Source organism: Erpetoichthys calabaricus, chromosome 13, assembly GCF_900747795.2.
Source record: "Erpetoichthys calabaricus chromosome 13, fErpCal1.3, whole genome shotgun sequence".
Lineage (NCBI taxonomy): Eukaryota > Metazoa > Chordata > Cladistia > Polypteriformes > Polypteridae > Erpetoichthys > Erpetoichthys calabaricus.
This window is the reverse complement of record NC_041406.2, coordinates 62,584,790-62,728,968: the sequence shown is the minus strand read 5'-3', so window position 1 is coordinate 62,728,968 and position 144,179 is coordinate 62,584,790. Positions and strand designations below refer to the sequence as shown.

Sequence of the window (144,179 nt, the reverse complement as noted above, 5' to 3'; positions counted from 1 at the left end):
ACAATAAAATGAGATAGAATGAACCAATCACATAAAAGTCAGAAGCACATCTGGATGCTCATCCAGTTGTGGGAATAAATTTACAGCTGTTATGTTACTTGCAATAACATAATTTGCTTAAGAAATGGTCACTGGTGTGCTTAAGAGTATCAACATGTACTCTTCACCCACGTAATTTAAGTACCTCTCATCTTCAGCTCGTACTTCAAATCAATAGAACTTACTTAACAGGCTGGATAGGCTCTAGTCCAGGGGTGTGCAAAGTCATTCCTGGAGGGCCGCAGTGGCCGCGGGTTTTTGTTCCAACCCAGTTGCTTAATTAGAAAATAATCCTTGCCAATAATTACATTTCATGGCTTGTTAGTGCTTTAACTCTGCTATTTCAAGTCATTCTCAAATCCTAGATTTTTTTTTTTCCATTCTAAAGATATCATCCAAATATTTTGAAGTGTAAAACGGATGGGTAATTCTCAGTCCTTTTTTCTCTTCTCTTTCCTTCCAAGTATTTAATTAAACCAAATAGTGCCTGATAAATACACACAGGCGTAAAGGGTAACAAGCAAAATGGATAACTGCTGGTTTCTTTTGTCATTTGCATCTTCTTGCTAATAAGGAGCAATTAAAAACCAAGAATGCAGCTGTTTAAGACTTAAATAAGCAATAAGGGTTCAAAATCTTAACGAGGAAGATAACTAAAATGAAGCAGAAGTGTTTCTAGAGCAATTTGTGCTTCTTATTAAGCAATTGGGTTGGAGCAAAAACCTGCAGCCACTGCGGCCCTCCAGGAATGACTTTGCACACCCCTGCTAGTCCCTGTGACTATGAACTGGTTTATTCTGGTTTCAGAATGAATGAATGAACGAATAAACAAATGAAAATAAAAGAGTCTAACTTAAACTGTGAATGTGTAAGACTTGGGATCCATTCTTAAAATCATATGCCAGTGTGGATACATTTTATAGCCGGTATGGCCTAGTTGTGACGACAGGCAGGTAGGACGTCAGCCTTTAGCACTACTGAAGCACATGAAAGGACAGAATTACAGCCAACTCAGGCCTTATTTGCCAGAGAATGTTAGAAAAAGAATGGATTGATTATTGCTAATCTGTCAGTTAATTAATTATCAGTTTTGCCTTTGGCCCATTCCAGTAGTTAATTGAATAATTTGATATGGATTCCACTTTATTTTCCTTACTCTTTCTCTGTTGGAGAGGTTAATGGCCATCATACTTATATCAAAGTAAATGAAGCTCATTTTAAGAAACAGAATAATACAGTTTATTGATAAAACTATTCTAGAAATATTGTCACTGCATATATAGTATATGAACACTGAAGACAGAATTCAAGACAGATAAACATATAACACATTTATATTTACAATACATTACATTTACACTTAATTTGCTTAGCAGCTACTTTTATAGAAAGTTACTTACTTAAAAAAAGAGGCTGGTTGTTTACTAGCTATTTAGATTTCTAATTGATCTTGGCAAAGATAAACAATTTTACAATACCAAGTCCTTAAGGATGGTGTCCAATGCTTTGTGGAGTTGTGTGTTGCTGCCCTGTGTTCAGGTGGAGACCTTTTCTTGCTTTGGTGTGCATGTTTGGTTTTTGTTGCATTTTCCTTTATTGGCGGTGTATTGCTGCCTTCCTCAGATTGCTGTTAGGCTCTTTGCTGCGCCTCCCATAACGTCAAAGGGAAAAGCGTTATTCTTTCTGTCACAAGAGTGTATGTGCCGAAGTTCCCTTCCTAAAGTAATTCTGCTTTTCAGTCATCACAGACAGGGCTCAATCACTGGCACATACCTTGGCTTGGCAGAGTCAATCTTAGAGCTAGTTCAGAGCACCCAGCTCCAAGGCTGTATGGAGAGTAACTTCCAAACCAAAGAAAGTTGATGAGCTTTTTGTTCTGCAGCGAGTGGGTGGCTTGTCACAGTCACACCAACGAGAGTGGCTCATCAGCTTCCAGCTCACAAAAAGAACAGATTTTTAAGCTTTCAGCTCCACCCATAGAGAATGGCCCATCACTTTTTAGCTCCACAGAAGAGGAGAAATAATCTCTGATGATAGGATCAACGTCACTTCCAGTTACAGAACCAGTGCCTGCTTATGAGGGCGTTATTTTGCCAATCACATCCAGCCAGAGTTTAGTTTGAAGTTAGAAGCCTAAAATGAATGTCCGTTTGGGTGCCTTTGTGTCTGAAGGAGTCTCTGTAGAGGTGTCAGCTCAACTCTGATTTATATCTTTGTTATCAGATGAAGCACACGGCTGATGAAAGTGTTGGTTCAATCTGAAGTCCAACCATTAATTCAAGAATGCATGTGTGTGAGAGGTAGAGGTGCAGCTAGCTTTCAGCAGTTCCCATTAAATCTATTAGTGTGCCACTAATAAGCCTAGCAAAATTGGCAATGCCTATTTTTTCCAACACTACTACGTTTTTTCTGGTCCAGTTGCTAACACAGATTGTGACTGCCTGGGTTGGGTGCAGTTGCCCTAGCGTCCTTTGAATACAGGCCTTTGAGAGTCATAGTCAAGGATGAGCATGGCAATGAGGACACAAAACAGCACGAGTAGGTGCAGGTGCACTCAGTGCTTTAATTCCACAAAGTGTTCCAAAAATCAAATAAAGTGCAGTGCAAAGGTCACCCAATAAATTAGTTAATAAATAATTCTTGATAAAATAGTGATAAAAGAGGAGGTTAAAATACTAATAAATAAAGCCAAAAAGGTTAAAATCCAAGGTTAAAACACACAGGATCTGTCTGTTTAGAACCAGCTCGCGCCTTTTGCCTCCTTTCAAAGCTGTTGTCTTCTTTGCTCCACCTTTAGGGTCTCCTCAGCAAGAGAAGACCTCCTCCAACAGGCACAGTCATGTTTTAAACCAGCTTGTGTCCTTCACTGCCAACCCTTGGCCTTTAGCGGAAGCCCAACAAGTCCTTTTCCTTTCTCCTGCTTCATTTGGTCACTCCTGCAAAAGCGACGCTGCCTCTCAAGTGCTGTCTGCTCGCTCCACCTGGCACCATTTCCAACCACCAGTCCTCCACTTCTCAACACCATCTTTACCTGCCTGCCTATTTACTTTTTTTTTATCCCTGTCTAACTTACACAAGCTTTGTTTTATCCTCATGGGCACAACGGCTTAATTACAGACCCCAGCACGCTAATGAGGAAATTGGCTAGATAGATAGATAGATAGATAGATAGATAGATAGATAGATAGATAGATAGATAGATAGATAGATAGATAGATAGATAGAATTCTTTGTTGTCATTATGCATACACATAACAAAATTTTTTTTGGTAGGACTCGGCTTCAAGGCAGAATACTTAAATACACAATACACTATAAATAATAAAATAAACATAATAAGTATAAAAGACAGAAGCAATAAAACATTATCAAGTCCAGACTTTTCCTGAGGTAGTACACCTGCAGAGACCAGTGATCTGTGTGCGTGGGTCTGCAGGGGAGGAATACGAGTGTGTGTGTTTGATTACGAGGGAAAGTACGTGTACATGTCTACAGGGGGAGAGGTTAGGGGTAAATGTATGTGTGTGTATCAGCAGGGGCAGATGGACTTCACAGCTCTGGGGAAAAAGCTGTCTTTCAGTCTGCTGGTACGTGTTTTTATGTTTCTGTACTGCTTTCCCAAAGGCAGTGGTACAAACAGTCCATTTCCCGGATGGGTGAGATCCGCAGCTATACATCTGGCTCTCTTCTGCACCCTTCCAGCATAAACAAAGTCCAGGTCTAGGAGAGGACTTCCCATGATCCCCTGTGCTGTTCTCACCACCAGTGCCAAGTCCTTCCTGTCCTGTGCTGTGCAGCTGCCGTACCACACTGTCATACTGTGACAGAGAATGCTTTCTATAGTGGATCTGTAGAAGTTTGTGAGCAGCCGAGAGGAGAATCCAGCACGTCTCATCTTCCTGAGGAAGAAGAGTCTTTGTTGGGCCTTCTTTACCAGGTGAGATGTGTTCAAAGACCAGGTCAGATCTGATGTGACGTGGATACCCAAGAACTTGATATTGTCCACACACATTACAGCCTCCTCATGTATGAATATAGGAGCATGTTCTGTTCTTCTTGACCTCCTATAGTCCACAATGATCTCTTTGGTCTTGCTGGTGTTCAAGATGAGGTTGTTGGCTGAGCACCATAGTGCTAGGTGTTGTATCTCCTCTCTGTGGTGAGTCTCATCATTGTCTGATATGAGATCCACCACGGTTGCATCATCCGCAAATTTCACAACCATATTTGTGGCATGGATGGCAGAGCAATCGTGCGTAAATAACATGAAGAGTGCTGGGCTGAGAACACAACCCTGTGACGTGCCTGTGTTCAAAACCAGTGTGGCTGATGTATGATCTCCAGTTCTAACCACCTGAGGCCTGTTGGTGAGAAAGTCTCTGATCCAGAGACACAACGATGTAGACAGACCAGATTCTGAAGCTTTTGTACCAGCTTGTCCGGGATTACGGTGTTAAATGCTGAACTAAAATCAACAAACAGCATCCTAACATAAGTGTTAGGGCACTGCAGATGAGTCAGGGCTGTGTGAAGTACTATTGAGACGGCATCCTCTGTAGATCTGTTCCTCCTGTAGGCGAACTGATGGTTGTCAAATCCAGCAGGGATGGCATCCTTGATGCACTTTAGAAGGATTCCCTCAAAGCACTTCATTATTACTGGGGTCAGAGCCACAGGGTGGTAATCATTAAGGCAGGTGACCACTGATTTTTTAGGCACTGGCACAATAGTGGAGGATTTGAGGCAGACAGGGACCACTGCAAGTTGTAGAGAAAGGTTGAAAATGTCCAGAAAGACTCCTGCCAATTGATCAGCTCATAGTTTCAGTGTCTTACCCGACAACTTATCCAGTCCTGCAGCTCTGTTGGTGTTGATCCTCCTCAGGGTGGACCTCACTTGGTGTAGTTGCAGGACTAGAGGCTGATGCTGCTCCTCCAGCCAAGGGAGATGTACAGTCTCCCTGCTGCTAGATGCATCAAAGCGTGCAAAGAAACTGTTCAAGGTGTCAGGGAGACTAGGGTCATAGCTGACCTGCTGATCGCTGCGCTTATAATCTGTTATAGTCTTTAAGCCTCTTCACGTGTTCCATGGGTTGTTGTTATCAAAATACTCCTCGATACACTGTTTGTATCTGTATTTTGCCAGGTTTATTCCTTTTTTTAGTTCTTTTTGGGCTTTGCTATATGCCAGCCTGTTGCCTGACCTATATGCAATGTCCCGGGCTTTAAGCAGGGACCTCACCATACTGTCCAGCCACGGTTTCTGATTTGGAAACACCCTAAAGGTCTTCGTGGGCAGGACAGCATCAGTACAGTATAGAACTGCACATAGGATAGAACAGATGATGTATATCCCTCTAGACATCACATCTTGCCTGAAGAAGGGGCCTGAGTTGCCTCGAAAGCTTACACATTGTAATCTTTTTAGCTAACCAATAAAAGGTGTCATTTTACTTGACTTCTCCTTCAGTTATTCTTCTTGTGCAGAGCACTTTTTCTTATCAAGCCTTTCGTATCTGTTGAAAATGAGGGCTCTCTTTAAACTCTGTTTTCTCTGTTACTTTAAATCTTAGAAGGTCCTCAGAGGTTTTAAATTTCAAATAATCTGTTATTTGGAAAGGGCTTCCTTATTACAATCTTTCTTTTCTCACAGAATATTTGGAAAAAAAGTATTGAAATAAGAAGAAAATTGAATAGTTAGTTTTTCTCTTATATATTAATTCCTATATGTTCAATGTGATTAGTACAGTATATGGTTTTCTTATATATTTACTTGTATATTTATATGTCTTAACGTGGCTCTGAGGCAAGGGATCTGGGCTGGCAATCAAAAGGTTGCCGGTTCGAATCCTGTAAATGCCAGAAGTGATTCTACTCTGTTGGGCCCTTGAGCTAGCCCCTTAAGCTACAATTGCTCTGTCCTGGGAATGATGTTAACGTCCATCCAGCCCTGCAAGCAGGTCTTCCAACTTGCAGGGAAAACTTGGGAGTTGCTGGCAGGATTGGCACTCCAACTACTGTAAAAAAAAACTCACACTGTCCCAGTCCACTCAGACTTTCTGTGGTCCTGAGGTTTCATCCTTTACACCAGGGGTCCCCAACCACCGGTCTGCGACCCACTACCGGGCCGCAGCCGTCTGACAGACGGGCCGCGAGAGAACTGCCGGCAACAGAGACTCACTCAGACTTTTCAGAACGCTTGGCGGGCGGGGCTTTGCAGCGGCGCAGAGAGAGGAGAGAGACCGAAGTGAGAGAGTATTACAACAAAGTATTGTTACGGTCCCGACAGTTTCCCCATATGACACGAGTCTATAGAAATCGCGTTACTACGAAGTACATTCAGCAGATGCTTTCATTACAACGAAGTGACCTTGAAATGCCTGAATGAATCATCCACAGAGCAGTTAGATCTGTGGTCGCAGCTCAGATGTGCACGTTTGCACAACGATCCCCAAACAGAAACATTGTAAAAAAAATTCTTTCTTCGAACTTTCCTCATACTGTTTTTTTTTTTTTGCTGTTTTTGTTTTCTGTGGTTTTCAGTGATACCTTTTGCTTATTGCTTGTCAACATTTGAAAAACATCCATCGGAATTTAACTCATTGTCACCCTCTTATAGAAACGGCAGACACGAAAAAAACGATAACAGTGTTAATGTTTGTGATGTGCAATCTGTTGGAATGGCAAATGTAAAGCATATGTCTTTGTTATATGCAAAAAAAGAAGAAAAATCTCGGGTTGCAAACATATGCGAACTGCTTAATAAGTTTAATAATAATAGACATGTTATGTAAATTGTGTATAAAACGGAAAAATTTGCATCTAATAAAGTGGTCCTTGGTGTCAAAAAGGTTGGGGACCACTGCTTTACACAACTGCACTTGGATCCTAAATTGGGATCCTGGGATGGTACGTCGTGTGGTGGATACAGCAAGGCACTGTATAAGTGCATGCTTCCAACTTCCTCCACCTCCTATGTCTTAATAAGTTACATTTTTCCACTTTAAGAGATTGAAATGCTAGACCTATTCCAAAATATAAGAATGTGCTTCTGACATAAAAATGTCATAAAAACAGGAATGATGGATTTCAAAATTGCAGTATAGAGCTTGGGAGTATAAATCACAACATATTTTTTCTTAAAGTATTCCAATAAATAAACCTGTCTTTTGACAAATATACTTATACCTGTATTTTTACATTTCTCTCAGATTTTCAACATTAGGCTACTTTTGCAAATCAAACACCTGTTTGTTATTCTATAAGAATACTGTAGGCCAGATAAAGCTTGGAGACATAAAATTGATTTTATAATATGATACCTTAATGAGGGAAGGCTGACACTTTTATAGGTTGTTTTGATAATTCATAGACATGTAAAAAAAAACAATGACAGCCGTGGGGTAGGGCAGACAGACTTAAATCGTGCCATATGCAGATAGTTAATGCTGGGTTAAAAAAGGACTGCGGAATTTAAAATGTGAGGTGCATTTCTGAATGTTCATATATGGTGTTTTATTATGTATGACTGCACCATGTTTGAAAAGTGAAAATAGTAAAAATTTATATTGATAAGCACAGGATATTGCATAAGGCACAAAATCTTCAGACTAATGAAACTTAACGTGACAGGGATTGACATTTACATCCAATAGCTTGTGTGTTTGCTGTTGGCTACCATATCCCTACATGCTGTTATAGAATTATTCAAAATGTATCGGTTTCTTATTTCAAACTGAGATGTTTAACAACTGGGTGCTATGAGGGTGCAGTGATAGCGCTGCTGCCTCTCAACAAAGAGGCCAGGGTTCACAATCCGGGTCCTCCCTGCATGGAGCTTATATGTTCTGCCCATACCTGTGTGGGGTTTCTTCCAAATACACGCAGGTCAGGTGGATTGGTAATGTTAAACTGGCCCTAGTCTGTAGGTTCACCCCGATATGGACTGGTGTCCTGTTTAAGGATTGTTCCTACCTTGCACCTCTGCTCAGGATAACACAGGTTTAGAAAATGAATGGCTGTTTAGAATCAACTCTACTATTTAAACGTGCTCTTGTTTCTTTTAAATGATAAGAATAACATGCTCAATAGAAAATTAAAGGTTGTGATTTTTTCTTTCAGGTTATTGGTTGCCTGGGTACAAACTGGAATCCTCTTGGGCTACAGGACTGCACATTTGTGTGATGTATGGCTATGTAGAGAGTGCCCTGGTGTTAATTGAACATAAAGCTTCTATCAACAGCCGGCCAAATGGAAAAACACCACTACATGTAGCCTGTGAAGTGTCCAATGGTGACAGCGTAGCCCTGCTTTTAAATCATGGGGCAAAAATTAACAGTTTTTCCATGAGCGGACATACACCTCTGCATTACTGCATTACAAAAGAATCAACAGCTTGTGCGAAACAGCTGCTTTGGAAAGGTATAGTAGATGTTTCAACTTCTGCGTTAAACATTTCTCTAATTGGCAGGAAAAGTGTAAGAAATAGATATATTTTTAGATAGATATATCTCTCTATTATAAAAGGAAATCCTGGGACGAGACTTTCTCTGAGATAATTTCAAGTCCTGCGAGACGTGACTTTTTGCCAAAAGATTTTGCCAAACCCCGCCCTCTTCTCAAACATTCACAACCACACCCACAGTCCAATTAATTCTCATTCGTGTGACTGCTATTGTCAGACACAGTTTTGCGCATGTGACTCACAGTAAAGGGAATCCATGTGTTCAGTGCAGGCCATGGTACATTAAAACAAACCTCTTGTTATTATTAAGTAATATACTGCCCTAAAATGACCCATAATAGACCAAAACTTGATGTTCGCTCTTTTCAAGACTCTGACGAATGAATATGGATTTGTACAACAAAAGGATGATGCTGTGTGTGTGTGTTATGCTGTGAAAGTGTTGTGTGTCATACGTCAAGTGTACAAAGACGTTATCAAACTAAACATCAGTCCACGTTTAAAAACTCTGATGAGAAAAGTGAAGCTATAAAAAGGGCTGCTTCAGGCTTTAAGAAACAAACTACTTATTTTAGTCAAATAATTGGAACCAAAAATACAGCCACTGAATGTAGTTATAAAAAAAAACTGACACAACATTCTTTTCACATATGATCCTATGTATTTGAAAATGTTGAATGACCAATAATATAATAATATAAGATCAAGTTATAATGGGCTGCAAAAGTATATACTTTTGCAGCCCATTATAACCAGACCAATTTTGATACAATATATAACAAAATTGTTAGAATTATATCAGCACGCAGAATAACATTGTAACATAGGATCGGCACGACACTGCTGAAAGGTTGCCGACCCCTGATTTAGAACATAAAACTTTAGCCATTCTGGCAGTTTTATACACAATTTACATAACATTTCTATTATTATTAAGTTATTAAGCAGTTCGCATACGTTTGCAACCCGAGATTTTTCTTCTTTTTTTGCATATAACAAAGACATATGCTTTGCATTTGCCATTCCAACAGATTGCACATCACAAACATTAACACTGTTATCGTTTTTTTCATGTCTGCCGTTTCTATAGGAGGGTGACAATGAGTTAAATTCCAATGGATGTTTTTCAAATGTTGACAAACAATAAGCAAAAGGTATCACTGAAAACCACAGAAAACAAAAACAGCAAAAAAAAAAAAAAAAACAGTATGAGGAAAGTTCGAAGAAAGAATTTTTTTTTACAATGTTTCTGTTTGGGGATCGTTGTGCAAACGTGCACATCTGAGCTGCGACCACAGATCTAACTGCTCTGTGGATGATTCATTCAGGCATTTCAAGGTCACTTCGTAGAAATGAAAGTATCTGCTGAATGTACTTCGTAGTAACGTGATTTCTATAGTCTCGTGTCATATGGGGAAACTGTCGGGACCGTAACAATACTTTGTTGTAATACTCTCTCACTTCGGTCTCTCTCCTCTCTCTGCGCCGCTGCAAAGCCCCGCCCGCCAAGCGTTCTGAAAAGTCTGAGTGAGTCTCTGTTGCCGGCAGTTCTCTCGCGGCCCGGCTGTCAGACGGCTGCGGCCCGGTAGTGGGCCGCGGACCGGGGGTTGGGGGCCCCTGATCTACTGTATTATTTCTTCAGAGAAAGAAGAAATATTGAGGAACGTTGTCATAAGACACAGTACAGGCTAAATAAGTGAATAATGATAAACAGATCAGTTACTGTTACCCTACTATAAAAACAGAAATACAGCAAAATACCTCATCATTCTTCACAATGACAAACTATACGTATACAGTGAGCCTCATCTAATGGTTTTTGCCACACAGTCTCATTTGAGATTGTTCTAATGGCCTGCAACCATTTGTGAATCCACAAAATCGCAGAGTGCATACCTTCCTCTGATCAGTTATAAGTACAAATGAGTCTAAGTGTGAGAAGGCACCTGAACTCCCAATGTATAAACTCTGAGAAAAATCACAAAGTGTACACCCACCTTAATAGGACACTACCTGTGGCAATTTCCTTTCTGATAATATTTAATGGCAATACTGTAGATGACAGCAAAAAGGAGACAAAGTTGGGAATAAAACAGATTTTTTTGTATAACTAATGACAAATGAGGCAAAGTGACTTGGGAAGCCTATAGCTGTACCACTGAAATTTGACCCCAGACATCTGAGAGTTTCACCAGCACTGTATAATTCTGATCTCTCCACTTAGGTGTGATGCCTAGTGTGCTTACAGTGTGCATCACCCTTTCTTGTACCTGAACATTGATAGTCATGACCGGGATGACTGGGGCAATGAGGCCACATAACAAACAATTGTGAAGTTTTATTTAAACAATCAAATGTCCAATAAAGTGAAGTGAAGTCAGTTCAAATTTCATCAATAAATAACTAATCCATAAAAGTCAGTGCAAAAGTTGTGGAAATCATCATCATTATTAATAAACACATAAATCCACCATAGGGTTAAAATCAATTATAACATACCAGAAATAAAATCGATTTCTCTCACCTTCATTCTTCTGTCTCTCTCACTCTCTCTCCCTTCTGCCTTCTCAGCTCACCCATCGGGTCTTTGCAGTGGGGCCAAGGCACCAGCAAATGCGGTCCCCAAACCGACTCTTATCCCAGCCATACCAGACAGTCAGTGCTGGATTGCTCAGAACTGGTCTCCACCACCCTGCCACCTCCCTTCTACCCAGCTGCACCCTGGAGCATTCGGTCAATCCTGCTCCTCCAAATTGGTTAGTGGGAGCAACTCACCCCTGGATCCCCTCACTCCCTTGCCGAGCCACCAACTGTCTAACCTCCAGTCTACCATACTGGTGCACACAGCCAATCCACTCTTTCTGCTCCAAACTGTCTCTCTTGATTTTACTCCCTTAAGTTGTTCTTCCATTCTTTGTTGTTTGATCCCTCCCTTTCTATCTTACCCGCAGAGCGTCAATGAGGAAACTGGCTGAACTGATCACGAATTCATGTGCAAATGTGATTAGCCAATTTCCTCATTAAACACTCTCAGGCCACATGGTTACGCTACTGCGCGCACTCATTCTCAATGAGCCTGAGTACATTTTCCTCATTTTAATATCTGCACCACCTCAGACCCATAAAATGCTTCCGGCGTATTAGTTTACCCCCAAGGCTTACATGTATGGTGTTAGATATACCAGAGCAAGCAACAAAATATGATTAAAATAAAATGACTATAGAAAATGGAAAAGTATAGAAACGGTGATGATATAAAATGAAGATTGCTGCTCTAATGTGTTGGGCCTGTCATGATGGAAATGGCTTTATTTAGGCACGTACTATTGTAAATATTCCGTATGAACGGGAGTATGGCTTTAATGACAAATTAAGCTGTTTTAACAATGACTTGCAGGGCACAATGATCCAAAACATGCTGTTGCCATACTAGACTGTGACACAGCTAGTCAGTTTCCTGTCAGTTGTACTTTTGTACATACTAGTAAAGATGTCTGGAAACAAACATCACTTTCTTCAACCTTCTTAAAAAGCTATATAGTGGGATAAGGAGAGGTCCTTGGTAATATGTGCCCCCTTAGCACTTAAAGCTACTTACTCCTTTTCATGGTGATCCACTTAGTATGAAGGAGCAGATGACTGCATGAGGCCTCCTGAAGGCTACAATCAGCTCTCTGGTTTTGCTGATGTTCAAGGACAGACTGTTGTCATTACATCACTCAGTAAGAAGTGTGTAGGTTGTCTCATCATTGTTTGTAATCAGACCTTCTACCAGTGTGTCCTCTGCAGACTTGACAGAAGAGTCTGTTTTAGGCTTGACAACCAAACATGCATAAACTGTGGTCGAAATTTAACATCTTATTAAAGAAAGAAACATCCTCTAACAGGACAATTCAGCAATCAGGCAGGAGAAAAGCTGTTCATGGTATCTTTTAATTAGTCCTCAGCAAAATGCCTTGGAGGGAGCATTCTTCAGAAGCAGTCCGTTACAGCATGGTCAGAATGATCAGAGAAACAAAGAACAGAGGTTCATTTTATAAACTGTTGAATTTACATATAGTGTCAATCAATGCATTCATTTTACTCTGGTTGGTTCATTGGTTTACACCCAAATGATTTTTTATAAAATAAAAGTCTACTATATTATATTCTGGTTCTTCTTAAACCTTTGAGTTGCGCCACCACCCTTGAAATTTCCATTCTCGTTTATGGGACATCTGCTGATTTCTTAGTCATCCCTTCAGGACATTTTGTATATTACATCAACCTTTCTTCTAATACATTATTGACTTGACCATTTCAGTATTTTTCCTAAACCAATTCTTCTATTTCTGTGTACATTTTGTTGTTCACTTGACCTTTATCTGGTTTCCTGGTGTGCCTGAACAGGTTTCTGACATTTATTAAGTCTTTATGCTATTTCTTTCAGATGAATGCTATGTTACCCTAAAATTATTCTTCCACAAAACACAGAAAACGCCCCTAGTGTGCCCTTATGTTCACACCAAGACTATCAGATGCACCGTATCAATCTGGGCGCTACAAGTCAGGAAGTCGTAGGTCTTAGTTACAGAGGCAGGTGTTTAATCCAAGGGCCTTCAGTTTTGCTATTAACCTCAGTGGGACGGTTATGTTGAATATCAAGGCGGGAACTAAATAAACTGCATTCTCAAGTAAATGTTTCTTTTGTCAGGGTGGGATGGTGGCGCATGCACAGTATGGTTCTGAAAACTGCATCTGTGATTGATCTATTTGCACCTTAGGCAAAGTGATGTAAGTCCATTGGCTTTGTGCCCTTGATTTGAACCAAGATCTAGCACTTGAAACAATTCATAATGACTGAGTGCCTGTCACAGTTCAGTCGTCAGTCAGTGATTGTAGATTTGCTCTGGAAGAATGGTGGTTACTTCAAAGCAGTTGGTGACTACAGTTCGAGTCTGAACATACTGAAGATGTTTGCTAGCTGATCATCATGTGGTCGGAGTCATGGACAAGTATGCCGTCTGGACCAGCAGCTTAATGAAAGTACACCCTTCTTTGAGATCTAATCACTTCATCGGTAAACAGTGGACGGGTCACCCGTTTGTGTGTGTGGTTTGATTCAAATCAGAGATATAAAATGTGTTGCAAAGGGGCACCAGTGGTTACAACTGTCGTGACTTTGCTCAAATATTGCCGTATCATGGTTTTGACTTTTTACTGAAGCATTTTACCACCTATTATTTGCTGATGTTCTTTGCAGTTCTGAAGTCAGTTTTCTGTGTCCCCAAGGCAGAAGCTACTTAATGATAATACTGTTGATGTACATATTCTGGTCAGTACAATTGAAAACTTATGCTCTCCTATCTTGCCATACCTTTATTGACCTTATTGTTAATTTCACTTATTTCAGCATTTTATATTTTTGCATGACGCAGGAACAAAGATATGGTCTGACACAGCAAAAGCAGGAGAGAGGCTTAGCCTTGTAAGTATCACAGATATCTGTGTAAATGTGATCCAAAATGTTCTTCCCTTGTTACGGAAAATGTGCTGATTCAGTTTGGCAAGAAAAGATTAAAAGCACATGAGACAAAACGAGTCAAACACCAGGGAAACCAAAGCCTGACACCTAGCCGTTGGTGTAATCAGTGCAGGCAGGCTTAATCCATTTCTTTGTGTTATGTTGTGGCAGGCGCACTTACATTCTAAATGAATGCCTTAATATTGTTGTGCTCTGCCTCACTTAAGAAGGTTTATTAGCATTATTCATGGGGCAGCATGACAAAATTAAGACTAGCTTAATATGTGTGCTTCATGAATGTGGTCTACTTTATTCAGAATGTTGTCTAAAACTTCTTACATTATGTTGTTCTTCCTCACACCTCTTATACTTGTACTTTAAACCCTGTATAACTTAATTTATCTAAATGCTTTTGACAGGTGCAAATCTGGACATCCACAGTGACAACAGGGATGCGGATACACCACTGCATACAGCAGCACGCTTTGGCATACCAGAGCTTATATCAATGTATGTTGCTCATGGCGCCAGTGTTGACAGCGTCAATGGACACATGGAGACTCCACTGATTACTGCAGCATTCTGGGCACTGAACTATAAGGAACAAGAGTACAGCACTGATCACCATCTCATCTGCCGCATGCTGCTGGATTATAAAGCTAGTGTCAATTTACGGGAAGAGGATTTCAAGACGGCTCTTCATAAGGCAGCCTGGAACTGTGATCATATCCTCATTCAGATGCTGCTAGAGGCTGGAGCAGAAGCAAACACGATGGATATCAATGGATGTGCTCCCATACAGTACCTTCTCAAGGTGACCTCAGTCAGACCAGCAGGTGTGCCTGAACTCTGTTACCAGTTACTGCTAAACCATGGTGCTGCAAGAATTTATCCCCCACAGTTTCATAAGGTAAAATTATCTAGTATATTTGAAATTCTTTAAATGTTCTTTAACTATGTAGAGAGCCCTTAAGTTAGTATTCAGTTGCTAAATATAGGCAGGCCAGGCTAAGAAACTAATATCATAAGCATGTGGCTATGGTGAAAAGAAGTTTATCATAAGCACAACTTAACATGTATTTTTAATTTGTCGCCTAGCAAGCTGCTTCATTTGAGTTTGTTGGGATTAATGCCTGCGTTGCTGCTGTTTCCTGAATGCTGTCTTTCTTTACAGGCAAACCTTGTTTTTATCTGAATTTTTAAGCATACTTTTTCAAAGATACAAACTATGTGTTATAATTGGATACAGGGCCTTTCTTCATTTTTTACAGTAAAGTGATGGCCTTGTACCTAAAGATAACAGACATGCTCGCTGCCCAAGCTACAGGAGATCTTCTCTGGCTCAGATGTTTAGGGCAATTGTGTGTCTGCTGTACTCTGAATGCAAACTCTGGGGTTCTGTCCTTGGTCACGTATGTGTCACAGCAGTTACTAAGAGTGAAATCATCTTTTTTTTTTCCAATTTCAAGAACCCTTTTATTTATCTCCAGGATGAATGATGCTGAAGAAGTCAAATCTCAGAGACCAAACTCAAATCAAGGAAAGTAACGACACTATCTCACTTCAAAATAGGTTCTGCAAGCATGCCACTGTTATCCCAGGGCGATTGAAGTAATGATAAATTCATATGAGCATATAAAGGCCACACGAAAGTGGAAGCTAGCTATACCCAGTGACGTTTTTGAGGTAGGTACTTTTCAAATTATTTAGAATGCTCTTTGAAGATGTTATATTCTGGTCAGATAATGCTTGATTGACAATACATGATTACAGTGCAAAGCAATGAAGCTAAGGCACCAAAAATATGGTGGAGCATTGAGGAGCAATTCATCAACTCATTGAATGGTCTGCTTCCCTACAAAATGTATTCCCCTCCCTTACTTCTTGGTCAACATAGCCCTATATCCTATTTAATGTCCCTTTGTGGAGGTAGATACCTAAGGGACGAGGTGCACAAAAAATGCATTTCCATACTAGACACAAAAGGTCAAGAGATCAGGCGTCCCCTACATCAGGGGTTCCCAAACTTTTGGATGTCAAGTACCACCTGAGATTAAGTGAGTTGCGTTGCATACCACCCGAATTTTTAACAAAAAAATTAAAAAGCAAGTATTGCAATGAATGATTAATTCTTAATTAGGTAATATACAGCAAATTCACGACACTGACTACAACCGCCCTGAAATTTGATGTGGGGAACAGCTCGGACACAGACAGGTAGACACGATGGTTTCACCCAACACACGTTTATTAATCATATTTACAGTGCACAGACCCTGTGCCGCAGCACCAATCACCCCTCAAGTCCTTGGCCACACGCACAATGCCTTCTCTGTCTCTGGTCCGCCTCTACTCCTCTCTACTAAGCTTCGTCCTTCTTCCTCCCGACTCTTGTCCCTGACTGGAGGGAGGCGGCCCTTTTTATTCACCCCAGAAGGGCTCCAGCTGCATCCTGAGGGCTCGTAGCCACACCCCTGTGTGGCAGAAGCTCCAGCGGTGAAACCGGAAGTCCACTGGGTGTCTCCAATTCTCTTCCCCCCAGCACTTCCCGGTGTGGCAGAAGTACTGAGGTCCAACACTCCCAAGGCATTGGGGCACCCCCTGGCGGTGACCACGGGCCCCTACAGGGATGAGCTTCCAAGCTCTGTACCCGTGGTCTCCACAGCAACCAGGAAGGACGCCCCCTCGTGTTCTGGAGGATCCACAAGCCCTCTTCTGGTCCTCCTCGGCATCCCGACTGGGCATGAACGCCCGCCCGGGCACCATTTGAAGAAATTATGCATAAAATTAATGAAAAAATTTGTGCATGTACATAAATTGATAAATTCCGCCCCGAAACTAAATCCTGCCTTCGGCCTGTATGTGACGCAGTTACCAAAGACGAAATGGTATCGGCTTTGTGCTTAGATCTAGTGACTACAATGCGATACTGTGGCAGTGCACGTATAACAACAAACGCGAGCGGTTTCTGTGAGGCAGAGTTACCAAAGACTAAATAGTGTCGGTGTTGTGCTTTCATCTAGTGACCAAAAGCTCAAACAGTGAAGAAGTAGAAGTTGACTTCCGCGAAACGGAATTATGGTAGCGTTAAATGTACTAAATACTGATTCGAATAATAGGTTTTATTTATTCAGATGACGAAATTTCACACCACACTAAATTTGGGAATCCATGTATTATTGTATTTAAACAGTTTCATTGGTTTTTGCTCACAACAGGCTTGTCATAAAGGGTTTTGCACAGATAAATTAAATTTCAGGGACCGTGATGCGTACCACCTGAAAAGGCTCCGCGTACCACAGTTTGGGAACCGCTGCTCTACAAGCTACATCTAGCATAACGCTCAGTAAAGTAGACGGACTCGATCAAGATCCATGAGCCCTTGAAAAAGTTACCATGTAGTGTAGTTTAAGGAATGGATGGATCTTCAAAACTCAACATGTGTTATTTTGGATAAATCAGGTGAATAGTATCGACAAGCTTTGTTGGGCCGAATGACCTGTTCTTTCAAAATTGTTCTAATGTTCTTAAGCCATATACCTCTGCCCTGTAACAAAAAGCGGACAAAAATGGTCAGAAATGGCATGTCTGAAAAAATCTTTGTAGTTAGAGCAATCTGATTAAAGAAATAAATGTTGAGGAATTAAAAAAAAGGTAAAAATACAATTTTAAATGATACTGTATAGTCTGTCTGCTTTAAGCAGATAAGTAAATGGCAAGAATCATATACCAAAAGGGTCAAAAATGGGACAGAGGAGTAGAATTTAAAATATGTTATGATAAAAACTGCATTTAGAAAAGTACAATGACTCCTGTCGCATCCCAAAGACGTGTGGTAGGGTAACGGGTGACTCGGAACTGGCCCAGGATGTGTGTGTGTGGTGGTATGCATGAGTGTGCCTTGAAAAGAGCTGGCACCTTACCCAGGGTAGGTTCCCATGTTGTGCCCTGTGTTGCCAGTACACCACACCAATTCTTGAGATCCAGTACAGGATAAGTGGGTTAGGAAATCGATGAACAAAAAGCACATAACATGGAAGATTTACATTGTGAGGACACTGAAAATAACACGAATACTAACAAGTGAGACCCACATAAAGATCTGAGAACTTTAAGAATTCATTTTTCTTTAATTACTTATTGCTTTAATATACAAGACTTAATATATAACTAGTTTTTCTATGTATACCTACAGTATATATTTTTTCTGAAGAAATTTTATCTCATCTTATCCAATCCATATAATATAAGTAGATTTTTGTTTGCCTGGCAGTCACATCATGGTGGGCATATTCAGCTTTAATGTTTGCGATACATTTATTACAATATACATTCCAATTTATGGTGTAAGTAATAAAATGTATTGCATTTTTCATTCCAACAGATGGAACACTGCAAACATTGGCACTATTGTTGAGAATCCTATGGCAAATCCCATATAATTGAGGGAACAGATGGAACGATACTATAATGTAATAAAGGAAATTGTAGGTAGGAAAAATATAGGAAATAAAAAATAATGATGGAGGTAGTACACTACACTGACACTATAACTCAATAAAGGAAAATTTAAATAGAAACAAAAACTATATAATACAAACCAATTTACAGTAAACGCACCCGGCAGTTCCAATTAAATGAAGCATGCTTCCACTGCCTGGGTAGTTCATTCAAACTGCAGCCCACATCCACCAAAGTCACTGTGGACAAATCCATTCATGTCACTCACAACACACCCGCCAACATCCCTTACAATACGCCTGTCTTCATTATTAGAAGATGAAATAATAACGGTCAGTTTATATTTAATAAAAAAGAAAGATCAACATGATGGAGTTAGAGATTAAGCAAAAGTTAGAAATGATGAAAGATGTCTGTGAATTTGCTGCAATTGGTTTACAAAAAATCAAGTGTATTCAGCATTAATGTTTGTGATGTATCTATATATATAAAATCCCTATGTGCGTCCAGGTGTCCGTGTGTGGGTGTCTTCTGGTGAAGTGCGCATGCGCGGGGCACGGTGCTATGCGCGATATTACTGTCAGAGAAAGTTATACGCGTTTTACGGAAATACAAACCAGTATTACTGCGAGAGGAAATTAAAGGTACACAATACAGTGACGCGTATTACAGCCACATACAAGCCAGTATTACTGTCAGAGGAGATTAAAGGCATATTACCGACGCGCACGCCTGTATTACCGCCAGAGAAAATTAAAGGTATATTATGGACGTACAAGCCAGCGGACGTACAAGACGGTATCCTTCAATAAGGGCGCGCACAAAAAGGCGAGCCTCAAAAGGCCGACCTCAATTGGGCACAGCGAATAAAGGCGCGCGTAAATAAAGATCTGCACCTGTTGCTCTTCACATATTCCAGAGCCATTTGAACTAAATTATCTACGCGCCCTTATTGAATAGAGCCGTACAAGACAGTATTACTTTCACAGAAAATTAAAGATACACAATACACAGCGGCAGCCCACGAAGAACGGTCAGCTCAGCAAGTAAACATCAACAAAAGAAAGGCTGAAAGAAAGAAAAATACGACCAACAAAAAGAATGAGGTCAAAGTCCCTTGCCATTTAATATAGACTGTTCCTACTAATGTTTATGCACTACTGTTCTAGCGCCCGTTATTGTAACGGGCTAAATGACTAGTCATATAATAAAAGGAATTTTGTAATGCATGTAGTAGTAAAATGTATTGAATTTCTACAGCAAATGGCACATCACAGACATTAGTTCTGCTGTTGAGAATCCTACAGCAAATGAAGTATGACTGAGGCAACAGGCACACTGACACTCATCATGTAATAAAGGAAATGTTCGTCTTTTTCTTGTCCTTATCTGCCATAACGCAAGTCTTTTGAATGCCAGTTCCTCCATTGTAGTTTGTCTTCAGCTCTTCTTATCATTTCTTAGTATGATTTACCATTTTTCAGGTAATATAACATCTCTTGCCATGGCCTTCCTCTTCCTTTCTTTCCCTCCTGCAATATTTTCAACAATCCATCTCCTTTAAGTACATGTCACATCCAGCGTAGCCTTCTTCTCACTGTTTCATGCATGCTCAGTTCTTTACCAGTCCTTTCCTGTATGTTTTCATTAAACAATTTCTCCATCCAACAGATCTTTTCCATCCTTCTCTATAGCCACAGTTGAAATGATTCAAATCTATTTCTATCCCCTTTCTTCACTGTCCATGTCTCGGCTCCATTCAATGCAATGCTCCATACTGCTTTTATTATTCTTTTCTTCAGTATTTTATCCATGCTGTTTGTTAGCAATTTTCATTTTGAATTGAAGGCTGCTTTACCCATTGCTATATGTAGTTGTATTTCCTTTTCATTTCTTCCATCCCTTGACAGCATACTTCCCAAATTTGAAATCTGTCCACTTCTGTCCAACATGTGTTCATTCATTTCTGTATGTTTCATGCGCTTAACCTTTGATGTTAATTTTATGCACCATTTATTACAGTTACAAAAAATAGGGGGCTCTGCCCCCTACTTGCTTCACTCACCAACCTCGGGCGCGTCTCTGCTGCTCATGTATGTGGATTTCACTTTCACCAAACAACAAATCTTTTAATTCTCACGGATACGCCTCTTCATTGGGAAAAAACACTACTTTTCCAAGATGGCAACACGAATTAGAAGATCTACAAGTCTCCAAATTGAAGTTTAAAGCCGAACAATCACTACATACTTCTGTCATATCACCTATGTCCATATATTCAATCTCTTTTCGCTGTTCTGTTATTTCTTTTCATTTGCTATTGTGTGTTTGATTGAAGGCTCCAACATACTCATGATTACTGATGAATTACCATAGAGTTTCCATTAATTGTCCCAACGTATTTATGACTTTTTGCAGCATGGTGTTATTTTATCCCCTATATGGAAGCAGAATATTGCCCTGAGAGTTATTTGGGCTTAACACTGTAAAGTGGATGATTTACACATAACCCCGAGTTTGACTCAGGCTTAATCATATATATTGTATATAGCAGTGGTTCCCAAAGTGTGCGCCCGGCTCCTCCTCACAGGGGCGGCATGAAATATTACAAAATTTTCATAATTTTATTGCCATTTTCAATTCAATGTGATAGGACGAGACATCTGGCAGACCTGGTGCAAACCAGTAACTCACTTAGTAATAACTGTTTGCGGAAGCCTCTACAAATGGTTACTGGATGGCGCCTTACAATAATTAAGTTTCTCGATTGTTTTAGTAGTTTGTCGAACTTTATCGGTACTTTGTGTTCGTATATAAATAGCTGTCGGTTTTGCGTGGTCTTAGTGTTGAATTCGTTTTCGGAGATTGTATCAACTGTATATTGTTGTGATTAAGTCAAGTGAAGTTTTTGAAGTATTCCTTCTCGTATATATTTTTAAAAATGGATCGGTTTTTACTAAACAGTAATAAGCGTTGTGAGAGTGAAAAATAAAGAGGGCAATGGTGAAGAGAGGCCGCAGTGTTTACTGTGTTTGAAAGTTTTGGCACCAGAGTGCATTCTATCAAGTAAGTTGAAACGCCATTTAGAAACTAATCATCCCAGCATGGTTAATAAATCTCGTGACTACTTTACCAGAAAGTTAAAAGAGTTCAATCAACAAAAAGGTAGTTTTTATAAGCAGGCATCAATACCAAGCAATGCATTGCTAGCATCTTACAAGGTGGCACATAGAATCACAATGACTTCTCTCATTCATACTGGCTCAATCTCTTTCTTTCACCCAATGCTGCTCTCGCAGTCTTTTTCTTTGTCTCTTTTTTTCCCCCTTTCCTTTTGTGCCAGTCTGTTCTTATATGGCTCTGTGAGCACAGAGTCTCAATCGCGCACTGCAGGAAGCCGATTAAGCAATTGAGAACAATCGCACCCTCACGTGCAGGTACCACTTGTCCCAGTTACCTCATCAACTCCCCATGGTTGCACAATCGCGCCCACGGAGACTGACACGGTGAAACGGATTATTTAAAAGCCTTTTGTAGCCGTGGACCCGCTACACCACAATCCCACTAATTATAGTTAGCTGAATTTGTTCAATTACGTTTTTTGTGATCTTAAATATGTGTTTTATTTATTTTTACTTAACCCTTTAATTAAAAAAAATTATTGGCTATTTCGCAAATTAGAATTTGACGGGGGGTGTGCCTTGGTAAAACCAGGATTCAGCAAGGGCGCCGAGAATTGAAAAAGTTTGGGAACCACTGGTATATAGAATTCTGTGCCCTGACTTAATCTCATTTTGGAGAAGTTGGGTGATTAGGATTGACAAACGTTATTGTGCTAAATGGTCTGTTTTCATCAAAACTGTTCTATAATGTTCTAAAGTTTTGTTGTGCAATTATTATTTTTTATATTGCACTATACAACAAAATACAAGTATCTGCAAGTAATTTTGTTAATATTCTTGCTTTTCTGTTTACCTTATGTCTGACTTAAATCATAACGAGAAATCACTGTTTTATCACAGCAACACCAGGATTTCTATGAGTCCCTCTTTGCTGTTTGCTGTAACACGCCGCGTACTCTCATGCATCTGGCCCGATGTGCGGTTCGAGCGGCAATGAGACATCGCTGCCACAGATTGGTTGAACAGTTGCCTCTTCCACCTTTGTTGCAAGGATATTTGCTCCTGGAACCCACAGGAATACTCTATTAAATATGCCAGTGATGTCTTTGGATCTCACATTAGTTGCGTTTCTCTGATCCAGATGACAGCTTATTCAGAGGCGCACTGCAGAAAAGAAAAGAAAGACTTAAAACAACAATCTGAGAATTTCTTCATTCTTTTCTTTCTTCCATCACTATGATGTGCTATGGGATGCATGAGGCGGTCAGGAATGTTACTTTCAGTTCCCTTGGCATCAGGATGTGGTTGTTTCTTGAATTATGAGGCAGCTGATCTATGAAAAGGTGAGGCAAGTGAGCCTATTGCAAAGACCAAAACAACATTTATAGATAATTACTATATGTAATAAACCAATTCCCTTTTTGTTGTTTAGTTTTCTTTCTTTGAACAATTTGCAAAGAAAAAAAACATGTGTGATGATGTCAGATAATTTTAATGTTTAAGAATAAAAACGGGACAGGTTCTAATGTGGTGTTGTCAACTTCAGCATGGTTATTTCTCTGGTTTCCTTTCCACATTTCAAAGATGTGCATATTAGTTTTCTGACTCTGAACTAGCTCTTTATGAGTGAGTGTGTTTGTGTGAATGAATGTGCCCTGTTGTTTTGTCCAGTCTGGGGTTTGTGGGATGGCTACAAGTATAGAACTCAGGATTAGAAATGTCCACACACTGAATGCAATACACTGCTACTTACAACTGTGTACTGCAGTAAAAAGAGGAAGGTCCTGCAGAAAACCTCAGCAAAAAGGAACACTCTAGTGACAGGACAACACTTGAGCCTGCCACTGTGGGAGGACCAGAGGTGGCCTTAGGTGTACGTGGGGCCTTGGGCGTGTGTCATATGCGGGGCCGAGAGCCATGAGTGTAGGCTATATACTGTACCACCACGCTCACGGGCTTGTCCGCGTCTAATGCTGTACGTCTTATTATTGTTAAAAAACATGGTGCCTTATGTAGGTACCATTGGCCGTTTGATTACATTACGTATTGTAATTGTTCTTATATTGGTTTAGTGGCCTTTAACCAACTTAATTAATGATTCAGAAACATTTTGCACGCAAAATTAACAAACTTGATAACAGTCGTTTCTGCCGAACCCGCTGGAGTCGGCAAATTTATTTAATTATGGAGAACCAGAACACTTGTAATAAAACGAACACTTACCAAACAGCTGCTTTGACAGTCACAGACGGAAGTCCACTTTTCTGGCTTTTCGCTGAGTAAAATCGTTGATAAGATCCTCGTAGTCAGATGTTGAGGCAAGTTCCTTTTCGATTGACAAAATAGCTAAACTGTACAGTCTGTTTTACGACTTTGTTGATTGTAGATAATTTTTGATAAGTTTCAACTTTGAAAAGCTTCTTTCTGCGCTCGCAACGGTCACTGGAATTGTCACCATAATTCTGTACGCAACAACAATGTTGGGAAATGAATCTCGAATGGGCCAAATGTACAGAGAGGCCTCGCATATTTGTATGATGAGCTGACGGTGACAAAAGAATCTCCTATCGCGGGGCCCCCCTCAGGTGCAGGGTCTGGGGCGATTGCCCTAGTCGCCACCCCCAAAGGCCGCATCTGGGAGGACATACAGTACTAGTTGTTAGTAGCCTTACCATGTATAGTTTACTCCTTGGCTGGTGTCCATGGAGGAAGCTGAGGAGATTTCTCTTTAGACACTTAATAGAAGGTGACCCAGTAGATAATGTGGGTGACAGTGCTGGACCGTGCGGCTTATCTTATATGTAAACGTCTACGCGTGGAAGTCAGTCTGTCTGTCTGTCTGTCTGTCTGTCTGTCCGGCCAGCCCAGAAGTGAGAGGTGGAGTCGGGCTAAGGGCTCCACCTCCGAGGATATGCAAGCGAGTCCAGCACGTCTGCAAAAGGATACCTCCGAAGAAAGAGTCACTCGCTTAGCCGCTAATACAAAAGCAATGCATGTCGGCAAAACGAAACCTCCTAGGAGGGAGATCCCCAGAGTAGTTCCTTTTAATGAACTGACATCTCTACATTTCAATTTTTTTTCTGACGATTTCAATAGTTTCTAGGACCTCAGGCTTTTTACAGCACAGGTTTACACAGCCAGTTTATGAATAAGTCTGGGGAAAACTGTCAGGAAGCCAGTTCTCTCCTTATTGACCATTAGGTGGCAGCACATGATCTCTAAACCAGGAGGAGGCAACATGGAAGGTGGTGTTAAGTACTAAACAGGGTCACTGAGGCTGGGACACAAGAGGCAGCTCCATGGACTTACAGTTTGGTGTCCAGGCCATCTATGAATCTGGATTTGATCTCAGAAGCGGGGATAAAAAGAGTCCATTGTGGTAAGATATGAAAGCAGAGAGAGGGAGAGTGCAGATGGCAAAACCTGCCACTGGTGAAGGAAGGTCCATTTGGCTTTATTTACTTCTACTTTGTGTTTTCCTTTGTGTACTCTTCACCAGTGTTTTAAAATCATTGTACACCTTTTGATTATCTGAGTCACTCTGGCATCATTACAGAAGAGATTCCAGCAGTGTGTTTCACATTTTTTTAATTTTAAAGTGATAGCGTAGAGAATGTCAAGTTCAATATGCAACACTTTTGCCTTTTTTTTATTTTCATGTGCCCTAATAAAGTACCAAAGAAATAACATTTCTCATTTTCTTCACCACATACAGTACTTGTACATCGTTCTTACATGCCCAGAAATGGACTGCATCTTGATTGGATATGTTCTGGTCCTCTGTAATCTCATACTGAGAAAGCAAATTTGGAAAGCGAAAGGACCGACATATCGTGACCCTCTGTAATAAAGCACATTAGGGGTCCGTGTCAGTGTGTAGGTTTTACATTAACAACAGTGCACTCAGGCCCATAGAGGCACAAATGTGCACTGTATCCTGACAGATACCATGAGACAGGGACAAATCCTGACTTTGTTGTAAACCGGGTTTAACTTTTATTGTTGGACATGGATAATTGTTTGGTGCCAGACTTTTAAAAACAAACCCATGTACCCAAGCCAGAAAGTATTGAAGGAATAATGGAACTTTTAACAGACTATTTATTCATTCTACTGTTTTAAAAGTTCTTATTCTTTTAACAGCTTGTTTTAAAAGGGGGTTTGGGTTTGGTTTTATCGGGGGATTTTAGTAGTGCTTTTAACTCTTTGAGGGCTGAATATTTTTTCCAAAAAACAGTTTCTGAAAAGCAATGGTTTCACACAGAAATCAACATAAAACATCTGCTGCTGCATGCTGTGGCTGCCAGTTTGCCAAGAATGTGCGGCAGGCTTTCTGCCAGGCTGTCTTCGCGTGGCTGGGACAGCAGCAGTGATCACAGTCGCAGTGCACTGCAATATGGTTTCTACCTCTTATTGTTAACTGGCAGTCCTACCTGGTGAACATTGTCAGTACCACGATTAGCTGGGGACCATACAGCTGAAGCTGGAACCTCACATTTGTTTTCAATCACTTGTATCAAAATCGGAATCCAGTTCAGAGATAACAGGCAAAACGTCATCCACGGAGTATTTTGCTTTATGCATTCGCTTTGATCTCTCACCAGATGTCCATCCCATTTTTGCCATTGTTTGTGCCTTGCTACTCACGCAAGCGCAGGAAATCTCGGTCAAACCAATGAATCTAACTTTCCTTCAGGCAACGAGAGTCCAACTAAAACATAACAGTTGGTTTTCTCACAGTTTACAATTGATTACCACCGTCAACTCCTCCTTTTGACAAAAGTCAACATCAGCCCTGAAAGAGTTAATTCAGGGTCAAGCCAAGGACCCATGCAACTGCCATCTTATGGGGAGAGATGTGATAAAGCATGTTAAGGGTCCAAGGCAGTGTGTAGGTTTTAGATTAAACACAGTGTGCTGAGGCTTGGAGTGGCGTAGGTGTGCACGGTAGCATGGCAGAGCAGCCCTGTGTTGTTATTGAGGGAATTGGTGGAGCACCCATTCACATACAGACACGTGTAGTTCAGACAATTTCCTCATTAACACTCTGGGGGTCTGTTATTAAGGCACCTGTGCCCTCAGGTGTAAAATGGATAGACAAAAGTTTAGAAAAAGATCAGAAAAAGAACAAAAGGCTGGGAGGTTAAAGGAAAGGAAGAAAAGAAGTTAGGATCATGGATGAGCCGATGCTGCTACGGAGAGGAAGCAGGCTGTCAGGAATATGGCCCTGAAAGGAGCAAGTGGAAAGCAGGGTAAGTCCTGATGAGTACTCAAGGAGCAGGAGCTACCAACCACTCTGGGTGGGCTCCTACTAAAGGCCAAAGGATGGCATAGAGAGAAAAGAACAGGGCTTGATGTCAGACTCAATAACAAAGGTCTAGCTGCAGACTGCTGGAGCTCTGCGATTTCTGGATTGCACATTTACCCAACACACATCATTACTTCAATCACAAGGCAAGTCCACAACTCTAATCTTAACCATAGTGTAACAAAGCATGCAATGGGCTTTATGTGACTGACATCATAGGAATTGTGGGATGCGATTACACTCTATTGGCAAATTAACTGAAAGCACTGAAGCAGCCTGAAGAAAGCCAGCAGACATGGGGTGAACATGCAAAGTCCAACGCGACACCCAACTGGGAATGGAATTGAATCAAAGCCCCTCAAGCTGTGAAGCATCAGTAGCAACCACTGCAACTCCATAACAAATTATACTTTTGTGACGTGTTTCCCATTTTGAAATGTATGCACTGGATGACAGAATAATAATAATAATAATAATAATAATAATACATTTCATTTATTCATAGGTGCCTTTCTAAACACTCAAGGACACCGAATAATAGATAAAACACACAGTATAAACAAACTAAAATACAAAATTTAAAATCAGACAGAGCAATTGTAGTCAAAGAGAAAAGGCAGTCTTAAACAAATGAGTTTTAAGTTCAGATTTGAAAAGTGACAATGTTTCAATATTTCTAAGTTCAGATGGTAGTGAGTTCCAGAGCTGGGGAGCAGAGCAACTGAATGCTCTGCTCCCCATAGTGGTAAGATGGACGAAGGGGACAGTCAAGTGGATGGAGGAAGAGGACCTAAGGGTACGGGAGGGAATGGCAACACGGAGGAGGTCAGACAGATATGGAGGGGCAAAGTTGTGGAGAGCCTTAAAAGTTAACAGAAGAATTTTGAATTGAATGCGGAACTTAACTGGAAGCCAGTGAAGTTGCTGCAAAATGGGAGTGATATGGTGAATAGAGGGGGTTCTAGTAATGATGGGGGCAGCTGAATTCTGGACCAGTTGAAGCTTATAAAGAGATTTGCGAGAAAGACCAAAGAAAAGGGAATTGCAATAATCCAGACGAGAAGTGACAAGGCAATGAACAAGGATAACAGTGGTGTGGGGAGTGAGTGAGGGGCGAATACGATTAATGTTACGCAGGTGGAAATATGCAGACCGGGAGATGTTATTGATGTGGGATTGAAAGAATAAAGTACTATCAAGGATGACACCCAGACTCTTGACCTGTAGGGAAGGGGAGACGGAGGAATTATCAGTAACAAATGAAAAATTCAGTTTTGGATAATCTTAATTTTGTACCAATGAGGAGAACCTCAGTTTTGTCACTATTTAAACCAGGACTTAATTTTTGCTATGCAATCAATAAGCAAAGCAAAAATGCTAGATGAACCATTACCAAAGACAGTAAATATTAAATATTGACGGAGAAAAAAAAAAGAGATCAACCAAGTGTTTTACTTATTAAGAAATGTCCCAAATTTAGCCATTTGATAACATGTATAATTTAACTTTTAACCGATATAATTATACATTAGGAGGAAATACCACATCTACTGTATTTAGAACAAAATGACTCAATGTGTTAAAATGAAAAGAATGTAGAATTCACACTTTATCAAGTAATAAATTATGGCCTTTTACATGTGAACTCTCTTATATGTATATTTTTATTCTCAAATATAGTCATTTATTTATAGAAGTACAGTAATTCTTGCTGGTTAACACTGTGGTGATTATCCTGCTGCTTGGATTAAGAGTTCAATATGAACCAGTGGCCACCAGATGGCACTAACACTCAATTTACCACTAGAATTGTAACCAATGAGGCTGACCACTTTCAGAATTAAAATAAGAGGTGGCCAGTAGACTTAAAAGTACTTAATACATCCAGACACTGGATAATTATTTTTGGATAAATGCTAGATTTTACAACCTTCACGAAGTCCCCTAAGATGTCTATTTTTGAGCAGGGAAGTATATTTTTTGTGTTGTACTTGGGTTAATGCTTTTCTCTTTTTGTTTCTGTAACACTCAATGTCATGATTTTGTAAGCACTCTTGAAAAGATATTCAATGGTGTTCCAGTAAAAGATGAATAACAAAATGTCCTTTAGGGTACATAAGAATATACTCAGGTCAAAGAGCACAAAGTACAGCCATGGCAGAAATGTAAATGTCACCAAGATATCAGTTCTACTAAGAAACAGACATGAAGCAGCTTTTTTGTCTTTGTCTTCTGCACAGATCACCCAGCCATTCTACACGGTACAATGAGCTTCTTCATAATTAAATGTAGGTTAGTTTGGGCATAATCAAAAGATTCAAAGGTGGAATTTCAGCTAATGACACTTCTACAAAGAGCTTACTAATTAAGGTGTTGAAAATGTCCATTAAAAAGAAAGGTTTGACTTCTCAGTTTATAGAACAATTTTACTACACAGATTAAACTGCTGAGTAAGCAGGTTTGCTCCTTTAATTATCTGATTCCTCAATTCAAATCTTAGTATCTTGTTGTCCAGTGGGTACAGAATGGGTAGCACAGCTGGCTCACATCTCCAAACTCCTGAGCTGAGCGTCAGGCCCAGGCACTGCCTAAGTTCAGTTTGCACTTTCTTCTGGTGTCTGTGCGAATTTTTGTCAGGTGGTCTGGTTTTCCTCTTGCATCCTAACATACGGACTTAAATTGACCAGATGAGGCTGTGCTGTGTGATGGCCTTGCATACGGCCCTGCTTGTTCACTGCAACTCTGGCAGGTTAGAAAATGGATGTGTGTTTATGCCCAGACACAATTGTTATAACTCATGGGGTTCCCAACTCTGGAACTGGGGGGCCCCAGTGGCTGCAGGTTTTCATTCTAACCTTTTTCTTAATTTAGTGACCTGTTTTTGCTGCTGATTAACTTGTTTTGAATTAATTTTAATTGACTTGTTTTTGATAATTTGTTCCTCTGAATTGCTTAATTTCTTTCCTTAAATGGCACCAAACAGAAATGAAACGCGAAGTGAGTGAGCCAACAGAAGACCAGCTAAGTCAGGGCCTGAAACTCCAACCAGTTGCTTAATTAGGCGCCGATTCTTGTTGTTAATTAAACCTGTTCTTAAATTCCATGGCTTGTTTCTGCTCTCATTGTGCAATAGCAGACATTTCCAAAATTTTTGATTTTCTCTTTTCTAAGAGAGAAATGTTTTGGGGACCTGAGCAGATCAGCATTCCTGAGACCTTCACCTTTCTTTATTTTCAGATATTGTATGATCGACAATGTTGGTCACGTTTTGCTGGTCATAGATAGATAGATACTTTATTAATCCCAAGGGGAAATTCACATACTCCAGCAGCAGCATACTGATAAAGAACAAAATTAAAGAGTGATAACAAACCACTGCGTAGAAGAGGGCGCTCGCCAAAACCGTCTGATAGAACATCTGCAGCATCTTATTGCAGATGTTGAAGGACGCCAGCCTTCTAAGGAAGTATAGTCGGCTCTGTCCTCTCTTGCACAGAGCATCAGTATTGGCAGTCCAGTCCAATTTATCATCCAGTTGCACTCCCAGGTATTTATAGATCTGCACCCTCTGCACACAGTCACCTCTGATGATCACGGGGTCCATGAGGGGCCTGGTCCTCCTAAAATCCACCATCAGCTCCTTGACAATTTGTCATGATTTGGTTAATTTTTTTATCTCATTATTGTTTGGCTGCTAATTAAGGAAAAAGAAACAATTAAGGGGTCTGAATTTTAAAGAGCAAGCCAAATAAAATTAATTCAAAAGAAGTTGATTAGGAACAAAAACAGGTCACTAATTAAGAAAAGGGTTAGAATGAAAACCTGCAGCCACCCGAGTTGGGGACCCCTGCTATAAACAAACCATTAACAGCGCACTGCACGAGAATACACTTGACTTGAGCATTCATAGTTTTCATGCTCTTTCTCTGTGCGTTTAGCATTCGTTTGCTCAGAGGTTGGTTCACTTGCTGCTTCATGAGCAGCTCTTCTTTTCTCCACCTTAGCGGCCCGCTTCTTCTCTTCTTTTGTCAGCATCTTTTCACGTTAAAATTGATTTAAGTCAGTGCTTGTGTTGCAATTACTTAGTACGTTTTCTTTAATTTTTCACTTAAGCTGGCACTTAAGTCTTCAATCTTCCTCAAGAATGATTTAAGATATGAAGAGGTAGGGGAAGTGACGGCAAAGGTGGAAGGGATGAGAACGGCACCCATACGCATGTGCCGCACGGCCGCCCTGCTGGCTGCTGCCGAGAGTTGATTCTACCATAAAATAAAATAAAAAGAGGAATAACCTTGGAGGTCAATCATCACCCCAAAGCAGATAATAGACGTCACATAGTATGTGTGTACCAAATATCAGATCAATATGTCAAACGGTTTGTGAGCTACAGGTGATTTAAAATCCTGGACAGACAAATGAACAGCCATGGTAGCGTATTATATACTCATATGAAAAAGTTTCAGAACCCCTCTCAGCCTGCATGATAATTTACTTTACTTTCAACAAAAGAAGATAACAGTAGTATGTCTTTCATTTCTTAGGAAGATCTGAGTACTGGGGTGTTTGCCGAACAAAGATTTTTAGTGAAGCAGTATTTAGTTTTATGAAATTAAATCAAATGTGAAAAACTGGATGTGCAAAAATGTGGGTACCCTTGTACTTTTGCTCATTTGTATGCATGTAACTGCTCAATACTGATTACTTGCAACATCAAATTGGTTAGATTGGCTCATTAAGCCTTGAACTTCATAGACAGGTGTGTCCAATCATGAGAAAAGGTATTTAAGGTGGTCATTTGCAAGTTATGCTTCCCTTTGACTCTCCTCTGAAGAGTGACAGTATGGGATCCTCAAAGCAACTCTCAAAAGATCTGAAAACAAAGATTGTACAGTATCATGGTTTAGGGGAAGGCTACACAAAGCTGTCTCAGAGGTTTAAACTGTCAGTTTCAACTGTAAGGAATGTAATCAGGAAATGGAAGGCCACAGGCACAGTTGCTGTTAAACCCAGGTCTGGCAGGCCAAGAAAAATACAGGAGCGGCATATGCGCAGGATTGTGAGAATGGTTACAGACAACCCACAGATCGCCTCCAAAGACCTGCAAGAACATCTTGCTGTAGAGGGTGTACCTGTACATCGTTCTACAATTCAGCGCAATTTGCACAAAGAACATTTGTATGGCAGGGTGATGAGAAAGAAGCCCTTTCTGCACTCACGCCACAAACTGAGTTGCTTGTTGTATGCAAATGCTCATTTAGACAAGCCAGATTCATTTTGGAACAAAGTGCTTTGGACTGATGAGACAAAAATTTGAGTTATTTGGTCATAACAAAAGGCACTTTGCATGGTGGAAGAAGAACACCGCATTCCAAGAAAAACACCTGCTACCTACTATCAAATTTGGTGGAGGTTCCATCATGAGGTGGGGCTGTGTGGCTAGTTCAGGGACTGGGGCCCTTGTTAAAGTCGAGGGTCAGATGAATTCAACCCACTATCAACAAATTCTTCAGGATAATGTTCAAGCATCAGTCACAAAGTTGAAGTTACGCAGGGGTTGGATATTCCAACAAGACAACGACCTAAAACACAGTTTGAAATCTACAAAGGCATTCATGCAGAGGGAGAAGTACAATGTTCTGGAATGGCTGTCACAGTCCCCTGACTGGAATATCATCGAAAATCTATGGGATGATTTGAAGCAGGCTGTCCATGCTCGGCAGACATCAAATTTAACTGAACTAGAGAGATTTTGTATGGAAGAATGGTCAAAAATACCTCCATCCAGAATCCAGACACTCATCAAAGGCTATAGGAGGCGTCTCGAGGCTGTTAGATTTGCAAAAGGAGGCTCAACTAAGTATTGATGTTATATCTCTGGTGGGGTGCCCAAATTTATGCACCTGTCTAATTTTGTTATGATGTATATTGCATATTTTCTGTTAATCCAATAAACTTAATGTCACTGCTGAAATACTACTGTTTCCATAAGGCATGTCATATATTAAAAGGAAGTTGCTACTTTGAAATCTCAGCCATTGATAAACAAAAATCCAAAGAATTAAGACGGGTTTCCAAAGTTTTTCATATGACTGTATAAAGATAATAAACAAAGTTAAATAATAAAAGAATATCTGAATAGCCCAGGAGCCTTGGAAACAGCCGCATGCAAGACAGTCTACTGCTATGCAGCAAGCACCCTGTGTCACGGATGCAGCAGCACTTCATTTTGAAAGGGGTCAATAGCTTCTTCTGTGTAATACCCTTTCTAATCACAGAGACTGGAAACATAATTCAATCCTAAAATAAATACTGGAGACCATGAAGATACCCAGTATGTGACGCGTCACTGCAGCATTTACATACACTTCTGTTGACCTTATAGGGCAGTTTCTTTTTAAAGTGCACTGAGTGAATGGCACTTACAAAAGCTCTGGTGCATTTACAAAAAGCGTCTCAGCTTTCACTTCTCCACACGGCCTGAATATCAGGCTGTCTGAAAAACACAAGGTCAAGTGGCCACATTGCACTCAGGAGTGTAAAGCTTTTACAGTCCATCAGCAGCAAGTAGGAAATGCCTCTTGTTAGCCCAGTTCTATCGCAGAGTTGTTCAAAGTTAGTTAAACATAAGCGGTTATGATAATGAAGAATAGAAGAGCTGATATGACGTCACTTGACACACCTTAAAGATAAACAAGGTGAAAAATGAACTACAGTGGGACTGAGAACATTAAGTTTAGTGAAGCTGATTAATGTTTTCACTGCCAGCTTCACAAGGAATTCTTTATTTTGCGCTGTTTAGCAGCCATCTATGTGTGTAAAAAAGGTACTGAGAGATAAACACACAATCCATCTTCTTTATATACACATATACCAAGTACATACTATATACAGCAGAGCTGGACTGGGAAGCTTGTTCAGGCCAGGAATCCCAAGTCTAACTCAGGCCACACATATAAATCAGTTTTCTTGCACAATCACAGATTCAAAAAACCAACAAACACCATTTTGTTTTGTTATTTTTTAAACTAGGCTAAGAAAATAATGAATGAACTAATGCATTTATTTGTCACTCTTTGTAACCTAGAGGCCCAGAAAAACTTGATATGTAAAATACTCTTCTATTAACAATGCACAGCATTTGTATGTATTCTATTAAATGTAATAAAAATAAGATACTGAACCAATGCTGAAAAGCCACAGGCACCCATAGTTATATTCATTAGTTAATATTTTATGAAAAATGCATAATCAAAAACATGTTTTACTCTGTGCATTCATTCATTCTATAAACATTAACATTATATATAATAAAGACAGTTTTAGCCTAAACCAGGGGTTGCCAACTCCAGTCCTGGAGGACCACCGTGGCTGCAGGTTTTCATTCTAACCCTTTTCTTAATTAGTGACTTGTTTTTGTTGCTAATTAACTTCTTTTGAATTCATTTTAATTGATCTGCTCCTGAAGACTCAGGCCCCTTAATTGTTTCTTTTTCCTTAATTAGCAGCCAAACAATAATGAGATACAAAATGAGCCAAAACAACTGGTGGCCATCATACAACATCTGAAAATTAAGATGAAGATCTCAGGAGTGCCAATCTTCTCAGGTCCCCAAAAATATTTGAACAGTGGTCTTAGAAAAGAGAAAATCAACAATTTCAGAAATGTCTGCTAATGCACCACGAGAGCAGCAACAAGCCATGGAATCAAACAATTGGTTTAATTAACAACAAGAATCAGCACCTCAAGTGAAATTGGTTGGAGTTTGACTTCCTCACTTAGTTGGTCTTTTGTTGGCTCCCTCACTTCACATTTCATTTCTGTTTGGGTGCCATTTAAGGAAGGAAATGAAGCAATTTAGAGGAACGATGATGAAATTCGGGGGAACAAATCTTAAAAAAGCAATTCAATTAAAATTGAAAGTTAATTAGCAGCACAAATAGGGCACTCATTAAAACCAAAGATTAGAATGAACACCTGCAACCACAGTGGTCATCCAGGACTGGAGTTGGTGACCCCTGGCCTAAACTAGAACTATAATGTTTTACACAGGTATGCATTTTGTGAAAATTTGACTTTGTTTCTGGCCAGTTTGCATTCTTCACACATCACTGTTGCTACTGTTGAAGACAACGTTAAAGGGCACATGCAAAATTAATGTAGTATAATTTGTGAATTCGTTCATTATTGAACAAAAACAGACATGCATTACATGAAAACTTTAAGCAGACTCTGCTTTTATCCAGTTTGCATTCTCCACACAACATCAGTGCTGAATTTAACTTTGTTCACGTGCATACCATTAAAATGAAAACAATTGACAACAGAGATAATTGATGTTAACGAAATCGATTGTTGCACATACCACTCACTACCAAAACTGGTAAGGATGACTTTACAATTCAGTATTACAAATGGAATGAAAATGATAGGTTTCCAGTTCATTCATTTTATTTTGAATGTCCGGTCATCCAAATTAATAACGCTCATATTTTTCAAACATCACCAGCATGAACGCTTCTTACCTGACACCTTGCTGAATAAATCTGTTATTTTGTGCATCTTTCAGCCTCTTTTTCAAGATTTTTTTTCTTTCTTTCCCATTCCCTCTCCGCTCCACCCTTTCTCTTCTTTGACTCCATTTAAAATTCTTTCTAAATAACAGTAGCGTCACTACACGAATAGCGGTCTCACCACACTATTCTTCTGCATTGTAATTAATGTAGTTAAAATTATTCTGTTTCATGACTAAAAAATAAAATAAAATATTTTGTGTAGCCTTCAGTCACTCTCTCATCATAGCGCTATGGTTTAACTGTCAGAGTATGAGTGATGCACATTAAAAATATTAAAATAAAGTAAAAACAAGACCCGTTCATTAACAAACTTACCATGAAATGAAGATAAGCATGTACATTTAAAAACACAAATCATTCCACTCACATACATGTTTCATTAATAGAAACAAATAAAATAAAACATTTCATGTAGCCTATTCAGTCAGGAAAAAAATAACGTTAAAAATGTGACCATACACTACACTTCATTAAAATCTGAAACAAAAATCAAACAAAATAAATACACAGTAACAAATACCAAAACCCATACAACATCCAAATATAATTCAAAGTATATTATAAACTTTTAAACAATCTTCATATACAACTTTATTCACAAAAGCACCAGACGTACACACCTCTCATCATAGCGCTCCTGTTTAACTGTTAGAGTGTGAGATGCACGCAAAGTCAAAACTTGACTTGAGCATAAACAAGAAACCAGAAAAGAAACCCTCCAATGTTAAACTGAAAGGATTTGTGCCCACTTCAGAGCAATAACGCCTGTTCGTTTTCCAGTATAATAACATTATATAATTTGAAGGTCAGTAGGAACAAGACAGAATACATGTGTGTGAATGAGAGAGAGGTCAGTGGAATGGTGAGGATGCAGGGAGCAGAGTTGGTGGATGAGTTTAAATACTTGGGATCAACAGTACAGAGTAATGGGGATTGTGGAAGAGAGGTGAAGAAGAGAGTGTAGGCAGGGCAGAATGGGTGGAGAAGAGTAACAGGAGTGATGGATAGGATTAGAAATGAGTACTTTAGAGGGTCAGCTCAAGTTGGATGGTTGGGAGACAAACATTGGTTTGGACATGTGCAGAGGAGAGATGCTGGGTATATTGAGAGAAGGTTGCTAAGGATAGAGCTGCCAGGAAAAAGGAAAAGAGGAAGGCCTAAGAGAAGGTTTATGGATGTGGTGAGAGAGGACATGCAGGTAATGGGTGTAACAGAACAAGATGCAGAGGACAGAAAGATATGGAAGAAGATGATCTGCTGTGGCAACCCCTAATGGGAGCAGCCGAAAGAAGAAGAAGAAGTTTATTTCACTGGTTGCTCTCAATGCCAGGCCAGGCAGCAGGCCACCGGGAAAGCTCCCGCTGATTGTAAATGTCAGTCCGGCTCTGATATACAGTCAACTCCAGACATATTGTCACCGCTGAAAAAAGTGAACAAAAACATTAATATAGATAATACATACCATAATTTTAATATTCCTCAAATGTTTGGAGAAATTGTTGACTATTTATGTAATAAAAACAATTCCTGCAAAACTGTTGTGGTATCTTCAAAAACTTATGTAACAAAATTGGTACCCTTGAAGAGTACTATAAATAAATTTGCATCTTTGGGGAAAAAATTTTCCTTGATGTTCCTTTAAGTGTCTAGGCACTGTTGTCGATGGCCATTTTCTGTTTATTGGGGTATAAATATGAGGTAACAAACAGGTAAAATTCTTTTGTCATCCATCAATATGGGTAAAACCAAAGAGCTTTCAACTCAAATGAGAAAAAATGTTGTTTAGCTGCACAGATTGAGGAATGGCTACAAAAAATAGGTATTCATTTGAAATGACCAGTAAGCAATTTAGGGCCATATTAACGAAGTCTGAAAAGCATGGAACTATTGAAAATTTGCCAGGAAGGGGACGCATCTGCATATTGCCCCCATGCACAGTGAGGAGGATGCTAAGAGAGGCAAAGAGGAGCCCAAAGATCTCAGTTTCATAACTGTGAAGTTTACTTGAATCTTGAGGATTCACAGTTTCAAAGTCAACTGTGACACAACACCTCCATGACCAGAAGCTTTATGGTTGAGTAGCACAAAAGGAGCCTCTCTGGAGTCCAAATACACAAATCCCAGTGTCTCAATGTTGCCAAGCAACATTGGAGATACAACTGGAATCATGTATTGTAGTGAGATGAAACAAAAATTGAGCTTTTTGGCCACACACACCACACATTTGTTAAGGTCAGAGGCACAATGAATTTCATTAAATACCAGAACACTTTGGGTGAAAATCTGGTTGCCTCTACGAGAAGGCTGAAACTGGGCCGCAGTTGGGTCTTCCAACAAGACAATGATCTGAAGTACACATCAAAATCAACAAAGAATTGGTTGCAGTAATACAGAGTCAAAGTTTTGCAATGGCCCTCTCAATCTCCAGACTTCAACCCAATTGAAAATCTGTGGGCTCAATTGAAAAGAGCAGTTCACAAAAGAAAACTTAAGGAACTCCAAGAGAAAACCTAAGAAACTCCATGAGTTGGAAATGTTCTGCATGGAAGAGTGGTCCAAGACCCTTCTACAAAGAGGATGAGTGCCTCTTCATTCTCGCCAGGGGAGGATCCACGAAATACTAACATTTGTGTTGCCAATATTTTTGGAATCTTCCCTATTATGAAAATTTTTGTTACTTATGGAAAATAGTAGTTCTGTTTGACAATAAAACCACAAGACATATTCAATTGTTAAAGCACAAAATATCACTAATTGCATGTGTGGTCCCTTCTATATATTGATTTTTGCAAATTTTTATGAATATTTCTGGAGTTGACTGTACACACACACACACACACATATACAACTTTGCCGTATATTCATTCAAGTAAACTTGCTCATGGAGTTCAGTGTAGCATTCTAGCAACAAAACTCACCCAACTTACAGTATGTTCATCTACAAAGGATATAAAACAGCTACTTTATAAACCTGGGTAGAATCACACCTAAAACTAGGAGATGTCCATTTTTTAAAGTGGAAATGTTTCTACCTGCTCAGCTTCCTGTATTTCCAAATGCAGACATTATCTTTCCATCTCTCTAGGGCTTAATGTTTAACTTCTAATAGCTGAGATCTTTCACTTGCACCCTCCAGTGTGCACACACACACACAGGACAAACCCTACCTTAAAATCTTTGAATACAGAAAGAATGGATCCTTTATAAAAAGTACATTTTGAAAAAGGATGATGGGTTTGAATGGTCAGGTAACACTATAAAAATGCTGTATTCACTGTACATCAAGCTAAGGTAAAATTGATTTTGGTTAACAATGAGGAAAATCTTTCCCTCAAAAACAGCTTGCTCTTGTTTTCTTTTAATCTGCCACAAGTATCTCTCATCAGACTGTCTCATTTCACATGCCTCAGCCTTTATTCTTTTCCTCTAGAACACAATTCCGCCCGCATCTGCAAGATTATCTATTTTCTGTGTTATGGTCTTGCTACTTCATTTCGTCAGTGTTTTGCGTTTTCACATCATACATTCCCACCCTTCAGTCTGAATTTTATAAAACAACCCTCAACAATACTAATCTCCCTGTCATCTTTTCAAGTACTCCACTCATACACTAGGTTTGCTTCTTGATAAAATCTTCTGGAGATACTTGTCTCAGTTCCCCGGTGACAAAATAGACTGTGGATACTCCCACGTGTGCTCCCCAGACCTGACCAGGTTGCTTTAATCCCAAAGACTGTTGCCTTCAGCCATTAAACAAAAAGCACAGCACCTGCTAGAAACTCAATGCCAGGGCTTTGCTTACTGACTTGCTGAACTGGACCGCTTCACAGGTGGGTGTGTGTTGGCAATTCAGAATGGACTTTAAAACGTGAGCCTGAAAATATTCTGCTTAATTAAAATAATATATATATATACAGTAAACCCTCTGGTCACAAACGTTTCCGAACATGTACAAATCGGGTTACGATCAAAAAGTTCACAACCACACACTCTGGAGGCGAACAAAAACACTGGAGGCAAGTTTCCCTATGCGCGTTCATACACGCCAATGATTTCCCATTCTCCGTTTCCCATTTTCTTTTCTTTGTGTATACAGGGCATAACAAAGCAGCTGATTTTGCAAAAGGAGTTATAATGTTAACCAAGCAGAGGCCTCACGTGCTGGAAGCAGCTCGCAGAGGATAGCGTAAGCGAGCCAATCATATGCGAGAAAGCCAGGAAGATTCATGGCGATTTGCTGCAAAAAAATCCTTCTTCGAGTGGCGAAGGTGTGGAATTTGAAGCCAGCAGAGGATGGTTTGAAAAATTTTGCAAGAGAAGTGGCATTTCTTTTTTTTCCCTGTGCTTAAAACTCATAAAAAAAAGTGTTTACAGTGAGTGGTTCGTAAGGGTCTAACACAAACTCTTACAATGTTAGTCTTCTCTGTTGTTCAAGGTTTTCTCAATGTTATTCAATGTTTTTACATTTAGTTTACTATTATACTGTGCATTCTATGGTAAAATTAACTATTTTTGTACTTAAAAAATATATATTTACATACAGTTCGTACGGTCTGGAACGGATTAATTGTATTTACATACAGTCTTATGGGGAAATTACATTCGGGTTGCGTCCAGAGTTTTGGAACGAATTACAGTCATGACCAGAGGTACCACTGTGTATGTATAAATATATGTATATATATATATGTATATACAGGTAAAATTCCGTTACAACGAAATTTTCATTACAACAAAGTATTTTTATGGTCCTGACAGTTTCCTCATTTGACATGAGTCTATAGAAATCTTGTTACTGCGAAGTACATTCAGCAGATACGTTCATTACAACGAAGTGACCTTGAAATGCCTGAATGAATCATCCACAGATCAGTTAGTTCTGTGGTCGCAGCTCAGTTGTGCACAACGATCCCCAAACAGAAACACTTTTTTTTTTGCTGTTTTTGGTGGTTTTCAGTGATACATTTTGCTTATTGCCCATCAACATTTGAAAAACATCCATTGGAATATAGGTCATTGTCACCCTCCTATAGAAACGGCAGACATGAAAAACGATAACAGTTCATATTAGAAAAAAAAAACTTTAAATTTTTGCAGCTCTCAATTGCAGCAAAAAGAAAAAAGACATAGCCAGTGAATTTGGAATTTCACCATCGACACGGTCAACTTTCTTGAAAGGTCGAGCAAAAAAAGAAGAAATATCTCGGGTTGCAAAAGTATTCGAACTGCTGCATTTGAAGACACCGAAAAAGCAGCTTTTATGTGGTTCAGTGATACTCGTTCAAGTAACAATCCTATTAATAGGCACTCATTCAAGAAAATGTGAGGTTTCTAAACTCTCTTGGGACCTTCCCCAACTGGACGACATGACAAAGAGCGTCCTGAAGTGTGATCACCACGTCTGTGGAAGACTGTTTATCTGTTGCCGGGGCAACAGCAGGCTCACAGCTCTGATGCGGCTCTTCACTGAAGCAAATAGAAAAGATCTCGATGGGTGATGCATGGAACATTATAAATGCAGGGAACTGTATTACTTGGCCACTAACCTCATCACAACCCTGTCTGACTGTTGTGTCTGTGTACAGGAGAGTGACAGATCCCGCTACAATAAATAACCGTGCTGTTCCTGTTTTAAGATGAATAAAGCTGGTTTTGCTAAAGTACTAAGACTCAGCCTCGTGTCTTGGGGTGCATGACAGGGATTTATAGTGCAACCCTGATCTTTTAGGATTCACTTCTGTGGCACCTCACTGCACCGCTGTGAGCCTGCTGTTGCCCAGCCCCAGCAACGGACAAACAATCTTCCACAGACAATTGCACTTCGGGATGCACTTCAGCATGACATTCCCATTGGGTGGGGAGTGGGGGGGATCCCAAAAAGAGTTCAGAAACCTCACAATATGAAGAAGAAGAAAAGAATGATTCGGCTTCTGATTGAAAACTGTGCTGCCCACAACATGCTTCCATATTTAGATAATGTTTGCGTTGAATTCCTCCCACCCAGTTGCACAGCAGTGCTTCATCCATTGGGTTTGGGCATCATTCGCACCATGAAATTTAGTATTATCACAAGGAAATGCTGAGAAAACATTCTCGTTAGCATAACCTGTAGACAGGAGAAGATTAAAATTAGATAGATAGATAGATAGATACTTTAACGTGAAAGAAGCTATTGAAATGATTGCAAACACCTGGACGTAAGTTAAAGAAAGCACTATAGCAACAAATACAGAATCTCATTAAAATTAAATATTTTTAGGTCCCTGGCAGTTTGTTGTAATGGAATTTTACCTATATATATATATCGTAGGGCACCGTGGCGGATGTTAGCCGACTTGCTGAAAAACCACAAGTGTTACCTGGTAGGTAACCACCCATACAATCAGATTGTGAATCAGACTACGAATGACATGAATGCTGTCAAATGAACGAACCAGACGCCGTGGCGCAATGTTATAGGCTTCGTCTCTAGCGCTGATGTCCGAGGTTCGATCCCTGAGAGGGGGTGCAGTGAGTGTGTATGTCTGATGAGCCCATAATTAGGGCGAAACACATGTCGTGCACTCTTTGCATTATTTGACAGTAAACTATTTCAACCATATATATATATATATATATATATATATATATATATATATATATATATATATATATTATTCTCATTCTGTTGTTTTTTGCCTTACCACCTAAATACATTATATTGTTAGAAACAAATCCAAGAATAAGCATGATTTCTAAAATGAAAGACTACAGAAAGGACAGCAAAGTTCAATTTTTAGCAGTGCAACTTACATTTTACTATCAAAGGTAGAAGGCAATGTTCTTTTCAGAGGTATTCTTAATGCTATTTGCCAATTGTTTTAAACTGAAATGTAAAAAAGCAGCAGGAGCAAAAATGTATGTAACATAAAATACATTCTTTATTTTGTGCTGAAAGTGATAAATAATGACATTTAATTACTTTGTGAAAAAAATGCATAGGAGTGTACTCCTTACAACATAATAATAATAATAGTGATAATAATTATTTTTATTTATATAGCACATTTAAATATATGAAAAAAATATGACTAATTCTTTTAAATGTGATTATTTTCTGCCTACAGTATGTGGGCTGACCATGCAATGTACACTCCTTTGAAGTTTTATGTTCTGACCCGAGTACTGAGCAATTCAGAGCTTCAAGCCACTCTGCCTGGCTAATGACCCTACAATAAATCAAAGGTACAATTAGTAATTGTTTTATTTCAGTTTATAAACAGTATAATGAGAAACAGACAAGACTGTGGATGAAACAGAATTCCTATTTTATTCTGTTTACTTTCTTTTATATTGTAAATATTATACATTACAAAACCATGATGGGTAATCCAACATAACCATGATTAGTATTACTATAAACACAATATAGTTACTTCTTTAGAAATTACACAAAATTATAATTTTGTTCTATTATGAAATATGGCTTCACAGAGGACTGATTGGTAAAATACTTTGTAGAGCAATGGCAGGTTTGTCTACATGTCATTATTGTAGCACAGTTTATTTGGCATTAAACACTGACAATATCCACCAATGAAGGAAATATTAACACATATTATCTGAGGCATATTATAAAAATGTTTCATGAACTGACTTTGTCAGTTTTAAATAATAAAGATAATATCAAGCTTATATACTGTATCATACACGTGGCACCGACCCACTGACAAACAAAAACCTGTAATATGATACCAAGATATTTTCTAATTATTTTAGCAAGGCACTCACCTACCTAAGGCGGTATGCAGAAATCAACATTAGCTTATATGATTATGCTTTGTGGTTTATATCTTTGTCATTAGGACTGGCAGAGAGTAATTTCTGGAAATTAATAATACATTAAATGTCTTTGGTGTGTGGTACAATTATTATGGATGTAGGGAAACACAGTACCATTATTTTTGATCCCTTTTAATGAACTGATCTAGTTTAGGAATAAGAAAAGCAGAGACAAGTCAAGATATGCATCTCCATTGTGATCTCCTTTCAAAATATTATTCCACTGTGTTACATTGTTATCTTTCAGTCTTTTAGTCTAAAGGCAGTTACACTATATATATTTATATATATAATTTGTTCTTCTAATTTGGTAGACAACAGTGACTTTAACGTCTTTGTTTTTTACTTGTTTGTTACAACGATCAAATATGACTTATCTCGGTATTTGTGGTACAGTACAAAAGATGTGGAATTTGTCCTAATTATTTTTTACTTGAATGCTCTCACCAACACTGTAACTGGTAAATCACATTTTACCACGAAAAAAAACACACTATGATGCTTATCTCAAATTTCACTGATTAATATTACCCTAACACTTTTAAGCAACACAGGCAAGCCCATATTCCCGTTTAATATAATGAAGTAGTATTTTATAAATTAGAGTAAAACAATACATTTAGCTAGAAGCTCATGATCTTGCTATTGACAAAAATGTGTGGCTATAGCCTATGGAACAATAATTATACAAATTACAATCAAACTGTAATGAAATCTGTAATGGAAATTGAGTGGTATCTGTAACTTGAGTCAGATTAAAAAGAATGCTTGCATAATATGAATTTAACTTTGTTAGTTTATGCTGTTTCCACTGGCATTCCACTAAACAACCTTTACTTTTCCAGAACTGTTACCAGCTAACAGTGAAACATACTCAAATATATAACACTTCTTTAGCTGCGTCTTTTGTCTTGTAATTGGCTCATGGCACCAGTGAACAGAAGCAATGTGTACCCAACCTTCTTGAATCTCCTTCTTTGCATACACATCTTACTCTTGTTAATCTGAAACTGGACTCCATTTGACTTTTTGGTGACCTGCCGCTATACAGGCTAAGTGGTGGTCCACAAAAGCAGATTGCTCTTTATCTTGCTGCTGTAGCACTCATACATCAACATTATATTTTCCCAGGTTTTTTGGCTCACTGCTTGGTATGCACCAGTCGTCTGCTTCTATACTTGTTCGATAGTGCCTCCATACAGACTTGTTGAACACAGGTAGTCTCTCAATAGATTCTGATGACAAGGCCTAAAGAAAAACATATAAAATCATGCAGTTGATCAGCAGGTTATTTTGATCCTCATCATTAACAAATATGTTCAAAATTTACAACTACAGTAATCCGTTGTGACCATATTCAATGCTAGCTGCCTGTAGTTTAGTGTAAGGACAGCATCAAAAATGTATCTAATAAAGTGTAAATATTACTATGGTAATCATCTTATCAAATCACTTAATATACAGTTTTGTGAAGTTTTATACCTTTGCTTAGTTCAAAATTCAGTGGTAAATACTAAAATAGGGCAAAAAAGCCAGACTAAAACTGCTTAGAAACAGTTTTAATGAGGGTATAATTGTCTAATTTTACCTTTTGGTCCCAGGCCGACTCATTTACAACTAGGGCTGGGCATGAAAGCAATATTAAATTACTTAATTTAAATCCCATAAAAATGAAATCATATATGGGTCATTTTCAAATAAGTCTTGTGGGATTCTTCTAGAGCACGGATGTCAATCTCCGGTCCTGGAGGGCTGCAGATTTTCATTCTAACCATCTTCTTAATTAGTGACCAGTTTTTGCTGCTAATTAACTTCTTTTGCGTTAGTTTTAATTAGCTTGACTCAGGCCCCTTAGTTGTTTCTTTTTCCGTTATCAGCAGCCAAACAATAATGAGACACAAAACACGCCACCACATGACCAGCTCATCTGTGCCCATCACACAATATCTGAAAATAAAGAAAAGTGAAGGTCTCAGTAAGATTGATCTCTCAGCTCACTAAAACATTTTGACAGTGTTCTTAGAAAAAATCCCAATTTAGCTGGTCATCTGTTGGCTCATTTCACGTCTCATTTCTGTTTGGCTGTCATTAAATGAAGAAACAAAGCAATTCAGAGGGCTGAATACATATAAACAGGGATATTAAATGAAGGGAAAAGAAATTAATTAGCAGTGAAAACTGGTCACTGATTAGGAAAAGGGCTAGAATGAAAACCTGCAGCCACTGTGGCCTACCAGGCCTGGTGTTTGACACCCCTATTCTAGAGTATGTAGGACAAAGTAGGTATTGCCCCTTTTGTGGCCTTCTGTGGTACACAAGAGAGCAGTAGACTTGGAAGAAAATCCCAAAATCAGCTGATCACACCACCACCTGCATTACTAAGATGGCACTAAAAATAAGGGCTAACCTGCACACAAACTTTTGGCTAGCTCTCTACTTCACTTCATGACAAAGCTGTTAATCGAGGATGAGCTCTTTCAAATGAAACAGGACACAAAAGAACATTTGTTTTTAGCTTCTAACCACCAGATATACTATGGCTGATTCTGATGGACAAAATAAGGCACCCATAAGCAGATATTGGATCTGTAACTGAAACAGGGCATGATCAATTTACCAGAAGCCACACCTTCCTTTAAACCTAGGTGCAGACATTTCTTCCAGCTTCTTTGGAGCTGGCTGGCAGACTGAAAGACAGACAAAACTTTATTTGTTCCCAGGGGGAAATCTGGCTTTTTACAGAAGTTGATTACCATTCTCTTTAGAGAGGAAGCTGACTCATTCTCTTGAAGAAAGGAAGCATTTTCTTTGGGCCTGGAAGTTACTCCCCATACAGAGTTGGAGATGAACACCTTCAACTAGCTTTACAATTTATTCCTGCAAGTTTAAACTCAGACTGGAAACACTGAGAAGCAGTATTACTTCAAAGAGGGAATTTCAGCATCTAAACCTTTGGCCAGGAAAAACAATATTTTTCCCTATGATGCAACAGAGGACAAAAACTTTAATAGTACACTGAAGAGGTTAACACCATACAGCAAATCAAAAACCAAGTGGCAAAGCCCTCAGCTCAAACCTAGAGCAATAACACAAAACTCCAGATGGCATCAGACATCATCTTAAAAGGTTTAGTACATAGCTAGTAAGCAGGCAGATAAAGACCTTCTTTCTCATGTTTGACTGTCACAGTGTAACAAGCTCATGACACTGTCCAGGGAACTGTTACAAGCTTTTGACTACATTAGCAATAAAAGCCTTGAACTGCAACAACATAGTTTAGCCCTCACTCACCCAAGGCTGTGTATGACAGCATGGATTAGCAGACTATGACATGATAATCATGCTCAAATTCCCAAAGTGGACCACAAAAATAAAAACCTTACAAAATCAATAAAATTTAGAAACCTGTAAACGTCTCTGTCGCATCTGTTTCTTTGTACAGTTGATATACAGTACGTTCTATACAAACAAAGGAAATGCATAAAAGAACATAGGTCTGTCTTGCTGTACCAGTCTGTTTTGTTAAAGAGGGAGCTAAGACCTCAGACTAAGTTTTTAGTTTACAAGTCATTATGCATATCAATCCATTGCTCTGGTCACAGGACCTAGATATATCCTAAAAGAATAAGACAGCGCGCATTAAAGGTGAAAAAAGTTTTGAGTTGCTGGGGTCACTCTCCAACAGGTTGAGGAGCTCAGAAATACTGGTGGGCCCCAAGGTAAATCTATTGAAGAGGGGTCAACTGAAGTAGTGTGGCTATGCAGTTGAAATTTATCTTACAAGCCTCTCCCAGTGTGTGTATGAGACATAACCCACTTTGTGAAGACCCAGAAGCAGACACAGAACATGCTACAGGAACTGTATCTCTCAGCTGGCTTAGAAGCATCTGAGAATTTCACTCCAACATAAAGCTGAAGCTGAATTACTCAAAAACAGAAGTCAGCTTTCTTGACACCACTGTTCAACTGAAAGACAACACCCTTCTGTTTTTCACAAACCAACAGACAGATGGACCTACCTAAGAAGTGATAGCTTCCACCCCAAGCATATAAGGCGCTCCATTATTTTCAGCCAAGCAATACGGTACAATCGTATTTGCTCAGACCTGACAGACCGGAATAAACAAATGCAGGAGCTCAGTCAATATTTCATCAGACAAGGTTATACAGTAATCCCTTGCTATATCGCGCTTCGCCTTTCGCGGCTTCACTCTATTGCGGATTTTATATGTAAGCATATTTAAATATATATCGCAGATTTTTTGCTGGTTCGCGGATTTCTGCGGACAATGGATCTTTTAATTTCTGGTACATGCTTCCTCAGTTGGTTTGCCCAGTTGATTTCATACAAGGGACGCTATTGGCAGATGGCTGAGAAGCTACCCAACTTACTTTTCTCTCTCTCTCTCTTGCGCTGACATTCTCTGATTCTGACGTAGGGGGATTGAGCAGGGGGGCTGTTCGCACACCTAGACGATACGGACGCTTGTCTAAAAATGCTGAAAGATTATCTTCACGTTGATCCCTTCTGTGCAGCTGCTTTGTGAAGCGACATGCTGCACGGTGCTTCGTATACTTAAAAGCTCGAAGGGCATGTATTGATTTTTGATTGTTTGTTTTTCTCTGTCTCCCTCTCTCTCTCTCTTTCTCTGCTCCTGATGGAGGGGGTGTGAGCTGCCGCCTTCAACAGCTTTGTGCCATGGTGCTTCGCATACTTAACAGCCAAACAGCCCTATTGATTTGTTTGCTTTTCTCTTTCTTTCTGACATTCTCTGCTCCTGACGCGCACTCCTTTGAAGAGGAAGATATGTTTGCATTCTTTTAATTGTGAGACGGAACTGTCATCTCTGTCTTGTCATGGAGCACAGTTTAAACTTTTGAAAAAGAGACAAATGTTTGTTTGCAGTGTTTGAATAAAGTTCCTGTCTCTCTACAACTTCCTGTGTTTCTGTGCAAATCTGTGACCCAAGCATGACAATATAAAAATAACCATATAAACATATGGTTTCTACTTCGCGGATTTTCACCTTTCGCGGGGGGTTCTGGAACACAACCCCTGTGATGGAGGAGGGATTACTGTACCCCCAAAACAACAGACACTCAAATAAGAAGAGCTACTGCCTTACCCAGAGACAACCTTCTGGAATATAAAAACAAAGACAATAAGAACTGCATCCCGCTTGTTGTCACCTACAACCCACATCTTGAAGCACTTCGAAAACTTATAAAAGAATTTCAGCAAATGCTAAACAATGACCAAACACTGAAAAATGTATTTCCTGAACCTCCCCTCCTGGCATACAGACAAGACAACCACCAAACCTTCAGCAAATAATTGTCCGAAGCTCCCTAAGTGAACCAACAGAAAATGACACATCTCCCTGCCTACAGAAAAGACGTAAAACGTGTGCCCACATTTATAATACAGACCGTATAGTTATACCACACTGCTGACTAGAACACCACATAAAGGGATCATTTTCCTGCAGATCATCTAATGTAGTCTACCTAATTCTCTGCATGAAATGCCCTGACACTGCACTATATGTGGGAGAAACTGGACAAACACTCCGCCACAGAATGAAATTACACAGGTTCCACATTAAATGTGGCAACACAGATGTTCCTGTAGTGGCCCACTTCAACAGCCATGGACACTGTGAGAGGGACTTTAAAGTCGCAGTGCTTATGGGCAACTTCAGAACACAGCAAGAGAGAAAAGAATGGTAAGTTAAACTCATGCTAAAATTTAACACATTGCAACATAGTTTGAATAGAGACAAGAGTTTTATGGCCAGATATGAGGATTGTGTGCATCTCTCAGACTGACACAGACAACCTGTCTACAGATCCACATTGTATTGAAAAACTCATTACAAACTTTAAAAGACTTTGTTGGACAGTTATCTTATCCAAAGATCTTGATCATACATTGTTTTTCTCTCTTGTTAAATGAACCCAAGCCTGAAGGAGTCGGTTAATTTTTTACATTTAAGATTTCTCACTTAAAGATTTACCAATGTTGTTTTTTGTCCTAGTGTGTATATAAACACAGGGAACTCCAGTTTCTGTATTACATCTTGCCTGAAGAAGGGGCCTGAGTTGCCTTGAAAGTTTGCATATTGTAATCTTTTTAGTTAGCCAATAAAAGGTGTCATTTTGCTTGACTTTTCACTACATTCATAATGGCTAACACGGTACAACACCCTAGTACTCCTGAAAGAGCTAAAATATACATATATATATAAAAATGATTAACACAAAATATAAAGTAAAAATACGTAAAACAAATTAATCTGCACTTTACCTTTGAAAAGAATCATGGCTGCTGTGAGAGACAAGAGAGAAGAGGAGGAAGAGGAGGGTTATTGTGTATAACTACTTTCACTCTAACTAATGGAATCCCTGCTATCTGTTGGCTCAATGGATTCTTTTTTTTTTTTTGCAACTTTAACAAGGAACCTCTCCAATGACAGTTGCTTTTGGCTGAAGAGTCACTACACTTGGACACAAACTTAAAAAAATGCTTTACGCACTGTAAGGTTTCTAAACTCTTTTGGGATCCCCCCACCCCCCAACAGGAAGACATGCGGAAGAGCGTCCCGAAGCAACCGCAGGCTCCCAGCACTGTAGCAGTTCACCGTAAAAGTGAATCAGAAAAGATCGCGGTCATGCTATAAGCACCTGACGTCGATGGGTGATGCAAGGAACATTATAAAGGCAAGAGCACAGCATTACTTAGCCACTAACCTGGTCACGACCCTGCCTGATTGCTGTGTCTCTGTATAGGAGAGAGGCAGATACTGCTACAATAAATAACCGTGCTGTTCCTGTTTCACGCTGAATAAAGCTGGTTTTGCTAAAGTACTGAGACTCAGCCTCGTGTTTTGGGGTGCATGACAGGGACTCGCACGTTACAACACACACACATGGGTCACCATGCTATAGTAAACAGTATACACTCATACGAATGTTGACTATACGAGTGAGGCATGTTGACTGAGACCGAGCAAGGGAGACGATTACCCACAATCCCCACGTGACGCTCGGTGGACAAAGCGTATACGAACTACTCGTATTGCAAGACCTTGCTCGTTTATCAATTTAAAATTTATTAAAAATTTTAGCTCGTCTTGCAAAACACTCGCAGACCAAGTTACTCGCAATCCAAGGTTTAACTGTATATAGAATGTGTTGGTAAAAGATTTACTGTACAATAAAATGCATTGTGGTAAAAGTACAGTAAAAATGGAGCCACTGTTCTTAAAGTACAGTATGTGGTGTATATCATTACAATAGGCAATTTTATTATAAACCCTTATGAGGTATAGTATATATTATTACATTCCAAAAAATTGTAGAATATCTGGTAATATTCTGTTTAACTTTAAAGAAAAAAAAACTAAAAGGGAAAAAAGTTAACCGTGCTCAGTATCAAAAAATAATAATGAAGACAGATGAGAGACAATTTCATTTTGATTAACTGCCTTGTTATGCATTAGGTTTATCACTTCAATGACCAAGAGAAACACTATTGACATTTTGAGTTACGGTGGAGATGAAGAATGCAAATAAGATAGAGGATTGAAAACCCGAGAACTCACAACTGTTGAGCCATTTCAATATCACATCAGGAAAAAAAAAGGAGTCTTACAAGATCTGTAAAAATGAGCTCACTTGGTACAGGAACCCGACCGTGAACACTTCAAAAGAAAAATCGTAGTAATGTTGATTCCTTTTTTATTTAACTTGGGAGATGACCTTGAAGCACTTTCAGTGTCACTTTCTTATGTTTTGTCTGCACTATGAAATCCTCATCCAACAATACAGAGTCTATGTCATCAACAATATTGAAAACTTTGTTTTTAGAGTATTACATAGCGACAGTGATCCCAATCCACCTTATGGAATTTGTTGTCATCTAGTACATAAAATGAAACAACACATTCTAGGAAATGTTTGTTGACATTTAGCAATAGTTTCAGCTTTGTACCCCTTGACGTCAACAACATCTTTCAAAGTGTAGACTTTACAGTTAGTAACAATACTTTTTTACAAAACACTTTTTTGTTGTATGCAATTTTAGAGAATATTCGTACTATTGTTACAAGGGAGTGCATTGTGCAAGGAATAAAACGTTTTTATTTGTGAATAAAATGCTTCACTTTGGTAAAAATGTTGCATTTGTAAAGCCCCTGGTTAAATGATTAAACAAAATTAGAATTGGCCAACTAGTTGATTAGCAAAATAGCTGACAGTTGCAATCTCCAAGTGTCAAATTTAATCTAAAATGCTTTTTGATAACATTCTTAAGATACCATCAAAGGAAAGGACACGTGAAATTATTTGTTAGTGTAAATTAATAAAATGTTAACTGAGTGAAACTTCTTACTAAAGAATTACATTAAATGTGGTGGTATTTTAAAAAATGATATTGTGAAGAAATCTTTCATTGATTTCTCTAATAAAACTCTAATAACCACAGAATTACCTTTAAATAAATAACCGCTGATGTTCCATATCCTTCCATAGAATAAAGCTGCAAATCCCCTTGAAAGTATCTGGCATACAGACGAGAAATTGGAAGACCATAACCAAATCCTGCCTAAAACAAAAGTTTAAAAAAGCTGTCAACAAACAAAACTAATATTGCTGTACTAAATGCTAAAATGTATTTTTATATAGATTTAATACATCTCATAAACCTAAATTATACCCAAATTGAAACAATATACCAAATGAAAGGATAAAATACTATGTCATTTTGTAACTACTATTTTCTAAAGTTTCAACTGCATATTTTTCCCAGTGGATTTGCACATTAAATAAAGCAGTGTAATATAAAATAAAACAAGGATTAATACGGATTTTATAGACCAACAGTACTCTACTTCAGCTCAGAGATTTGGAAGGGCTGGAAATAAATGTTTAATGATTTCATTAGACCAACTAAAACAAACATATCATTTTTATACCTAGAGTACAATGACAAAAGAATTACTCCCTTCCTGATTTTTTATTAATATTTCAACATTTTGATGCTGAATGTTTGTAGGTCTTCTAACAGAATCTAGTATTAGATAAAGGATGCCTGAGTGAACAAACAACAATTTCAAATTAATTAATTTATTAAATGAGCAAATATATCCAAAGTCAACTGGCTCTGTATGAAAAACTTATCACATCCTAGTTAAATCAGTTACCTGGATTAACACAATTAAATCCAGCCCTACTCAATTTACATAACCCTTGCCAGCAGAATCAAGTTGCCAGCCCAACGACTCAGCAACCACAATATGCCATGAACAAAAGAAACTACAGACAAAATCAGAAAACAAAATGTACTGTTATCAGTATGGAAAGGGCTATAAAGCCATTTCTAAGCACTGAGACTCCACCAGGCCATAATGCCAGCCATAATCTTCAAGTGGAATGATGCTTGGAAAAGTAGTGAAACCTTCTAGGAATGGTTGGCTTATCAAAATTACTCCAAGGGTGCAATGTAAAATCATTGAAAAAGTCACAAAGAAGTCAAAAAAAATATTGAGACCTTCAGGCTTTTCTTGCCTCAGAAAGTGGGCTTCATTGTGGGATGAATGGTGGAAACCACTGATAACCAATTACAATATAAATGTTAATTTCTCATTATCCTGAAGCACCTGGATGATTTCCAAGCTTTTTAGTACGATGTTTTATGGACAGATGAGACATACTAGGAATGTTTTGAATTACTGCTGGCAGTGCAATGGTTTAGAAATGTTTTGATGCCCCAGAAACTGGATGACTTGCCATAATTAAAGTAACCAGGCATTTTCCACATCAGAATGGCTGAAATGTAGCCTAATTTAAATTCTGGACTGATTTAATCATAAGTCTAGACATAAACCTTAAAGACATGCGGTAGAAGGTCCTGAAATAAGCACCTGAAAGCCTAATAATGTTTATGAACTAAAGCAGTTCTGCAAAGATGAGTGGACTGTAATTTCTCCAAAGTAGTAGAGAAGACTAGCTTTGAAGTACAGGATACAGTATACAGTGCATTATAGGACATGGTATTAGTCACAGGGACAGGCTCTGTGTGCATGAGAGCTGAAAACCAATGAATGGCCATCCAGAAGTATAATGCATAATAAATGCAGTGATGAGGAATAAAGAACACAAGTATTTTGGTGAAATTTGACATGCCCAGCAGTTTTCAGTCATGTAAACGTATACGGTATAGCAACAAGATTTGCAACTGCATTCAGCAAGTCTTACAGCCCTAAAGACGTGAAGTCACATTATTTGACATCAGCATTAGCAAGCAGTACAGTCATAAAATAACAGCTTTGGTGACCTGCTAGATATTTGCTTACTGCAGCATGAATTCCAAATAAAATGTAAATGCTAGTCAACTACTGGCAGTACCCCACTAAGACTTGTGCATACACTGAACAGTATTTAGCCTTTTACCTCTGCTGCAGACATTACAGAGGGTTTAAATTATATTCCAAGTAGGTGTGCCTCCTGTTTAAGATGGGTTAAAATCTAAGTAATCAATGAACTGCAGTGTTAAAGTATGCAGTGTGCCATCTATTGGAATGTATTTTGTAATGCATGCAGTAATAAAATGCATTGCATTGTCATTCCAACAGATGACACATCACAAATATTCAAAGTAATAAAATGCACTGTATTTTTCATTCCAACAAATGGTGTATCACAAACATTTTTTGTAATAAAATGCACTGCATTGTCATTCCAACACATGGTTTACATCACAAATATAAGCCGAGCTTTTATAATTCTCGTAACAAATAGCATATAACAAAGAAATAGCAACTGGACAGACACACAGATACCTGCTCTTTTATTTAGGTGGATATCTTTAAAAAAATGAAAGGGAGATTTAAATGCACCTTTTGTAACTGTTGGAAACATATTAATATGTAGGCATAACAATTTAAAAAGAAAGTAAGATACTTTTAATAATTGGTTTATTAATATTTATCAAAGTTTTCAGTATATGGAGAAGTACTATTTGCAGATTGGTGTATTAGTAATTTACATTAAGAAACAAACCCTACACACATATACTTTATAATTGATTCTTAAAACCTCTACAAAATCCACTAATATATCATCAGTCTTCTCTGAAAAACAAATTGAAAAATTTTTCTGATGTGAATCATCTAAAAACAAGATGTATGTATTTTATGTATAATGACTCTCCACTTTGCTTAGTTACCAAGGGTGCATTTCGTGAGTTGTCCATCACAGGGCTTGGTGCTGTTGTGTACATATAGCTGAAAAGCCGGTCAATCTTCCGTAGAGGAACTCCTCCTCCCATATCTGACATCTGAAGAAAGCACAATTACGAACAGTTATTAGATAATGTAATAATGCTAAAATAAAGATTTTCTTAATATCTACAATATATGTTACGGATCACCTATGATGCCACAACCTCTTTCAAAACAAAAATTAGTAACTTTGCAAATTCTTGAACTAACACCATCCTTCTAAATATTTTATCACCAAAGAAATATGTGAATAGCATCCTGGAATATCCAACAGTTATTAGGGAGATGTTCAGTGATCACCCTAGCCCAAAGCATTATAAAAAAAAAAGGGCCAAAAGTTGAAACTTTATCAAAACTAATTATCAGAACAGTTACAAATATGGGATTATCAAGGGGAAAACACAAAATACAAGCTGGGAAAAACACCATAATGCCACTAATATCCTACAGGTTCAGCCACCTCTCTACCCAGCTGGCACATTTGTTCACTGTCTAAACACACCAAACAGCTCTCCTACTTATATTCGGAACTCTATCTCCTTGTTTTGATTTCTCGCTACCCTGCGAAAACAAACTCAAGCTTAGTAATGTTCTGGTAGTCAATCTAATATTAAAAACGGTGATGAGCAGCAACGGTTGAGTACTATGTTTTATCTATTGATGTATTTTAAAAATTACAAGGATAAATCAAAAAGTAAAAGCAATTTGAAAAGTACTTAGTAACTGCAAAGGATAGGAGCTGATGCAATACAACATGTTTGCAACTACTTATGGGTAGTTCGACCACTCACAGTGCAGCACTTTGCAGTTAGCCTAGTTGAAGCCAAAGTAAAATTAACATGGATTGTCCATTGCATGATCGCACATTTGTTGAACAATGCACCATAGTGAGATTTCTTTGGGCACATGCTGAAATTCACCAAAGGATCTTGGCTTATGCAGATCAGTAAGCTGTTTGGTTACCCATCTTGCGCAAACTTTACAGTACCCCAAGTTATCATGCACTATGGCACATGTAGCTGATATCCAAATGTTCAGCAACAGCAGACAATGTAATCCGTCATTCTTCTCTGATGAAGGCAATCACCATGTCGATGTGGGCTTGTGTGCAAGATATTGATGGACAAGATAAAGCTTCATTGGTTACACGTTCTTCCCGCTTTAAAACTTTCTACCCATTCATAAACTTTTCGTTGAGTCATGCTGTTTTCACATTCATACTGAGCCAGCAGGGTGCTGCAGGATTCCCTAATCCTCTTTTTTACTGTAGATAGTTTTCTATGATTTTGGCTGTGTGCTGGGGTCATTGTCATGCTGCAGAATGAAGATGAGACCCATCAGACACCTCTCTAATGTACTGTATGATGGATAAGAATCTGCCTGTACTGTAAAAAAAAAAAAAAAAGGGGTCATTGATTTTGATCAACACACCAACTCCACTGCTGGAAAAGCAGCCCCCAAACACTCCAAAATTCTTCAGTGTTAAACTGCATGTACACTTCTCTGTTCTTTCAGGAGATTAAATGCATTGTTTGAACCAAAAACTTCTAATTTTACATTATCGGTCTACAGCACCTGCTGCCACTTTTCTGCACCCTAGTCCTTGTGTTTTTGTGCATAGATGTGTCATATGGCTTTAATTCCACCTCACAGGAATAGCTTTTTGGTTGTAGTTTTTCCATGAAGAATACTTCTGGTAAGACATATCCATGCTAAAGGTAGGTGTATCAGGATCCTAATGGTTTCAGCCAGGTCAGAGTTGACAGCAGTGCTGAACATCTTTTGAGTACAAAGGGGAAGTAAGTTTGATCTATTTTATCATTTGCTTTACTCAGCTTCGGGCGGCACAGTGGCGCAGTGGTAGCGCTGCTGCCTCGCAGTTAGAAGACCCGGGTTCACTTCCCGGGTCCTCCCTGCGTGGAGTTTGTATGTTCTCCCCGTGTCTGTGTGGGTTTTCTCCGGGCGCTCCGGTTTCCTCCCACAGTCCAAAGATATGCAGGTTAGGTGGATTGGTGATTCTAAATTGGCCCTAGTGTGTGCTTGGTGTGTGGGTGTGTTTGTGTGTGTCCTGCGGTGGGTTGGCACCCTGCCCAGGATTGGTTCCCTGCCTTGTGCCCTGTGTTGGCTGGGATTGGCTCCAGCAGACCCCCGTGACCCTATGTTCGGATTCAGCGGGTTGGAAAATTGATGGATGGATGGATGGATGGATATACTCAGCTTCTAAAGCTAAACGGTGTGCTTCCTATCCTCAACTTTGCATGTTTGTACTTCTGTAGATGAGCTTGGACAGCACATTTTAGGAACACCACTCTGATACAGATGTTCTGCTTGGAAGAGAACTTGAAGATACAGGATGATCACCTTTTGTCTTCTTGTTATGTTCACTTTTCCATGGTGAAAGATCTTCTAGAGAGATCGCCACATCTGCTGCAACCTCATCTTTTAAGAATGGTTGTCCTTTACTCCATTTTATTCCCTTTACACAGCACATTCTGCTTCACTTAATCAATTTTGTCTAACATACACACTATATCATTGGCCACTCGCGCCTCTTTGTTATGTTTGCATAATCATGCACTGGGCTATATGCCTATAAAGATCTCACTAAAAAAGGACCTAATGCTATGTTAGATTATTTAAGGTTATTCAAATTTCTTAGTGTATTGCTTAACTTTTTGAAAAAGTCCATCTGAATATGCGATTTTACAGAAGAAAATGCTTCAATGATTTTTCAAGCTGTAATCTTAAATGAAGCTAACAAGGCATAATTGCGTAAAATGTACCAACGTTCCATCACATTACATTCGACAATCAATCATGTATTGCATTCAAGGTCAGGGTAACATACTACATTTGACTGTTTTAATATATTTTAATTTCAAACTTGCACATATTTTAAAAATTAACATTATTATTTCCATCACAATCTTATGATTCCTGTAGTATTGTCACAATCCCCTAACATGTTTTTTTTTTTGGTGAATTTCAAGTTGGGAAACCTTAGTATAACATGTTATTAATACATTTTAAGTTAATGTTCACAACAATAAAAAAGCATGCAGACCTCACATAATACACAACACTATCTAAAACCTCTACAATTTCATATTAAAATCAGTCAACAATGTCATTGACAGGTGGTTAAAATTTAAACATGTTCTTTCTTAACTAGATGTGTCAGATTGGTTACCCTCTATCTGACAGGTGCATCTTTCAAAGTAATCTTTGGCAAATACATGGCTAAAAAACTTGTTAGTAGGTACAGTGATAATATGGACTAATACTGTTTCCTGTACAAAAGCTACATAATGTTAACACATCTAATGAGATCTTATCTGTTTAAGATACAAATAAGGATTTTTTTGGGGAGGTCTGAACAGCTAAATGTGGCATAATACACAGAGCTATCCCAGGAACATCTGGACACTGAACATCTGGTCACCCTATTTGAAGCATAAGTTCTATTTGTTTAAATTCATTTCTGGGGGGAGATCAGCAATGTTGGCTATTACTTAAAATTATGGCACTGCTTCTCTGTTGCACAAAAAAAAAAAAAAAATCAGTCATTATTCAGTTAACTGAAATTTACATTTCACAATGTATCAAAATAACCATTATTTTTAAGGTTTTTTTACAATAATTACCTTAATAGTGAGATCTTCTTTTCCTAATGCAACCATAACTTCTATTGGCGGAAGAGACCTGGACTCATGTGTTTCCACTGTAGCTCTCATAGAATTCTATTTCAAATTAAAACATACTTAATTACCTGACATTCAAATTACTTGGCACCACTTGAAAAAATACAAAAAAGGTACTTCACAAATTTGTCTTATCTGTTAAAAAATGATACCAACAATCAAGCATTTCATGCATTCTGTCTGGAAACATAATATAGCAATAATCATTTTATGGATTATAGAGAATATCTCTTTCGATTCTGGAATGAGCAATGTTTTCTGAAAATTATGGCTGACTACAAACATATTTAATTTCTAAAACTGACACATTTTGAAGCTGACATTGTTTAGTTAAGCTTAATTTTTGTTTTCTGTGTTAACACATAAAAGCAGAAATAACTAAAGTAGGCAAACTTCTGTGTGTTTTACCAGCATGGACTGAATCTCACATCAGTTGCTCACATACCTAAGAATTCCTTAGAGTGGTTGAAGATGACCTGTTAAAGCAGACAGCCTTTCTTGTTTAACATTAGAAGCAGCATGGCTGAAACCCACTGGTGTTGTATTTTTAAATCTTTAATTATTAATTTGTGTGTGTATTATGCACCTCTCCTTCCTTGATGTTTCCTAAATTGCTGCACTACAAATGCTCATACTTGAAACTCTAAAATTCTATGCCCAGATTGTAGGCGTGGATTTTGATAAGGCCATTCCCAAATCATTATTTTATTTTTCTTTATCTCGTATTACATAAACTTGCACATCACTTAGCTTTTCTTCACAAATGCTTGACAACGCTTTTCTGAAGAATCATTTGGTAGTGAGCAGAATTGATTGTTCTCTCAATGCCAGCAAACAGTCTTGGGTCTGACATAATTACCATGACATTACCACTATGCTATCTTACAGGTCTCAACAAATAAAAAGGTAGTGTAAGCCAGGAACATGCTAGGATCAAAAATATTTTTAATGTAACAGTAACACTGCTTAGCATGGGTAGGCAATGGAGTAGACAAGACACGTAAAAGACAGCTGCCAACTGGGTTGTCAGTTGTACAATGTGGGACCACACGTTCTGAACAGAGGGCTGAATGAATATGAACAGGATAGCCCACACGCTAAACAGGAATATGAGAGAGAGAATACCCTGAGTAAAGGGCCCAGCTGGTCAGGAATTAAGACAGTCATAACTTAACTTGAGGCTGCCAGCTGGAGTAAAACAGATATAAAGCTATAAACTATTTCCTGGAAGCCACTACTCAATTTTGAGTCGTATAAGTGACGCATAAATGAAACAAGTAGAAGTTGCCTCCCTAATAAAAGGAAAAGGAAAATAAAGTTATAAATGCAGTAAACACATGCTTCAGAACTCCCACATTCCTGACAGTCATCACATGAACAAGTAGAAGATCACTCCATTACCTGTAGAACTTTTACGTCAGGGGTTAACACTGCTCCAGTCAGGATTTTCAAAACAGTAAAAGATCGAGTGAAGGAAATACATATACTGTATGCAGTGGATTAAAAAATATTCAGACACCTTCACTTTCTGCACATTTTATCGTGTTGCAGATTTAAATTCAAATTGATACTTTTGCCAATGTTGCCCAACATTATATTTATGTTGTAAAAAGTCTGGGCTCCTAGAAACCATGGATTCTGGTACTTCAATTTATCAACAGCATCGGTTGTGCATTAGTGGCTAAGTGAGTTTCTCGTTTCTCGGCGGTTTCACTCTGGTGACATAGTTGATTTCTTTGAGCTTTGTGATGTAGCCTCACACTTCCGGGATGGACAGACAGACAGAAAAACTTCCAAGCGTAGACATATATATATATATATATATATATATATATATATATATATATATATATATATATATATACACAGTGGAACCTTGGTTCACAAATGTCTCGGTACACGTACAAATCGGTTTACGACCAAAAAGTTCAACAAACTTTTGCCTCGGTTCACGACCACACACTTGGTATATGAGCAAGCCAGTTTCCCTTTCGGTTTGTGCGCGCCGATGATTTCCGCACGTGTTGCATTGTTCTCGGTCAGACGTGCGTGCTTTCGCTGTGAACTCTTTGTGCTCTATTTCATTTCCCTTCCGGTTCGTACACGCCGATTACTGTATTTAAGCACATGTTCAGCCTCTCCCTGTTCATTGTTCTCAGTCAGACGTGCATGCTTTACCTGTGAACTCTTTGTGCTCTACAGTATTTCATGTGCTTTTGCAGTTAACCGTGGCTTCTAAGCAAGTGAAGAGTGGTAAGAAGAAAGTTTTGCAGAAAATTGAAATTGAAGTAACGTAAGAAATTATTGAAAAGTATGAGCGTGGCGTTCGTGTTACTGATCTTGCCGCCGAGTACAATAAGTCAAAATCTACGATTTCGACTATTCTAAAGCATAAAGAATCTATTAAAGCAGCTGATGTTGCAAAAGGAGTTACAGCGTTAACCAGGCAGAGGCCTCAAGTGCTGGAAGAGGTGGAAAAACTGTTGCTAGTGTGGCTGAACGAGAAGCAACTTGCAGGGGATAGTGTAAGCGAGGCGATGTTATGCAAGAAAGCCAGGAAGATTCATGGCGAATTGCTGCAAAACTATCCTTCTACGAGTGGTGAAAGTGAGGAATTTAAAGCCAGTAGAGGATGGTTTGAAAAGTTTCGAAAGAGAAGTGGCATTCATAGTGTGGTAAGGCATGGAGAGGCTGCTAGTTCCGATACTGAAGCTGCGAAAGAATTCGTGAAAAATTTCACAAAATTAGTGGAAGACGAAGGCTACATCGCGCAACAAGTCTTCAACTGCGACGAGACCGGATTTTTTTCCACCCAGTTCCTCCTCACTTCATGCCAGAACTCGACTTATGCAAGGTTAGTTTTCTTGGTGGTTTATGGTTAGTTTTTGTATTACGGATTTTTCAAATGTTCATTTTTCGGTTTGTAGCGCGAACTGTTGCAATGTTAGTTTTCTCTTTTTTCAAATGTTCATTTTTTTCTCTGTGCTTAAAACTCATTAAAAAAAAGTTTACACAGCGATCGGGTTGTAATGCTATTAGCATGAACTCCTGCAATGTTACTTTCTTGGTTGCTTATGGTTGGCTTTTAAATAAAGTTCGGATTTGTTCAAATGTTCCTTTTTTCCCCGTGCTTAAAACTCATTTAAAAAGATTGTTTACAGCGATTGGGTTGTAATGCTATTAGTGTGAACTCCTGCAATGTTACTTTCTTGGTTGCTTATGGTTGGCTTTTAAATAAAGTTCGGATTTGTTCAAATGTTTCTTTTTTCCCCTTGTGCTTAAAACTAATTTAAAAAGAGTGTTTACAGCGATCGGGTTGTAATGCTATTAGCATGAACTCCTGCAATGTTACTTTCTTGGTTGCTTATGGTTGGCTTTTAAATAAAGTTCGGATTTGTTCAAATGTTCCTTTTTTTTTCCCTGTGCTTAAAACTCAAAAAAAAAAAAAAAATAAAAAATTTACAGCTATCGGGTCATAAGGCTATAGTATAGCACAAACTCTTGCAATGTTAGTTTTCTCTGTTGTTCAAGGTTTTCTCAGTGTTATTCAATGTTTTTACATTTAGTTTACTATTATGCTGTGCATTCTATGGTTTAATTAACTATACTTGTGCTTAAAAATTTAAAAAAATAAATATTTACATACAGTTTGTATGGTCTGGAACAGATTAATTGTATTTACATACAATCCTATGGGGGAAATTGCTTCGGTTCAAGACCAAATCGGTTTACGACCAGAGTTTTGGAACGAATTATGGTCGTGAACTTAGGTTCCACTGTGTGTGTGTATATATATATATATATATATATATATATATATATATATATATATATATATATATATATATATATATGTAAATATGTGGATTGAGGATGCAGAAATAAACCATACCATTGATGTCTAAAGGCACATACTTGTATTCCAGATGACAACACCCATATTTAAACTACAACTGATGATGCAGAATTCAGTCCAAATTGGTGAGTAACTAGATTTCTATAATGAAATTGTTGAGTAAGTGGTTTTCTATAATGAAAAGTCAGAAATGACATTACTCTATAAAAAAAATCATTAAAATTCAGAACATATGAGTAATGACCAACAAAGTATTACAAAGTATAATTTAATACTGCTTTCTTCTGTTACATATTAAAAAGTGCACAATACTGGCCTACATAATGTGCCATTAACCCAAATATTACAACTATTATACTTCACATGTTTAAAATGGAAGTCACGCTCGATTTATGTGTCAGGCTACCTAAGTGAAAATTGTATAACACATTTTAGACTGTTTAATCTAGTATGGTAAAAAAATCAAAGCATTTTCCAATTAATATATAAGTACATTTTATGAGTTATATTTTGCAGACTTTAAAATATAATACCTTGAAGAGTTCAAACAACATGTGATAAAGATGAGAAGGGACATACACTAAGTGAATTGGTTGGCCAACTGCTTTGGCTGTAAAGAAAGAAAATACATGATAATAATATATGCACACAAATTAATACTTTTTATGATATGTCATGGGGATAACTTTTTGAATATGGACATTTGAGTGTAAAAATATCCAAAAGCATCAGCTGAACCACATCATTCACCCTTAATTTACAAAGACAATTGTAGCCAATAATGCAGCATTTATTAGATAAAAGCTGAGACCAAGGGTATTTTCACATAGCTATTGAAATGAGTTATTACAGGATGGACTGTGCTGTGTAGATAATAAAGTTGTTTGTTGCATACATTATACATGTTTTATTTGCTTGAATGTACACTATGTTACTTTCTTGAAATAAAGTTAAAAACCAAAGTTAAATGCTGATTTTCGATATTTTATGTCATACAATCAATCAATCAATCAATCAAATACCATAAAATTTCATAAATGCACACACAATTGCTTAATCAACATTTACAAATTCAGGGAACTGCACAACATTTAAAGTGGACTTTGTTAAACTAAAGTAGGGACCAAATGGAACGCAAGAAAGCTGACTAATGCCGGAAACAGTGGTATGTTCATTAATGTTCAATAAGTGAACATGGAGATTGATAGAATGGAGTACAACATCAAGTACACTTTCAATAAAGACAAAATATAGTCTGATAGGAATTAAACTTTCAGCACCACAAAGGTAAAGTACTAATTGTCATTCTTGGAAATGCAATTTTCTTTCTGTGCTACAAATGTTTTATCCATCTCTGAAGACCACATCGGGGATAGTGTATCATGGGCCAACTGCCTACACAATTTCCTCTACATTGAACAAGTCACAAGTCTGAACTGCAATACTCTAAAGCAGTGTTTCTTAAACATTTTTTTCTTGCAACCCAATTTTGGCCTTCTTAGTGTTTTGAGATCCACTCCATGACAAACTCAGATTTGGGTGGGGTGGAGGGTTCCATTGAGGTATATATCAAGAGACACTTTGCAAACATAACACAACCCTTTCCTATAGAATACAATGATGAGTCACAACCTTGCTGGACCCAAGTAACCCAATATCCATTTTGGCTCACAACCCGCAGTTTAAGAAACTATATTGTAAAGGCTAGGAAACAGAGAAAAAAGATCTTTGGGGTAAAAGAAAAAGACAACAAGACAGTGGTAAGGAAACCTGAATGAGGGTCATAAAGCTTAGGAAATGAAAATATTTTTTTTACACACATATTATTGTAAAAAGCCCACCACAAGATTACTAGAAACACATTTTCTCATAATCACTACCTGGTGATCACCAAAGGCACATCCACTATAAATACCCAAAATATGAAGTAAAAAAAACAGTAAAGGATTAAAAACAATTAGTATAAAGTCAAAAACTGTATTTTGAAAAAACGTACGTTCTGTTTTACACCACATTTAGTATATTTTGGTATCTCAACCATTTGTTTCTATAAATTACTTTATGTGTATTTTTATTTTCCTTGTCGTGTATGTTTCAACACATTGTGAGGAACACAAAGAGCTTCATCCAAATAATTTACATGTGGCTGGTTCACTTTTATGAGTGCATTTTCAAGGAACTTTGATTATTTTTAAGTAGTTTTGTTGTTGACTGGATTTTCAAGATGGTCATACTGTCTTGTTGTCAATGTTGGCATTATCGACCTCAAATGTATTATGGTTCACAAACATGCACATGCAGCTGGATATCATGGTGGCAATTTTTTCCTATAAAAGAAACTTGTAAACCAAGAACCAAGAATGATTCTAAACTTAGTTGGTCTTCTAGTTTTGAGCACAGGTCTTCATGTTTTGTTATTTTTAACAAGCATTGTGGTGCTAGCTGATACTCATGAGGCATTAGCTATGTAAGCAAGTACAGTACAGTATGTCTGACCACGAAGAGTCAATTAATTGAGGTAAGCCATTAGAAGCTACAAACTAAGGCCTCAGTTGACAGCCCCTTTTTCCGAAACAGAACTGGATCCATTAGGAATTTTGGCACCATGTGCATTTTCTTATTTTGGTTCCCTTAACTACTAAAAAGTGACTGACCAAATCAGAAATATACATGATATTCATTTTTGATATGAATGTGAAAATCATGACGTAAATGGGGTTATAATTAGAACAAATAAGCACAAGAAACATATATGGTACCATCTGTGTCTTTTTTTCTCTCTAATCTGTTGTAGTTTCTTACATTTTGTGTCAAAAGGCATAGAATTTTACAAATTTAATTTGATAAAAGCATGGTTCATAGATTCACTTAATAAAAACTGCATGATAATATGATTACTGCCTAGAAAGTGTTTGAGCATTGTATACTAAAATGTCCACTTGGGATTCTTGTGTCAGTATCTTTACTTTAGGAGCTTATCATAGCACTTTTCATACATCAATTAAGCAAAGGTTTAACGAATACAGACTCTAATTGTTAGGCAGAGTTTGATTTTTGCTCAATGACATGAACAAAGTGGACAACATGAGTGATAAGAGCAAATGCAACACAACATACAATAATAAATAAAAACAACTAATAACAGAGTATTTCTGGACTGGAACTTAAAACAGTAAAGATTTTTTTTATATATAGGTTAACTATGAGGTTATGTAATTTGGAAAGTAAAGCTAACAAACCGGTTCTCAAGAGCTGGTAAATAATTTTGCTCAGACTAAATCAAAACAGACATGCTGATACAAGTTTAAATTCACTACATCTAACAGAAAATACTTTACATGCAATAGAGATTTTAGAATATCTAGCAACGTCAAATTAAAAAACTTTGTCTGCAAGAAACTGACAGACTGAATAAACTATAAATTAAACCAAATAAATCAAAATGGGCAATAAAAATGACAAATATATAGCAAGCCTTAATCTAATTATAGATAAACTAGCTGTATAAGCCTGTCCTAGGGTCCTAGAAACTATTGAAATCGTCAGAAAAAAAATTGAAATGTAGAGATGTCAGGTTATTGAAAGGAACTACTCTGGGACATCTCTCTCCTAGGAGGATTCGTTTTGCTGATGTGCTGGCCCCGCTTGTGTTATTAGCGACTTATCGAGTTTTCTGTTTCCTCAGAGGCGGAGCCATAACCCCAACTCACCTCTCAATTCTGGGCTGGACAGACACACATACTTCCACACGTAGACGTTTATATACAAGATACGTTATCCAGGATTACTTACCAACCAACTAACCAATAACCTATGGCAAATTACTTTAACATATATTAATGATTACCTGTGGGTCTTGGTTTATGGCGGTCTTAAATTATGGCAATTCTGCAAATAAAGAACAAGCACAGAAATCCCCACAATGTTTTTTCTTGATTTAAATTAATTTTGATCAACCTCCATTTTTTAAAATAGTTTTGATATGGATGAATATGTTGCAACTGTCACTGAAGGACCAATACTTCACACTACAGATTTTGTTGCCAACTTCACTCATTTTGTGTAGATGTGTCACTGCGTGTGACCAATAATGTGCGCAGGTAAGCTCAGGCACAGGTAAGCAGCTGGAGTAGTGGCTGATTGTTTATCTGCTGCACTCAATTATCGTGCTTTAAATTCCCATCCTCTTTTAGTACTTGTACCAGTTGTGCTTCTCAGGGAGCACCACAATCCCTCAGCAAAGACAGCACATTTCAATGAATATAACCAGCATTACATACAACTGTGCAACAAACTCTGTCATAGGTACACAGCTGTTCATTTAGCAGGGGAGAGGAAAAGCCGCTGTTTGTAATTCCCAAGGTCTCATGTACATGTCTCATCCGTGCTCTTCAGAGTACAGATGCTGGGAGCAGGGGTGCGGAAATCCAACGCCCGACTCGTCCGACACGGGTAAATTGACCATCGGACAAGCGTGTTTTTCTGGTTTCAGTTGTCCGCGGACAAGTGCAAGAGACAAGAGAAAAAAGAATTATATGTGCTGTGCAGGGCACATCTTTACCACTACTTTCAAATTTTAAACTTTTGGGTATGTACTTCGTGCGGAAACCGTCTACTTAAGCATGTTCTTCATGTCTCAAATTGGTCTTCAATATTGTTTACAAAATGACGGCTGATTTTTCAAAGGGGAAGCACTCTTACGGTCTTACATAAGTATTTTACCCTACTGTTTACACGCTTGGAGATGCTGTCATTTTTTTCATGCTGACATTACGATGTAATCTGATGATTTTTCATTATAATCAATAACTTTTATATATTACCAGTAACGGCGTACTGCACGATAACGTGCAGTGAATACACTTGACTTGAGCATTCCTAGTTTTCATCCTCTTTCTCTGTCTCTGTTAAGCATTCGTTTGCTCAGAGGTTGATGCGCTTGCTGCTTCCTGAGCAGCTCTTCTTTTCTCCACCCTAGCGGCTCACTGCTTCTCTTCTTTCGTTGGCATCTTTTTGCGTTAAAACTGACTCAGTTAGTTTTTGTGTTGCAATTACTTAGTATGTTTTCTTTAATTTTTCATTTAAGCTGGCACTTAAGTCTTCAATCTGCCACAAGAATGATTAGCGAAGGTGGTGGGGAATGAGAACGGTGCATATATGCATGCGCCGCGGTGCTGAGAGTTGATTCAACAATAAAATAAAATAAAAATGAAAAGAGTAATACAAATCATCACCCCGAAAGCGGATAGTACACGTCACGTAGTATATGTGTACCAAATTTCAAGTCAATAGGTGAAACAGTTTGCGAGCTACAGGTGATTTAAAATCCTGGACAGACAAATGAACAGCCACGGTAGCGTATTATAGAAGACGATTGATAAAATTCATTGTTTCTACATAAAAATGCGTTCATTTTACTTACAATGCAAATGTTTTCACCACATAACAAAGCTTGTTAGGCAGTTAATCTTTCCTGAAATTTGCGATTTCGCTTAGGTTGTGATACATTGAGGAGTTAAGAAATTTATTGCGTGACAACATCAATTTTGATGAGTTGTCTATGGATCGTTTTTGATTAGAGAATTTTTCATATAAAACAAGTTGGTTTCACGCTGTCAGTTTATTAAAAATAAAGAAGAAAACATTCTAACGGTTTCCAAATGTTATGAAATATCTATAAAAATCTTCACTTAGACGTGATTATTTTTTCTTCTTGTGAGAGATTATTCTCCAATATGAATTTAGTAAAGAGTTCTCTAAGAACCCGCCTGACTCAGGAAAACCTTCAAAACCAGATGCGCATTGTTGTTAATGGAAAACCTTTAGAAGAGTATGACCCACTACCAGCTGTGGAATTCTGGCTGTCATCTGGCAACAGGCACATCACTCATAAAAACCTGAAAAGTCATCAGCAATCCACTTCTGCAGGACCATCAGTCCAGGAACCATGCAGTTCAGCTCAAGCAGAAATGAACAGCATTCAGCCCATGCTGTCTGAGATGGTAAAGATTCTTGGGGCTGAAGAACATGGCAAAAAATGAATCAGGACAGTGTTCTGTTATGTAACTGTAATATGTGAAACAGAACTAGTGTTGCTATAATGAAGGCATTGTTTATTAGTGAGTTAAAATGATAAGAGAATCTTTTATATAATGTTCTAGAGTAAGGTGGCAAAATACTACTCCCTGAAAGAACTTTTTTCAGTTTTAAAATGGAAGGCAGTTTTGGTATCAATAAAAGAGATCAGAAAAAATAAACTATTTTTCACTTTTGTTATTTGTTTATGGGCAAGTGAATTTAACTGGCGGACAAGTGGATTTTCTAAGTTTACTTGTCCGTGGACAAGTAGAAAAAAAATTGATTTCCACACCCCTGGGGAGGGGTAAATGCCACTTTTAAATATCCTTCAGCAAAGACAGTACATCTCTACTGAGGAGTCAATCATCATTTAGTCACAGCTTCTTTTCAATTTTATGTGGTACTGTGTCATTATCAAAAACAATAAGATATTTAGGTATAAGGTTAACATCCTAAACATACATACAGTATGGTTCATTTTAGTTTAAATTATTTGTGTTTTGTGATTTAAAGTACAATAATACTGCTTCACATTTATTTTACACATAAGTTTGAAACATTTTTCTGTAAAATAAGTAACAAAACTTACGCATTTTTGCTGAAATTTCCATTAATGGACATTTTCAGTACAATTTCTGACTTGCATACAAAATCGGGTTACGAATTTCAGCAGGAATGGAGCTCATTTGTAACTCCAGGACTGCTTGTTATATACATTATAGCACAAAACTACACTCTACAAATGCAGAGGGAATGACAAAGAAATTTAGAATTTAATGAATGGTTAAAAACATTCTGCAGATGGTTATTTTACAAAATGATGGATCAGGCAGGTAATAAATAATATAAGGCAAACTAACAATCAATAAAACTTTAGAAAGCTGGCAAAACAATTCACAAACAAACATTTTAGCTGATAGTGTATGTCTTAATGTATATGTGAAATAATAAAATCTATTTATTTTTAAACGTTTCCAAGATAAAAAGAGCTTAGCTGGTCTCAGATCACTCCATTGTGAAATTTAACTTACCATTCTTCTGTTTAATTTGTACCTCTGGTGAGGCTAAATAATACTGATCACACAGCAACCTTGAGCTTTCATATGCATCTGTTAACAAAAAAGACAAAAATTAATCAATAATTGGTGAAACATATGAACAAAAGGGAAATGAACTCGACAGTAATAATTTGGACTTTGAAAAATAACACAATAAATATTTTTCAAAGGATGCAATTTATCTGTCAAATGATTGACTATAACAGAATAATGCCTAATTATTTTAAATATAAACATTAAACAGATATACACACATCGAATTAGGGAAGGATGCTAACAACCAAGAAGTTTGGTAAACATTTTATCTATGAATTACATCAATATCTTTTTAATGTCAAATGTCAACAACTCAAAATAGGCACAAATTTGAATGGTATACAGTGTAAACTTTAATAAGGTAGATAAGACCAATTTATGTAACAAAGTATGACAGGTCTTAGTATACTGTGCATATGTGACACTCACTTCCCATACACCAAATGCAAAGAAGTGACCCATGTAAGGAAGGACTATGCTTCAAACAATTGTCAATCCTTTACTGAAGGATTCTACATACTCTGAAACTGAAGGATGCTCCTAAACACTGCCAGAATGCAATTAAAACAGCACAGCTTCCATTACATTATGTTTATAGAATATGAAAATGCCAATTACACTATGAAAGAAAACTAAACCAATATCAAGAAAGAGAAAGCACTCATGTTTAAATTCAAAAAGCCACAACTGTGTTACTGCTCCAGGAGGAACAAAGAGATAGGACAAACTCTGCGGTTACAAATGCAATGTTTTAAAAGCTCATAGTTTTCTTTTTTACAAAATCTAAAATATTGCACAACTCTCTGAACTACCAGATTACCTACATGTCTAGCACAATAAGTGGCTCAGTTGGAAGTAACAGCATCAATACTTATAATGGTTAAAGCAGCAAGAGCTCACTGACATTGACAACTGTTATAAATGATGATAAACACTGCTTACTGCACTCACCACAATGTGCCCGGAATCTGAAAAAGTTCTGATCTCTTTTCTTAGGTTAAACACCCATGCTACATATCCAGATATCTCAGACTCACAAAAGTATGCTTTCTTTCTACTTTATTTGTTCACTGTTTGATAATAACCTCACTGGTGTTTTCTTGCCTGTATTACAAAAGGTATAACAACAAGCAGAACAGCACTTCCATTCATATATTCGGAGCATGCGAAATGAGGAGGACCAGAGAGAAATGGTTCCAAGGAGTCTGCCAGAGGTCATTTTGTTATTACTTGATGTAATTCAGTTGTGGATATGTTGAAATTGTGTTTTCTCCATAAAGCAAATTGTGGTTGGGAGTAAGAGTAGGAGGATCTAGGGCTTAGGTACAGTTTTCAACCTCAAATCAGCCACATGTTTAAATGTTTTTTTATTCACATCCCTGCAACCAATAAATTCCACTGTAATATATTTCCCATCACATACTTAGAAATTATTAATGAAACATATTAATTACAATAATAATTAATTTGGAATAAACCTGTTCCTGACTCACTCTCCCCATTCCAGTGTTGTGGTTTTACCACTAGAGTTGGAAGCTCTCTGTAGTCTCTTACCTGTGATGTTACTCTAGGTTTTGCACCTGTGGATTTCCTGATTTATCTGCAAAGTCTAATGCTTAAGTATACCATTAAGACACCGCTCTAAATAAAAACACTCCTGGTTAAACACTGGACACTTTTTAAAATCAATGACATTTAAATTCATGAACACAAGAATTGCACTAATTTTCAGTAGGAGGACTGCTTTACAAATCCGAAGTCATCAACAGCAACAGCATCACATTACAGCTAATAATTGTTATTGCATAATATTTGCAGAGCCACAATTTATTTATCCATTTTATATGGTAAGCCACTTAATAAATTTCTTGAAATGAAAATTCAAAATATTTTAATTTTGTATTTTTAATACTAGGGGGCTTTGCCCCCTGCTCGCTTCGCTCGCCAACCCCCATATTTGGTTTTCCGGATACACACTTTTAAGATTGTTTTTTCTTTGAATTGTTGCTATTTCATTAGTTTCACTTTTATTTCAGAACTTCTGTAAAAACAATATTTGTAATCTTGCGAGTCCCAATATGCTGAATCTTTTTAACACTAGAATTACCAGAGCCTACGAAAAAACTCGTAAATCCGTCCCACCTTAAATCGCGTCTTAAAGCCGTTTGCACATCTCCGCCAGAGTCTTTTGTCATCTAAATGTGATGATAAACAAAAGCTACTAGCAGCCAGCTATTCCATCCCCCCACCGACTTAGAATGAACTCCTAGCTCAAGCCTTGCCTTGATTTGATTACCTGGGATTGAAGTGGAGTTTTACAGTGGAAATAATTCGAGCGTTATTTGGAATACACGCATTTCATGTGTGTTCCATTTCTATAGTAGGCTGTGCAAACACATTTTTAAAACAGAAACGTTTTCCATATTCTAATAGTAAATGACAAAATGTAGGCATAAACTATATAACGTATGAAGCCTGAAGTCCATATATCAAAAAAAAAACTTTCACAAAAGGTACAAATAAGAGAACACGTGCGCTTTTCTTCAAAAATATAACTGCACAAAAAAAAAAGCCGCGTTAGCATGCCACATTGACAGTCTTACTGCAACTGCCGCGGTGGCGTAATGGTATCAGCTCCTGACTGGGGATCAGAGGGTGGCGAGTTCGATCCCGCACGGCTCCACTTCGAGAAGTAAACTGCCCTTATTCTTACAATTTTAGAATAACAACATAAATTTCATTTCAGTCTGTAACAGCCGGTGTAACTTATGATACTGGTAAAGGTTAGCTTTTTTTTTTTTTTTTTTTTAATTCACTTTTCATTCTCGCAGTTGATGCATACTAACGCCCCCCCCCCCCCCCAAAGGGTTCTGACACATAAACGCTGGCGAAGCTGCCTTCCTTCGTATCTCACCGTCACTTGATTTTCTTTTTATTCAGTGTTATTGAGTGTTCCTGCCAGTCCCCACATGTTGCTGTATGCTGTTTCTTTTGTACTCCAGGACATGCAGAGGAGAGAATGATTTCACATTATTTATGCTGTTTTCACATAAAGACTGCAGTATACTCGTGACTGCATTCTCGTACCAATGCACTTTTTCCATCACCTTTTCCTGTAAGAAGCAATGTACTCACTTCTCTCTATGCTGTGGTTTCTATTACACACCTGAAAGAGACAATATATGTGAAAACTTCATCGCACTAATGCAATATTATTTGAAAACGAACAGCGTCAGATCAGGTGTGAAAATTCTGTTTTAATTCTGTAACGCCGCTGCAGGGTGGGGTTTGTTTTGTTTTGGACGTGCTCTGTCTCTTCGTATGTCAGAGGACTGGAACATCGCGAAGTGGGATCTAGCCTCATGTGGGGAGGCAAAATGGGGGGGTTGGGGGATAAAGGGGGGAGAGAAGGAGAGCAGGTTATATCTAATCTATTCTTATAATCCTTATAATTATAAATATCAATGCAGCAACAGGCTAACATGCAACAACTCCTGGGGAATCTTGAAACTAAGATTAAAACTGCCATATTACCAATTAAAACTATAAAATGACATTAAAAACTCAGAATCAATGTCTCCATGATGGGACAGTTAACTTTGTGAGCTGGAATGTTAAAGGCCTGAATCACGAATTAAAGAGAAAGAAAGTATGCTCTCACCTAACAGGCTTAAACGCTAAAATAGTATTTTTACAGGAGACCCACTTACTAACCAAGGATCAGTTCAGATTACAAAAAGACTGGAATGGCCAAATGTTCCATTCTAGCTTTATAAAGAAAACTAGAGGGGTGGGAATTCTCATACATAGAACAGTTCCATTTGTAGCATCAGAGGTAGTGTCGGACCCTGAAGGGAGATATGTGATGGTCACGGGCAACTTATATAACAGTAAAATGATTTTGATAAATGTTTATGCACCCAATGTTGATGATAAGGAATTCATGCAAAATCTATTTGCATCCATTCCCAATGTGAACACTCATAAAATTATAATGGCTGGGGACTTTAATTGTGTTTTAAATCCACTCTTAGATAGGACTCCTGTGACAGGGGGGACGACATCTAATACTGCAAAGATAATTACACAGTTTTTAAATGATCACAACTTATCAGACCCCTGGAGGTTTCTTAACCCAAACTCAAGAACATATTCGTTCTACTCACCAGTGCATTATAGCTACTCAAGAATTGATTATTTTTTTATAGATAATAATTTCCTGCCTACAATTAAATCATGCAAATATGACACAATTGTTATCTCTGACCATGGCCCTCTAGTCTTGGAGCTAAAATCAATAAGCCCCTCGTACTCACCTCGCAGATGGCGTCTTAACCCTCTTTTATTGGCAGACGAGAACTGCACAGAATTTATATCCAAACAAATCAGCTTCTTCCTAGAGACAAACACGTCTACAGAGGTTTCTGCAGGAACACTCTGGGAAACTCTAAAGGCCTTCTTAAGAGGCCAGATTATTTCATATCTTTCCCATAGAAATAAATTAGAAACCAAGAAAGTGTCAGAGCTAAGAAATGAAATTACTAGAATAGATGAAGAACAAGCCAGGCGTCCAAGTGAAGCTCTTCACAGGAAAAGGCAGGCCCTGCATACAGAACTTAACATCTTAACAACTAAAGAAACTGAACAACTTATTTATAAGTCTAGACAGCATTACTATGAACACGGAGAAAAAGCTAATAAGCTTTTAGCTCAACAAATTCATAAACAAGAAGTTCACAATGCAATACCAGTAATCACCAACAAGAATGAAGAAGAAATCATCGACCATAATAAAATAATGCACACATTTAGAGATTACTATAAGTCTTTATATTCCACTGAGCCCAAAGAAGACAACACGCAATCTAATGCATTTCTGGATAATTCACAAATACCACAAATAAATGCTTTAAGTGCTGAGGAACTAGATAAACCTCTAACGCTAACAGAATTACTAGACGCTATAAAGTCACTACAAAGCGGGAAATCATCAGGCCCTGATGGTTACCCCGTAGAGTTTTATAAGAAATTCTCCACTCAGCTAGCTCCACTCTTATTGGTAACATTTACAGAAGCTAAAGACCACCAAATACTACCTCAAACATTTCGACAAGCATTAATCACCGTCTTTCCTAAACAAAATAAGGACTTGTTACAATGTGCATCATATAGACCAATTTCACTCCTGAATAATGATGTTAAGATACTCTCAAAAATCCTAGCTAGAAGGATGGAGAAAGTGCTGCCCTCGGTAATATCACAAGATCAAACTGGATTTATTAAAGGCCGACATCTATCTTCAAATCTCCGACGCTTGTTTAATGTTATATATTCACCAGCAAAATCAAACACCCCAGAGATATTACTATCATTAGACGCAGAAAAGGCATTTGACATGATCGAATGGAATTACCTTTTCACTGCATTGGAGAAATTTGGGTTTGGCCCGAATATTTGTGCTTGGATTAAACTACTGTATACCAGTCCAGAAGCTTCAGTTTGTATTAATAAAATTTGCTCAGACTACTTTAAACTAGAACGTGGTACCAGACAAGGATGTCCCTTGTCGCCACTGTTGTTTGCAATCGCTATTGAACCACTGGCGGTTCACTGCCGAAATTCTCATCAGATAAAGGGGATTGTCAGAGAAGGACTGGAACAGAAAATTTCTCTATATGCAGACGATATGGTCTTATATATATCGGACCCAGAAAACACTGTCCCTGCTGTTTTAACAGCACTAACAGAATTTCAAAAGATATCTGGTCTTAGAATTAATCTGAATAAAAGTATACTCTTTCCAGTGAACTCACAAGCATATAATATTAAATTAGACACCCTACCTTTTACCATAGCAGATCAGTTTAAATACCTAGGGGTAAATATCACAAGTAAACATAAAGCTCTTTATCAACAAAATTTTGGCGTCTGTATGGAAAAAATTAAGCAAGACTTGCATAGATGGTCAACCCTTCATCTCACTCTAGCCGGAAGAATTAACATTGTTAAGATGAATATCCTTCCTAAACTTCTCTTTTTATTTCAAAACATTTCAATATATATCAATAAATCGTTTTTTAAACAGTTAGATTCAATAATAACCTCATTCATTTGGAACTCAAAACACCCACGTATCCGAAGAGCGACCCTACAAAGACTTCAGGCAGAAGGTGGCATGGCTTTACCTAATTTTCAGTTTTATTACTGGGCAGCAAACATACAAGCCATAAAAACCTGGACACAAATAAATGCACATACACAGGCTTGGTCTGCAATAGAAGTAAAATCCTGTAGTACTTCTTTATATTCCCTGCTCTGCTCTCCAATAAATGAAAGTTATCGCAAATATACTAATAACCCAATTGTGCTTTACTCACTCAGAATATGGAACCAAATTAGGAAGCATTTTAAGATGGAAAATCTTTTATCAGTGGCACCTCTGCAAGGGAACCACCTCTTTCAACCTTCGCAAGTATATCCAGTTTTTAATACCTGGAAAAGTTTTGGGATTAAAATGCTCAGAGATCTTTATATAGACAACATATTTACATCTTTTGAACAATTACATTCAAAATTTAACCTCCCAGCTACACATTTCTTTTACTATCTTCAAATTAGAAATTTTGTTAAACAGAAATTGCCCGATTTCCCCCACCTTGCACCCTCCACAATGCTGGAAAAAATACTGCTCAATTTCGAGGAAGCAAACACTATTTCCGCAATATATAAAATCTTATTAGAGTCCCTACCTTTCAAAGATCCAAGAGGACATTGGGAAGAAGATCTCTTAATCAATATATCAGAAAAGGAGTGGAAGGTAGCAAAGCAGAGAATTCACTCGAGTTCTATATGCGCAAAGCATAGAATTATTCAACTAAAAATTATATATCGAGCTCATCTGTCTCGCTTAAAACTGTCCAAAATGTTTCCAGGCCAGGATCCAACCTGCGAGCGCTGCAACCAAGCTCCTGCCTCACTGGGTCACATGTTCTGGGCCTGCACCAAACTAACATCATTTTGGACAAAAATTTTTAAGTGCCTCTCAGACAGCCTTAGTATCACAATCCCTCCTAACCCACTAACAGCTGTGTTTGGTGTCCTTCCAGATGGACTTGAATTGGAGAAGGACAAACAAACGGTGATTGCATTCACTACACTCTTGGCACGCAGACTTATTTTGTTAAATTGGAAGAATCCTAATTCTCCTCTTATAAGTCAGTGGGAAACTGATGTTTTATATTATTTGAAATTGGAAAAAATCAAATTTTCAGTTAGAGGATCTGTACAAAATTTTTTCAAAACTTGGCAGGATTTAATCAATATTATTTTAGAATAAGAGAATTAACTATTATTGCATTTAACTCCCTTCTCCATCTCTTATTTATATAGATATTTACTTCTCCCCTTCTTTTGTCTAATGTTGCCTTATTAAAAAGCTTAAAGAAATTTTCCTTTTGCTAAGCTCTCCTTCTCAGGGGTGGGGTTTGATTTGTTTTCAAATTTGTTGGGTTATAAATTGATCTGTTTGTATGGAATGATTACAATGAAAATTAATAAAATAAAAATATTAAAAAAAAAAAAAAAAAAAAAAAAAAAGAAAGTTTATTTTGCCACCCCTAATTTGAGAGTGATCTTTTTTTAAACCTCCCCTTGTCACTGTGAAAAAGTGCATTCAGTTTTTGCTCCATTGACACTGAAGCACAGTTTATTTTGTTGCCATCCTCTGATAACCCAAACCACAAAAATAAATAAATAAACAAAGCAAAACAGGTAAAGAACTGATGTAAGGTTTGTACATGGACAATGCTAGCAGCTGCTGTCAACTGAACACAATAGCTGGGCAACTGATGTGCTGTTGTAATATAGGAGAGGGGCTAGTGAGTGAGACATTTCCAAGAATACATAATCACGCCCAACCGTAAATCAACCCCTGCCCTCAACCATCACCATATTTAGCACATATCCAGTGTAGCAGGCAGTTACTGCTTAATACTCTTGGACTAGATCTAGTATCTTTATACCTGTTCTGATTATTTACAATGACATACATTAATTAATATTGTAACTTTGCTGACAAGTTGCATCAGTCTGAGGATGAGTCACCAATATCATTAGCTGGCATTCCACCATGCAAATGAGTAGCTTTAGAACCAGCTTCAGGGGAGCCTAGAAAAACAGAAAGCCCGCCAAAGTCACAAATGAATTCCAACTTATGTGGCAACTGTAAGCGGTAATTTTAAAGAGAATGAGCGACCTAAAAACAAATATTCCATTTGCACACAGCGGTGGCGAGCAATGTAGTGGCATGGCACTACATTAAAAATGTAGCCAGGCGAGCTCATGCCTATTTTTAACAGAAAACCACTCATATGCTGGCTACTTTCAAATTGCAGCAGCATTTGTTAAGCCGCTCTACCATCTCATTCATAAGACTGTCACATTTTTGGCATTAGGCTAAAATTACTAAATGTCTTAACAGCGGTTGACTTGGAGGGGAGGGGGCCCAAATAGTATGTAATGTCAAAGCTGTTAAATAGGTACTGCACAAGTACAGCAAGTAGTGTTACAGTATGCACAATATATTAGACATTACTATATAGTAGATAGATAGAAAGTAGACAATGTGAAAGCTTAGAATTAATTTTAATAATCATTAGTGCACATGTCAAACTTTAAAAACAAACAGTCTGATTCTCCAACTCTCTATTTTGAGACACACAGAGTTAGAGAAATGAGAAAAGCAAGGGAAAAATATTTTTGCAACTAGTTATTTTCACAATATCAAGTATTTCCAACTGTTGGGTAAAAAAATGAAAAGAATAATACAAAAATAGATAAGTAATAATATACAGTATAAATATAAGCAGGTTTAATTTTTCATCAGTTTGCAAACTGGGCACTTTTGTCAAGCTACCAATAAATTTTATCTGTACGTTCAGTAAAGACATGACCAACTATGTCACTGTATGATGTTTCTATTGCTTAACACTAGAATTACAAGAGCCTACGAAAAAACTCGTAGATCCGGCCCACCTTCAATCCCATCACACCAATCCACCAGCGTCTTTTGCCCTGTAAATGTGCCAATAAAGACAAGCAGCCTACTATTCCATCCCCCCACCGCTGCAGAACGTGCACAAAGTTCTCCCAGCTCATGCCTTGATTATCTGGGAGTGAAGTGCTGGAGTTTTAGAGTGGAAATAATAGATTGTTATTTGGAACACATGCATTTCATGTGTGTTCCGTTTCTACAATAATCTGTGTAAACACATTGTTTAAACAGAAACTTTTTTCATATTTTAGTAGTAAATGACAAAATGTTGGCATAAACTAGAGGTGGGCGGTATGACCAAAATTCTATATCATGGTATTTTTCTAAATTCTGCCGGTTTCACGGTATTAGACGGTATTTTTTTCCCCATGCATGAGTGGATGTTAACCACATTTTCCACTGCAATTACTGCAGTAGACTGGCTAAGAATAACCTATTAAGACTGTTATGAGAATTGTACATCGTACAAAAAGACATTTTAATGTGCACACAAGTATTAATCCAGGTTTGCATGGCCCCATAAAGTTTTCAAGGGGGTGGCACTAAAGAGAAGGAAGCACATCGCATGACAGATGCAGTCAAAATATAGAACCTTTAATTGAACAAATTTTGCAAAACCTTAAACTATGATTTTGACAACATATTTTCAACCATCCAAAGAGGCATTTAGACTTAGTAAAATATCCAGAGGTGTTTGTCAAAAGTTGGATTGCACTGAACACGTCTTAGAAAAGGAATAAATAGTAAATATTTTTTGTAAACCAACTACACTTTCTGTTAATGTTAACAATCTCTGTCCACTGACATGTTAAAGTGACTTTTTAACACTAGAATTACCAGAGCCTACGAAAAAACTCGTAAATCCGTCCCACCTTAAATCGCGTCTTAAAGCCGTTTGCACATCTCCGGCAGAGTCTTTTGTCATCTAAATGTGATGATAAACAAAAGCTACTAGCAGCCAGCTATTCCATCCCCCCACCGACTTAGAATGAACTCCTAGCTCATGCCTTGCCTTGATTTGATTATTTGGGATTGAAGTGGAGTTTTACAGTGGAAATAATTCGAGCGTTATTTGGAATACACGCATTTCATGTGTGTTCCGTTTCTACAGTATAGTAGGCTGTGCAAACACATTTTTAAAACAGAAACGTTTTTCATATTCTAATAGTAAATGACAAAATGTAGGCATAAACTATATAATGTATGAAGCCTGAAGTCCATATATCAAAGAAACACTTTCACAAAAGGTACAAATAAGAGAACACGTGCGCTTTTCTTCAAAAATATAACTGCACAAAAAAAAAAGCCGCGTTAGCATGCCGCATTGATACTCTTACTACTACTGCCGCGGTGGCGTAATGGTATCAGCTCCTGACTGGGGATCAGAGGGTGGCGAGTTCGATCCCGCACGGCTCCACTTCGAGAAGTAAACTGCTCTTATTCTTACAATTTTAGAATAACAACATAAATTTCATTTCAGTCTGTAACAGCCGGTGTAACTTATGATACTGATAAAGGTTAGCTTTTTTTTTAATTCACTTTTCATTCTCGCAGTCGATGCATACTAACGCCCCCCCCCCCCCCCCCCCCCCCCCAAAAGGGTTCTGACACATAAACGCTGGCGAAGCTGCCTTCCTTCGTATCTCACCGTCACTTGATTTTCTTTTTATTCAGTGTTATTGAGTGTTCCTGCCAGTCCCCACATGTTGCTGTATGCTGTTTCTTTTGTACTCCAGGACATACAGAGGAGAGAATGATTTCACATTATTTATGCTGTTTTCACATAAAGACTGCAGTATACTCGTGACTGCATTCTCGTACCAATGCACTTTTTCCATCACCTTTTCCTGTAAGAAGCAATGTACTCACTTCTCTCTATGCTGTGGTTTCTATTACACACCTGAAAGAGACAATATATGTGAAAACTTCATCGCACTAATGCAATATTATTTGAAAACGAACAGCTTCTGATCAGGTGTGAAAATTTTATGTTAGAAATTAGTGGAACACATTGAAGAAACTAATTCCAAACTGAAAAGGCTTGATGATCATATTAATGACGTTTCAGATCAGCTGGAAGACGTTAAGCAGGGACTCACGGCTCGAGTGGAAACAGCGGAACAACTGGCATCTAACGCCGATGAAAAAGCCACAGCTGCGAACTCGGAATGCAAAAAACTTGGAGACAGACTTGCAGCCCTGGAGGATGGGTGCAGAAGAAATAATATAAGAATTGAGGGTATACCTGAGAAACGAGAAAGCTCAAGCCCAGTGAAATTTGCAGTAGAATTACTGTCTAAAATAATTGGAGATGACTTTAAACTCGACATTGAGATAGCCACGGCTTATCGCACAAAGATACCAAGCGCCTTTAAACCTAGGTCTTTTATTGTCCGCTTCGAGCGACTAAGATGTAAGCTTGATGTGATGGCACTTCTCAGACACCAGCAAGAGATTATATTCGAAAATAATCTTATTCGTATTTTTCCCGACTTCTCACCATCAACAGCTGCAAAACGCAGATCCTACATCGACATTAAAAGGATGCTACGGAAAGCCGATATCAAATACAGCCTCTTGTATCCTGCCAAACTGAAAGTGGAAGTTCAAGATCGACATTATATTTTCTTCAGCAAAGAAGAAGCTGAAAAAGAACTAAAGAAGCTGTTTCCGACACTTTTTTGAAAGTTAATAAAGAGCCGTATTCTATCAAGGCACGGGAAGGACCTATGATCTGATCTCTGGATCCATGTTTAAAGAGACTGGTATTATAATTATACATCCCTTATTTTCTTTTTTTTTTATCTGGACTTTATATGTTATATGTTTATGTTTTAATCAGAGTTATACAGTTATAGACGTGAGTGTGAAAATGTGGAAGTGATTAAAGTAGGATTCGTTTTATTTTTTTTTATTTTACTATACCTTAAAGTAGACTGTTTAACTTCATACCCTTGGTTTATTGCTTGTTCTACTATTTATACAATTACCATTATACTATTACAGTAGGAATTACCAGGTTTATCCTAGACTAGTTTTTAAAATCATTCCAAGGGGTGGTTTTTTTTTCCCCTTTTTTTTTTTTTTTTTTTTTTAATCTTAATATCTTAACTTAAAAGCGCTGAAGATTATTTCAAGCTTAAATATTGTTAATGAGAACATTTTCGGCAGATAGTATTAAGAATTTAACTGCAAAAGATATCTCTGTTTTAATTCTGTAACGCCGCTTCAGGGTGGGGTTTGTTTTGTTTTGGACGTGCTCTGTCTCTTCGTATGTCAGAGGACTGGAACATCGCGAAGTGGGATCTAGCCTCATGTGGGGAGGCAAAATGGGGGGGGGGGGGGGGGGGGGGATAAAGGGGGGAGAGAAGGAGAGCAGGTTATATCTAATCTATTCTTGTAATTCTTATAATTATAAATATCAATGCAACAATAGGCTAAAATGCAATAACTCATGGGGAATCTTGAAACTAAGATTAAAACTGCCATATTACCAATTAAAACTATAAATGACATTAAAAACTCAGAATCAATGTCTCCATGATGGGACAGTTAACTTTGTCAGCTGGAATGTTAAAGGCCTGAATCACGAATTAAACAGAAAGAAAGTATGCTCTCACCTAACAGGCTTAAACGCTAAAATAGTATTTCTACAGGAGACCCACTTACTAACCAAGGATCAGTTCAGATTACAAAAAGACTGGAATGGCCAAATGTTCCATTCTAGCTTTATAAAGAAAACTAGAGGGGTGGGAATTCTCATACATAGAACAGTTCCATTTGTAGCATCAGAGGTAGTGTCGGACCCTGAAGGGAGATATGTGATGGTCATGGGCAACTTATATAACAGTAAAATGATTTTGATAAATGTTTATGCACCCAATGTTGATGATAAGGAATTCATGCAAAATCTATTTGCATCCATTCCCAATGTGAACACTCATAAAATTATAATGGCTGGGGACTTTAATTGTGTTTTAAATCCACTCTTAGATAGGACTCCTGTGACAGGGGGGACGACATCTAATACTGCAAAGATAATTACACAGTTTTTAAATGATCACAACTTATCAGACCCCTGGAGGTTTCTTAACCCAAACTCAAGAACATATTCGTTCTACTCACCAGTGCATTATAGCTACTCAAGAATTGATTATTTTTTTATAGATAATAATTTCCTGCCTACAATTAAATCATGCAAATATGACACAATTGTTATCTCTGACCATGCCCCTCTAGTCTTGGAGCTAAAATCATTAAGCCCCTCACACTCACCTCGCAGATGGCGTCTTAACCCTCTTTTATTGGCAGACGAGAACTGCACAGAATTTATATCCAAACAAATCAGCTTCTTCCTAGAGACAAACACCTCCACACAGGTTTCTGCAGGAACACTCTGGGAAACTCTAAAGGCCTTCTTAAGAGGCCAGATTATTTCATATCTTTCCCATAGAAATAAATTAGAAACCAAGAAAGTGTCAGAGCTAAGAAATGAAATTACTAGAATAGATGAAGAACAAGCCAGGCGTCCAAGTGAAGCTCTTCACAGGAAAAGGCAGGCCCTGCATACAGAACTTAACATCTTAACAACTAAAGAAACTGAACAACTTATTTATAAGTCTAGACAGCATTACTATGAACACGGAGAAAAAGCTAATAAGCTTTTAGCTCAACAAATTCATAAACAAGAAGTTCACAATGCAATACCAGTAATCACCAACAACAATGGAGAAGAAATCATCGACCATAATAAAATAATGCACACATTTAGAGATTACTATAAGTCTTTATATTCCACTGAGCCCAAAGAAGACAACACGCAATCTAATGCATTTCTAGATAATTCACAAATACCACAAATAGATGCTTTAAGTGCTGAGGAACGGGATAAACCTCTAACGCTAACAGAATTACTAGACGCTATAAAGTCACTACAAAGCGGGAAATCATCAGGCCCTGATGGTTACCCCGTAGAGTTTTATAAGAAATTCTCCACTCAGCTAGCTCCACTCTTATTGGCAACATTTACAGAAGCTAAAGACCACCAAATACTACCTCAAACATTTCGACAAGCATTAATTACAGTCTTTCCTAAACAAAATAAGGACTTGTTACAATGTGCATCATATAGACCAATTTCACTCCTGAATAATGATGTTAAGATACTCTCAAAAATCCTAGCTAGAAGGATGGAGAAAGTGCTGCCCTCGGTAATATCACAAGATCAAACTGGATTTATTAAAGGCCGACATCTATCTTCAAATCTCCGACGCTTGTTTAAAGTTATATATTCACCAGCAAAATCAAACACCCCAGAGATATTACTATCATTAGACGCAGAAAAGGCATTTGACATGATCGAATGGAATTACCTTTTCACTGCATTGGAGAAATTTGGGTTTGGCCCGAATATTTGTGCTTGGATCAAACTACTGTATACCAGTCCAGAAGCTTCAGTTTGTATTAATAACATTTGCTCAGACTACTTTAAACTAGAACGTGGTACCAGACAAGGATGTCCCTTGTCGCCACTGTTGTTTGCAATCGCTATTGAACCACTGGCGGTTCACTGCCAAAATTCTTATCAGATAAAGGGGATTGTCAGAGAAGGACTGGAACAGAAAATTTCTCTATATGCAGATGATATGGTCTTATATATATCGGACCCAGAAAACACTGTCCCTGTTGTTTTAACAGCACTAACAGAATTTCAAAAGATATCTGGTCTTAGAATTAATCTGAATAAAAGTATACTCTTTCCAGTGAATTCACAAGCATATAATATTAGATTAGACACCCTACCTTTTACCATAGCAGATCAGTTTAAATACCTAGGGGTAAATATCACAAGTAAACATAAAGCTCTTTATCAACAAAATTTTGGCGTCTGTATGGGAAAAAATTAAGCAAGACTTGCATAGATGGTCAACTCTTCATCTCACTCTAGCCGGAAGAATTAACATTGTTAAGATGAATATCCTTCCTAAACTTCTCTTTTTATTTCAAAACATTTCAATATATATCAATAAATCGTTTTTTAAACAGTTAGATTCAATAATAACCTCATTCATTTGGAACTCAAAACACCCACGTATCCGAAGAGCGACCCTACAAAGACCTCAGGCAGAAGGTGGCATGGCTTTACCTAATTTTCAGTTTTATTACTGGGCAGCAAACATACAAGCCATAAAAACCTGGACACAAATAAATGAACATACACAGGCTTGGTCCGCAATAGATGTAAAATCCTGTAGTACTTCTTTATATTCCCTGCTTTGCTCTCCAATAAATGAAAGTTATCGCAAATATACTAATAACCCAATTGTGCTTTACTCACTCAGAATATGGAACCAAATTAGGAAGCATTTTAAGATGGAAAATCTTTTATCAGTGGCACCTCTGCAAGAGAACCACCTCTTTCAACCTTCGCAAGTATATCCAGTTTTTAATACCTGGAAAAGTTTTGGGATTAAAATGCTCAGAGATCTTTATATAGACAACATATTTACATCTTTTGAACAATTACGTTCAAAATTTAACCTCCCAGCTACACATTTCTTTTACTATCTTCAAATTAGAAATTTTGTTAAACAGAAATTGCCCGATTTCCCCCACCTTGCACCCTCCACAATGCTGGAAAAAATACTGCTCAATTCCGAGGAAACAAACGCTATTTCCGCAATATATAAAATCTTATTAGAGTCCCTACCTTTCAAAGATCCAAGAGGACATTGGGAAGAAGATCTCTTAATCAATATATCAGAAAAGGAGTGGAAGGTAGCAAAGCAGAGAATTCACTCGAGTTCTATATGCGCAAAGCATAGAATTATTCAACTAAAAATTATATATCGAGCTCATCTGTCTCGTTTAAAACTGTCCAAAATGTTTCCAGGCCAGGATCCAACCTGCGAGCGCTGCAACCAAGCTCCTGCCTCACTGGGTCACATGTTCTGGGCCTGCACCAAACTAACATCATTTTGGACAAAAATTTTTAAGTGCCTCTCAGACAGCCTTAGTATCACAATCCCTCCTAACCCACTAACAGCTGTGTTTGGTGTCCTTCCAGATGGACTGGAATTGGAGAAGGACAAGCAAACGGTGATTGCATTCACTACACTCTTGGCACGCAGACTTATTTTGTTGAATTGGAAGAATCCTAATTCTCCTCTTATAAGTCAGTGGGAAACCGATGTTTTATATTATTTGAAATTGGAAAAAATCAAATTTTCAGTTAGAGGATCTGTACAAAATTTTTTCAAAACATGGCAGGATTTAATCAATATTATTTTAGAACAAGAGAATTAACTATTATTGCATTTAACTCCCTTCTCCATCTCTTATTTATATAGATATTTACTTCTCCCCTTCTTTTGTCTAATGTTGACTTATTAAAAAGCTTAAAGCAATTTTCCTTTAGCTAAGCTCTCCTTCTCAGGGGTGGGGTTTGATTTGTCTTCAAATTTGTTGGGTTATAAATTGATCTGTTTGTATGGAATGATTACAATGAAAATTAATAAAATAAAAATATTAAAAAAAAAAAGAATATGAAAAACGTTTCTGTTTTAAAAATGTGTTTGCACAGCCTACTATAGAAATGGAACACACATGAAATGCGTGTATTCCAAATAACGCTCGAATTATTTCCACTCTAAAACTCCACTTCAATCCCAGGTAATCAAATCAAGGCAAGGCATGAGCTAGGAGTTCATTCTAAGTCGGTGGGGGGATGGAATAGCTGGCTGCTAGTAGCTTTTGTTTATCATCACATTTAGATGACAAAAGACTCTGGCGGAGATGTGCAAACGGCTTTAAGACGCGATTTAAGGTGGGACGGATTTACGAGTTTTTTCGTAGGCTCTGGTAATTCTAGTGTTAAACAATTTTACCATCATTAAACTGCATAATATTTAAACTAATAAATAATAACAATAAAATACATAATAGTATTACTGATAGTTGCACCATTACTTCAAAGCTTCAAGTCCAGGTGCATCACCAGTATTCACCAAATTAAAATAAAATAAAACAAGTGCAACTTGGTGATGACATCTTACCAACTGTACCATCATTTAGGCAAACTGCATTAATATGGACCTTGCTTCAAGCTAAGCTATATACATAAATAATAAAAACTGCAACTTGCATTTATAATGCTGTTTGTGGTATAGCCCTATGGAAGCGCATTAGGGCCACTGTGAAGAAAAAAAAATATGGACACGGAAGAAAAAAACAAACTATATGTCGAGAATAAATTCGACATGTTGACTATGTCAAGATTAAAGTCGACATTTCCACTTTATTCTCATAGTTTATTTTATAATTAAAGTAGAATGTTGCAAACTAAACTTCATCCTAAAATCAATGTTTAATTTACTAGATTTTCTCAAACCCCGTCACAAGTTAATGCAGCACATCAAATACTTTGTTTTGAGTGTTCCCCGACCCAGTCGTTAATCACTACGCTTCTTAAACTGACTTCCTCTGCACTAAGAGCAGGCGCCTGCAGCAATCACCGCACAGAATCCATTCACTTCATGATATTCCTGCTCTCTACCAAAACCCCAGTTCCTACCTTTCCTTTTCTTTCTCCACATTCCCAATCACCACACGATAAACGTCTTTGTGAAATTAAAACTAGTTATTAACTTAGCCAACGGAGTGTTCAGAACTTTAAAAATATCTTCGTTATACATGTTTAATTATGCCATCCATTCAGAGTTGCGCCCATCTCTGAACGAGTCGCCAGCACAGGATGAATATAAGCAAAACATACACTAGCAAGTACAAAAACAAGTACAACTTGGCTTGCAGTATTATCCAGTAGTATAGAAACAGTATTTACACATCTGACCTTTTAAAACTAAAGTATCTCCAGGCGACGGACGTGACTCCTTTTTTTCAGCAAAAGTTCTTCTGTTCATCATGTTCAACTTTTAGTTCAGTTTCGGAATGCTCTCTGTCCATTTTCAACGCGCGGCATACCTATGCTACCGCCCACTATTTGGTGGTGTAGCAGTGAAAAAGAGCCCTAGTGCAACAAATCTGTGTTTAGCGGTGTAGCAGTGAAAAAGGTCCCCACTTGAACAGTTTCCCGCTGCGCCATGTTCCGAACGTCGTTTAGGCAATTTAAACCGGTGTTGCGGTATAAGAAAAATCCATATCATAAAAAAAATAAAAAACGGTTTTCGGTATGAACTGGTATACCGCCCAACACTAGCATAAACTATATAATGTTTGAAGCCTGAAGTCCACCGATCAAATAAACACTTCACGAAAGGTTCAAGGACGACACAACAGCTTCCGTGGAGAAGCGGTAAGATTTGCTGACTTGTAATGAAGAGTCCCCGGTTCGATCCTGACTCACTCCTGCATTTACTGTTTTGAGTAGTGAGCTACTCTTATTGTTAATATTATAAAGTAAACACATACATTTGGTTTGCGTCTGTAACAGACGGTGTACATTTATAGCACTTGTAAAAGTTAACTTTTTTTTTCACTTTTATTCTCTCAGTCACGATCACGATACATTCTACTGCCTCCCCACCCAGGGATCTGACACCGTTACGTTTTATCTGAAACTGGGAATAACTGTAGATGTGAGTGGTGTTTTGAGACAATGGAACTGGACATTCTCTGATATGGAGGGATAAAAGCTGACACACAAATGCTGGTGAATCTGCCTTCTTCATATCTCACCGTCACTTGATTTTTTTTTTTTATTCAGTATTACTGAGTGTTTCTGCTCACGCTGAATTAGTATGCACCTTATGGTCCATGAGGTCAAAAAACCCCCCCAAAAAACAGACATAGGTATATATGATATTTGGAATAACTCATTTTATAACCTGTATAGTACATTTCGGAAAACACTGTGGCACGGATGCAACATTATTCATATTCATTCACATAACATCTTGCGGTTGTAATCAGTGACCGTGTGTCCCAGAGAGAGATCTTAAAATGGCTGTGCACCGACGCTTCCCTTCCAACCTGATGGAGCTTGAGAGGTGCTGCAAAGAGGAATGGGCGAAACTGGCCAAGGATAGTTGTGCCAAGCTTGTGGCATCATATTCAAAAAGACTTGAGGCTGTAATTGCTGCCAAAGGTGCATCGACAAAGTATTGAGCAAACGCTGTGAATACTTATGTACATGTGCTTTCTCAGTTTTTTTATTTTTAATAAATTTGCAAAAACCTCAAGTAAACTTTTTTCACGTTGTCATTATGGGGTGTTGTGTGTAGAATTCTGAGGAAAAAAATGAATTTAATCCATTTTGGAATAAGGCTGTAACATAACAAAATGTGGAAAAAGTGATGCGCTGTGAATACTTTCTGGATGCACTGTATGTAAATACAATTAATCCGTTCTAGACCGTACAAACTGTATGTAAATATATATTTTTTTTAAAGATTTTTAAGCACAAAAATAGTTAATTATACCATAGAATGCACAATGTAATAGTAAACTAAATGTGAAAACATTGAATAACACTGAGAAAACCTTGAACAGAGAAAGCTAACATTGCAAGAGTTCACGCTATAGCCTTACGAACTGCTCACTGTAAACACTTTTTTTAATGAGTTTTAAGCACAGGGAAAAAAATGAACATTTGAAAAATCTGTAATTTATACAAAAACTAACCATAAACAACCAAGAAAACTAATCTTGCATGAGTCAAGTTCTGGCATGAAGGAAGTGAGGAGGAACTGGGTGGAGAGGAGATTACAGTTTTGAGGTAAAGTCTGTGATGATGCGGGTTCGCTGCATGCTCCCATCTCGCTTCCGGGAGCCCTTAAACCCGTCACTGTCGGTAATGTTACCGTTAAGCACGACAGTGAGGCACTACAATGGAGCATGGGGATAGTGCAAAAAGTGCCAAGTGCTTTTATTAAAATCAACAAAACAACAATCAAAAACAAAGTCCAAATGAAATAAAGTGCAGTGCTTTCAGAATCCTTCAATAAATAAATAATCCCATAAAAACAGAAGTGAAGTGGAGGTTAAAATCCAGTAGAAAAAAGTCTTCATTAAATACAACAAGGTTAAAACAATGCTGGAAGCAGTCTCTTTAAAACCAAGCCCGGTGCATTCTTTAACTGGTGACCCCCGCTGCCTTCTCAGCCTTACGTGGCCAGCCGTCCTTCTTCTGGTCACTCCAGCTCCTTGATCGCTCAGCTGGAGTGACTGCTTCTTTCTGCCCCACTGAGTGTCAGCCAAACACCCCTGCTTGGGCTCACTGTCTAGCTGCCTGCCTGCGAGCATGCGTTCACTTGCTTGCTCACACCGCTTCCTGATTACTTCCTCACTTCGCAACCTCCGTTTTTTTTTTCTGTTTCCTCCCTTTAGCCGTCTCGCGCTTCTATTTATGAAGAGGACGTGGCAGTTGTAGCGTGGCGATTATTTATTTAAAACTGGCCTCTTGACGTGAGCTATGGACCCGCTATACCACAAAGTCCCTCTGCGCGATGCACGTCTGACCAAGAACAATGTATTGTACAGGGAGAGACTGAACACATGAGCAAATCACCGGCGCGTACAAACCGGAAAGGAAATGAAATAGAGCACAAAGAGTTCACAGTGAATGCACAGGGAGAGACTGAACACATGCGGAAATTATCGGCGCGTACGAACTGGAAGGGAAACTGGCTTGTTCATCACCCGAGTGTGTGGTCATGAACAGATACAAATGTTTGATGAACTTTTTGGTCATAACCCGATTTGTACGTGGTCCGAGACGTTCGTGACCCGAGGTTCCACTGTATTACCTTTCACTTAATTCCTTTGTAACAGCCAATCTTAGAAAGTTAATACTTTAAGTTAAACTCATATTAGTGTTTGCTTAATTTGAATAGAATATTTTTTTTTCATAGCCATAGATTATGGTACAGCCTTTTACCCCCTGTAAGTTGACATGAAATAGAACCTTCTTAGCTATATCTGTAATACAGCGTGTTAATTAAGTCAGTTTTGGAATAGGTACATTGCTAGCATGGACTGAAAGACCCATTTGCTACATGTAAATGGGACATGCATACAGTTTTCTGTTTAGAAATGGTTCAACTGTATGAGCAAACTTAAAGAATCAAACGACATATAAACTTTAAACAGAACTTCTCTTTACTTTGCATTACCAACTTTTTCTCTATTTTTTACTTTGAATTTTTACTAAAGCTATTAAAAACAAAGAAATTTTGTCACTGGAATAATTTCAACGTGTCATACTTTTGCCAGAATCCCATGAAGCATACTAAAACTGCAGAACTTTGGTAATTTTGGGTAAACACAGCTAAATCCTTACAGCAAAGGTATCTTTTTTGCAGACTTCAACAAGGCACACATGATTCTCTCAATTAAAATGCTACTGAGAACTAATATTCAGTCACCCTTCCATTTTGCTTATTAAAAAAAATGAACCGACCAAAGTATTTAAATGCCTTTCAGACAGCCTTGTTGTCATAATCCCTCCTAACCCATTAACAGCTGTGTTTGGTGTACTCCCAGATGGGATTAAAGTGGAGAAGGACAAACAAACTATAACTGCCTTTACTTCACTATTGGCACACAGACTTATCTTGCTCAACTGGAAGAATCCTAACTCTCCCCTTTTAAGTCAGTGGGTAACTGATGTTATATATTATTTGAAATTGGAAAAAATAAAATTCTCACTTAGAGGATTTGTGCAGAACTTTTTCAAAACCTGGCAGGATCTAATCAATAACATTTTAGAATAAGCTTTTAAAGCACTGAGGAAGCAGATTCTCTCTTCATTTTCTTTTTTTTTTTCTTTTTCTTCTCCAATGATCTATATTCACTTATTAATGTATCTATTTACTTATCTTTACTAGGTTTAAGTTTTATTCTGCTGCCCATGCTCTCTTTCTCAGGGGTTGATTTGTTTTCAATCCTATTCTTGGAAAATTGATCAATTTGTATGGAATGTTGTGTGATTTCAATAAAATCAATAAAAAAAAAATTCATTAAAAAAAATAAAAACAATGAACCACAAAGCTCAGAAATGAGTATACTTCTTTCTTTCAGACAGAAGTATGGTTTCCTTAGGGGATATTCTACTGGGATAGATACACTTTAGGGGCAAATTCCCTCAACTCAAAATTTTCTATACCTATCACCAGTTTATTCATATAGTTTATCTGTCCCTATGTAACATTTCTCCATGTAAAATTTTGGCTATGTAAAGAAATTGCTTAAATACTAACTCTTCTATTTTAATTCACTTAGTTTTTAAGATTCAGATGCCTTAATTCTACAATAACGACACCAGTCTATCTGGGGCGTACACACACACACAAAGCCAATTTGGAATTGCCAATTCACCTAATATGCACTTTTTCTGGATGTGGATAAAACTGAAACACCCACAAAAAATTAATGCAATCGAAACTCAAGTCAACCCAGCACACTGGCTACTCATGCTGCTATGAACTGCTCCCTGAAATATCAAATGTGATGCCAAGACCCTCTAGTGAAGCCCAATGATTCTAGTAAAATAAATGCCTTCCCATCCACAAGGTCCTGAAAATTGTCTCTCATAATTTTACTAAAGTTGTGCAGGCTCTTTAAATCTCTTATACACAACCTGAAGGAATGAATCTTTAACCTTGAAGTAGGCTGGAAAACTGAACAGACCTCACAGCATGTCAAACAAATACCTTAATAAAGACCTGACACAGCAAATACTAGGCTTTGACTCTAAGAAATGCTCATAAGTGTTCCTAAACTGTATTTGCATAAACAATGCAAAGCAAATGCAGATACTTTATACATAAATAAAAAACTATCCGGTATGTGATTATAGCTTTTCAGAACAAATGATGCAAAACATAACAACCTGGTGATAGTTATGTTAAAAAAAAAAAAAAAAAAAAAGGCGGCATCACAGTGATACACACCATCACCTCTGATGTGATTTTTCTAGCCTTTCCACCTTGATGTGAAGAGAGAATTGTTACTATATTCCAAACCATATGAAAAAAGACCATAACCACCAAGCCAACATACTATATTTTATTTGTGTACTTTAAGGACTAATATTGTATTTATAATATTTCATTTTCAACTGGTTATTGAGAAGGGACAGCAAAGGGAGACAGCCTGCACTCTGTGCAATACTTAAATGATACACTTCCGGTTGTAGTAAGACAGCCTAAGGCTCAGATGATGGGAGGAGTTCTTCTAATACCTCTTGCGGTAGGATCCAGTGTTTGACTCAGTGACCCTGGGTTCATAGTAGGGTTGTATAAATAAATGATTTAACATTAATTGAAATCTGACATAAGATTTTCAAATCATAAAACCTTTAAATTTCTGTACTGCACTCCCAGTCCACAATGTTTTTTTTTTTTAAAATCTGCCCGAACAGACAGCACACATGCTATATAAGGAAATAAAACTCAATAACAAACGTGTACTGCCTACAGAGAATTTCAACTAGGAGCTGCCAAAAAACGTATTACATAATTAAAAATTCTGATGGTTTCAGTAGATACCAGTATATTGTATTTGTATATACTTTTAGATTGATAAAACATGGCCTTTCCTGTTCTCTGTCATTGTTTTAAAGTGCAGACTTTTAACACATGCCACCATAGGACATGTTGTCACTCCAATCCCCATACAATCAAAACAAATCATATTACATGTAATAGGCACTGTGGTGCAGTAGACAGCATTGCATTTCACTTCTACAAGCATATTTAATAAATGCCTTAATAAAAAGTCACAGGCATATTTAATAAACGTCTCCATAAAAACCAACCCCTTATCTGTAATCCAAAATGATGCACATTTGTCAGCATTGCTGTTTACCACTATTGTTAAAAAAAATGTAAGTGTGACTTGTACCAGATTTTGTTATAAAATCATTTTGTTGCTGAGCCCTTTTTTGTTTGTAAAGCTTTTCTTCAATACAGTAATCCCTCGCTATATCGCGCTTCGCCTTTCGCGGCTTCACTCTATCGCGGATTTTATATGTAAGCATATTTAAATACAGTGGTGTGAAAAACTATTTGCCCCCTTCCTGATTTCTTATTCTTTTGCACGTTTGTCACACAAAATGTTTCTGATCATCAAACACATTTAACTATTAGTCAAATATAACACAAGTAAACACAAAATGCAGTTTGTAAATGATGGTTTTTATTATTTAGGGAGAAAAAAAAATCCAAACCTACATGGCCCTGTGTGAAAAAGTAATTGCCCCCTGAACCTAATAACTGGTTGGGCCACCCTTAGCAGCAATAACTGCAATCAAGCGTTTGCGATAACTTGCAATGAGTCTTTTACAGCGCTCTGGAGGAATTTTGGCCCACTCATCTTTGCAAAATTGTTGTAATTCAGCTTTATTTGAGGGTTTTCTAGCATGAACCGCCTTTTTAAGGTCATGCCATAGCATCTCAATTGGATTCAGGTCAGGACTTTGACTAGGCCACTCCAAAGTCTTCATTTTGTTTTTCTTCAGCCATTCAGAGGTGGATTTGCTGGTGTGTTTTGGGTCATTGTCCTGTTGCAGCACCCAAGATCGCTTCAGCCTGAGTTGACGAACATATGGCCGGACATTCTCCTTCAGGATTTTTTGGTAGCCAGTAGAATTCATGGTTCCATCTATCACAGCAAGCCTTCCAGGTCCTGAAGCAGCAAAACAACCCCAGACCATCACACTACCACCACCATATTTTACTGTTGGTATGATGTTCTTTTTCTGAAATGCTGTGTTCCTTTTATGCCAGATGTAACGGGACATTTGCCTTCCAAAAAGTTCAACTTTTGACTCATCAGTCCACAAGGTATTTTCCCAAAAGTCTTGGCAATCATTGAGATGTTTCTTAGCAAAATTGAGACGAGCCCTAATGTTCTTTTTGCTTAACAGTGGTTTGCGTCTTGGAAATCTGCCATGCAGGCCGTTTTTGCCCAGTCTCTTTCTTATGGTGGAGTCGTGAACACTGACCTTAATTGAGGCAAGTGAGGCCTGCAGTTCTTTAGACGTTGTCCTGGGGTCTTTTGTGACCTCTCGGATGAGTCGTCTCTGCGCTCTTGGGGTAATTTTGGTCGGCCGGCCACTCCTGGGAAGGTTCACCACTGTTCCATGTTTTTGCCATTTGTGGATAATGGCTCTCAGTGTGGTTCGCTGGAGTCCCAAAGCTTTAGAAATGGCTTTATAACCTTTACCAGACTGATAGATCTCAATTACTTCTGTTCTCATTTGTTCCTGAATTTCTTTGGATCTTGGCATGATGTCTAGCTTTTGAGGTGCTTTTGGTCTACTTCTCTGTGTCAGGCAGCTCCTATTTAAATGATTTCTTGATTGAAACAGGTGTGGCAGTAATCAGGCCTGGGGGTGGCTACGGAAATTGAACTCAGGTGTGATACACCACAGTTAGGTTATTTTTTAACAAGGGGGCAATTACTTTTTCACACAGGGCCATGTAGGTTTGGATTTTTTTTCTCCCTAAATAATAAACACCATCATTTAAAAACTGCATTTTGTGTTTACTTGTGTTATATTTGACTAATGGTTAAATGTGTTTGATGATCAGAAACATTTTGTGTGACAAACATGCAAAAGAATAAGAAATCAGGAAGGGGGCAAATAGTTTTTCACACCACTGTATATATCGCGGATTTTTTGCTGGTTCGCGGATTTCTTGCTCAGTTCCTCAGCTTCCTCAGTTGGTTTGCCCAGTTGATTTCATACAAGGGACGCTATTGGCAGATGGCTGAGAAGCTACTCAACTTACTTTTCTCTCTCTCTCTTGCTCTGACATGCTCTGCTCCTGTCTGAGGGGGTGTGAGCAGGGGGGCTGTTCGCACACCTAGACGATAGGGACGCTCGTCTAAAAATACTTTCACGTTGCTCCCTTCTGTGCAGCTGCTTCGTGAAGTGACATGCTGCACGGTGCTTCGCATACTTAAAAGCTCGAAGGGCACGTATTGATTTTTGATTGTTTGTTTTTATCTGTCTCTCTCTTTCTCTGCTCCTGACGGAGGGGGTGTGAGCTGCTGCCTTCAACTGCTTTGTGCCGCGGTGCTTTGCATACTTAAAAGCCAAACAGCCCTATTGATTTGTTTGCTTTTCTCGCTCTGACATGCTCTGCTCCTGACGCGCACTCCTTTGAAGAGGAAGATATGTTTGCATTCTTTTAATGGTGAGACAGAACTGTCATCTCTGTCTTGTCATGGAGCACAGTTTAAACTTTTGAAAAAGAGACAAATGTTTGTTTGCAGTGTTTGAATAAAGTTCCTGTCTCTCTACAACTTCCTGTGTTTCTGTGCAAATCTGTGACCCAAGCATGACAATATAAAAATAACCATATAAACATATGGTTTCTACTTTGCGGATTTTCTTATTTCGCGGGGGGTTCTGGAACGCAACCCCCGCGATTGAGGAGGGATTACTGTAACTCATTCTCTGTGAGCAGTTTATATGGAAAGAAACATTATATATCATGTCGTCAACCCTCGTCTCTAGCTGTTCTAGGCGCAACGTCAGGTCTTGCAGAATCTGTCCCTCGCCGGTCTCGGGCTGCTCCGGACTGGAGACACACAGGGTGTCCAATAGGCTCAACTCCTCCTCGAGAGGGGCTCTGACCGTTATGTGACGTGGCCTAGGCAGCGGATACATATCAACCAGCGGCCCACTCATCTCAAGCTCCTCGCTGTACACTGCGCTTTCAACAGACATGCTTCTGTAAGAGTGCAAGGGAAATCGGACTACAAGGGAACGTAAAAATAAACGTGGCTCCTACCCGGCTCGCCAAAATCTGTAGCGGTCGGGTGCCGCTAAGATTCACACCGTCAAGATGACGGTGATTTATTTATTTTTTTATAGTGGATCCCAGGGACATTCCCAGCCTTGGCTCGACCCGCACACACTCACAAACAGAGACAAAAATACAGCACACTGGGGAATAACAACAATTAAAGAATGTAATGCAATTAAATCATATAAATGAAACCAATAATATCACCCCAGAACCCCTACGGCGATATTACATCAAACATATAAACACAAACAACTCCACACAGCAAAGTCCATGAAAACAACACCGGATGAAATGAAAGATGACGATAGTGAGTCCAGAGATCTGCACGCTGCAAGGGAATGAAAAACAGTCCTACCAGTAGCCACTGTAAGGGTGAAGATGGATGGATGGTTTAGGAGTGCTCCTTTTCTTGCGGGGAAGCCAATGAATCCACAATCAATCCTTGGGACACAGGTAGTCAGAAGACAATCCAGACCCCAACAACGAATATAATCCAGGACACAAAACTAATTACGGCTTAATCAACAGATGGCAGTCTCACAGGTAAACGGAACAAAAAATACAACAACAAAACACACTTTTTCTCCACTTGTTCTATGGTGATAATATTTGTATTAGTTCTACAAAAGTACTGTTAATAATAACAGATAATAAATAATAATAATAAACATTTATATAGCACTTTTACTCACTGATGTAACACTTGCATTCTTTCATCTGATTCTTTACATGCAGGAAGAATACATTTACAATATAATCACAAAATTATTATATTGGTGAAAAATTTGATATTTATATGAAATTCTGTAACACTATTTCATGGCTAACCTGTCTGTGGAAAGATATGAAATGAAGTTATGTTGTGATTGTAATCAATTCTTCATTAGTGAAACTGAACTAAACAGAAACAAAAAAAGGAAAACACTTTATATCCTCAGACAGTAAAATGTTTCACTTCAGTAATACATACCTTTTACCACTTCAACTACATCGCAGTTAGGATCAATACTTCCAATATGTTTTGGATGTGCTGGATTTCTGCTCCCTTCAAAGATAAGAGCTATAAACAAACAATTAAATTTTATGTTACTCACAAAAAAGTGCACAATTTAAATGCAACTAAACACAAAAGAAAAAGGAAGTAAAAAACTAAACCAATGAAAGAAAAAAGGTTCACCTTATCGTCTCTTGTAAAATAAATTTAAAGGGATGGGCAGATCGATACCAAAGTAATCGATACTTCATTGCCCAAACTGTACTCATTTGGTATTGAGTACCATTAAAATACATCAATTACTATTTTTTCCTGTAAGAAATGGTAGCAAAGTTCTTGAAAAGACATAGAATGTACTAATACACTTTCCACTCACATGTATTGAAATGAGCAGATGTACTGTGACATAAGAATGCCATATACCGAGGTCCCTTGCACAAGCACAGACTGTGTATGACAATGGCTGACCAAAAGCATAGCGTTGTGTGGTGCTACTTTTCACTTATGAAACTTAAAGCCCATTGTTAGCATTATGGCAGAGACATAATAGTGTAAACGATCACTGTTAGAGCCTGTTGTCACAGGTTCTGTACATGTCTTTTTTTTCTTCTAATTAAAATGCAGTGGACAGTATAACTAAGATTCATAACTAAGAAAGTTACATAGTCTAAAACTGTAAAATACTTAATAGCCATGCCTAATTTGAACATTAAAACTTTAAATGAAACTAGTTTTTCTTTTCAAAAAAGTAAGTATTCGAGTAAATGTAATTAAAAATATAAATTACTTTGCAACTCACCTCATTCTTTGTGAATCCAAGTTTTTATTTGACTTATTCCTTAAATATTACTGCTCATTATGTGTATCAACCAACTGATATCTTCTAAATACTGTATGCTAATGCAAATGTTAATACCACAAAGCAGTTGTCGCAAACCTGAAAAGGGGACTTTTTGTTTTATTTAAAAGTTATGTTGTAACAAAAGTAACTTTAAATAGAGTGTCTTTCTGAATGTATATGAATAATACTGGCATCCACTAATTCAAGTGATACTGCTAAGATGTTTGAATTTTTTTTTCAGTATTAATTTTAAGCAGCCTTTTTTCATTTACTGAATGTAAAACACAAGTGAATAATTTAGTATGTGCACATGTTCAGATAAATAAGGAAGTTTATGTAATGAGCATACCCTTGTTTATAAACATACACTAAAAGCCTATAAAATCTCCCAGAATTGTTATAAAACTAAGTGTTGCTAAAACTACAGTCTCTGCTGACAAGTGAGGTAAAGTGCTATTGCCAATGTTAGCCACATGTAACTAGGCTAGCAGCAGGATAAAACAAATATTAATTGCAATATCCTAGTAATGCACAAAAAATACAAAGGATTTTAAATCTGTTTATGTATAGAGAAACCATAAGAATCTCCAAACAGCCAAGGAAACGCAAAGTTTTGCCTCGCTTTTGAAAGCTTCAAATAAGTGAAGCTGAAAAAACATATCATGCAGTTTCAACATTTGGGCCAAAGATACATTCTGTCCCTCAGTTACCATCCTGGCTCCCACTTTACTCTGACTGGACAAAAACCCCAGGTCAACAATGGAAAAGACAAAGCATATGACATTAAATATACCAATCTTTAAATACAAGCCATTTTTATTTTCACTGTAAAAAATGTATATTAGTACTAGTATTGGTAAAATCAGAAGCAATTTTCCCCAATAAAATCTAAAATTGCTCATCAGCTAGTTGATATGGTAATAAAAATTTAAGAAGCAGCAGGTCATGTCAGGTCAGGTTGGGGAGCATGCACTGGTACAAGGTGTTGCTGCACCCACCACATGACGAAACAGCTCAGGATTCTTGTTGGCAACCCCCCAGGCGGACAAGCAGTCCAGTGCCACACTCCGGAAATCACCCACTATCTGCCGCTGCCTGGTGCTACATGGGCGTCCCTTTGGCCTGGTCCAGCCACTTGGGTCCTCAACAATGAAGATCCTGTGAGCTGGATCACCCTTGGGGAATCGCGCCATATGGCCATAGTGGCGTAACTGACGCTCCCTCACAATACAGGTAATGTGCCTCATTCTGGACTCCATGAGCAACCGCTCATTCGACACAAAGTCAAACCAGCGTCACCCAAGGATTCTCCGAAGACACACAGTACTGAAATGGTCCAGTCATCATCTCAGGTCACTGGATAGCATCCATGTATCACAACCATATAGCAAGACAGGACGCACCAGGACTCTAAAGACTTGAACCTTCATTCTTTTGCACAGATATTGGGAGCACCACACACTCCTTTCCGGTGACCTCATGACCCCCCGCATGCTCTCCCAATCCGTCTACTGATTTCATAGGAAGAGTCACCAGAGACATGAATGTCACTGCAGAGGTAAGTAAACCTCTTAACAAGGTCGACACTCTCTCCACAGACAGACAAACTGCTGATGGCTGTGCCTAAGAGGTCATTAAAGGCCTGGATCTTGCTTCTATCCAGGACACTCGCAAGCACAGACACTCAGACTCCTTGCTCAATCTCTCAAGAGCATCAATCAGAGCCTCCATCGACTCTGTTAAGATCACAGCATCGTCAGCAAAGTCAAGATCAGTGAATCTTTCTTCATCAACAGATTCCCCACAGCCACTGGACCCCACGACCTTGCCCAACACACAGTCCATGCAAGCACTGAACAGAGTAGGAGCAAGAACATGCCCCTGACGAACCCCAGAATCAACTGGGAAAAACACAGAGGTTCTGCCTCCTCTCTGCACAGCACTCACAGTACCAGTGTACAGGCTGGCCATGATATTCAGCAACTTTGAGGGGATCCCGCAAAGTCTCAGAATGTCTCACAGGGCAGCTCGATCAACTGTCGAATCCCTTACGAAAATCGACAAAGGCTGCAAAGAAACTGCAGATATTCGCGTTTGCACTCCATGAGAACCCTCAGTGCCAGGATGTGGTCAATGGTAGACTTCCCTAGGCATAAAACCAGACTGCTCTGGTCGCTGGTAGGAGAGCAAGTGATCACAGATCCTATTGAGGATGACCCTAGCAAGGACCTTACCCATCACTAAGAGCAGTGTTATCCCCCTGTAGCTACTGCAATCCAGGCAATCACCCTTCCCTTTCCAAACAGGGATGACAAGTCCCGTTTTCAAGTCAGTTGGGATGACACCAGTCTCCCAAATTGAAGCACAAATTGCTTGTAATGCCAGAAGGATAGCCTTACCACCAGCCTGGAGATGTTCATCCTGGATATCAAAGATCCCTACAGCCTTCCCTAACCTCAGCTGGTTCACCACATGTGCAATCTCAGTCAGACTGGGTTGCTCACAGCTAATTGGAGGATCAGAGTTAAGAAGTGTGGACCCAGAGATATCCAACATCCTAGCTGGAGGATCAGCTTTAAACAGCTGCTCAAAGTATCCAGCTCAGCAGGTCACAACTGCAGTGTCATCCATAAGGACCATTCCATCAGCTGCTCTGACGGCGACTCTCCGAAGAACAGATTTGGATGTGAGTAATGCTTCAATTCCTCTGGTACAGACCAGAGTTGCCATCAAGCAGTGCACTGCTACTCCTCTCAGTGATATCCAGAGTACCCTGAGAGATGAAACACTTCCTTCTTGGAACACCGGCAACACCACCACAACCCTTAGCAACCTTCAGGATCTTGTCACGGAAGGTCTCCCACATCACATTGGGATCAGCAGTTGCACCGAAATCCGTAAGTTCCTCACACAAACTGCATGGAAACTCGTCATAAGTAGCCTTATCTTGGAGTCTGGCCAGGTACAGCCTCATTTTCCTAGTATGGGATTACCTACTGGAACTAAGCTGAATCTTCAGATTAGCAACAACAAGTCTGTGGTCAAAATTCACAAACTGGGCACTTCTGTAGATTCTGCAGTTTTGTAAGAGCATCCAGCATCTGCCCACGAGGATGTGATTGATCTCCTTCACTGCACAACCAGTATAGGAGTACCAAGTCCAAAAATGTGGCTCAGGGCGCTGGAACCAGGATCTAGCGATTTGCAGCCCCTGACCTTTTGCAAAGTCAAGGAACATGGCGTCACTTTCACCACAGTCACCAGACCCATGGAGACCGAGACAATCCTTGTAGCCAGTCAGTGTCAGTGGTCGCACTGAAGTCACCCATGATCAGAGGAGTACCACCTCGCGGGCACCCATCAACCACCGAACAAAGTTGCGAATAAAATGTCTCCCTCACTGAGACATCACTCACTACAGTCGGAGCATACACTGAGACAACAGACAAGGCACCCAGAAAGTGCCGAAATCTGAGACTCATAATATGCTCATTGAAAGCAGTGACATCGGACACAATTGGAAGAAGCCGATCTGCTACAGCAACAGCTACTCCCTGAGTATGACAGCCATTAAAGCGACAGACCAATAAAAGGTGTGCCCACCTACAGAGATCTGGCCAGTCCCAGGTCTGCGCACCTCACAGAGTGCCAACACTGAAATGAGGAGTTACGCAGCTCCTCCGACAGCCAGAGAGACAAGATGTTCCACACGTCTACCTGGATGGGCTGCCTTAAATTTGGACCCAAATGCTGCCATGCAGCGGGCGACACCTCAGCACCACACCAGTTCTGATTCCCGACAGTCCTGACACTATTGGCTCTCCAACGGCTTTGACTCGTCCGGGGATGGGGCTCCCGAGGCCTTTCCACCATCCCCTTCATAATGCGAGCACTGCAGAGCTACTCCCCGGAGAGCAGAAATGAGTCCTGTCTGTCATCTCAGCGCTGTGTCAAGTTTTTTTACGGTGGCTGGAATGCCAATCCTGCCACCAACCCCTATGATTTCCCTGCAAGTTGGAGGACCGCTTGCAGGGCTGGATGCAGTTCAACATCAAACCCAGGACTTAGCACAAAGTGATAATTAGCAATTAAAAAATTGCTGACCAGGAGGATCCTATATTCTTCACAGCTGCAGATGGCAAATAAATACATTTGTATGTAGTACATAGCACTTTAAAATAACATTTTACACTTAACTAAAATATTATTAGTAAAATATACAATTGGAAAACTTGCATATCAACTTTAAAGACAATAATACAATATTCATACTTAGTTTTGCCTGTTGTCAACAGATCTTCAGTAGTTTAAGCTGTATATGACATAGGTCAAACAGCTGCATTTTGTTATGTCATTCCTTGGAGTGGGAAAAGATTTTGATTTCAAAACAGAAGAAATATTATCTTAAGATGTATAATTACAAGATACTGTATTGCTTTGCATCTCTTACTATGCTGGTTTATGAGCATGCGGATAGAAATTCGGCTCATGTAAAAGCGATCCAGGAAGTACTGGACGTTTTGGTTGGTGACTGGATCCACTCCAAAGGCTTCTTTATATTCAATCACACCCTGAGCCATGGTGGGCACCACATTGTTATGTCTGTTTCTGATGTTGATAAGAACCTCTGTAAAACTAAACGTGAAAAAAATATTACATTAGTATAACCACTTAACTAAATAGAAAATGAAAAATGTATTAAGACTTAAACATTATTATATGCAAATATCAAATAAAACCTGCAAAATCTGTAACATTTATTGTTTATATCTAAAATACCTTAGACATTCTAGTCAGCAATAAAAAGCAGCCTCTAAAACAGGATTAATAATTTATAGAAAATAAAAAAGTCTGAAACATTTGAAAATGCTGAAAGGTCTCATTACTAGCTGGAAAAATACTACTTAAGGTTGTTTAGTTACTTGCTTCACTCAAATAAAATTAATAATATTGTTTATTTGCTGTCTTGTACTAAAATGGAATTATAACATTACTGAATTAAAAATTGGACTAGCAATCATGGAAACATAGGGAGAGAGATTGAGAGATATCTACATATCTCTTCTACACGGTGGTGTGCTGGGGAGGCAGGCTCTATTGTAGGCATGGAGCTGGACAGTTTGACATCCGTGGCAGAGCGACGGGCGCTCACTAGGCTCCTATCAATTATGGAGAATCCACTGCATCCACTAAACAGTGTCATCTCCAGACAGAGGAGCAGCTTCAGCGACAGACTGCTGTCACTGTCCTGCTCCACTGACAGACTGAGGAGATTGTTCCTCCCCCAAACTATGCGACTCTTCAATTCCACCCAGGGGGGTAAACGTTTACATTATTCAAAGTTATTGTCTGTTTTTACCTACATTTTTATTAGTCTTTAATTTAATTTTTTTTTTTTTTGTATCAGTATGCTGCTGCTGGAGTATGTGAATTTCCCCTTGGGATTAATAAAGTATGTATGTATGTATGTATGTATGTATGTATCTATCTATCTATCTATCTATCTATCTATCTATCTATCTATCTATCTATCTATCTATCTATCTATCTATCTATCTATCTATCTATCTATCTATCTATCTATCTCCTTCCTGTTTCGCTGTCGCTGTGCATGCTGGGTGGTTGTTTCGCGTGTTTGCGAGTGTGCCTCTTGGTGGACGCGGTGCGGTGAGTGTGGTTTTTCTTTTTTCTTCTGATATTCTACATTCTTATTTCTATCTTTCTTTGGCGTAAACAGATAAAACTTGTTTTGTACTGAGTGGCTTAGGCCACGGCAGCCGCAATGGCTGCGAATCTTGAGCGTCTAAGCCGCCGCCATGGGATTAAACTTTTATCGGAGGAGTTTGTCCCTTTGGAGGCGGGGGTTTTGGCGGTAGGCGAAGTGATAGGCTGTGAAAATATCAAGTCAGCTTCACGAATGAGCGGGTCTATCGTTGTTTTTTTGAGCTCTGTGGATTTAGTTCCCATTGTGGTTGAGAAAGGGGTTGTTATAAATGGCTCCTTTGTACAGGTTTCCCCTTTAGCCGTCCCGTCACGCAGAGTGACAATTTCGAATGCGCCGCCATTTCTCAAGAACGAAATTTTAGCAAAAGAGTTGGAGCGGCATGGACGTTTAGTTTCAAAAATTCGACATATTCCTTTAGGCTGTAAATCGCCGGATTTAAAACATGTCCTGTCTTTTAGGAGACAAGTTTATATGATTTTAAACAGAATGGATGATGAATTAAATGTGGCTATGAAGTTTAGAGTGGAAGGTTTTGATTATGTGATTTTCGTCACTTCGAACGAAATGAAATGTTTTGGGTGCGGGAGTGAAGCCCATTTAATTAAACAGTGTCCTGAGAGACAACATGGGCACAAGAAAACTGACCATGCAGACAAAGAAAAAGAGGGGCAGGAAGTGGAAGGTCGTCAGGTAGTGGCTGATGGCGCGGAGGCGCAGGGTGTTAAGAATATAACTACCCTTAGATCTGAAAGGCTGGAGGATCAGGTGCCTCCCAGAGATGAGCCGAATGAAGGCGGTAACGAGACGGTAGGTCAAACAACAGCTGCAGCAGAAAGTGTGTGGGGAGACATTGACATGGACGAGGGAGGCAGCAATCAGCCTGAGGAAAAAAGTGAATTTAAACGCCCTGCTCAGAAAAGGCAAAGGTGAAAGAGAAGAGCGGGCGCGTAAGAAACTTGTTTTAAGTCAGGGCTCGGGGGTCATTGGAGAGGATCCCGCCTATGGTCCTTGTCAGGAGGAAGTTCCCGTCTTCGCGGAGACGGCCGATGACGGTTCAATTGCGGGGAATGTCGGGGAAGAGACCGATGACGGTAATATCTCTGATGGGTCTGCTGCCTCGGAGCCCCCAGAATTAAAAGCCAGGGGGGGTTACAGCGCTCAGAGTGTAAAAGGTTTTTTGGTGAACACCGCAGGTAAAAAGGGGGTGGACGTGGCTGAGTTTTTCCCTGACATTGAGCTCTTTATATCGTCTGTCCGCGGGTTGAGGCGGGACAAAGCAGCCTCCGCGATGTTTGATGTTAAAGAGCTCGTGAGGCTCAAGAATTTAACAAGTAAACTGAGGAAACAGTCCAATTTAAACACCTCCTAATGGCTAAGCCCCCTGTTAAATCCACTCCACAGTATTTGTGGTGGTCCCTGTGTTTCATTGTGTGTTCATCTTTATATTCAGGTATCATGACAAGTGTACAAATAGGAACCCTTAATATTAATGGGGGGAGAAGTGCTGATAAGAGGGTCGCACTTTTTGATTTTATAAGACAAAAAGATTTGAATATCACCTTTCTACAAGAAACTCACATTGATGAGCAAAATCAGTGGGAGTGGAGCAGGGATTGGAAAGGGGACATTTTTTTTAGCAATGGGACAAATGTTAGTGCTGGAGTGGCCATTTTATTTCTTGGTGGGCTGCAAGTAGAAGTTTGCAGGACTGATGAGTTGGTGAAAGGGAGACTCTTGAAAGTGACAGTAAAACTTCAAGGCAGTGTTGTCACTTTTATTAACGTGTACGCCCCGAATGAGGGTGAGGAGAGGCTCCGGTTCTTTAACAAATTAAGAGATCTTTTATCAAAGTGTGACCCTGAGGAAGTGGTGGTGTTAGGAGGGGATTTTAATTGTACACTTGACTCAAGGATGGATAGAAACAATGGACTGGAACCGCACCCTCGCTCAGCGCGAGCTCTAGGAAAAATAATTAAGGACTTTGGGCTGGAAGATGTATGGAGGTCTAAAAATGGGGCCTGTCGGCAATACACGTGGGGGAGGACGAGTGGAAACACGATCTCAATGGCGAGACTCGATCTTTTTTACAGTTTTAAGCACCTGTTAGGTTTATTTAAAGTGTGCTCTATTGTGCCTACTGGTTTCTCCGACCACAGTCTGGTGTTTTGTTCACTTCTTTTTAACACGTACAGACCCCGTAGTCCATACTGGCATTTTAACACACTCCTCCTCAAAGATCAGAACTTTAAAGAGTTATTTGTTCATTTCTGGGGAGGTTGGAAGGCTATGAAGAAGGAGTTCACCAGCTTACAACAGTGGTGGGAGGTTGGGAAGAGTCACATCAGGGCTTTGTGTCAGGAGTATACCAGAAATGTCACCCAAGTATTGCAGTCAGAAATGGCAGCTCTGGAAAATCAAATAGCTGAGCTTCAACAACAACTAGAGGAGGGTCCAAATGAGCAGCTGCAGGCGAGCCTGACTACTGCTAAACTGGGGTTGGCCCACCTGCTTGAGACCAGGGCTCAGGGGGCTTTAGTGAGGGTCCGCTTTCAGCGGTTGACTGAGATGGATGCACCAACGCAGTACTTTTTTGGTTTGGAGAAGAAAAACTCGCAGAGTAAACTCTTACATTGCATAAGAACACCCGATGGCAGAGAGACACAAGAGCCAAGTGAAATAAGGCAGGTGGTCCGTGAATTTTATGAACTTTTGTTTGCTGCAGATGGAGATGGTGGCAGTGACGACCAACAGGTTTTTTTGCAGGACTTACCACAGCTTCCCAACACAGACGTGGCAGATCTAAATAGTGAAGTGACCTTCGCAGAACTCACCAAAGCCCTGGGACAGCTGAACACAGGGAAGGTCCCGGGAATCGATGGCATTCCAGTGGAATTTTACAAAGAGTTCTGGGATGTCATTGGTCTGGACTTGCTAGAAGTGTTTCGGTGGAGTTTCAAAAATGGTTTGTTACCACAAAGCTGCCGTAGAGCTGTGATCACGCTGCTGCCGAAGAAGGGAGACTTGTGTCTCATTAAGAACTGGCGGCCAGTGTCTCTCTTATGCGCAGACTATAAAGTTCTCTCTAAAGCCTTAGCCAACAGGATGGTCCAAGTTTTAGGGAGACTGGTGCATCCTGATCAGAATTACTGCGTGGCTGGCAGGTCCATTTTTAATAACATTTTTTTAATTCGAGACATTTTAGCTGCTGCAAAACTGTTTGGTTTTCGGACTGGTCTTATATTTCTTGACCAGGAAAAAGCTTTTGATAGGGTCAGTCACTCTTTTTTATGGAATACCATGAAGGCTTTTGGGTTTGGGGAATCTTTTATTAATTATATTCGATTGCTTTATAGTGACATTTCTGGTATAATCAAGGTCAACGGTGGTTTGTGCGCACCTTTCAGCGTCAGCAGAGGAGTCAGACAGGGCTGCTCTTTGTCCGGTATGTTGTATGCTCTGGCGTTGGAACCTTTCCTGGTGCACCTGAGGAAGGTGCTGACTGGTCTCACCATCCCCAACTGCAACATGGACCCTGTGAAAGTCACGGCTTATGCTGATGATCTCGCAGTTGTCATCTCAGGCCAAAAGGATTTGGACAAACTAACTGACTGTCTGCGGAATTACAGTAAAGCGTCATCGGCCAAAATTAACTGGAATAAAAGCAGTGCAGTGCTGGTTGGGAACTGGACAGGATGTAGTCCTCCTCGACTGGAAGGGGGTTTGCAGTGGACCACTGGGGGGTTTCCTGTACTTGGGAGTCCATCTCGGAGATGACCACTACATCCAAAAGAACTGGGAGGGTCTGTTGGACAAGGTTACAGCTCGGCTCGCTAAGTGGAAGTGGATACTCCCTCAGTTATCTTATAGAGGACGGATGCTGGTAATTAATAACCTGGTGACCTCCAGCCTGTGGCACAAATGTATTTGTCTGCAACCTCCACCTGTGCTTGTTCAGCAGATACAAGAAGCAATCATGGATTTCTTTTGGAATGGTACCCATTGGATACGGAAGGGCGTTGTATTCTTGCCGTTGGATGAAGGCGGACAAGGACTTATTGACATTACCAGCAGGATTGCTGCTTTCCGCCTTCAGACCATTCAGAAACTGCTGTACCCTGTTGAGCAGAGCCAGTGGATGAACTTGGCCGTACTTTTCTTTAAACAGGCCAGGCATATGGGACTTGGTAAAAGTTTACTGCTCTGCCATTTTGATAAGATCGGGACTTTACATGTGCCAGAGTTTTATAAAAGCCTTCTAGCAGCGTGGCAACTGCTGTTGATCAAAAAGGACTGTGATGACCTTTCCTCTTTTTGGGTCCTTAATGAACCGCTGCTCTACAATCCTGCTGTTGGCACTGCTACTGGACTTTCTGAAAACTTTATTCATCATTTCATAATACATAGAATAACCACAATAAAGGACATAATTGACTGGGAAAATTACACTTGGAAAAGTGCACAGGTGGTAGCAGAGGAGACAGGAGTGCACTCAGTACGCCTCATGGAGAAGTTTCTGTGTAAGATAAGATCATCACTGGACAGGGAATCCATGACACTCCTGCACAGAATGTTCACCTCACGATTGAAACCAAATGATGAAACACCTTTTCCAACGCTTACTGTATCTCCAGCTGTTGAACTGAGGGACAGTGAGACTGAAGTTTTAGCCTTACGTTCTCTTGAGGCGTTATCTCTGCCTACGGTGCCAGGGAAGCAGCTCTACAGGATCTGCGTGAAGGTGAACAACCTGGAACAGCTGAGGACACGAAGTCACGACACACCTTGGAGAGACAAACTCGGAGCCCCTCAAGGACTAAACCCCGCCTGGAGGTCGTTGTACAAGCCACCATTGGCCAGTAGGGTGGGAGACCTGCAGTGGAGGTTGGTGCATGGGATATTAGCAGTGAACTCCTTCTTATCGATTATATGTCCGGGGGTTTCTGATTGCTGTCCTTTTTGTGGTCTGAGGGAAACTGTGTTTCATGCTTTTATGTACTGTGAGAGACTCAAGACCCTCTTTAGTGTTATAGAAAGAATAGTAGAAGGGCTGGGGGTCCCGTATAATAGCATGGTGTTTGTGTTTGGGGTGAGAATTACAAGACAAACTAGAGAAAATATGAACTTAATTAATTTTATTATCGGGCAGGCAAAACTGTCAATATGGAAGACCCATAAAAACAAAATTACTGGGAGTGGGATTGAAGATGTTATTGTTTTTTTTAGAAAAGTGTGTGAAAGTAGAATATTAGTGGATTTTAATTTTTATAAGTCTACAAATAATTTAGCACAGTTTAAAGAAGTGTGGTGCATAAATAATGTACTTTGTAAATGTGATGAAGATTATTATTTACAATTTGTGCTCTGATTTTGGTGTTTTGTTTTTTTACTTATTTATAACTTTGGGATAATAAAGAAATATGAAGGATAAGTGGGATTGGAGGGTGGAAACAATGGGAGGGATTAGATAAATATATATATATAGATTTTATTCTAAAGAACAATTTGAGTATGTAATGTTTAGAAACTGAATATTCATAAATAGGAATGTGTGTATATGTTTTCTGTATGACTTAAGATTGAGTTTGGTTTACTGTTATGATTTATTTTCTGTGTTTATTAAATAAAGTTTGTTTTTAAAAATAAAAAAAAATATATCTATCTATCTATCTATCTATCTATCTATCTATCTATCTATCTATCTATCTATCTATCTATCTATCTATATTTACAAAGACATTAGAAGAATTTTATGAGCATGACAACAATGAAATAACTTACTCTGATAAAACCTTTTGATCTTCAGGATTCTTTTCCAGAAATTCTACCATTTCCATTAGACTCTGTGAGTACCTGTTACCAACAAAAAAAACATTTAAAACAACTATTGCACTGGCCGAAATGTTGGTACAAACATCAAAAAAGTATGTTTGCAATATTCAATTAAATTACTAAAGAGAGATTATGCTTTCATTGTATTCTATGAGTAAATGCATCTGTTTCTTTAAAAACACAAGAGTATGATCTTTAGTGTAGTTTCTACGTTTTAATATTAGGCCTCTTTTGTCTGTGACTCTGCCAAGAAAAACAAAAAACATTTTTAAGACCTTTTAAAGTTAAAGGAATACTCCACCCAAAAATGTTTTGTTTTTTTAATATGTTACTTACCCCTTGTACTTTGTAATGGTGGCCAAGCAAAAATCTAATTTTCTCATGCACAAAGAAGAGAAAAAAAATGTATGACATAATACTGCAGAAGCAAATAGTAACCAATGTTGTACAATGGCAAAAGATCTGAAAAACGTCAATTTGAAAAAGAAAAAAATCTCACATTATTAATGTGACATAATCCACGTGTCAGTTAATCCAGTCGTATACTGAAAACGTGCAAAACAAACATTTTTCCGATATACTGTTAAATACTGGAGTTACTTCTGGAATATTAAAGCCTCATTTGATTTGACTTTTTGAACTAAAGACAGGACTCTTGAGACGATAGATGTGTCTTCTATTCAAAAAGTGACTCAAATGAGGCTTTATTTTACATTTTATGTTGGCACCGAATACTCCAGAACCAACTATTTAACAATACTTTAGCAAAAAAGCATCCATTACTTGCCCTTGGACAAAACTAGTCACTATCTGGTCCAGTTCAATTTGATTCTTCTTTATGTTTTGTTCTCCATTAAAAAAGAAGATTATATTTTTTTCTTTGTACTTAAGTTGAATTTCTATGTAAGTCGGAACAGGTACATTACTTTAATAAATGTTATTGTTGACCGACTGTAACCAAGTGCTCTGTCAATAAATGATGGAGTTTCACCTCTTTCTGACCTTTTTATTATTTCTACTTTATTTTCAATGGTGATGGTTTTTCTCTTCTTTACTATAGCACCAGCACTTGCTTCAGATTTGTGTTACAGGGTGAAGACAAAAGGTTAAGATGAGCTCTTCTGTACAGCACTGTACACGTTATCACAGCAGGAAGGCACCAGTCATCAACACGTCTGATGTATAGGGTGGTCCAGATCTAATTATGCAATTTTCATCACGCTATAACTTATTCAGTTTATTACATACAAAATCACCAGAAAAATCGTGGACCATCGAGAAGTGTGCGAACTGACGACACAAAGAATCGTCTTCGCGCCTAACTGGAATCGTCCCCGCGTAAATCAAAGTTATCCAGACGATCTGGATCTGCAGAATTAAATCTGGACCACACTGTACTGACAAGAGACAACTTTCTGCTATGTGCGTAACAGTACAAGCAGGCTTGCTATTGAGAATGAATAGGGGCAGCAAGGGGCGGTTCATCATCATCCTTCTGCTGATACCAACATAGGAGAGACATCCCCACCCACAATTACAGCAGCGCAAGTGAGCAGAGAGCTGAGGAAACTTCGTGCCAGCAAAGCAGCAAGTCCAGATGGAGTATCGCCACGACTGCTGAAGGTCTGTGCATCAGAGCTGGGGGGTCCTCTACAGCGCATCTTCAACCTGAGCCTGGAACAGGGGAAAGTCCCGAGGCTTTGGAAAACATCTTGCATCACCCCAGTCCCAAAGGTATCACGTCCTGGTGAGCAGAATGACTTCCGGCCTGTCGCTCTAACATCACATGTGATGAAGACCATGGAGCGGCTGCTGCTTCACCACCTGAGGCCACAGGTCCAACACGCCCTCGACCCTCTGCAGTTCGCATACCAGGAGAAGGTGGGAGCGGAAGATGCCATCATCTATATGCTACATCGATCCCTCTCCCACTTGGACAGAGGCAGTGGCGCTGTAAGAATTTTGTTTCTAGACTTCTCTAGCGCCTTCAACACCATCCAACCTCTGCTCCTTAGGGACAAGCTGACAGAGATGGGAGTAGATTCATACCTGGTGGCATGGATCGTGGACTATCTTATAAACAGACCTCAGTATGTGCGTCTCGGGAATTGCAGATCTGACATTGTGGTCAGCAACACAGGAGCGCCGCAGGGGACTGTACTTTCTCCAGTCCTGTTCAGCCTATATACATCGGACTTCCAATATAACTCGGAGTCCTGCCACGTGCAAAAGTTTGCTGACGGCACTGCTATCGTGGGCTGCATCAGGAGTGGGCAGGAGGAGGAGTATAGAAACCTCATCAAGGACTTTGTTAAATGGTGCAACTTAAACCACCTACAACTGAACACCAGCAAAACCAAGGAACTGGTGGTGGATTTTAGGAGACCCAGGCCCCTCATGGACCCCGTGATCATCAGAGGTGACTGTGTGCAGAGGGTGCAGACCTATAAATACCTGGGAGTACAGCTGGACGATAAATTGGACTGGACTGCCAATACTGATTCTCTGTGCAAGAAAGGACAGAGCCGCCTGTACTTCCTTAGAAGACTGGCATCCTTCAACATCTGCAGTAAGATGCTGCAGATGTTCTATCAGATGGTTGTGGCAAGTGCCCTCTTCTACGCAGTGGTGCGCTGGGGAGGCAGCATTAAGAAGAAGGATGCCTCACGCCTGGACAAACTGGTGAGGAAGGCAGGCTCTATTGTTGGCATAGAGCTGGACGGTTTGACATCCGTAGCAGAGCAACGGGCACTCAGCAGGCTCCTATCAATTATGGAGAATCCACTACATCCATTAAACAGTGTCATCTCCAGACAGAGGAGCAGTTTCAGCGACAGACTGCTGTCACTGTCCTGCTCCACAGACAGACTGAGAAGATCATTCCTCCCCCAAACTATGCGACTCTTCAATTCCACCAGAGGGGGTAAACGTTGAACATTATTCAAGTTATTGTCTATTTTTTGCTGCTGGAGTATGTGAATTTCCTCCTGGGATTGATTGATTGATTGATTGATTGATTGATTGAGTGAGTGAGTGAGTGAGTGAGTGAGTGAGTGAGTGAGTGAGTGAGTCAGTCAGTCAGTCAGTCAGTCAGTCAGTCAGTCAGTCAGTCAGTCAGTCAGTCAGTCAGTCAGTCAGTCAGTCAGTCAGTCTGTCTGTCTGTCTGTCTGTCTGTCTATCTATCACCAGCCCACATCACAGTCACCTCCACTACCGTATGTGTCCGCCACACCACCGTCCCCATTCAACACGCAGCCATCTGAGGCACACTACAATGCTACCCCACGCCTCCCCGTTCACCCTCAATGGCCTCCGTTCAGCCACAACAGGGTCACCACTTGCAGCATTACCAGCCGCCCACCTAGAACGAACGGGGCAGCCGTGTGTGGTGGGCGGGCAGTGAAACCGCATGCTGCCGGGAGCCGCCCGACGGACATTACACTGCGCAAGCAGCAAAATCGACCCCCTCCAGCCTCTGTCCAGCCACCGCTTGCAGCCAATACTATCCACCTGCAGGGAGCGGCAGTTACTGAGGCGCATGCGTCGCAGCTCCGGCCCCGTTCGTATGTCGTAGGTCAGGTGTCCGTAACCTGGGGACTACCTGTATTCCTTTAAGGAAGCAGCCTACTTGCTTTTTTTTTTGAGAAAGCTGATTTGTTTTGCTCATTTGTACCCAGATTTGAACTTTAGGAAATGTCAGTACCTTCCAGCATAAACAAAGACAATGTACCTGCTTTACTGAACAGAAAAACAGGATCCAGCTATGCTAACACAATTACAAAGTTTCTCTAAAAATCAACTGGCAAGTAAACATGACAAATTAAGGATGAACTAAGAGAGTTTACCATTAGGACACTGAAATAATGGCTCCCAAAAATGGAGCTTTGAAGTCAAATGTGAATAGTAAAATATAAATCTGTCAGTTTAAGTAGTAAAAGCTATTTATGAGTATTACTAATGCCTTAAGCTATAGTTTAAATCAATTTTATAGCATATTGGAAAACAAAGTATCAGTTTCTAAAAAAACATGTAATATTTCTGTGCAATTCCAAACTTTTGAACAACAATTAATATTAATGACAACCAGGACCGGAGTTGGACACGCCTGGTATATATCAATTGGCCACGTGAAACTGTGTTCTAAAGTAAAGTTTTTTTTTAAAGTATATTTTAAAAATACTTTGTATTTTTTTTTTTTTTTACAGCTTAACCCAAATTTTAAAATGTACGGTACCTGCATTCTAGGACCACCCATTCCGCCTTCCCCCACAATTGCTTTGACATGATTGGGGGTTCATGGCTATTAACAGGGAAGACGTGAGTAGTGCCCCTTGGATGGCATGGTGTACCAGGGATGCTGCAGTAAGACAGGGGGTTTTGGAGTTGTCTGTTATTTGCTTCAGAACCATTTTGTTAATGGTACTGAGGTCCGAAAGCAGATATAGACACCAAACTCAAAATTGTAGTATCTGTCTAACACTACATGTGTGTGAGGCAGCTGACAGAGACTGTTTTCTCTGCAGTTGGCAGTGCTTTGGGCTCATTAAATTGGATAAAGTGTTGCCAAGTTGCCACTGAACCCAGGCGAGCCATGTGAAGCTGGGTTGTTAATAAAACTGTGCAGGCAAAGTAGTAAGTAGATCGCAGAGGTGTTATGGGAAATCCATGCAAAGGTGAGATTCAGATCTGGAGCAGTGTTTGCAACGTCAGTTCAATATAGGGAAACAGACAAGAGACCAGTATATCTGCAGCTTCACACAAGAAGGTCCATCTGCTCATTTAGAAATGATGATCACCCGACAGACATGTAATGTGATTTTTCTGTTACTATTGTCAAGGTCTCTATAGAGCAAAATAACAAGGGTACCGCAGAGTAAAACAAATCTCACAACAATGATTTGCTATTTTTCCTTCTTAAAACAACATGGATACACTGTACTGCAATTTTTGTTTAATCTCACAATGCAGATCAATACTTAATAACATTTCTGGCTAGAATAATGAATGTATCTGCTACGTTTTTGGGTATTTTCTATCATGTATGGATGCTGGGCTCTATACAGCCCTATTATAAGCTGCAAAAACAAAATAATTTTTTAAATTTATAAGACAAGTTTCACTTTAGAACAAAACTTTATGTGGCAAATTAATAAACAGCTTGATTGTGAAGAAACAACTTTGACTTGAAAAATACTGAACTTATCCTTCAACTATTCCAAATTGCCAATTAATAATTAACAAAAATAAAAATACAAAAAGAGAACAGAAATAAAATGGGCATACAAAGGTGTTAAGAAAATATATTGGATACCAAATTACACTTACCAGCTTTGAAGAAGCTGCAAAGATGGTGTACCAAGTAACTTGTCTGGAAGGAAGTTAATTTCCTTCATAATGTTAGCAAGCCTAACTGGAAGCTCCTGTCTTAAAAACACAAAGGATGTCTTCTCACAAGCATTAGCTGATCCTGGTAAAAAAAAAAAAACAGGGTGCATTATTAATCTTAAAGTACTACAAAATGTGCAACCGAACAGATTAAGTTACACTGTCGTGTTAGTGATGTCACAAACTGGGTCAAACTGTTACCTTATTGCTCCAGGGAATTTTTTAGAATTCCAGGCTAGTCAGATTCTGTATGCTCCCTTTCCAAAGTATGTCTATAACACAGTAGCTCTCCTCTAAAATCTTAGAGATGTGTATGTTAATTATATAAGGTTAAAAGTTACCAATGAATGTAACTGTGGTTGTGTGTGAGTGTCCCCAATGATGAACTGGCATCCTGTCTCAGGTTTGCTCCCAATGTTGCTCAATGATGCTCTGGCTTCATGCAAGCACAAAAGTGGAAGGTGTTTCAAAAACGGGTGGTGGAATTTTATGCCATGGTAAACCAAAAAAAAAAATTATAAAAAAAAATATCCATTTCAAGAAATATTTCAAATTGCATTTCTGCCTCACAACCTTTACAACTTAGGTTTAATTAAAGCACCCTGTTGTTTTATGTTTACAATTTGCATATACTCCCTGTATATGTGTGGCATTCTATTAACTGGCAATTCTAATTTGAGCCATTGTGTGTGAGTGGACCCTGTAATGACCTTGAGACCAGTGTATCTGCCATAGGCTGCAGTCCCATGTGACCCTAAACTAGGTCAAGTGAATTTAATAACATTGTTTATCTTCCAAAACTACTTAGTTCACTTGAACATTATCATGCATTTAAGAAATTTGATTAAGTGCTACTATAAACTTTAATAGATTCACCGTTTTATAAAGTACATTTCATAATAAACATCATTTTAAAATAATGAGAATCAACAGTAAAATGTGATCGGTAAGTGCTACAAAATGTAACAGAACAACATATACTTTGGAAAAACAGCATGACTTAATATGATTTTGTGTGCACATTATTCACACGTAGCACTCCCCACTCTCCTCCTTCACTAAGTAATTGAAAATTAGGTTGACTGGTGACTTCAAATAGGCCACAATACAAAAGTGCTCATGTGAAGACAATGTGATAGTACAGACCATCTGATAGGCTCCAGTTACCAGCCATCATGTGAAGTAATAAAAGGTACAGAAAATGGATGAGCTGAAGTATGTTCATGAAATAAAACTACATATCTGATTTTGGGGTATTTTACTTCCACTGGTTGTTTAGGGGTGATGCCTTACAGCTATAGAATTCTAAGTTCAAATCCCAGCCAAGAAACTGGAGTTTTCATTGTCTCCTAATACTGTACCTATGTGGGCATTCTCTGTGAACTCAAAGATTCTACATTGGTTAACTGATGTACCTAAACTGGAGTGCTCTCATCGTGCACAGTTGTACCAGCCTTGTATATGATCCTGCGGAGATGTGCCCCTGGTCCTCACACAACCGAATTAGACAAGGTAGGTACAGAAAACTGAAAGAAATGATTCACAACCATACAGATTTAAAAAAATTCTAATTAAATGCAGAAGATCTTTACAGTAGGGACACAACTGCTAGTAGTCCATTAGTCTGGGGTTTACTCAACTTCCAGCTGGACTACTATAGTGTTCAATTTTGATGTAATCTGGCATAGTTGAGAATGTAATTGGTAGGGATTTTTCATGATCAAGATGCAGCATAACATATAAAGGTAAGTGTAATTAAGCAAAATGAACCTTAACATTGAATATAAATATCTGATTCACTTTTTTTCTAAGACTGCTATTCATGTAGTGTACTTATTAAAAATGGTTATTTTCAACTATTTCTACCTTCACTTTGGTGGATAGGATTCTCATACTTTTGCCAAAAAAATTTAAATGTTACACCTTCCTTTGATTAATTGCAATTACTGTATATTCTGCTCTAATGTTACTTTTAAATTTAATTTTGAAAAGTTAGAACATAACATGGGGATATGCAGAATGGAGGGACTCTTAACTGGGACTTTTGTAGAGTGTGAGAGGTTTGAAATTTTCAATGTGGATATACTGAATGACTAGATAACAGTACCACGATTTCAAACTGCAAGTCTAATCTTGGTTAATAAAAATGTAACTACAGATAACATTAACTGAACGCTCAATAGACATTAAATGGAAAAACATTTCAGGTTTCACTAGTCAAAATGGAATTATAAATAAATGTAAAAATAATTCTCGCCAACCAAAATGTAATTATTGATACTTTTGATAGGAATTTTAATTAGTCAAAATATGACTACAGATAATATTAAGAATTGGCATGAATAATATAGGATGAGACAATTAATGTTAGATTGGTTTGTCGTATACTGAATGTGTAAATGGCTTCACCATTAAATATGTTGAATCAATATCATCTTAATATTTATGTTATGTTGTGCAGAAAGGAGATATACAAATGTGCCAGGATGAGCACATTTTTCATTATATTAGTCTGACTGACTACATAAAGTATGTTTTATATTCTAGCACTATACATGTACTACAAAAGCATAATTACAGAATTAATAAAACACAGGTAAACTGTGAAATACAACATATGGAACGGTTACAAAGAATTGTGATGTTAATCAAAAGAAAACAAAAAAATACAGAGCATCAACTGAAGGTCTTAACCTTACTACTCTTATGTATTTTACATATCTTAAATATCACAAGGAAGGGAGGAATGAAAATGTAGTTCAATTTATTGGTTTATAATGCTTTTTGAGAGAATGTGCTCTGCCAATGTTTGAATCCTGCATACAATCTTTAAATATACATATAAGTCATATTTCTCTCCATCAATCTGTGAAAAAGCCATATGCAGATCTGCATTACAAACGAGTAGTGCCAGCACCAGTCCTGCCAGAAACCTGCACTAGATAATCCTCCAAATGGACTCACATACATCAATCCAGTTTAGAACTGTCAATGAAGCTAAATGCAAGAGACTGCTGATGACAGTGCAATACAGTGCACAAGACTGTTGTATCCTACACTCTTAAAAATACTGGTTCCAAAATGGCATTTTACTGGGTGGTATGGTTCCTTGTTGAAACACTGAATGAGAAAGAATCATTTCATTCTGTGAAGGGTTTTTTGCATATGAAATTGGGTCTTTGAGCTTTGAATGGGTTCGTAAAATGTGGACAAAAGAGAACAGTAAGCAGAAATCTTTAATGTACTGTATAGTAGGCTACCTAGCAGGATGCTGACATAGCAAGAAAGACTGAATATGGCCTGTGTTAGGCAGACAGTTTTTTTTTTAAATCAGAAACTCATTGGTATTTCGTAAATTTATCATCACCTATTCTTAACTAATTATAGAACTTGTTATTGATCTAAATAAATAAAGGATCTTTCCCGAACCTTCATGTGGATGATCTTTTGGGAACCACTCTAGCACTTTTATTAAGAGTGTAAAGTCCAGACATAAAACCCTGAAAAGCACAGAAGATGACACTTTGTTTAATTTCATTTAGACAGACTAAGGAATAAGTTTAATTAGCGCAGTTGAGTATATTGCAAGATTCAGTGATGATAAAGTGTAAAATGTTTTAATGCAACAGGAAATACAGTCTACCTGACAAATGACATGTACAAACAAATATATATTTGGAACTTGTAAAATTGGGTTCACCAGTACACAAACTGGTAAAAACAAAGACATTGTGTATTCTTCCAACCCCTCATATCCAGTTTAATTAAGAAAAAAAAAACAAAGAATTCCAGCAAAATGACACCAGCACTACAGAGATATAAAATGAAGATTCACTTAAGTATCCTACCAAACCATCCCAATTAATTCGAATTAAAAATGTTAAGTCACTTCCTAAAAATATAGTTTCATCAGATATGCATATGTAAAGTGGTGAACAATAACGACTGAAAAATCTGCCAGATTGTACTCGGTGTTTCTTGTCTTGTTTATAAAATAAACTAAAGTTTAAATTTGCCCAGAGGGATCTTTTTTTTTTTAAGGGACGAATATCACGGCTGTTTCTGCATTTCACCCAATGGGCAAGCTCGCCACCTCACCATATGCAACCACAGGAAAACCTGCATTAATAAGTAAACTGCATAACAGTCATACTCTGGGACGTGCTTCATTTAACTATTATTTCTGTAATCAAATATTTATTGACGCTATTACGCGGAAAATTAAACCAGGTAATGTATATACTGACCACCCCCACCTCCCTCGACATCGGAATTGTGTACTTTTATCTAGAACACACAATTCGTTAGCCCTCTCAACAAGTCGGTTTTGATCCTTATAGTTACATTAAAAGATAAATGTAAATTCGTCACAATGTACGCAAATCCTCCTAACACGTGTATATCAAACGAAGAAAAAAATAAAACAAACTCATGCTTTACCGAAATCTAAGAACTGCTTCATGGATAGTGGTGATGGAGAATACTTGGAGAATTTTTCGACATGCCGTGGAATATTTGCCAAAATTACATTTTTCATTAAGAGACGTGCAAACTTCATGTTTCCTACACCCAGGCTCCTTTAAGGAGTCTTCGTTCTTCAAGCATGGGGTAAAAGACAGTCTAACTTTCAATTTCCACGTCTACTCAGTAAACAGACGAGTACTTTAATCTCTCCGTTTAAGTAAAACCCTTATCAAACTGTTAAAAAAACATATCCAGGCTGTGTCCTTTACGAACTCCGTCCAACTCTCCAAATAAGCTTCTGAAAATATTTTAAAACGCTGCTCTTGCTGAGCAACATGACTGACGGAATTGTAAGCCAATCATCTTAAACTTGACTCCTGCGTACCTTCTAAAATTGAAGTATCCACCAATCACCAATGAGGGAGGGAGCAAGCCCAAATGGCCTCCGGATGTTATTTTATATTCAGCGACTATTAGGAAAATAATTAAATAAATGCACAAAATTTCGCACATCCACAATTTGAGCGGTAAAATTACATTATGCGGATTTTTACATGTTGTCTGGAAAGAATATGACAAAAAAATAATTTTAACTAAAATTGTAAAGGTATGTCAGTTTCAGCTGTAGCTTTCAGTCGGGCATGTCAGTTTGTAATTCGACCTTTGGTCATTTATTAATTTTTTCCCACGTTCTGTGGTTGGTTGATTTGCATGTATTGCATTAGTTCTGTACACAGGTTTTCAATACTGAGTGTAGTAACTATCTTTTTATCTTTCAATAGCAAACTCCATCCAAATAAGAAGATCTGAATCATACAGTGACAAATATTATAATGAATTTTCAGGAACTGGAGCAGGCAAAGGAAAATTTTGTGACTTGCTCAGTGTCACATCATAAGCTGAATGTGGCAATAAAACTGCCAGCCCTGTGGACTGGTGCCTAATAACTTAGCTGCTAGGCCATCCTGGCTCTTTGCTAAGTCAATAATGCAGTGAATTGCCAGCCTGTGGCACAGTTAATGGTGTATAAATGAAGAGTTATGCTCATGTGTCATTCTGATTACTTTTTTGCTGAGTTTGCAGAATTCTTTGTGTTGGTAAAAAAAATCACATTTTCTTACCAACAGGCAGGCAAGCAATTCATTGTTTTGTGTACACAAACAAAAATGCTGCATTCGTTCAACCCATAGAAAAGACACAAAACTATTTCCAAAATAAAATGTCATCCATTTACTGCATATCTTGACCTAATGCAATTCGAAAATGTTGGAGTTAGAACCTATGGTAGGTGTAACAGAGAACATCCATCAACAGATTCATTTATTTTACCTTCTTAGTCTAATACAGAACAAGCATTAGAGAGTCTTGTCTCGTCTGCAGAGAGAGTCTATTGGAAGCCAGAGGCAGCATCAAGTACCAAGGAGAAACCAACCTTGAATAGAACGCCACTACATCTCAGGGCCACACTCATAACAAGCCATTTTAGAAACTCAGCTTAATCCCAGCATTCATGCCTTTAGGCTATAGATGAAACCAGTGTATGTGGAGAATAATTCATACACACACAGGGATAATGTACAAAGTCCATTGACAGTAACCTGGCTGGGATTCGAATTAACGTTTCCAGAACCATGTGGAGACAGTGTTAACAACAGTTGATTTATCATATTCTGTAATATTATAATACATTTATTATTTTCTATCAATTCAATTAGTTTAGCACAGAGAGCTTCACTCTACATGCCATATACTGTACTATGGTGTTCATTATTCAAGAGCATTGCCCTGTCATTTAAAAACCCAAATCACAATTTACTTAATTGCATGCACTGTTCTTATATCACTCTTATCTAGTTAAGTTTATTACCATTTAGTCATACAATAAAATTCTTACATGACTCTTCAGAACAGCTGACAATAAAAGAATGCCAACAAAAGACACACACCCACATTAAAAGGCATGCAACATACTGTATATACCATACCATTTTTTATGCCTACTTAATCCTGAGCAGGGTTTCAGGGGTAGCCTATCCCAGCAAACATAAGGCGCAAGGCAGGAACAATCCCCTAGACAGGGTGCCAGTCCATCAAAGCGAAACACACTCACACATACACACACACCCAGTAGGGCCAGTTTAGCATTAGTCCACCTAAATAACATGTCTTTGGACTGTGGGAAGAAACTGGAGTACCTGGGGGAAACCCACACAGGCAATAAAGTGTAAATGCCACACAGAAAGAACCCAGAATGCAAACCCTGGTCTGCTTACTAAGGCAGCAGTGCCACCACGGTGCCCTATATACACACACTGTTTGCCTTTCTAAGGCAGCGCATGTTCTACATATAATAAATAGAAGGCAACCTGATGCCAATAATATGCTGTGCCTCCTTTGTCCATCCTTTAGATTGCTTTACAATACTGAGCCAACAGAGGTACAATTCCATGATGTGATGCAAATGACCTTTGGTCATTTATTAATTTTTTCCCTTGTTCTGTGGATGGCTGAATTGCATGTATTGCATTAATTCTGTACAAAGGTTTTCCATACTGAGTGTAGTAACTATCTTTTTATCTTTCAATAGCAAACTCCATCCAAATAAGAAGATCTGAATCATACAGTGACAAAAATTATAATGAATTTTCAGCAACTGGAGCAGGCAAAGGAACATTTTGTGACTTGCTCAGTGTCACATCATAAGCTGAATGTGGCAATAAAACTGCCAGCCCTGTGGACTGGTGCCTAATAACTTAGCTGCTAGGCCATCCTGCGTCTTTGCTAAGTCAATAATGCAATGAATTGCCAGCCTGTGGCACAGTTAATGGTGTCTAAATGAAGAGTTATGCTCATGTGTCATTCTGATTACTTTTTTGCTGAGCTTGCAGAATTCTTTGTGTTGGTAAAAAAAAAATCACATTTTCTTACCAACAGGCAGGCAAGCAATTCATTGTTTTGTGTACACAAACAAAAATGCTGCATATTTTTCAAACCATAGAAAAAACACAAAACTATTTCCAAAATAAAATGTCATCCATTTACTGTATATCTTGGCCTAATGCTATTTGAAAATGCTGGAGTTAGAACCTATGGTAGGTGTAACAGAGAACATCCATCAACAGATTAATTTATTTTACCTTCTTAGTCTAATACAGAACAAGCTTTAGAGAGTCTTGTCTCGTCTGCAGAGAGAGTCTATTGGAAGCCAGAGGCAGCCTCAAGTACCAAGGAGAAACCAACCTTGAATAGAACGCCACTACATCTCAGGGCCACACTCATAGCAAGCCATTTTAGAAACTCAGCTTAATCCCAGCATTCATGCCTTTAGGCTATAGATGAAACCAGAGTATGTGGAGAATAATTCATGCACACACAGGGATAATGTACAAAGTCCACTGACAGTGACCTGGCTGGGATTCGAATTAACATTTCCAGAACCATGTGGAGACAGTGTTAACAACAGTCGATTTATCAAATTTTGTAATATTATAATGCATTTATTATTTTCTATCAATTCAATTAGTTTAGCACAGAGATCTTCACTCTAGATGCCATATACTATGTCGTTCATTATTCAAGAGCATTGCCCTGTCATTTAAAAACCCAAATCACAATGTACTCAATTGCATGCACTGTTCTTATATCACTCCTATCTAGTTAAGTTTATTACCGTTTACTCATACAATAAAATTCTTACATGACTATTCAGAACAGCTGACACAAAGAATACCAACAAAAGACACACACCCACGTTAAAAGGCATGCAACATATATACCATACCATTTTTTTATGCCTACTTAATCCTGAGCAGGGTTTCAGGGGTAGCCTATTCCAGTAAACATAAGGCACAAGGCAGGAACAATCCCCTAGACAGGGTGCCTTTTTTCATCAAAGCGAAACACACTCACACATACACACACACCTAGTAGGGCCAGTTTAGCAACAGTCCACCTAAGTAACATGTCTTTGGACTGTGGGAAGAAACTGAAGCACCTGGGGGAAACTCACACAGGCAATAAAGTGTAAATGTCACACAGAAAGAACCCAGAACTCAAACCCTGGTCTCCTTACTAAGGCAGCAGTGCCACCACGGTGCCCTACATACACACACTGTTTGCCTTTCTAAGGCAGTGTGTGTTCTACATATAATAAATAGAAGGCAACCTGATGCCAGTAATATGCTGTGCCTGCTTTGTCCACCTTTAGATTGCTTTACAATACTGAGCCAACAGAGGTGCAATTCCATGATGTGATGCAATCAGTGACAATGGGCTTTACTATACTTCTGTAGATATTTGTGAGAACAGGTGGAGAAATATTTTGTGTGAAAAGTCACTCCAAGAAATTGAAAGCTGCTCACCCTTTTAACTTGCATTCTGTCCTTGTAGATGGAAGCGTGGGCTGCCTCCAGCTCCTTGTTTTCTCTGATATTAAGAATCAGATTGTTAAACTGGTGCCATTAATTTGGAAAATAAACCTTCTCTGTAAGCTGTCTTCTCATTGTTAGTGATCAGGCCTATGTTGGTGGTGTCACCAACAATTTTAATGAAGGAACTAGAGCTATGTCTAGCCACAAAGTTAGAGGTGAACAAGGAGCATGGAAGAGGGCTCCGTACACTACCTGCAGTATATTCAAGGTCAGCATGGATGATGTGATGCTGTCAGCACTTTACATTAAGGTCTGTTGGCAAAGAAATCCAAAATGTTGTTGCGGAGGACTGACAGAGTGTTATTTTGAGGGGTTTCTTGGTTAGTTTTGCAGGTACAAATGCTAACTGTTACAAACAATTCTGCTGGGTGAAGACTCTAGGCACCTGTCTCCATTTATTTTTTGGAGTGCTTATCACCATTTAGATTTTATTCTGTAATTTCAAATTGTCTAACATCTATTCTGTGTGTTTATGTTTCTCATTTACCTCATATGTTTTTACTTTTGTATCCTTCTCCTCTGCCTCTTAAATTTCCCAAAGTAAAGTTGTTTCTGCTAAGTAAATTTCTGTGAAATTTGTTCTACTGTCTTGATGAAAGTCTATTGGTACATAACCTTTTAACCTCTGGAACTTGTTTTTTTTAAAACCTTTGCTTTTTCAACTATTTGTGACAAAGATTAATCAATCTCCCAAATCTAACATTGCTAAATAACAAATGTATTCTATTGGATTTAGATATGGTGACTAGGAAGGCCACTGAAGAACACCAAACTCATTGTCATGTTCATGAACCTAGTTTAAGATGGCTTTTGCTTTGTGACATGGTGCATTATCATGCTAGAAGTAGCCATTAGAAGATGGGTAAATTGTGGCCATGAAGGGATGTATTTGGTCACCAACAATACCCAAATAGGCTGTTGCATTTAAGCAATGATTGACTGATATTAATGGGCCCAAAGTGTGCAGAGAAAAAATTCCCCACATCACTAAACCACCACCACTAGCCTGGACTGTTCACACAAGACAGGTTGGGTGCATGGATTCCTGCTGCTGGCTCCAAATTCTAACCTGCCAAATGTGTCCTCAATCAGTAATCAAGATTCATCAGACCAGGCTACATTTTTCTAGTCTTCAGCTGTCCAGTTTTGTCAAGCCTGTATCCATTGCAGTCTCATTTTTCTCTTCTGACCTGGTCTTCTGCTGCTGTAGCCCACCTCGTTTCAACATTTTATGCCTTCTGAGACACTTTTTTGCTCATCCCAGTTGTACAGAATGGTTATCTGAGTTTTAGCCTTTCTGTTGCCTCAAACCAGTCTGGCCATTCTCCTCTGACCTCTCTCATCATCAACAAGATGTTTCAGTATAAAGATCTGCCACTCACTGGATGTTTTTTGTTGTTGCAAACTTTTGAGTAAACTCTAGAGACTGTTTTGCATTAAAATCCCAGCCAATCAGCAGTTACATAAATACTCAAACCAGCTTCTGTGGCACCAACAATTGTGCCATGGTCCAAATCACTCCCTTCTGTTATTTGACATGAACATTAACTAAAGCTTCTGACCTGTATCAGCATGATTGTATCCACAGCATTGCTGCCACATGATTGACTAATTAGATTAATTGCATGGATAAGTAGGTGTACAAGTGATCCTAATAATTTTGACTGAGTGTACAATATACTGTATATTGTGATTATAGCCAATCCGATCTGACCATCCTGGACCAAACTTGAAGACCTGCGGTTGATCCTTTCAAATGAAATGCAAAACGAGAAAATGTTCTTTATACTAATGCTTCAGTCAAAACAGCATTTATATATCATTACAATTATACAACATCACAAGTACTGAAAAAGAATTTTAATGCACTGAAGGTCTGAGTGCCTTGATAACTACTAATACAGTACCTGGAACTTGGGCACCATCTAGTGGTTACTTTAAAAATAGAAAAGAGAAATGGACCACGGGATTATTTCACATTGCTGAAATTTGATTTTCAAGACATTTAAGGTAAAAAATATTCCCTCTGAACACTGGCTATTCATTTAACTGTTTCAGTTTGATCTTAAAAAAATTCACTTTCATATGTGTATATGCATATTAAGAAATGAAAGATAGATAGAGTGTTATTTGTCCCCAGGCAGAAATTTGGCATTTTAAAGAAACTCTTAAATAAATAAATAAATAAATATATACACTTTGGTATGAACACACACTACTGTACAACAAGTATAAAGCAAGAAAATTAAAAAGAAAGAAAACTTCTGATTTGGCTGTTACAATCACAGTGAGGCATTATACATTTGTATTGCTTCTGGCATAAAGGAGCCCCAGTAGTGTTTCCTGTCACACTTCTGCTGAATGATTCCTTGGCTGAAAGTCTTCACTGTCAGTGTGTCAGGGAGGGAATGTGCAGCATTGTTCATAAAGGCACTCAGTTTTATTTTAATCCTCTCCTTTGCTACTACCATCAGGGAGTCCAGAGTGCATCCTATAACTTGTCTTAGATAGATAGATAGATAGATAGATAGATAGATAGATAGATAGATAGATAGATAGATAGATAGATAGATAGATAGATAGATAGATAGATAGATAGATAGATAGATAGATAGATAGATAGATACTTTATTAATCCCAATGGGAAATTCACATTCTTCAGCAGCAGCATACTGATACAATAAATAATATTAAAGAATGATAATAATGCAGGTGAAAAACAGACAATAACTATGTATAATGTTAAATGTTAACGTTTACCCCCCCGGATGGAATTAAACAGTCGCATAGTTTGGGGGAGGAACGATCTCCTCAATCTGTCAGTGGAGCAGGACAGTGACAGCAGTCTGTCGCTGAAACTGCTCTTCTGTCTGGAGATGATACTATTAAGTGGATGCAGTGGATTCTCCATAATTGATAGGAGCCTGCTGAGCGCCCTTCGCTCTGCCACAGATGTTAAACTGTCCAGCTCCATGCCAACAATAGAGCTTGCCTTCCTCACCAGTTTGTCCAGACGTGAGGCGTCTTTCTTCTTAATGCTGCCTCCCCAGCACACCACCGCGTAGAAGAGGGCGCTCGCCACAACTGTTTGATAGAACATCTGCAGCATCTTATTGCAGATGTTGAAGGATGCCAGCCTTCTAAGGTAGTATAACCGGCTCTGTCCTTTCTTGCACAGCGCATCAGTATTGGCAGTCCAGTCTAATTTATCATCCAGCTGCACTCCCAAATATTTATAGGTCTGCACCATCTGCACACAGTCACCTTTGATGATCACTGGGTCTATGAGGGGTCTGGGCCTCCTAAAATCCACCACCAGCTCTTTGGTTTTGCTGGTGTTCAGGTGTAGGTGGTTTGAGTCACACCATTTAACAAAGTCATTGATTAGGTCCCTATACTGCTCCTCCAGCCCATTCCTGATGCAGCCCACGATAGCAGTGTCATCAGCGAACTTTTGCACATGGCAGGACTCCGAGTTGTATTGGAAGTCCGATGTATATAGGCTGAACAGGACCGGAGAAAGTACAGTCCCCTGTGGCGCTCCTGTGTTGCTGACCACAATGTCAGACGTGCAGTTCCCAAGACGCACATACTGAGGTCTGTCTTTAAGATAGTCCACGATCCATGCCACTAGGTATGAATATAATCCCATCTCTGTCAGCTTGTCCCTAAGGAGCAGAGGTTGGCTGTTGATTGAAGTGATGTTACCAGCCCAGCACACCACAGCGTAGTAAATCGTACTTGGCCACATTAAAGGAATCTGTGTTCTGAGACCAGTCCAACCTGTAATGTGGACGCCGAAGTACTTGTTATAGTGGGCCACCTCTACATCCACACCATGAATAATGATTGGACACAGAGGATCTTTGGTGTGGTGAAATTCAATAATAAGTTACTGGTTTTGCTGATGTTAAGATGCAGACAATTGTCTTTGCACCAAGAAATAAACTTCTCCACAAATCCTATCCTCTGTCTCATCTCCTTTATCAATACACCCCATAAGTGGAAAATCATGAGAGATTTTCTGAATGTGACATGACCTAGTGTTTTATTTGTAGTCAGAGGTGTAGAGAGTGAAGAGCAAAGGAGACAGGACTGTTCCATGTAGTGGCTCCTCCACCTGCATTTCTCTGAGTTTACCCCTTAACAGGAAGGGTGGTTGGCATTAAAGGCACTGGAGAAATCATAAAACATAATCCTCACTGTTTTGCTAGGTTTGTCCAGGTGAAAATAAGCCTTGTGGAGCAGACAGATAATTGTATTCTCCACTCCAGTCTTTATGCAATAGGCAAACTGCAGTAGGTCCTGGTGGTCTACCACAAGAGAACTCATATAGTTCAGGACCTCAAAGGTCTTCATGATGTGAGACATAAGTGACATTGGTCTGTAGTCATTAGGTGAAGATGCACCTGCTTACTTTGGAGCAGGAACAATGCAAGATATTTTCCACAGCAGTGGCATTTTCTGAAGCCTTGAAAACAGACTGAACAGGAGCCAGAGGACACCATTGTCCTTAAGAACTTGAAGACTGACCCCATCTGGTCCCGCAGCTTTTCCTGTGCGTAGCTTCCTCAGTTTTCACCTTACTTGGTCTTCAGTTATGGACAGTCCACACTGATGCAATGTTTAATATGCTGCTGGAATAAGCAGATTTAGATAATGACTGAATAAATGAACATGGAATCGACATAGCACTGTTCTCTTTTCTCTAACAAAGACTTGCTTTTTTAGTGTTTAATGCCACTAAACATAGTTTCATATAAAAACAAAACACACTTGTAGTCCATTGTGACCTTATGGATTCTTACTCATTGTTTTGCAGTGATATTTTCTGTGCCACACTAGGATGGTGACAGTGTGCCTGGGCAGGTTCATCATTTTATACTATTATGAAATTTTTCCAGTCTGCAAGGGGATAAAGATGCCATGTAATACTCAGGGTGCCATACTGTATATCCTTGAGCTGGCCCTGGTTCCTCGCACTGCGACTACTGCTGAAGCTGCTCATTTGAATAAACATCTGCTTGCTCAGACTACTGTCACTTTTGGATGTGGTACTGCTGCTGTGCTTATTTATTATGTACCCCTTCTAGCGTCAGTGATGTTACACAGCTCCGCCTCCGAGTGCTCAAATGTTACTGCAGTCACTTCCTTGCAAGACACACAAACTCTTTAAAGCACCAAATTTCTCTTCTTTTCTGATGCACCCAAAGTACTGTACTATTTCAGACAGCTGGGCTAGCTGTTTGCCAGTGTAGGATAGAGTCCTACAGTGTAGGATAGAGTTTGAGTATTTCTGACACAAGTTCAAGGGATATGACATTCCCTGCAACTGACCCAACAAAAAAGAGGGCTATATGGAACATACCTATGGTACACAAGGAGGACAAATATATGCAATGACCATCCTTTACCTGAAATGAAGTGACCACTGCATCCTGCCACTGGTTCTGAGGAGGAGCTTCCCCCTGGAATGCCCTCACAAACAGGGCGATGGGCATTTTGCTGGAGAGCCAACTCTTCTGCAGGGGTTAGGTCTGGACCTCGTGGACCTCCACCTGTTTTTTGCTTGTCTACCTTCTTATTAGCTTTAAAATTAATGTTTTTTTATATTATATATGATTATTTATGTCAACAATTCTTTAAATAGTTATATACCAATATTTACCAGTTTGAAGTATATTCTTGTACTTCACTTTAACCTGTTCCCATGTTCTCCTTGTGCTCACGTTTGATCTGGAATTATGACATATTAAAAAATAATTAATCTGACACATAGGAAATGAAACGCTGCATTCAGTAAGTACAATGCACACTACTTAGCGTTTATTTTGTCGGCCACTTTTTGCCAGCCGTCTTTTCTGGTCTGGGCTGCTTTTGCAGTGTTACCCCTTGTGCATATTAAATCTTGAAATTATTCATGTCCTTCGAATGAAAGGTCTTGCGCCTTGTGTGTCAAAAAAAAAAATGCACCCGTTCTTTCGTCATTTTGTTACAGCCTATCAAAGACTTGCTGATCATGTTTTCTAGACTCAATATATATGGGCTTTTCACTCATTCGCATTCATCTCGTATGATTAGATCCAGCTAAACTAATCTAATACACTCATGTGTTTGAAAAACCGACCTATCCCGAATGAGTGTCACCGGCATTAACTTATCCAAGATGAGGCACCTGATCTCGAATGATTTAAGCGACGTACGAAAAATACGGGTATTTTTCTTATAATTTGCGCACCAATATCAATTGGTCGCTCATTCATGAACGGCGAAGCCATGACTGGATGACTTCCACGCACCATCACTGATTACGTGTGTAAACTAATCCTTGTTTACGTAGAACAAACCTGCTCCGAGCAGGTTTGAGGATTAGGATGTGTTGCTATGACAACACTTCCAGCAAGAGTTTCGAAAAACCAACAGATCCAGCATCAGGCCAAATCGTCAACAATTACATCCGGCTAAACGACTAATCCACGTACGAAAAATACCCCCCAGCTCTTCCAAACAGTGTATAGTAAACAAAACGTGTATATACAAAAATAAACAGTGCACCCTTAACCACAACCCAATAAATACCTCCACCAAAGCTAATCAAAAGATACTGTATTTATCAAAATATATACAAGAAGAATAAAATATTTACAAAAATCAAGGCACAAACTGCATTGCTTGGTAAACCCACGAGAACACTCTACCAAGAAATTACTTCTCTCAGTGCTATCTAGCCTAAAAGACCCCCTTCAGAGACCGGAAATTCTCTTTTGTATTCCAATTATGCTTTCGAACGTCATCCTTCCACGTGCACGCGATGACGTGAACGCGTCTACAAAGAGTGGCGTTTCCTGCCCATCAAAATTCCTATAAAAATGTGATCGCCAGGCGCGCGTGCGTAGCTATACTAGCACATGAGACGTCAACTGTGCTTCTCCCAGAAGTAAAAGCAAGCCCCTTTTTCTCACCCGGGCTCGGGCTAACCCCCAACCCAAACACCGACAACTGTCCTTATGCCGTGACAAGCCGATACGCTTCGCTCTGTCTTGTGCTGTTCCAGCGTTACGAGGTCGTGGGTAGCACGCGCACGAGTGGGAGACAGACAAAGCCATCCCGGCCGGACAATGGCAGAACCGTCTTTACACGAGACCTGCCACGACGCTCCCCAGAAACCGCCTATATAGTCCGCGAAGACGTCCATCTGCACTTTCTAAATGAACAAAAAGGCAAGATTTATTTCTTTATACTTTTTGTCCCGTTTATCCTAAAACAAATACCACTTTTTAACACTGCAGAGGACACACAACTAACTTTATTTATTTGCTGGTAATGTCAGTGAGACACATTACCGCAGGCCCACCTTGGCAGCAATAATCACATTTCCTTGTCTGCTGATTGCTAGAATCGTTCCGACAGTCCCAGGTTAGCCTGTGGATGATCCTTGGACATGTACTGGGACACTGGTTTTGTGCTGATGTCAGGATTAGAATTTGTTCTGAAGGCTAGGTTTATAGAAGTGTTGAGCTTCTGCCCAAACATCAGCATGGCAAGTGTGAGGCCAGTGGACTTCTGGACAGCAGAGCAATAAGCCCATAGCAGGGTAGGGAATAATTTGCACTTCTGCTGTTAAGAATGAGAGCTGAGTGTCCAGTTTCCTTTAAAATGACTACACAAAGCTGTCACCCTGAGGGTGTAGTTGAATGGTTCAAGTATTGTGGATTAAGAGGAGATGGCATACTGTCTTTTGGGGCTTCAAAATACCAGAGTATCTCCTTGGTGAGCTTCTTAGCACAGGTAGTTATGCCGTGACTTGGATTGTGTATGCCTTTGGCCACTTTATAAAATAATCCATGAGGATGTAGTGATTTCCAGAATCCCAAACCCAAGAAATGGAAGCTCCTGTACATTACTGTGCCATGGTCAACCACAGTGGTGGAAATTTTCTGAGCAAAATAAAGAACATTCTTCACACTTCAAAAGTAAGACAAATATGTTAAATTATGCTGCATTTTTCAAAAATGTTTTAGCTTGAGTAATTTTTCTGCCTTTTCTTTTATTGTAGCTTTCAGGTCTGAGAATCTTTTGGAACTTAATTTGGTTTGATTTACTTTCATATACATTTTCTGCTTACATATGTACAAGATCTTGTTTCAAACTGCAAGATCTTGCAACTGTGTAACATCAGTGACAACCTGCTCCCAGGTGATAAATCTGAAAACACACTTCTATCCATCCATCCATCCATCCATTGTCCAACCCGCTGAATCCGAACACAGGGTCATGGGGGTCTGCTGGAGCCAATCCCAGCCAACAAGGCAGGAACCAATCCCGGGCAGGGTGCCAACCCACCGCAGGACACACACAAACACCAAGCACACACTAGGGCCAATTTAGAATCGCCAATCCACCTAACCAGCATGTCTTTGGACTGTAGGAGGAAACCGAAGCGCCCGGAGGAAACCCACGCAGACACAGGGAGAACATGCAAACTCCACGCAGGGAGGACCCGGGAAGCGAACCCAGGTCCCCAGGTCTTCCAACTGCGAGGCAGCAGCGCTACCCACTGCGCCACCGTGCCGCTCAACACACTTCTAACAAATAATAAATAATTTGTTCAGTGTTTTGTAGGATTTTGACTTTGATTCTTGTTTATTGTTTTGGTTAGGTGACTCGGTTACTTGATTACCCAGTTTAGACTTTGCACATCTCTGGCATTCCTCTCATCTCTTGGGGCCTTACTCTGTGTGTATGGGCGGTTTTGCAAACTGGCGGCACCCAGTGTCAAAGCAGCAAGTGTGTGGTTTCCATTTCTTTTTAGATTCACATCCCTGACGTGGTTTTATTAAATACACTGAAATTAACCACATATCGTTTATAAATTTAAGGCATCTGATTGTAATCAACCTGTAACAATATAATGGTCCTCGGAATGGCCAAACTGTTACAAATACCATAGCTGCTTTAGAGTTGTTACTCCCAGTGCACAACCCAGAGTATTTTAACCCACTGTATCTGAGTGTGGAATCACAGCTGTACAGCAGCTACCATGCCCCCATGTTTAATCCATCCATCCATCCATTGTCCAACCCGCTGAATCCGAACACAGGGTCACGGGGGTCTGCTGGAGCCAATCCCAGCCAACACAGGGCACAAGGCAGGGAACCAATCCTGGGCAGGGTGCCAACCCACCGCAGCCCATGTTTAATACATGCTTTAATTCATTTCATCATGAAAATGATATCAATTATACATCTTAGTATTTAAATTATTCAGAGATCTGTAATATCCATCCATCCATCCATCCATTGTCCAACCCGCTGAATCCGAACACAGGGTCACGGGGGTCTGCTGGAGCCAATCCCAGCCAACACAGGGCACAAGGCAGGGAACCAATCCTGGGCAGGGTGCCAACCCACCGCAGCCCATGTTTAATACATGCTTTAATTCATTTCATCATGAAAATGATATCAATTATACATCTTAGTATTTAAATTATTCAGAGATCTGTAATATCATGAATGTAATGGATTATGTGTTCTGCTGGTGTAAGAGAAAGACCGTTTAAGAAGCACATAGTGATTCACTCACATAGAGCACATAGAAGAACACATAGAATACAAAGCATTTAACGTGCTAGTTTAGTTATGATGGGATCTTAGAAACTCTAGTAAATTTAGCATTGATTTTAAGATTAAGTTTACAACGTTCTACTTTAATGACAAAATAAACTATGAGATTAAAGAGGACATTTCAACCTTTTTTTTCCCCCACTGTGTCCCTATTTTTTTTTTCTTTTCTCTGTACCCTTATACACTTCCGTATGACACTCAGACGGTGAGCTAAGACTCGCCTTTTCATGGCAACTTTGATATCTCACTTCTTTTTTATTTCAGGCACTGTGCGACTTTGTGAATTTGAACTTTCGAGTGTCTCTGCAACTCAGTATCACTAGATCAAGTTTATTTTGTTGTTTATAGCACTGCTTAAGCCTACAAATAGTATGGTTTTCCTTGCCTCCACTTCACATTCACTGAAATTCTTTTTTTCACCTGTTTTTGTCATTGTCTTTTAACCAAACACTGAACAGGGATAGTGATATTTATATTGATTTGCATATTAATCATCTGGGAGGAGTCAGGGTGGTGCCGCAGGCACGTACTGTATATTACTTTTCACGTTGACCGGGATTTATGGAGCTGAAGTGCGTGGAAGTTGTCGTATGTACTCTTTTGTGCATTTGAATGTTTATGTGCATATGCATATTTCCACTTTTGTCTGTACACCATGTTTTGGTATGAGTTTTACGCATAGCATTATATATGAGGCCCCTGGTCCTTATATTTTAGCTTCATGGCCACCATATATCATAGTGTGCCATAACAGTGTGCTTCCTGGAACCATAAATGATGACTTCACCACATAACAATCCCCACCCACAATTACAGCAGCGCAGGTGAGCAGATTGCTGAGGAGACTTCGTGCCAGCAAAGCAGCGGGTCCAGATGGAGTATCGCCATGACTGCTGAAGGTCTGTGCATTGGACCTGGGGGGTCCTCTACAGCGCATCTTCAACCTGAGCCTGGAACAGGGGAGAGTCCCGAGACTTTGGAAAACATATTGTATCACCCCAGTCCCAAAGGTATCACGTCCTAGTGAGCTGAATGACTTTTGGCCTGTTGCTCTGACATCACATGTGATGAAGACCATGGAGAGGCTACTGCTTCACCACCTTAGGCCACAGGTTCAACACGCCCTTGACCCTCTGCAGTTTGCATATCAAGAGAAGGTGGGAGCGGAGGATGCCATCATCTATATGCTACACCAATCCCTCTCTCACTTGGACAGAGGCAGTAGTGCTGAAAGAATTATGTTTCTAGACTTCTCTAGCGCCTTCAACACAATCCAACCTCTGCTCCTTAGGGATAAGCTGATAGAGATGGGATTAGATTCATACCTAGTGGCATGGATCGTGGACTATCTTAAAAACAGACCTCAGTATGTGCGTCTTGGGAACTGCACGTCTGACATTGTGGTCAGCAACACAGGAGCGCCACAAGGGACTGTACTTTCTCTGGTCCTGTTCAGCCTATATACATTGGACTTCCAATATAACTCGGAGTCCTGCCATGTGCAAAAGTTCGCTGATAACACTGCTATCGTGGGCTGCATCAGGAATGGGCTGGAGGAGGAGTATAGGGACCTAATCAATGACTTTGTTTAATGGTGTGACTCAAACCACCTACAACTGAACACCAGCAAAACCAAGGAGCTGGTGGTGGATTTTAGGAGGCCCAGACCCCTCATAGACCCCGTGATCATCAAAGGTGACTGTGTGCAGAGGGTGCAGACCTATAAATATCTGGGAGTGCAGCTGGATGATAAATTAGACTGGACTGCCAATACTGATGCGCTGTGCAAGAAAGGACAGAGCCGGTTATACTTCCTTAGAAGGCTCGCGTCCTTCAACATCTGCAATAAGATGCTGCAGATGTTCTATCAGACAGTTGTGGCGAGCGCCCTCTTCTACGCGGTGGTGTGCTGGGGAGGCAGCATTAAGAAGAAAGACGCCTCACGGCTGGACAAAGTGGTGAGGAAGGCAGGCTCTATTGTTGGCATGGAGCTGGACAGTTTAACATCTATGGCAGAGCGAAGGGTGCTCAGCAGGCTCCTATCAATTATGGAGAATCCACTGCATCCACTAAATAGTATCATCTCCAGACAGAAGAGCAGCTTCAGTGACAGACTGCTGTCACTGTCCTGCTCCACTGACAGATTGAGGAGATCGTTCCTCCCCCAAACTATGCGACTCTTCAATTCCACCCGGGGGGGTAAACGTTAACATTTAACATTATACAAAGTTATTGTCTGTTTTTCACCTGCATTATTATCATTCTTTAATTTAATATTATTTATTGTAGCAGTATGCTGCTGCTGGAGAATGTGAATTTCCCATTGGGATTAATAAAGTATCTATCTATCTATCTATCTATCTATCTATCTATCTATCTATCTATCTATCTATCTATCTATCTATCTATCTATCTATCTATCTATCTATCTATCTATCTATCTATCTATCTATCTATCTACACTCTGAATTGACAAATGGTCATAATCAAAATGGCAATTGGAAAATAAATTTAATGCACTAAAATTATGACAACAGCATTCAGCCATCTGTAGTTGACACAGAAGCTCTAGCTTCCATTCTTGTTTTTAAATAGGCTGACTATGAGCTGGAAAATGATTCAGTCATGCCTGTCAGTTCCATTTTTCTGATTTTTTTTTTTCCTGCTGTCTGGTATTTGCCAAATGGTACTCTGGGAAGAAATGAAATGGGGCAGTACCACGTGTGTTTATACGCTGGACAGCCATTCTGGTGATCGTGGATGGGAATTCTGTTGGTAGGCATTAAGATGAAGGGGTGTACCCTTCAGTGTTGCTGTCTTTAGACTTTCCCACACTTGATGATGACTGATACTGGTAGGAGTTTTTTCCAGCAGCCCAGGTTTAGAAGCAACTTAGATGTTGTTGACATAAATGCTTGATACCTACAACATGCAGTTCCTTTCTTAGCAGGTGCATCATTCACTTTTCAAAATGTAGGACCAATCCTTGTGCTGCTATGAAATTTTATCATAAGATGTGTGTGTCTTTTATAGGGGATAGCCAGAACTCATGCTCACCCGCAGCTGAATTTACATTTCTTCATCAAGCATTCCAGGATTTAAAGCGTTTGTTTGTTGCAAACTAAGCACAAAGACATACGGTAGGCTTGTTCTCAACACCACACAATGTGAATGCCCTTTTCGAATACGTCTCACTGTGTAAATGGACTTTGCCTTTTTGTAAGTTTTATAGTATTGTCCAAAGAGGTTTAACACACTGTTTTACTTATATTGTCACTAGCAAAACTGAACAAAACTGTCACTAGCTTCTGAACCTCACAGTGCATCAAGGGTGGATTTTTCCCACTTCACTTCTCCAATAAAGTGATAACAGTATCATTTATTTCCTAATCCTGCTTTAATTCTCTCTTTAACTTGAGACCCTAGATTTACTGCTGATTTATACTAGGACTGTTAAGCATCTATTGCAGCAGGTAGCAGCTGGGTTTTGTTCTCATTAAAGACAATGGAAAATAACTGGCATATTTCTAATTTTATTTTTGTTATTGCTACAGGTTTTAAATCACAATTTTACATTTTCAGTGTCGGAAATGTTTAAGCTGCCTCAATCAGCATGCAGTTTCACATACAGACTACACCTAAAAGAGCTGAAAAACAAATATTACGGTCAGATGGTTTATGTTTTTGATGTACTTGTAAAGGGGGAATCAAGAAAAACTGAGTTTAGTTTAGTCCCGTATGTTACTCCTCGCCAGTGTGCTCCTGTCCACTGTACTCAACTAGAGTCCTGCACTGACAGGTGCACAACCATTACAATCATGGATTTGTTTGAACTGTGGTTAGTAGTAAAATTATATTTCTGCTTTATTTTTCTAAAAAGAAAGAAATTCAAGAAATCAACAGACTGCTTTTGACTCTGGTTTACTTTTTCAGTTTTGAGACTCTGTATATATTATTTAGTATTTTAACCCTTACCTGTCTACTGGTTTGCCTAATATCTTTCAATAACAGGTTTGTCAACAATATCATTTAATTTGTTCCAAGCACAAACAAAACCATTATAATTGATCTATTTTTATTTTCAGTAAGAGGTACATGAAATTCCTATTTAGACACCATTCCCTTGCTAAATTAACCATATCTTCATTCATCCACTCAAAAGTTCATGAACAGTTTACTCATGTTTGATAAATCGGTACAACATAATTCTGTCTGCATGCAGTAAATGGTAGCTTATCCTTTGCATTTATATCTGTTATTCCTCTTCCAACATTTTATGCAGTGTATGTGCAGTATACCAAAACTAAAGATGTTACCTGCTGCCACAAGGCCTATGAAATAAAACTGTTTTAATTAAAATATTACATGGAAAAAATAAAAAATGATCTCATGTTTTTCATGTTGTATAACCCATATAACAGTAATCCAGTCATATACACAAAAGGTATACTTTTTTGCTAAACATTGTTAAATAGTTACTTTCAGAATATTCAGTGCACATCATAAGTCATCTGTTCAACAAGTGACTCCCTCCCTGTTTAAGATGTGTTAAGATTTAGAAACATTTCAGCAAAAAAGCATATGTTTTTTACATGTTTTTTGCATATGATGAGATAACTTATGTGGATTATGCAACACAAGATTTTTTTTTCTTTTCATTATGAACGTCACCTCATTTGTCAGCATTGATCACTATTGGCTTCTATTATATTATAAACTTTTTCTCTCCATTCTGCATGAAAACATGCGATAAAATTTTTTTCTGGGCCATCACTACAAACTACATGGGTTAAGTAACATATAAAAAATAACATTTTTGGATGTAGTATTCCTTTAACGTATTATTTTGTTTTCATATAACTAATATTCATGTCATTTTATATATTTATTTTGTGAACATGTAAATGTTTATGAGACCTTAAAGTGCATGGCCTCACTTAAACTGAAAGGTTTTATGTTTATGTATATACTATATTGTGCTAAGTGTTTTGTTATAGTTTAGTATTTGTTTTTGTATTAATTTTCATGGAGTTGCAGATTAGGAATACTGTACCACTGTATTGCTCCATATTGAACTTATAAGTATATTATTATAACTAAAGAAGATGTTAAGAGCATGCATCAGACAAAACTACTGGTTGGAATCTTACTTTTTTTTGGTACTATTTTAATTAATCATATTAACTGTTTTTTTTTTCTTTTGTTTGTGGCATATTTTCTAAGGACAGCTCCTCATTGCATCATGTCATTGCATAGACGTTATTGGTTATTAGAAGTGACGTATTTAAGAGCTGAGGTGACAGCACAGATTTGCCTCTAAAAATAAATGAAAATATCCCTTCAAAAAGAATGAGAATTTTTTGTAAGAATTACACCATCCTGACTGAGTATTCAAGGCAAGAATTTTGATTTTCCCCTTTAATTAAAGTTTACTCAATTGATTGTCCCTCTGCTTGTTCTTAGACTTTGAAAATGCTAAACAGAAATCAAATTTCTGCCATCTGATTAACAAATAAAGAGCGATTTTGCTTTTTCTACTTCACTGGTCACAGTTAATTACTTAAAAGATGAAAATAATTATCTTATATAGTTTGTCACAGGTTTTCAGCCTCAAGTCTTAATCATGACTAGTAGCTGACAATATTCTGGCTTTCAAGCTAACAATAATACTGATCATCTAAAAGAATATTGCACTGCCAGCTGTTTTGGCATCTACCCTTAGTATATAGCATTTCAATATGAAATTAATATAGGTATAATAAAACTAAGATGGTTGCTAGAATCTCTTACTGTGCTGTAGAATAGAATGGTTTAGAAGATCATTTGTTCCTACTGTTCTGAGATGTTCTCCTTGCCTTTTTTTAATAATTTGTAACAATTATTACTGATGTGCTTGAGCTACTGGACACCTGAATTTCCCTGAGGGGATGAATTAAGTTATCTATCTATCTATCTATCTATCTATCTATCTATCTATCTATCTATCTATCTATCTATCTATCTATCTATCTATTGTAGCAGTAGGGGGCGCTAGAGCTCCCTTGAACCCTCAGGTACCACGCTAAACACCAGGTAAATGTACAATTATTATTTATTTTATAATAATTACTAAGCACCCTCCACTCCACACTACTCATAAACACTATACAATACTCGATAATCAATTATTAAATACACAATACTCAATCCTCCTCTCCCAGACACTTAGCCACCCTTCCTCCCAGCTCAGCTCACTCGTCTGGGTTTCCCAGAGTCCTTTATAAGTCCCTGACCCGGAAGTGCTTCCATCCCAAAAATCCATAAGTCCTCATCACTTCCGGGTCAGATTAAAAGTCCTTTTCTTCAACCTGGAAGCACGTTGTTCCTTCCGATCATGTGATCATGACGCACTTCCGGGTTATAGGGCACGTAGCACTCTGTGAGCCTCCCTACAGCGGCTACCGGTGGTCCCCATGGTATCCAGCATGGTTGTTCATAAAAACTCCAATGTCCATCACGCCCTGCTGGAATTTGGGGACCATCCCTGCTGCTGGGAGGGCTCCATCTGGCGGCCTGGAGGTGTGGACCGGAAAATTTAGTCGGCCATCCCTCACACTATCTATCTATCTATCTATCTATCTATCTATCTATCTATCTATCTATCTATCTATCTATCTATCTATCTATCTATCTATCTATCTATCTATCTATCTATCTATCTATCCATCTATCTATCTATCTATCTATCTATCTATCTGTCTAGGAGAGGTTAAGTCTTCTTACTTCAAACTAATCATTATTTTGCACACATGAGTGGCTCTTCAGGGTGCCCTTTGTGCCTCCTGTTTGTGGTGAATTAGGTACAACATAATGGAAGGAGACTATGGAGTAGATACATAATATGCTGAAATAAATTTACATTATAGGTTTTTATAATTGCAGAATTTTTTTTGTCATTTTATTATTTAGTTTTGCATTTTTTCACTTGCTTCTTGTGTGACTCCAGGTTTGGTAATGTGCAGATTACAATTTTGTGCTTATTTGTTACTTCTGATTTCAATTTGGCATAGTTACATTTTAAATTAATATTGTTATTTCAATGTGCCACCATTTAGTTTTTCCATCTTGGGAGACTTTGGTTGTGGTTGCTAACCCTGGAGCTACCATGCTACAACCAAAGGTGTAACATTGTTTTTTTAATTTTTTGCACATTTAATATTATAGACTAGCAAAATACCCGCGCTTCGCAGCGGAGAAGTAGTGTGTTAAAGAGGTTATGTAACTATATATATACATAAACATATATACATATATATACATATCTACATATACACATATCTACATATACATACATATACACATCCACATATACATATATATATACATATACAAATTTACATATCTACATATATATATATACATATAAATATAGACATACATATATACATACATACATACATTCACATATATATATATATATATAGCAAAATACCCGCGCTTCGCAGCGGAGAAGTAGTGTGTTAAAGAGGTTATGTAAACATATATATACATAAACATATATACTTATATATACATATCTACATATACACATATACATATACATATCCACATATATATACATATATCAACATATATGTACACATACATACATACACACACACACACACACACACACACACACACACACTACATACACACATATATATATATATATATATATATATATATATATATATATATATATATACACACACATACAGACACATATATATACATACACATATATACATATCTACATACATACACATATATCTATATATATATATATATATATATATATATATATCTATATCTATCTATCTATCTATCTATATATATATATATATACATATATATGTCTATCTATCTATATATATATACATCCCCGTGCTTTGCAGCGGCGAAGTACTGCTTTTAAATTTTTATTAAGAAGAAAACCTTTTTAAATTGAGTGAAAATCTACCAATAACAATTTGTTAAGGATCTGTTTTTTTGTGAAGCTGACTTCATACAGCCTCTCCGCTGTTGTATAAACGAACGTCATATAAGGTCTTCCTTTTTCGTTGCTTTGCCAACGGAAGCAGCCTTTTTATTTAAACCTGTTTTTACGATTGTTCTGTTTGTATATCACATTGTCAGTTCAGCACTCCGGTTGTAATATGACCAAGCTGTGCAAGCACACTCTTGAGAATGCAACGTATAGTTGTACAGGAGAAAAGCAATCTTGCCTGAAATCAATGGCAACCTTTTGTAGGTCTATGAACTTAATTTAAACTTTAGGTTTACACGGTGCTTTCTTTCCGAAGTACCTGTACTCATGAATATGTCTGTATGCGTCAGTCGCTGAAATCCCCGCGGTTCGCACCGGCGAAGTTCTGCTTTTAAATTTTTATTAAGAAGAAAAGAAAACCTTTTAAAATTGAGGGAAAATATACCAATAACAGTTTGTTAAGGATCTGTTTTTTTTGTGAAGCTGCCTTCACTCGAGTGATCACTTCGAGCTTTAAGCCTGAGAAATCACCCCGTAAATGCACACGTTTAATTGCACATCTGTTAATATGTATGCTTACAAAGTATTAGAAGACACTCAACAATTACACAGTATTAAAAGACACTCAACAATTAATGTCATTTACCTTCGTTTCCGCGTTTGACTCGTGCTGTAAATCTCTTCCTTGTTTTCACTTCACGTGATTACGTAGGAGGCGTAATACGTGATGACGCGATACGTAACTCCGCCTCCTCCATTAGAGTATATGGACAAAAAACAGGTTCCAGTTATGACCATTACGTGTAGAATTTCGAAATGAAACCTGCCTAACTTTTGTAAGTAAGCTGTAAGGAATGAGCCTGCCAAATTTCAGCCTTCTACCTACACGGGAAGTTGGAGAATTAGTGATGAGTGAGTCAGTCAGTCAGTCAGTCAGTCAGTGAGTCAGTGAGGGCTTTGCCTTTTATTAGTATAGATTTATGTAATTTGAGTTTCTTTCTAAAGGTTTTAGGGGTCTAGAAATCCATATCAAGCATTTCTGTTTTGAAATTATATATGTATAAGCTTTTGTAGATGGTTTTGAGGCATTTCCACATTTGCATGTTATAATAACCGCCATTTCTCACCTGTCATTAGGATGCTTCTCATCTGGTTTTAAGGAGTCTGTCTTCAGAGGTCCACATGTCCATGACATTGTGCCGCAACAGGTTTAAAAATCAGCCATTTGACATGTTTCCCCTATCTGAGACTATAGATAACAAACCTTTTTCTAAAGAAGCTTTTGCTGATTGCCTCTGTATTTTGTATTTGATTTTTTTACACAGGCCTTAATCTCTTGACTTTTTGCTTCTCGCTATTATTTTGATGAAAGAAATTTTTGGTCTAACAGTTCTGACCATGTTACTGATTTTTGACTACATCTCTGCCCTCAGTCCATCTTTTCTTTACTGCTACCTTTGTAGCATAATCGGATAGCATTCTGCACTTTAAGGCTGTCCAAAGTTATGGATAATTTTAAAAAAAACATTTCTAGAGTGTTTGTTTGTAATAGAATTGAGAGCCAAGTCTTTTAATTGTACTTTAAATTTGGATTAGCATCAAGGTTTTGGTGCACTATTGTTTGACTTTCTTGTTTTGATCTTTTGCTTTGTTAAACTACAACTATTTATCATGGTCCTTTACTTTGTAAAGTATGTCTGAACACATATGTTTAGGAAGCATATGGAAATAGTCCAGGAGTAGATATTGCTGCGGTAGCCAGAGGTCTGCACTGCCATGCCCTGGCTTGTTGCCTCTGCAAACCTTCACCCAGAAAATCTGTTCGTAAATAGATGGCCATCATAGTTACTAAAGAGTTAAACCTGTCATTTTTATATTCTTATTTGATTTTCATAGGCAGCGGCTTTCCATGAGAATATTTCACTTGTCTGATTGATGTTTTTCACCGGTTTTTACTTCCATAACTAAGACGCTTGTGCAATTGTATTTCTACAAGTGACCCCATATCAGTTAGTGTGGGTGTTCAGCATTTGTTAGTCATGTTATTTTCGAACCCACTTAATCCAGACAAGGGTTGCAAGGGTGGCTGGAGCCTATCCCAGGAACCTTCCCTGGACAGGGTGCCATCCCATCACAGAATGAGTATTTATTAGTGTATCCAGCAGTTGGCTAGTGCCCCATCCAGGGCTGATCCCAGCTGTGTGCCAAGACATTGACCAGGATGAGTAGGTTAGGAAATGGATGGATGGATAATTTCTCACAGGAAATGCTGAATTATTGTACATTAAGTGATTTAAAACACCTGTAACTATCCATCCATCCATCCATTATCCAACCTGCTATATCCTAACTATAGGGTCATGGGGGGTCTGCTGGAGCCAATCCCAGCCAACACAGGGCGCAAGGCAGGAAACAAACCCTGGGCAGGGTGCCAGACCACCGCAGGGCACATACACACACCCACACACCAAGCACATACTAGGGACAATATAGAATCATCAATGCACCCAACCTGCATGTCTTTGGACTGTGGGAGAAAAGCGGAGTACCTGGAGGAAACCCACGCAGACACGGGGAGAACATGCAAACTCCATGCAGGGAGGACCCGGGAAGCGAACCCGGGTCTCCTAACTGCGAGGTAGCAGCGCTACCACTGTGCCACCATGCCGCCTTCACCTGTAACTAATAGCAATCAAAGGAGTCTTAAAATAATGGAAATGCATAAACACAAGTGGCTCATCTCCTG

The 144,179-nt window shown here is 38.7% G+C and overlaps 2 protein-coding genes across 2 annotated transcripts in view; one reads left to right on the top strand and one right to left on the bottom strand.

The window, feature by feature from the left end:
• Nucleotides 1–23,080, top strand: part of asb4 (ankyrin repeat and SOCS box containing 4) — a 191,631-nt gene extending 168,551 nt beyond the window's left edge. The window contains exons 3-6 of the mRNA XM_028817063.2: nucleotides 8,160–8,459; nucleotides 14,425–14,915; nucleotides 15,578–15,691; nucleotides 22,489–23,080. Coding sequence (XP_028672896.1) covers nucleotides 8,160–8,459; nucleotides 14,425–14,915; nucleotides 15,578–15,691; nucleotides 22,489–22,677 — 1,094 coding nt within the window. The 3' untranslated portion in view covers nucleotides 22,678–23,080. The remainder of the gene's footprint in view (nucleotides 1–8,159; nucleotides 8,460–14,424; nucleotides 14,916–15,577; nucleotides 15,692–22,488) is intronic.
• Nucleotides 23,081–42,551: 19,471 nt separating this feature from the next.
• pdk4 (pyruvate dehydrogenase kinase, isozyme 4) lies at nucleotides 42,552–119,710 on the bottom strand. The gene is made up of 11 exons (XM_028817061.2): nucleotides 119,349–119,710; nucleotides 114,849–114,990; nucleotides 109,473–109,544; nucleotides 102,420–102,604; nucleotides 97,105–97,194; nucleotides 69,240–69,317; nucleotides 62,664–62,740; nucleotides 58,218–58,313; nucleotides 54,519–54,629; nucleotides 51,783–51,896; nucleotides 42,552–44,539 (listed from the first exon to the last, which is right to left on the bottom strand). Exons 1-11 carry the CDS (start codon nucleotides 119,464–119,466, stop codon nucleotides 44,396–44,398), a joined length of 1,227 nt encoding a protein of 408 aa, XP_028672894.1. The 5' UTR covers nucleotides 119,467–119,710; the 3' UTR covers nucleotides 42,552–44,395.
• Nucleotides 119,711–144,179: the final 24,469 nt, after the last annotated feature.

What these genes read in the sequence shown, in the direction of transcription:
- pdk4 (XM_028817061.2), bottom strand. Translation starts at nt 119,466, where the DNA reads ATGAAGTTTGCACGTCTCTTAATGAAAAATGTAATTTTGGCAAATATT. An exon ending in TGTAGTTGAAGTGGTAAAAG is followed by an intron (nt 69,318 to 97,104) that starts GTATGTATTACT and finishes TTTTGTTAACAG; the next exon opens with ATGCATATGAAAGCTCAAGG. An exon ending in TGTTGTTTGAACTCTTCAAG is followed by an intron (nt 58,314 to 62,663) that starts GTATTATATTTT and finishes AATTTGAAATAG; the next exon opens with AATTCTATGAGAGCTACAGT.